Source organism: Artibeus jamaicensis, unplaced genomic scaffold (assembly GCF_021234435.1).
Source record: "Artibeus jamaicensis isolate MK-2021 breed Jamaican fruit bat unplaced genomic scaffold, CSHL_Jam_final scaffold_537, whole genome shotgun sequence".
Lineage (NCBI taxonomy): Eukaryota > Metazoa > Chordata > Mammalia > Chiroptera > Phyllostomidae > Artibeus > Artibeus jamaicensis.
In genome coordinates, this window is record NW_026522047.1 from 44,242,692 (window position 1) to 44,386,870 (window position 144,179).

The 144,179-nt window shown below is 39.7% G+C and overlaps 5 protein-coding genes, 1 non-coding gene and 1 pseudogene across 8 annotated transcripts in view; 3 read left to right on the plus strand and 4 right to left on the minus strand.

The window, feature by feature from the left end:
* Positions 1–1,409, minus strand: part of LOC128626383 (olfactory receptor 18-like) — a 5,299-nt gene extending 3,890 nt beyond the window's left edge. Inside the window, 2 exon segments of the mRNA XM_053658643.1 lie at positions 1,288–1,384; positions 1,386–1,409. Of these exon segments, the coding sequence (XP_053514618.1) occupies positions 1,288–1,384; positions 1,386–1,409 (121 nt within the window).
* A 9,077-nt stretch (positions 1,410–10,486) lies between these two features.
* LOC119045864 (putative gustatory receptor clone PTE01) lies at positions 10,487–11,681 on the minus strand. The gene has a single exon (XM_037140718.2). It carries the CDS (start codon positions 11,534–11,536, stop codon positions 10,487–10,489), a length of 1,050 nt encoding a protein of 349 aa, XP_036996613.2. The 5' UTR covers positions 11,537–11,681.
* Positions 11,682–22,351: 10,670 nt separating this feature from the next.
* LOC119045865 (putative gustatory receptor clone PTE01) lies at positions 22,352–28,353 on the minus strand. The gene is made up of 2 exons (XM_037140719.2): positions 28,208–28,353; positions 22,352–23,285 (listed from the first exon to the last, which is right to left on the minus strand). Exons 1-2 carry the CDS (start codon positions 28,351–28,353, stop codon positions 22,352–22,354), a joined length of 1,080 nt encoding a protein of 359 aa, XP_036996614.2.
* A 17,498-nt stretch (positions 28,354–45,851) lies between these two features.
* Positions 45,852–45,908, plus strand: LOC128626402 (uncharacterized; annotated as a pseudogene).
* Positions 45,909–45,932: 24 nt separating this feature from the next.
* On the minus strand, positions 45,933–116,274 carry ZNF266 (zinc finger protein 266). Of its 3 annotated transcripts, none has more exons than XM_053658639.1 (5): positions 115,893–116,274; positions 66,529–66,581; positions 65,394–65,520; positions 55,647–55,830; positions 45,933–55,293 (listed from the first exon to the last, which is right to left on the minus strand). In XM_053658639.1, the coding sequence occupies exons 2-5, from the start codon at positions 66,574–66,576 to the stop codon at positions 53,835–53,837; spliced, it is 1,818 nt and encodes a 605-aa protein (XP_053514614.1). In that variant the 5' UTR covers positions 66,577–66,581; positions 115,893–116,274; the 3' UTR covers positions 45,933–53,834. The 3 variants fall into 3 exon arrangements, with proteins under 3 accessions (XP_053514614.1, XP_036983221.2, XP_036983220.2); XM_037127326.2 differs by lacking the exon at positions 115,893–116,274 and adding an exon at positions 69,284–69,727 and having other exon boundaries at positions 45,933–55,290; XM_037127325.2 differs by lacking the exon at positions 115,893–116,274 and adding an exon at positions 69,284–69,727.
* LOC128626381 (zinc finger protein 177-like) lies at positions 76,072–99,284 on the plus strand. The gene is made up of 6 exons (XM_053658640.1): positions 76,072–76,154; positions 94,465–94,536; positions 95,170–95,296; positions 95,730–95,840; positions 96,317–96,405; positions 96,962–99,284. Exons 2-6 carry the CDS (start codon positions 94,504–94,506, stop codon positions 98,072–98,074), a joined length of 1,473 nt encoding a protein of 490 aa, XP_053514615.1. The 5' UTR covers positions 76,072–76,154; positions 94,465–94,503; the 3' UTR covers positions 98,075–99,284.
* Positions 116,275–139,701: 23,427 nt separating the features above from the next.
* LOC119035844 (U2 spliceosomal RNA) lies at positions 139,702–139,895 on the plus strand. Its single transcript, XR_005079895.2, has one exon. It is a non-coding gene; the product is annotated as a U2 spliceosomal RNA (small nuclear RNA).
* Positions 139,896–144,179: the final 4,284 nt, after the last annotated feature.

The window sequence follows — 144,179 nt, forward strand, 5'->3', positions numbered from 1 at the left end:
GTTGTAAAAAAATGGATATATATACAGTTTTACTATTAATTACCTATATTTATTTTCCCAATAGAAAAATGAGAAAAAAAAGTGATTGCCAAGGGATGAAATTAGCAAGTTCTCTGACGTCTGACTAGCAGTAGTCTTTTCATGGTATAACCACATGAAAATCCCCATTTCATACAGGGAATGATATCTCCATTTCTCAGCTTTACAAAATGTGCTCACACATACATTACTATCCATACAAACCCCTAGGATCCACACATTCATTCAGTAAATGTCCCTGCAAACCTGAGGGTTCATTTTGTTAATTCATAGGTGAACTCACCCAATCCCAAGAGAAGGAATTGGTGGTTGAGCCCCCGTTTGCTGATCTGAGGATAAAGCAGGTTTGGAAAGAAACAATCATTGTGCTGCAGTGGATGGGATAGAGCCCTGGGGTGGGAATCAGGGACTGAGTCCTCCAGCTGTCACCCACTCAATGTGAAGTATGTGTGATCTCTCCACCCCTCTGGGTGGGTATCTCTTACATAGAAATCGGAGAATAGCACCCACCTCTGGGAAACATGTGACATCTAACAGAGGTTTGCTCTCAAGACATGTTCAGTCATGCTTTTAAAATCAGGTTGAAATAGTGGGTTTGTTGATTAAAACAATCGTGAGAAAGGTATGGTGACACATTATTCCATCAGATAGCAGTGAGGGGAGGAAGCCTATCAGGTCCCAGGTAATTCGTTCACAGAGTAAGTGGAAATCCTAACATGTATTTCAGTCCACACAGTAAGACTTAATTCTCTTTCTTTTTTCCTCTTTATGAAAATCACCACAGTTTTTCTTTCTGTTTTAGTGTTGTAGATCCTATTAAATGAAAATGGATAGGCTTCTTAGAAAATCAGTGCCATTGATACATGCAGGCACAGTCGTATCTCCAATCTGATCCTCTGAGACATTGCTGGAAGAATGAAAACCCAGGAAGGACAGCACCTGCTGTGTGGCAGCAATATTGCCTACTCTCTGTTCCTGAGATCCAAGGCAGAGTCTGCTCAATATTTAACAGAGATTGTTGTTGTTTTCTGCTGAGCAGAGTGTAGGTCCTGAGGGACCAGAAATGAATTGGACAATTGTTTCCCTCCATGTATTCAGAATCTGCCTGTACAGGGATCAAAATATCTGAAACTTTCCATGTCGGTGCCCCTCCCATCTGTTTGCCTCAACTCTCCTGTTTGTCCTAATGATGAAAGAGAAAATGCCCCTGACAGTCCCTGCTCCATCCATCATCTCCACAGTACTCACTGGGCTGTTTTGTCTCTGCTGCAGGAGGACCAGGCAGTGAAAATCCACTGCTGCTGCCCTGTGTGGGCACTGAAGGTTCAGGCTCCATCCCCAGGGCTTGGCAGTATGGCTGAGTTTGTCATGGGTCTCCTGATGCAGTGACATGAGATGTGAAGCCCACTGGAATGAGACAGGGAACTTCAAAGGCTGGAGGCAAAGCTGAAGATTTATTCTTGCATGGATTTGGGAGCTCAATGCTCAGAGCTCATAATTAGCCAAGTCAGTCTGTGTTGTCCCAGTCTGAGGACTGGCTATTATTATTTTTTCTTTTTTTAATATACTTTATTAATTATGCCATTACAGTTGTTCTATTTCCCCTTCTTCATTCCCCTCCACCCTGCACACCCCCTCCTCCACTATTCCCCCCTTTAGTTTTTGACCACGTGTCTCAAGTTCTTTAGATTCTATATTTCCCATATTATTCTTACCCTCCCCCCTATCTATTTTCTACCTACCATCTGTGCTACTTATTTTCTGTACCTTCTCCCCCCTTCTCCCACTCCCCTGTTGCTAACCCTCCATGTTATCTTCATTTCTATGGTTTTGCTCCTGATCTAGCTGTCCTCTTAGTTAGCTTTTTTTTAGATGTGGTCATTAATAACTGTGAGTTTGCTGTCCTTTCACTGTTCATATTTCTTATCTTCTTTTTCTTAGGTAAGCCCCTTTAAAATTTCATATAATAAGGGCTTGGAGATGATGAACTCCTTGAATTTGATCTTATTTGAGAAGCACTTTATCTGCCCTTCCATTCTAAATGAAAGTTTTGCTGGATAGATCAATCTTGGATGTAGGTCTTTGGATTTCATGACTTGGAATACCTCTTTCCAGCCCCTTCTTGCCTGTAAGGTCTCTTTTGAGAAATCTGCTGACAGTCTGATGGGAACTGCTTTGTAGGTGACTGTCCCCTTATTTATCTCTTGCTGCTTCTAGGATTCTCTCCTTCATTTTAATCTTGGCTAATATAATGATGATGTGCCTTGGTGTGTTCCTTCTTGGGTCCAACTTCTTTGGGACTCTCTGAGCTTCCTGGATTTCCTGGAAGTCTATTTCCTTTGCCAGATTGGGGAAGTTCTTCTTTATCATTTGTTCAGAAAAGTTTTCCACTCGTGGCTGTTCCTGTTCCCCTTCTGGTATCCCTATAATTCGAATGTTGGAATGTTTAAAGATGTCCTGAAGGTTCCTAAGCCTCTCCTCATTTTTTTGAATTCTTGTTTCTTCATCCTTTTCTGTTTGGTCATTTTTTTTCTCCTTCTGGTCCACTCCCTTGATTTGAGTCCCAGTTTCCTTTCCATTACTATTGGTTTCCTGTATATTTCCATTCATTTCAATTAGTTTAGCCTTCACATGTTCCTCTAATTTGTGACTAAAATCAACCAGTTAAGTGAGCATCCTGATGACCAGTGTTTTGAACTGTGCCTCTGATAGGTTGGCAATTTCTTGTTCGCTTAGATTTATCAGCTCTGGGGCTCTGAGTTGCTCTTGAGCCCTGTTTTGATCTGTTCTTGCCTGTTACATATGAGGAGTGGAGCCTTAGTTGTTCACCAGGGCTGGGCCACCCAGGTCACGGGTTTGTGACTGTATTTGGGGGCGTGGTCAGAGAGGGGCCACTAAGGTCGCTGGTTTGTGACCCTGTATGTGGGGGCAGGGTTAGAGAGGGACAATGGCGGTTCCCTCTGCCGCTTCGTGCCACTGGGGTCTGCATGGTCCATCTCACTGCTAGCTTCTTCACTGGTTTATCTGCATGCAAATGTGTGACTGTGGTCAGCCCTCAGTGGGTCCAATGCTTTGCACCCTCATTGGGTCCACCCGCTTCTCCACACCTGGGATCCACCCACACCTGCTGGCACACCTGGGTCACGTTCCCAGGTTGGTCTGGTGGATCTTCCCTGCCCATCCCCACTCTGTTGCTGGTTTTGCCCCTCTTACCGGTTTGGCTGAAGGGTTCGTTGTTGTCAGACTTCCATATAGTTCAATTTTCTGTGGTTTGGCTGCGTTTTTGTTGCTAAAACTTTGTTGTTTTTAAACTTAGTTGTGTGAGAAGGTACAGTGCTTCCACCTACGCCTCCATCTTAGCGGAAGTCCAGGACTTGCTATTATTATCAGAAGGGGAAAATGGAAGGTACTTCCAAAGATTTGAGCCTTCCTCTTCTCAGGAGGAAGCTCACCTATACTCCTCACTTCTGTCTCCCAAGTTGCAGAAATTTTATAAATTTAGACAAGTTTTTTCAATTAAAAAAAGAAATGTCACCCTGGCTGGGGTAGCTCAGTGGATTGAGCTCGGGCCTGCGAACCACATGATCGTGGTTCGATTCCCAGTCAGGGCACATGACTGGGTTGTAGGCCGGTTCCCTGCAGGCCAGTTCCCAGCAGGGGACGCACGAAAGGCAACCATACATTGATGTTTCTCTCCCTCTCTCCTTCCCCCCCTTCCCCTCTAAAGATAAATAAATAAAATCTTAAAAAAAAAAAAGAAATGTCTGACTTTCATGTCTACAAATTCATTGGGTTGATCATTCTATGTGAAGATAATTATGTTGTCTCTACCAAGAATATGATATCATTTCTATTTTCTCTTTTAAGTTTTATGTCTCTAAGGAGAAACTTTCTTTTTTTCTTTTGTAGTCTTCTTTGAGATTTGGGATTTAATTGTTGAGATGTATTGTTGTTGCTATTTTGAAAGGCAACCAAAGTTCTGGTTTTTTCCATAGAGTTTCTGTTTGTTATTATATTAAACAACCATCTATTTTGATATATAGCTATTTTGCCAAATAGCAATTTTCATAAATCTGACAGGGGGCTTCACAGATGTCTGTGTCCTGGATGTAGGCCTGCAGTCATCTCATCTTTTTTAACTTAATTTATTAGGGTAACATTCATTAATAAAATTATTAGCTCTCAGGTGTGCAATTCCATAATACATCATCTGTATATTGTATTGCACATTTACCACCACAAATCAAGTTTATTTATTGATTCCAGCATCATTTATTCCCTATTTACCCTCTTCAGCTGCCCCTACCAACCTTTCCTCTGGTAATCACCATAGTTTTGTCTGTGTGTATGAGGTGTTTCGTTTGTTTGTTTTGCTTATGTTGAAGTAAAAGACCAACATTTTTCAAAATTTTATTCATTGCATGTAAGTCACAAGGTCTAACCCCCATGGAGATGGGTATATAGAAGGTAATGAACACAGGAAGCAGAGGATAGCAGGGGCATCTGAGAGGCTGCCCACCAAAAGGCCTCAATTTCCATCAGGAACTTAGGCCCTGAGCACAACAAGGTACTAGAGATGTCTCTCTGCTTTCCAGAGAGACAGTCCCAACCTTTCACATTACCATCTTCTCAAAAAAAAAAAAAAAACCCCACTTTACTCGAGAAGAACTAGCACATAGAAGAACTTGCCCTGTTTTAGGTATTTCTGCTGACTCCACAATGCTGCTTCTGGCCACCATGAGAAGAAATCTCCCTGGTTTCTCTTATACCAACAGGGCCCTTCCTCTTTGCCAGAAGAAACCATGGTCATTTCAGGACTAATTCAACACATGTCTCTAGAGGCTTCTATTTGCTCCACTACTAAAGACTTATGGTCTCAAAATATATTTTCCTTATAATCTTTGCATTTTAACTCTTAAAGTATTTTATTTTTTAAATTTATTTATTTTTATTGATTATGCCATTACAGTTGTTCTATTCCCCCCTTCATTCCCCTCCACCCTATCCCCCTATCCCCACCATTACCCCCCTTTAGTTTATGACCATGTGTCTCAAGTTCTTTAGATTCTATATTTCCCATACTATTCTTCCCATCCCCATCTATTTTCTATCTACTGTCTATGCTACTTATTTTCTGTACCTTCTCCCCCCTTCTCCCACTCCCCTGTTGCTAACCCTCCATGTTATCTTCATTTCTATAGTTCCACTCCTGATCTAGCTGTCCTCTTAGTTTGCTTTTGTTTTAGGTGTGGTTGTTAATAACTGTGAGTTTGCTGTCCTTTCACTGTTCATGTTTTTTTAACTTCTTTTTTCTTAGATAAGTCCCTTTAACATTTCATATAATAAGGGCTTGGTGATGATGAACTCCTTGAATTTGATCTTATCTGAGAAGCACTTTATCTGCCCTTCCATTCTAAATGAAAGTTTTGCTGAATAGAGCAATCTTGGTTGTAGGTCTTTGGATTTCATGACTTGGAATACCTCTTTCCAGCCCCTTCTTGCCTGTAAGGTCTCTTTTGAGAAATCTGCTGACAGTCTGATGGGAACTGCTTTGTAGGTGACTGTCCCCTTATCTCTTGCTGCTTCTAGGATTCTCTCCTTCATTTTAATCTTAGCTAATGTAATGATGATGTGCCTTGGTGTGTTCCTGCTTGGGTCCAGCTTCTTTGGGACTCTGAGCTTCCTGGATTTCCTGGAAGTCTATTTCCTTTGCCAGATTGGGGAAATTCTCCTTTATTATTTGTTCAAATAAGTTTTCCACTGGTGGCTGTTCCTTTCCCCCTTCTGGTACCCCTATAATTCGGATGTTGGAGCATTTAAAGATGTCCTGGAGGTTCCTAAGACTCTCCTCATTTCTTTGTATTCTTGCTTCTTCACTCTTTTCTGTTTGGCCATTATTTGCTTTCTTCTGGTCCACTCCATTGATTTGAGACCCATTTTCCTTTTCATCGCTATTGATTTTCTGTGTAATTCCATTCATTTCAATTAGTTTCACCTTCATATGTTTCTCTAATTTGTGGCTATAATCAACCAGTTCTGTGAGGATCCTGATCACCAGTGTTTTAAACTGTGCATCTGAGAGTTGTGCTATTTCTTCATCGCTTAGATTTATAGGCTCTGGGGCTTTGAGATCTTCTTGAGCCATTTTTGGTCTGTTTGCGCCCCTTAAGTTTGAGGAGCGGAGCCTTGGACTCCCAGGTCACTGGGTTGTGACACTGTATGTGGGGGCGTGGTTACAGCGGGGAAATGGCGGCCCCCTCTGCTGTTTCTTGCTGCTGGGTGAGGAGCGGAGCCTCAGGTGGTTCACCAGGGCAGGGCCACTTAGGTCGCTGGGTTATGACACTGTGTGTGGAAGTGGGGTCAGAGCGGGGAAATGGCGACGCCCTCTGCTGCCACTCGCCACTGGGGCCTGCTGGGTCCCGTCCAATCGCCCACTCCCTCGCTTGTCTATCCACGCAAGGATGCGAGACCAAAGTCAACCCGCAGCCCTGCTCCCTTGCTGTTTCCCCGAGGTCCCTCACTGAGTTGCCCACCAGGTCCAAACCTGCGCCTGGATTCCGTGCGCCTGAGTCCGTCTGACGGAGTTTTCCTGTGCAACCCTGCTCCTCCAGCTGCTGGTTTCATCCCTCTTACCGGTCAGGCTGAAGAATTTGTTGTTATCAGACTTCCGAAAAGTTCAATTTTCTGTGTTCTGGCTGTGTTTTCTATTGCTAACATTAAGTTGTCTCTAAACTTGGTTGTGTGAGGAAGCATGGCATCTCCACCTATTTCTCCATCTTGGCAGAAGTCCTTAAAGTATTTAAAAATGTGATTTTGGCTTTTACAGTCAGAGAAAATGGTATGTACGGGAATCATGATCTGTGCCAACCCAATCTAATCTTTGCAGGCCTCCTGGCTCAGATTTCTCTTGAGGAGCTCAGAAAATGATTTCACAGTAACTAATGTGAAGAAAACTTAATTACTTGACCAGTTAAGTTGGATATAAAATAAACTATGCTAATTATGTTTGGGTGTGTAAATGACAGAGGAAACTTTTAGGGAACCAAAATGACCAAATGGCAGGAGTGTAGAGAAGTGAAGAAGTAATGTGAATGTTGAGACATTTTAGAATGCTTGGGCAGCAGGGAAAATCTAATATTAAATTGAGCCAATCAAATATTCACTTCATTATTAGTGAAGTTGGTAGGTGATTTAGCTTAGTGGTAAAAGACAGAGTAAATTAAACCAGTTATTGGACAGCTTTTCAGAAAGCCCAGACTTCTGCTTCAGAAAATGTGCATTTTTAAAGGAAATATACATAGATAACTGGTATGTAGTATAAGACAGAAGAAAATTATTAGTAAAAAAAAATTTCCCCTTTGCTGAGGACATGGTATTTTGCTATCGCTGAGTAATGAAAATGAAGATAGACTTAAATTTATTTATAATGACTTGGGTAACAATCCACATATGCAATTAGAACTGCACAGTTGCTGTAGATACCACTCCAATACTTTAAAACCTCAGTCTGTGACCAAGACATATCATTCCAATCACCTTTTTGTTCTGAGATCACTTTGTGTTTTTCCAGTTACATGCCCCACCATAGCTTTATTCCCATATTTTGAGGGTTCAATCAAGGTAAGGGAAACCACACTAGTCATTTTAAATGAAGATAATTTAATATAGGTATAACCTTTAATATAGGTATAGATAATTTAAGTAGCTTTTTAAAGATGAAAGGTGTAAAATAAAAATATGGCAATACAGTGACTTAACTGCAGGATGTAGTGATAACTCCATAGGCCAAGAGGTCAGGGCTTGTGCCCTTTACTAACCATTAATGAAAGAAACTAAAGAGAAGCCAGTGAGCAAATCAGAGCCTCCACCACAGTATCACAGTTGAAAGTATAAAAGGGTTAGTTTGGAGCAGAAAAACAATAGTTTAATATTCAGTACAGAGAGACAGCTGTAGAGAATACAGGTAGAAGGTATGTGAAAACATACTACCTGTGACCCAGCAATTCCACTGCTAGGATTATATCCTAAGAATCCTAAAACATCAATTTCAAAGAACCTATGCACCACAATGTTCATAGCAGCACAATTTACAATAGCCAAGAGTTGGAAGCAACCTAGGTGCCCGTCAGTAAATGAATGGATCAAAAAATTGTGGTACATATACACAATGGAATTCTATGCAGCAGAGAGAAAGAGGGAGCTACTACCCTTTGCAACAACATGGATGGGACTGGAAAGCATTATGCTGAGTGAAATAGGCCAGGTGTTGAAAGACAAATACCATATGGTCTCACCTTTAACAGGAAGCTAAACAACAAAACAAACAAGCAAGCAGAATAAACACAAAGACACTGAAATAGAGAACAAGGGGACAGTGACCAGAGGGGAGAGGGAAGGGAATTTAAGGGGAAAAAAGGGGAGGGATTTGGAGGGACAAATATGAAGGACACAGGGACGAGAACTAAGGGGGTGGAAATGGGAGGGAGGTGGGGAGCAAGGGGCGGGGGAGGCTGGGATGGGAGAAATAGACAAAAACTGTACTTGAAAAATAACTAAATAAATTTTTTTTAAAAAATAAAACATGATTTTAAAAAAGATACTACATGGAATATGAGAGAGAAAATCACATTGGCTGTTACCAAAGCAAACTCTTTCATATCTTTTCCTTTATGAGCTCTGATCACTTTAAGATCTTCAGGAAGGGGAAGGAACTAGTCAAAAACCATGTATGAATGGCTCATGGACATGGACAATGGAAAAGGAATGACTATGAGAGAGAGGGGTGGGCTTAGTGGAGGGGGCAAAAGGGAAAAATTTGGGACAACTGTAACAGAATAAAAATAAAGTATAAAAAAAGGTCTTCAGGATCTGATCATGAACAGTAAACAACCCAAGACATGCAAGTTGTTTTTAAATAGAAAATCTGACAAAAGTCAGTAGTTCACCACCATGGCTACACTTGAGACCCACCTAGGGTGCTGTTAAGAACATTATGCTGTTTTCACATGAGTCCACTCCAGGAAGATAAACAACCCAATTTAAAAATGGGCAAAAGGTATGAACAGACACTTCTCCAAGGAGGACATACAGAGGGCCCAGAGACATATGAAAAGATGCTCAGCATCACTAGCGATCACAGAGATGCAAATGAAAACCACAGTGAGATACCACAGTGACCATGGTCAGAATGGCCATCACAAACAAATTAACAAACAAGTGTTGGAGAGGATATGGAGAAAAGGGAACCCTAGTGCACTGTTGGTGAGAATGCAGACTGGTGCAGACACTATGAAAAACAGTATGGAATTTCTTCAGAAAACTAAAAATGGAACTGCCTTTTGACCTGGCAATTCCACCACTGGGATTATAACCCTGAAACACCAATCCATAAGAACCTATGCACCCCAATGTTCATAGCAGCACAATTTACAATAGCCAAGTGCTGGAAGCAACCTAAGTGCCCATCAGTAAATGAATGGATCAAAAAACTATGGTACATTTACATGATGGAATACTACACAGTAGAAAGAAAGAACTCCTTCCCTTTGTGACAGCATAATTGGAACTGGAGAGCATTATGCTAAGTAAAATATTCCAGGCAGTGAAAGACAAATACCGTATGATCTCACCTTTAAGTGGAACCTAATCAACAAAACAAAGAAGCAAGCAAAATATAACCAGAACCATTGAAATTAAAAACAATCTGACAGAGGGGAGGTGAAAGGGGATAGTGGGGGGAAAGTGGGGAAGGGTTTTCAGGAACAACTATAAAGGACACATGGACAAAACCAAGGAAAGTGGAATCAGGGGAGGGAGGTAAGGATCCCTAGGGTGGGGAGTGGGGAGGTGGGAAATGCAGAAAACTGTACTTGAACAACAATAAAATAATTTTTAAAAAGAACATTATGCTCTTTTCACTCTCCAATCCAATTAAATCTTTCTGTATGGTGATAGAACTGAGGCACAAAGATTTTTAAAGCTCATTTGATGCTTTCAATAAGAAGTCTAGATTGTGGATCAGTGACACACATTCTCTGACACAGCCTGCACTAATACATTTGTCTGAAGACAAAGTTTTATGAAAAAATAGACATGGACAGTGAAAATAGTTGAGAATCATATATACATATACATACACATTAAAAGGGAGTTGTGAATTTCTACAGGATACCTGGATCCTAGATGACAAATACAGAAGATTCCACAGTTGTAATAGGATTCAGTTGTGAGGTGATTTCTGACATACATAGGATCTCAGAATACTCCTTTAATTCCAATAAAGATGTGTCAAAATAAGCAATTTTCAGATATATAAATAAAGATGAATAAAAACCATGAGCTACAAAAATTGTATAATTGAAGAGGTATGTTTGCCAATTCCAGATGTTGGTTTTGCAGTCATTTTCAACCCACAGACAAAAAACCCACAATGGCCCAAGTATTGAGACTAGGCTATTCTGCTGAGGAGCCTCCGCATGGCCCTCTTCATATCCCTGTTCCTTAGACTATATATGAAAGGATTCAGCATGGGGGCGACCACAGCAAACACCACAGACACCTCTGCATCATTTCTGAAAGAATGTGAGATGATAGAACTGAGGTACACCCCAAGCCCTGTTCCATAAAATAAACAAACAGCTGAAAGGTGAGAGCCACAGGTGAAGAAGGCCTTATACTTCCCCCCTGATGATGGGACTCTCAGAATGGAGGAAACAATTTTATAGTAAGAGAAAAAGATCCCTGAGACTGGAATACCACCAAAGATGGCACCAATAAAATAGAGTAACATTTGATTGGTAGAGTTATCATTACAAGCAAGCTTGAGGAGTTGCGGAGGATCACAGAAGAAATGAGGAATTTCTGTATTTGTGCAAAAAGAAAGCTGCAATATCATCAAGCAGTGCAGTTGGGAGTCCAAAAGGCTGATCAAAAAAGACACCAGAACCAACAGGCTACAGAGGTGAGGGTTCATGATGACTGTGTAGTGCAGGGGGTAACAAATAGCCACAAACCGATCATAGGCCATCACAGTTAGGAGCATACCGTCCAAACATCCAAAAAAATAAAAAGAAGATGACTGAATCAGGCAGCCAGCATAGGAAATAACTCTGCTGTGAGTTTGAATGTCCCAAATTATCTTTGGCATGGTGGTAGAAGTAAAGCCAATGTCAGTCATGGATAGGATGGAGAGGAAGAAGTACATGGGAGTGTGGAGGTGAGAGTCAGAGCCGATGGTCAGGATGATGAGCAGGTTCCCCAGCATGGTCACCAAGTACATGGACAGGAAGAGGCTGAAAGTTAGAGGCTGAAGTTCTGGATGATCTGAGAACCCCAGAAGGAGGAATTGCAATGCACCTGTGAGATTCTGTGGTTCCACATAGCAGAAACACCTTTTGGAAGATACATGAGAGCTGGTATACAGGAAACAAGCACACCAGTGTGTCTGTATTTTGGATTTAGGCAATTCATACATAAAGTATTCACACTTATGGACCATTCTCCTTTAGTAATATTTCTCAGTTATGACAAACATTCTTCTTAGAACTCTTTTCATACTGGATTTTTCTTCATTAACCTGTTACTACATGCATCACTTTGGGAAAAAATGGGCTAAAGAAATTAGAGAAGTAAGGTTATTTAGAGATTTATAAGTCCATAAACACAGTGACATATCAGTCCCTTCCTGTGAAGGAAAGAAAGGGAATGAGAAACATCCTTCTTTCTTAAAGAAAAAAATGTTTTTTTTAAAGTGACCTTAGTTCAAGGACAATAATAAGCAGTCAAATGTATTTTATCCAAATTCAGCGCAATTCACTCCCTTGATTTTTGTTATTTATATGTACCCTATAAGATTTATGTAATAAAGTGTCTGAATTCACTTTTTGTGTGTGATGTTTGGCTACTAATGGTTTTCAAACCACTCCTCTCTCTCTCATCCCCTTCTGCAACATCTGGGCTAGCTGATAAGAAAGACTTGGCTCTTCAGTTATGAAATAAAAAAGTCATGGGGGATGTAATGTACAACATGGTGACTACAGTTAATAATAAACTAAAAACCAAAGGAAATCATCAACAAAATGAAGACAACCCACTAAATGGGAGAACATACTCACCAATGGTATACCTGGTAAATGTTAATATCTGAAATTTACAAAGAACTCCTACAACGAAAGAACAATGGGCAAGGACATGAATAAACACTTCTCCAAAGAGGACATACAAATGGCCAATAGACATATGAAAAGATGCTCAGCATCACTAATCATCAGAGTAATGCAAATCAAAACCACAATGAGATATCACTTCACACCTATCAGAATGGCTATCATCAACAAGTCAACAAACAAGTGCTGGTGAGGATGTGAAGAAAAAGGAACTCTGGTGCACTGTTGGTGAGAGTGCAGATTAGTAAAACCACTATGGAAAACAGTGTGGAGATGCCTCAAAATAAATTAAAAATGGAATGGTCTTGTGACCCAGCAATTCTACTTCTAGGTATATATCCAAAGAAACCTGAAACACTAACTTAAAAGAATATATGCACCCCTATGTTCATTGCAGCACTATTTACAATAGCCAAGATTTGGGTGCAACCCAAGTACCCTTCAATAGATGAATGGGTGGAAAAGCTGTGGTATATTTACACAATGAAATATCTATCTGGCATTAAAAAAAAGAAATCTTACCATTTGCCACAGCATGGATGGACTTGGAGGGTATTATGCTAAGTGAAATAAGTCAGACAGAGAAAGACAAACACCATATGATTTCACTTATATGTGGAATCTAATGAACAAAATAAACTAACAAAATAGAAACAAACTCATAGATACACAGAACAGGCTGACAGAGGGGAGGGTGGTTAGGGGACTGGGGGAAAAAGGTAAAGGGATTAAGAAGTACAGATTGGTAATTACAGAATTGTCACAGAGATGTAAAACTACAGCATAGGGAATATAGTTAATAGTATCATGATAACTATGTATGGGGCCAGGTGGGTACTTGAAATACTGGGGGGAACCAACTCTGTAAAGTACATGATTTTCTAACCACAATGCAGTGCATCTGAAACTAACACAGAATTATACTGAATGTAAACTGTAATTGAAAAATGAAAAAAGATATAGGAACTAACTAGGAACACTTGAGAAACAGTGGTATGCTGGACCAAGTTCTAGGAAAATGAAGCATATTTTCAAGTAAATAAAAATTTAATATTCATGTATGTGCAGAGAGAAAGAAGGAACTCCTACCCTTTGCAACAGCATGGATGGAACTGGAGAGCATTATGCTGAGTGAAGTAAGCCAGGTGTTGAGGGACAAATACCAGATGATCTCACCTTTAACAGGAAGCTAAACAACAAAACAAACAAGCAAGCAAAATAAAAACAAAGACACTAAAATGGAGAATGGGAGGACAGCGACCAGGGGGGAGAGGGGAGGGAATTTCAGGGGGAAAAGGGGAGGGATTTAGAGGAGCTAGTATAAAGGACACATGGACAACAGCTATGGGGGGTGGAAATGGGAGGGAGGTGGGGATCATGGGGGGTGGGCTGGGAAGGGAGTAAAAAGCAGAAAACTGTACTTGAAAAATAATTAAATTTTAAAAATGGAAAACAAAATATATTTTAAAAAGATTAATGAAATAAACTGTATACTTTAAAATGGTTAAAAAAGAAATTAATTAAAAATTAACAAAACATGTGAATACCCATGTCATAAAAGAAGAAATACAAGTAGACAAAAACATAGAAAAAAATTTAGCCTAACTAGGAAATAAACAAATTAAATCGATACTATTTTTCACCTATCAACTTGGCAACGATTGTTAATACCTGGTGTTGGCCAAGATACAAAAAAAGAGGTACTCTCAGCCAGTACTGGTTTGGGTACAAAGTGATTTTCAGCATTTACTTAATTGTATGTTGATCATACCTCTTTTTAAGAAAAAGGCCAGGTCCTCCCTTTTTTTGTGACGGGGAAAGATTTTCATATGCAGGAACTCACTCCGAACCCACATCCTAACCACAATGGTTTTGGGGTTGTTGTTTTTTTATTGTAGTTCAGTTACAATTGTCTCACCATTCTCTCCATTGCTTCTCCCTGCCCTGCCCACCACCTCCCCATCATCAATCCCCACCCCATTGTCCATGCCCATGAGTCCTGTACCCAGGTTTTTTAAAGCCACTTTCCTTGACCTCTCATGGCATTTCAGAACAGCTTAGAAAGGCTGCTATGCTCTCTACAGACAGGGAGATCTTCATATTAGGATTAAAATTTTCATACTCTCCTATATGTGTGGCATTTTCAGCCTCAACATCCAAGCCAAGTTTTGGGTGGCAGTCCATCCTATTTCTGTAGAGTGCTTGCTACACTTGATGCAGTGAGTGGGCCACTAAGACAATGGCCACCACCATTGCAAGTCTGTCTTTTCTTGCTCTGGCTTGGCTGTGTGATGGCAAACATGCACTTTGAGCTAGTCCCTGCTAGCAAGCTTGCATTTTACACAGTGCTGCACTGTGCTGCATTTGTTGAGTCTTTCCAATTCTTTCTTCTAGATCTAACTGACCTGACTTAGAAGATTCAATAATTACTTAGCTTTTAGAGACAAGAGTATGAAATTGAATCTTTCCTTAATGTGGCACTGGATCTTGGGTCTCAACAAACATATCTGTATGAAGATGTCTTTGAATGAAGATGTGAATGACACTAGGGTCAGGAGAAAGATTCTTACCTGATATGATTGTCTGTTTCAACAAGGCATTGGCCCCTGTGGGTGCTCAGGGGAAACAGTATACCCTGTGCACAATATAGGTTAATTGGATGGTTGCTCACAAAAGAGTAGTAATTAGAGAGAAACAGAGAGAGAGAGAGAGAAACAGAGAGGGGGAAAGGAAATAGAAAGGAAAAAGAGAGAAGGGTCAGGGTGGGAGGGGGAAGGAAAGAAATGTAGACATTATGAGCCATTTTGAGATCTACACTCCTAAGAATAAAAATCTCATAAGGACCTTTAAATATGCCTGCTGCTACTGTTTCCCATGCCTTCCTCACAACAAAGACCTGAATCCTCAGGGTTTTAGAGAGAAACACCTATGGCATCTCTGTGTCACAGTGAATGGGTTAATTCAAACCTAATCTAAGCATGAGGTACATAAATCATTATTGTGGAGGAATTCCCTAACCCTGAAGATACTCATTTCAGGCTCTCTGAAGGAAGAAATTTATAAATATGAGTAGGATAGAGAGAGCATCCCTTGAAGCATATCCAGTGATGAGAGACAAGGACTTCTGGCCAAGATGGAGGCATAGGTAGACACACTGTGCCTCCTCACACAACCAAAAGAAGGACAACAACAATTTAAAAATAAAAAACAACCAGAACTGACAGAAAACTGAACTGTATGAAAGTCCAACAACCAAGGAGTTAAAGAAGACACATTCATCCAGACTGGTAGGAGGGGAGGAAACAGGCAGCCAGGCAAAGAGGACTTGCAGCAAGCCAGTGGCTGGCAAACCCAGTGAGGCAGCGGATTGTGGAGTGGACAACCCCACATTCACGTGCAGATAAACCAGGAGAAACAACTGGAGAGTGGGACAGACTGTGCAACCCAGGGCCCCAGTGAGGAGAAATAAAGCCTCAAACCTCTGACTGAAAATACTTGGGGGGTTGAGGCAGCAGGAGAAATTCCCAGTGTCAAAGGAGAGTTCATTGGAGAGACCCTCAGGGTCCTAGAATGTACACAAACCCACCCACACAAGAATCAGCACCAGAAGGGCCCAATTTGCTGGTGGAAAGTGAGGGAAGTGACTGAAAACCAGCAGAGTGGAGTGAGTGCCATTGTTCCCCCTCAGACCCCTGTCCCACATACATCATTACAACAGCGACATGGGCTACCCCACCCAGATGAACACCTAGGGCTCCGCCCCTTACTATGTAACAGGTGCGTCAAGACAAAAAAATGGCCGAAATGGAAAAACAGATCAAAGCTCCAGTACAAATACAACTAAGCAACAAAGAGATAGCCAACCTATCAGATGCACAGTTCCAAAAACAGGTGATCAGGATGCTCACAGAATTAGTTAAATTTGGTCCAAATTAGATGAAAAAAAAATGAAGGCTACACTAAGTGAAATAAAGAAAAATGTATAGGGAACCAATAGAGATGGGAAGGAAACTGGAACTCAAATCAATGGAGTGGACCAGAAGGAAGAAAGAAACACCCAACCAGAAAAGAATGAAGAAACAAGAATTCAAAAAAAAAATGAGGAGAGGCTTAGGAACCTCCAGGACATCTTTAAACATTTTAACATCCGAATTATAGGGGTACCGGGAGGAGAAGAGGAACAGCAACAAGTGCAAAAGTTATTTAAACAAATAATAAAATATAACTTCCCCAATCTGGCAAAGAAAATAGACTTCCAGGAAGTCCAGGAAGCTCAAAGAGTCCCAAAGAAGGTGGACACAAGGAGGAACACATAAAGACACATAATAATTATATTACCCAAGATGAAAGGGAAGGAGAGAATCTTAAAAGCAGCAAGAGAAAAGACAACAGTTACCTACAAAGAAGTGCCCATAAGACTGTCAGCTGATTTCTCAAAAGAGATCTTACAGGCAAGAAGGGGCTGGAAAGAAGTATTCCAAGTCATGAAAGGGAAGGACCTACATCCAAGATTGCTCCATCCAGCAAAGCTTTCATTTAGAGTGGAAGGGCAGATAAAGTGTTTACCAGATAAGGTCAAGTTAAAGGAGTTCATCATCACCAAGCCCTTATTATATGAAATGTTAAAGGGATTTATCTAAGAAAACAAAGATAAAAAGTATGAACAGTAAAAGAACAACAAATTCACAATTATTAACAATCACACCTAAAACAAAAACAAAAGCAAACTAAGCAAACAACTAGAATAGGAACAGAATCACAGAAATGGAGATCATGTGGAGGGTTGTCAACAGGGGAGTGGGAGGGGAAGAGAGGAGGAAAAGGTACAGAGAATAAGTAGCATAGATGGTAGGTAGCAAATAGACAGGGGGAGGGTAAGAATAGTATAGGAAATGTAGAAGCTAAAGAACTTATATGTACAACCCATGGACATGAACTAAAGGGGGGAAATGTGGGTGGGAGGGAGTATGCAGGGCAGAGGGGAGTGAAGGGGGGGAAATGGGACAACTGCAATAGCATAATCAATAAAATATATCTAAAAAGAAAGAAAGAGGAGAGAAGAGAAACCTGGATATGGGGAAACAAACAAACAAACAAACAAAACTGAAACAGAGGTATACAGTTTGACCCTATTGGAACTTCAAATTTTACTGAAAGAATTCATAGAAAAAAATCAAAGTGTGGTGATTGGTTTTTGCATCTCTTCAACTTGGTTCTGAATTAAGTTTAACAGCAGCTGAAATGCACCAATTGGCATATTTTTATATCCTCGACAAATACTGGGTTTCAAATTATAGTAATAGTTGGGGATCCTAATAGTTTTAACAAGGTACCCTCTATAATCTTAGGAAGGTTCTTGAACATAAAAATAAAGGATAAACATGTATTCTTTGCCTTGACCATTGGAACTATTGTTTTGCCTGAATTTCCCATTGCAACAGTACCCATTGCCCTCAAAAATCCCCTAATGGGCATGGACACTCTTACTAAATTAGAATTAAATGAATTATTTAGCCCTGCATGGAAAAACCTGCCCAGTTTTTCACCTCTTGCTGTGTCTTCTTTACTTTACACAGGACATTTTACTTCCAACCCCTCTGGTCACCAAATGTTTCTGTGGGGCAAGGGGACCCATACCAAGCAATTCTCCACAACACCAGCTGAATGTCAATTTAACTCAGTTCTGACACTATCTGCCGGCAGTGCCAGATCCAATAAGTTAAGGCTCAGTCACACAAGACCACTCTCCTCCTGACTTCAGATCGGGACCTTCTGGAGCAGCAGGTCCCCAGTTTACCCACAACTTCAGTCCAACTTGGCTGCAAATCAGAGGTTCTCACAATGCCCTCATCAGGTTCAATTAGTCCTTCAGGAAGGGTGCTTAGAAGGAAATGACAGAATCTCATTCATTTCTTTAGTCACATGGACATCCCTGGAAGGGATGAAAGACCAGGCAGGAAAGACCCCAGTGTGTGTCAGCCAGGTGGACTATGCTGTGTTCCTATAAACTAACAATGGGTAATCAATATTTAACAGAGTGTGTGTGTGTGTGTGTGTGTGTGTGTGTGTGTGTTCTGAAAGAGAAGTATACAGAGGTATATAAAGGTATACTTTCTAAATATATATTTATTTGTATTAGGCACCTACTCTATGCCAACCACGGTGTGGATACTGGGAAATTAGAAATGTCATTTCTCCACAGGCATCTGCCTGGAGAGAGCTGGAAAGAGGAAAAAAATATATATTGAGTAGGTTGGCTGGGTGGGTATTGGGGGGGGGCGTATTTTTATTTTAACAGTTCATTTAGCCCATTATCAAAAATAGTATAGCTTTGCTCTGATAGTGTGGGTCAGTTCATTGGGCATCATTCCACAAACCATAAGGTTGCCAGTTTGATTCCCAGTCACAGCACATGCCTGGGTTGGGGCTTCAGTCCCCAGTTGTGGGGGCACAAGAGGCTATCAATGTTTCTCTTGCACATCAATGTTTCTCTCCCTCTCTTTCTCCCTCCCTCCCTCCTCTCATAATAAATAAATAAAATCTTTTTTTAAAGTATAGTTTTACCAATATACACAACAGAGATATTCTACAGTCTTTTCTTGCACTTCTTCACAATCCGGTACTTTAAATGGACAGCATATCTTAATTTGGACTAGCCATGTTCCAAGAGCTCAATAGCTATGTGCACCTAACTTGTATGGAAAGACATTGTTCTGTGAATATATATAGTTTCACTGCTCAGATCCAAACCTCACTCCACCCTTTTTTACCTCAGGACCTAGGTACAAATTAAGTAAGAACACTGTGCTCCTCTCCTCAATCCTAAAATAACAATCATGTGTACACCTTGATCTTGGGAGTATCATGCAGGTGAAAATTAAAGCTACATAACATAGCACTGAGCCTGACACAAGGAAACCTCATTAAAGTTTTGCGATATTCTGGTTCCTCTCCCCATCACCATCATGATTACAATCAGCATCAGAGATATTCTGGAGTATTTAGGGGATGGAGAGATCCGTTTCCTGCTCTGGTCTGGGCAACGACCTGGGAAGCTAAGAATGGAGAGGAGCAGAATTCTGAATGAGAGTTTGAAATCCACAAAAGAAAAGAGGACATAAATTTCATAAATCTTTGAGCTGCAACTTCACCTGTCAATGCCCTCTCACCTGGCTATCTCAATTGTCCCACTATCTTGATAATGAAGAGACAAGTTTCTCCATAATTCCTTTTCCATCCACCATCTGCCTTGGTACTCACTGGTTTCTGCTGTATTCCTGCTGGGACATGACCTAGAAGTTTGGTAATGATGAGGGCCCAGGCTCTCCTTCCAGGACTGGCATGCAGACAGATTCAGGCATGGATCTCCCAATGCAGGTGGCAACTCTGGCAGGAAGAGACACAAATATGAAGCTTACCTGGGACTGGCAACCTGAAGGGCTAATAATTTACTTCTATATGGCCTTCAGTGCTCAATGCACAGAGCTCATAATTAGCAAAATTGGTCCATGTTTTCCTAATCTCAGAGGATTTCCTAATATTAACAGAAGAGGAAAAGAACAGTGAATGTACTTAGAAGGATGTGGGACTCCTCTTCTCAGGAGAAAGCACATCTGTAACTTTGCTTCTTACTTCCATAATCAAGGACCTGAACATAGAATGCAAGCTCTCTTTTCCTTCTGGAAACAAAGGCTCTTTTTGGCTTTGCTATCTGAAAATCCATTGTATTAATCATGCAAGTTAGGAAGAATTAGGCCTTCTTTAAAAAGAATCTGAAACCATTTCCATTTTCTTAGTTAAGATTTCTGTCTCTAAAAGAAACTATTTCTCTTTCTTAGGGAATTTTTTAAAAACCCTCATCCAAGGACATACTTATTGACTTTAGAGAGAAGGGAAGGGAAGGAAAAAGAGAAACAGCAAAGAGAGATACATTGATGCCTTTTGTAGGCCCCTCAACCAGGCATGTACTCTGATCTGGAATTGAGCTCACAGGCTTCCAGTTTACAGCATGGTGCTCCAATCAACTGAGCCACACTGGCCAGAGCAAGGTGTTTTTTTAAATGGACATAAGTATTATTTATTGAGGGTTTACTATGTGCAAAGTGCTCTTTGCAGCACTGTACATCTCCAATGTTTTTTTTTCACTTTTTCTTTTTTTAATTGAGTTTATTGTGGTGACATTGGTTAATAAAGTTGTATAGGTTTAAGGTATATAGTTCTGTACTATATCATCTGCATATTGTATTGTGTGTTCACCACCCCAAGTCAAGCTGGGATTTTGTTTTGTTTTGTTTTGTGTTTTGTTTTTTATTTTTTTGCTGATTTAAATGATAGACCAAGTTCCAATTTTTTTCTTTCATTGGTGTTTGTTGGTGTACTAGAAAACTATTGACTCTTACAAACTTTATTTTATAACTTGCCACTTCTCTTCAATAAGCCAGAGTACCTAACAAGAATGCAATCAAAGTGTTAGCTAGGGCTGCAGTCCTCAAAGTTTGGCTGGGAAGAGACCTTCCAAGCCCATGCACTCTTGGAAGGATGGAGTTTCCTGTGGGCTGTTGGCCAGAGGCCTTCCTCAGTTCTCTGCCATGTGGGTCCCTCATAGGGAAGCTCACACATGGCTGTTGGATCCCATTAAGACAAGTAACAGAGAGACAAAGTCCAGGAATATGAAACCTAGAGCCTTTTTTTTACCCTAATACCAGAAGTGACACCTCATCAATTTTGCCATGTCATATCAATTGGGAGCAAGTCAGCAGGCCCAAGGCACACCCCAGAAGATGGGTGTCCACAAGAATATGAATACAGGATCCAGAGTAGGTTAGAATCTGCCCACCATGTAGGCCTCACTCCCTATCAAGACGTTGGTCTCTAAGCATCACGATACTGGAGATATGTCTCTGCTTCCCAGCATAGTCCACAACCCATCACACCACAGTGCTCTTCAGCAAAATTTTCCTGCAGATAAACTGGCATATTAGTAGAAATCACCTCTAATTTGGTGTTTCTGCAGACCATGTTCCTTCAAGTCAAGTAGTCCCAAAAAGCTTGTATGGTTTCTCTCCCATCACTGGGGTCCCTCCATTGACATCACACCAAGATGCAGCCATTTGGTGCCCAAATTCAACAAATGTCCCCAGTGACTTCTGATTTCTGCTCATCGAAAAGAGCTTGTCCTATTTCAGGATGAAATGTTTCAGAAACATTCTAAGGACAGGGGAGGAGATAAGGAGTGATTCCCCAAGTCCAGCTCTTGGGTCAACTGGTAGTCACATCTTCTTGATGAACTCCAACAGACGCAGTTATCAGTATTTATAAAAATCCCCAGGGGATTCCAATAAAATCTACAACTGATGAAATACTTCACAGTAGAAAGAAAAAAGGAGATCCTACCCTTTGCGACAGTGTGGATGGAACTGGGGAGCATTATGCTAAGTGAAATATGCCAGGCAGTGAAAGGCAAATACCATATGATCTCACCTATAAGTGGAAGCTAATCAACGAAACAAAGAAGCAAGCATAATATAACCAGAGCCATTGAAATTAAGGACAAATTGACAGTAACCAGAGGGAAGGTGGGAGGGAGTAATGGGAAGGGGAAAGGGAAAGGTTTTCAGGAACATCTGGAAAGGACACATAGACAAATCCAAAGGTTAGGATCAAGGGTAGGAGGTAGGGATGGCTGGGATGGGGGGCAGGGTGGTGGAAAAATAGAGACAACTGTACTTAAACAAAATATAAAGCTTAAAAAATTGAACATAAATAAATAGGAAGGAAAACAGTGAACTACTGGCTCCTCAGAAATTAGCTGAATGAGCAGATGTGACAGATGCAAAAAATTGTATAGAAAATACCCTAAAACCATGGGGAAAAGTTTAAGTATATAATAAGAGAATTGTGTACTTCACCTGGATACTAGAGTCAAAGAGGAGACCCTTTCATGCATTTATTATGATGTACAAAGGAAGCCCATACTCTGCCAATTAAATTAAAGACAAATTAAAAGAAGTAAAGTTCATATATGAAGCATGGAGAGGAATGAAAACCATGAGACTAGAAAAAAATATGACCAAGGAAACAGTATTCACTGGTCTACATGTTTGTTTTGGCTAGTTTTTCCAACCACACTCCAAAAAGTAACACAGATACTAAGATGAGACTGTTCTGCTGTGGAGCCTCCACAGGGCACTCTTAATGTCTCTGTTCCTCAGGCTGTAGATAAATGGGTTTAGCATGGGAGTGACCACACTGTACATGACCGAGGCTGCCATAGCCTCTCTGGGAGAAGGCAACAATGTTGATCCAAGGTAAACCCCAAAAGCTGTTCCATAAAATAAGCAAACAACAGACAAGTGAGAACCACAGGTGGAGAAGGCTTTATACTTCCCACCTACTGATGGGACTCTCAGAATGGAGGAAACAATTTTATAGTAAGAGAAAAAGATCCCTGAGAGTGGAACACCACCAGAGATGGTGCCAACAAAATACATGACTAAGTTATTGGTGAATGTGTCAGAACAAGCAAGATGAAGAAGTTGAGAAGGATCACAGAAGAAATTAGAAATCTTTACATCCTTGAAGCAAGTAAGTTGTAATACAATCAAATTGTGCAACTGAGAGTCCAAAAGACTGATAAGAAATGACACCAAAACTAAGAAGCAGCAGAGGCATGGATTCATGATGACTGGGTAGTGCAGAGGATGACAGATGGCCACAAACCGATCATAGGCCATCACAGTCAGAAGCATACCATCCATACATCCAAAAAGGATCAAAAAAGACATCTGTGTCAGGCAGTTCCCATAGGGTATGACTCTTCTGTGAGCATGGATGTCCACAATCATCTTCGGAACAGTGGTAGAAATGAAACATATGTCAGCCAAGGATAGGTTGGAGAGGAAGAAGTACATGGGCGTGTGCAGGTGGGAGTCAGAGCTGATGGCCAGGATGATGAGCAGGTTCCCAAGCACAGTGACCAGGTACATGGACAGGAACAACCCAAAGAGCAAGGGCTGCAGTTCCAGATCATCTGAGAGACTCATGAGGAAGAATTCTGAGACACGTGTGAGATTTTGTGCACACCTTTTGAAAAAGAAAAGAGAATTGAAAAATAAAAAAAAGAAGTAAATGAGCACACGGCACTGTGTCCATATTTTGTATCGAGGTGATTAGCTTCCAAGGTCAGACACCTCAGTACCTTCAGCAATATTTCTCAGTATGACAAATCCTATCTGATTAGAGCCATATCTTTATTGGTTTTCATGTTATTCACCTCTTTCTATACACACTTTACTTCCCAGGAACTTGACTGAAGAGAATCAGAGGAGCAAGAAAATTAGAGATAACAAATTCATAATTACAGGAAAATACAGTGTACTTCATAAGAAATACTCTTTCCCCTGTAAGGAAAAAAATATCATTCTAATGTAAAGAAATTAGAAAGTAGGTAAATATACCTTTTTTTATTCAAATGCAGTGCTAGTTTAGTAGTTTCTTAATTTAGATAATGTTAAACACTGTATAAACATGATTGTGTAATCTGGATTCTAAATGAAGTTGAATGTTCATAATCAAAAAGTATTTTTATATGATAGTTATCTTCATGAGTTTTATCATTCTTGGGTCTTCTCCCTCTTTTCTTCATGAAAATAAGTGATTACTCAAACATCTGAGTTGCCCTTTAAAAGTCTTTTGGTAGTTCTATTTTAATTAGTACCAGTTTTTAATTTTTTGAGGAGTGTCCATATTTTTTTATAATGGCTATACCGATATTCACTCATACTAACAGTGTACCAGGGTTCCATTTCCTCCATCCTTACCAACACTCGTTTGGTTTTTTGTTTGTTTATTTGTTTGTTTGTTTGTTTGTTTGTTTGTTTTACCCATGATTGGAATTATTGGAATGTAGGCCTAAACAACTCAATAGTTACATTCCTTTTCACACAAGTGTTATTTCTTTTGTTATAATAGCCATTTTAATAGGTGTGAGATGTTATCCTATTGTGATTGTGACTTGCATTTTCCTGATGGTTAGTGATGTTGAAAACCTTTTCATATACCTGTTGGTTTTGTTTCTCTTATCATAAACCCTCCTATTTACGGTTGAGCACTTCACACTTTAGCAATGGGGAGGTACCACTACCAGTTTTAAGACCTAGACTTTTTATGTTTAGACAACAGATTTTCATGTCAATCCTTCCTCATACATGGAATGCAATTCTCTTACTTCAGCTACCTTAAAGTCTTTTTTTTTTTGGGGGGGGGGGGGGGGGATGTGGTCAAACTATGATTTAATTGTAGAAAATCAAGTTAGAAGAATGCAAATGCATCTGAGATAATAATTGAACTTACCTTATAGTATTATTGTTAGAAAGTTTTTAAAAATCATTTAAATTACTTAAACCAGTGGTCCTTATTTCTAGTTGACTGAATATATACCTGTGGCTATTTAACGATATACAGGACCTGGCTGGTGTGGCTTAGGGGATTGAGTGCTGGCCTGCAGATCAAAGGGTCACCAGTTTAATTCCCAGTCATGGCACATGCCTGGATTGCAGGCCAGGTCCCCAGCAGGGAGCATGTGAGAGACAACCACATATCGATCTATTTCTTCCTCTCTTTCTCCCTCCTTTCTCCTCTCTCTAAAAATAAATAAACAAAATCTTAAAAAATATATATACACACACTGTGGCCTCAGCCTAGAACAAAATTATTCAGCATCTGTACATGCAATATTCTTGGTTGTCCTAATGTGCAACTATCATTAATACCCACCACCCACATTAAAAATACAAACATTTAATAATATTTGCTTCAGATCTCACATTGTATAAAGATTTGAAACATTACTGAAAAAATTTGATTTTTCTTGGTATCTTAATTTGATCCCATTTCTCTATATAACTCATCCACCATAGACAACCAGCACCATCCATTTGGTGCGCATGTTTTCTTTTCTTTTTTTTTTTTTTTTATTTTTTAAAATATATTTTTTTGGAATTTTTTTAATTTATTTTTTAAAATTGATTATGCTTGGTGCGCATGTTTTCTTGTCAATATTGACTTATGTATCCAAAAGCAGTTTCCTTAAAAGCTTACCTAAACAGTATACTTACTACACAGGTTGCCTCTGAAATGTACTTGTTTACTGCAATGTTGAATTTCAGTTTCTTTGTGAAGTATGCACATCAACTTTAAACATTTTACTGATACACATTATTATGTGAGGGAAGACTTCATTTTACTTAGTTTATCAATTTATATTTATGTATTTTAATATAAATCTGACAAATGTAAAATATAGATTTAATACATTTATAATTTAATATATTCTATTTATGTGTTAAATATTTATTTTACATTATATATTTTATATTTATATTACATTATTATTTATATCAGTTGCTTCATATGACAATCTTATAAAAATTCTTGCACCTCTCTTCACATGACAGAAGTAAGAATTTGTATTGATTAAGTCAGTGGTGATTAGCAGTTCAACTTCTAATAACTGTTCAATTCTGCTCACATGTACTTGACAATATGTGTTGTCCCAATATAGAAATTATTTTCTATCATCTACATTCTCTTATTATAAAGGTATGCATTTGAAAATATCCTTGAAGTCTGCTTTGTAATAATCATTCCATGATAGCTGCACATGAAATTTCCACCTTCGATAGGAATTTATTTTCCCTATTGGATTTCAAGCCTGGACTGTAAAATGCATGACTATATATAGAAAACCCTATTTTCCACAATGTTGGTGACATTACGGCACCTGTAAACCACTGGCTCCTTGTCAGAATTCACAGGTCAACTCACTGAACCAAAAGAGGATGAACTGAATTTTTTACCTCCATTTCTCATCTGGGACCCAAGTAGGGCTTGAAAGAACCACTCATTAGCTAACATGGAAGTGACAGAGTGCTGGTACAGGAATAAGAAGGTCAGTTTTAAGTGCTGAATTTTTCACCTGCTCTTGTGGAGTGTGTGTAAGTCTCTGGATCTCTCTGTGCTTGTGGTCCTTCTTGAAATGAAGAGTTAAACATCCATCTCTAAACCATCTGTTGCAGCTAAGGGAAGGTTGGAACTTAAGAAATATTTGGTCATTTTTTAACAAAGAATTTCAACCATTATTGGAATAATGTGTTTAGTAATAAAATACAATTCCAAAAATGTAATGCCATTTTTATGGTAGAAATGTCGACAGCTTTCCTGTCCCTAGAGCATGGAATGACACAAAACCCTAAAATGTGCTCAGCTCATACAATCAGATTAACTGCTCCCTTCTTAAATCATTGAATATTATTTATAATATTAAATGGAATATAATAGCTCTCACTAAAAGTTTATGACATAGACAAAAACACTATTTTATCTTGTCTGTAGTCCTATGGGACATTCCTGAGAAGGATGAAAACACTGGCATAAATGGTCAAGTGTTTGGAATCCATATTGCCCACTCTGTTTCTATAAACAATGGAAGAGTCTATTTAATATTTAACAGAGACTCTTTTTTTTTGATGCCTCCTCTGTGCCAGTAAGGTATGGGCTTAGAGTGGGGGATCAGAAACAAGTGAGATTCAATCATTTCCCTCCACATACAAAGGATGCACTTGTATAAACAAAAGTAAAATGTCCTTTTAAACAAAAATAAAAGTAAAATGTCCTGACATTTGTCTTATAAAAGTAAAATGCCAGGGAAGTAGGGAAACCTTAACTTCAAGTCACCAGATACTTAAGTCAAATGACATGAGAATTAGCTTTATCACTATTAATAATAAAATATCTAAAATTTATTTTGTCCTTACCTTGTGCATCCATCACTATGTATTACATGAGGGCATCCATTCTTTGTTTAATCCTTATTCAGTGAAGTTGTATCAACTAGGACTCAACTCAGATGACAATCCCAAGTTCCAAAGATACTAAGACCTTTCCCATAACACACTAATAATAAGTGGAGCAGACAGGATTTGGAATTAAATTGTCAGTCTCTGAAGCACTAAACTTTATTGTGTCCAGACTTTCTGAAAGTTTTAAGCAGAAGCACAGAGATCTTAACCACAGGTACATCTGAGGTACATTTTTTAACTCTTTTCAATATCCTGAGAAGGAATGAACCCTAACATTTTGTCCTTGTATCCTTTTTAATTGAGGGGGTGATTATAAGAACAGAGGAACGTAGACAGTTGAAGTGAAATCCAAGAGTGAGGACAAGAGAGAGATCTGCCCCAAATTATCATGTGCCAGTTCTTTTTATGACCTTGGCCTGTAGCCTCAACCATACTTTCTACAGTTCATGCAGCAAATGCTACCTATGACTTTCCACTGTGGTCTGCCAGAAAACTCCACAGAGAAGAGCAGGGTGAGCAGGGGGTTCCTGGTCAGGATTGACAGGGAAATGAAATGACTGTTTGGATTGGCAGAGAAGTCTGGCTGAATGCCCTGAGTCTGGAGTTAGACTCCCAAGATTCTAACCTGGCTTCAATTCTTTTTAACTCATGACCTGATACAAGTTACATAAAATACTATACTCCTTCACTTTTATATAAAATAATAATAATATATGAATTTATAATTTGGGAGAGCTTATGCAGATGAAACCAAATAAAATACATAAAATATCTACCCCAGAGCTTGGCACTTAGAAAGCCCTCAATAAAAGTACATGATGTTATGGTTAATGTCATCCTTCTCATCGTCACCATCATGATCATTCTGGAGTGCTTAGGGGAGAGTTTAGGGAGACCCATTTCCTACTGTGGCGAGGAAGAATCCAACCAGAGTCAGAACCAATGAGGGTGGAAGCAGAACTCCTAATGAGAGTTCTCATATCCCCAGCAGAACCAAGAACACAAACTCCATAGAGCACTGACCTGAATTTGTATATTTGCACCCTCTCATCTACCTATTGCAACTGTCACATTTGTCTGGTTGGGGAGGAATAATACTCCCAACCCTTCCTTCTCCAATCACCATCTTTCACAGCACTTACTTACTGGGCTAGACTGCATCTCTGCTGGACCATGACCAAGGAATACAGACAGATCGGCTGCCCTTCCCCTGCCTTGTGTACAATGAAGAATTGGGGTCTCGCCTCAGGACTGGCAGGAAGACAGACTCCAGCTGGAACTTTCTGATGCATATGCCCACAAAGAAAGGAGACACAGATATGGAGCCACTATAGTTAAGACTAGCGAAACTAAGGACTGAAGGCACCAGCCAATTATTTACAATGGTATAAATCTCAATACACAAATCTCCTAATTAGCCAATTGGTCTGTATTGTCCTAATCTCTGGGAATTTGCTGATATTAATGGAAGTGGAAAAGAAAAAAGCGAATATCCTAGGAGGATCTTGGCCCTTCCTCTCCTGAGAGGGAAGGTCACTTGTACTCCTTGCTTCTTACTTCCAAGTTGCAAGATCTTAACATAAAACTCAGGCTTTTTTTTTTTAATTTAACCACTTTATGTGTGATTTTAATATCTGTAAATCCATTGTATTAATCATGAGATCTATGAAGAATTAGGTCTTTTATACCAAGAATGTGATACTATTTTCATTTTATCAGTTATTTGTCTGTAAGGATAACTTTTTACTTTCACTTCCTTAGATGTTTCTTGGCTTGGCTTTCCAGCACAGTCCTGAATTCATTACACAACAAAAACTCAAGAAAAATTCATTAGAGACAACCTGGCAAATGGGTACACCTTCGTCTCAACTGGACACTTCTGCAGACCTCACTCTACTACCTCTGGTCACATAGTCTCAAGTAGGTCCCTTGTTTTCTGTAATACCAGGAGAGCTCCTCCTTCAACATCCAGTCAATTTGCAGCCATCTCACAGCCAAATTTAACAAATGTCCCTAGAAGTTCTGATTTCTGCTAACTAGAAAGGAATCAACTCACTCCAGAATCTATTTTCTTCATATTTTTTGTGTGTTCCCAGCTCTTGAAAACTATAAGAAAATGTGGTTTGGGTTTATGGTGGGGGGAGGTTTCTAGGGGATAAAGTGGGATGTATGTGGATAGTGGTGTGTTGTAACCCTCTAAACGCTATCCATGCAGGCGCTGATTCAGAAATCTCTCTGCTGAGAAATGTGAAGACTGGTTTGTTGTCGTAGACCTCTCTGCCTGATTTTAGGAATTGTATCTCTACCCCTTGTGGCTAAGGGCAAGAGACAACCTTTGGAATGCCAGCCGCAGGAGACAAAGCCTGTCTCTGGTAGCAAATGCTGCCTCAGTTTCCTCTCCCTGCCCCCAAAGCTTGGTCAGAAGTCAATGACAGGTAAGACCCCTCACAGCGGGGGGCGGGGGGTGGGCAACCTAAGCCAGACTTGATCACTTGAAAGGCCTTCATAGAAGGACTCGGGGGTGGGGGGGTGCAACAGAAAGCAATGGACTCTCCCCCCCTCCCCGCTTTGACAAAACCCGAGTCCCCACGTTCTCTGGGAGAAGCGCTTCCTGACTCTAATCCCCTTAAGCCTGAATACCTGTTGCGGAGAGGTGCAGCTCCTTGCCTGGCCAGAGCCTGTCCTGGGGAAAAATCTGGCACCACAAAGACTTGCTGATAAACCTGTGAAATCTGCTCTGCTAAGAGTGCTTTCATTCATATGAGAAGGGTCCGAGAGAAAATTAGTATGTCTCCCAAAGTTTCTGCAACTCTCTTCCTGGCAGACACTGACTCAGACTTTGAAGCCCTCAGATTCCTTTGAAATGTTATCTACTGTTTGATCCTTGCCGCTCTGTATTCCCGTTTATTACAACCCAATAAAAGGTTATGGAAGAGGGCACTCGGGGCCTTTTTCTCCATGGATAAACTGGCCACTGCTGGCCTTTGTCTCCCCTGAGAAACTGGCCACAGCCAACTCCTCCTCCTCAAACAGATCCAGCATGTCTCGGTATTCATTCACTTGTGTCCGTGGCACCGGGGGGACTTGTGAAGAAGTTGCCACCACAGTTTGTCATTAAGTGACATAAAGAAAACTTTAGATATCATTTTGTAGAACTCAAAAGGAACCCAAAGGCTGAGTTTTCATGACAGAATCCAGGAAAACATGGTAATAAACTGCAGTCTTAACCAGACCATTAGTACTAAGAGGAAAAACTCCCCTTTGCTGACAGCATGGTCCTTTGCAATTCTAGAGTAATGTAAAATAAGATAAATTAACTGTGATGACTTGGTGAGTTCATGATCCTCAGGCATCACTAGAAAACACAGCAACTACCAATATAATATCATCACTGACTTTCCAGGTGTATACCAATGGCTAAGACACATCATTTACAACCACCTTTCTTTCTGAGCATATTTCGCAATCTTCCAGTTGCAGATACCTCAGAGAATACTTTTACACCCCATACCACAATGCCAGTCAGAGTTTAGTCAAGAAAAGAGAAACCACTGGAGTAATTAACTCTATTTGCTCACACAATACACCTATCTACTATTCCTTACTCTCAACTTACCTCAAAATCTCACCGTCTGCAACCTCATTGCTTTCTAGTCTCAACTCACAAGCCTTCCCTCCCCAACAAGAAGCTTATCTTTTGTCCATCCTTTCGTAAAAGTGGCAAGTTGGGTTGAAGATTATGGCTAACATTATACATACCTAAAGATTATCTATCTCTTCCCTACCAGATGTGATTGCAACTATCATAAAATACTCTTCTGCTGTCATAAACCATTCGGCCTCCCCCCCCCCAACTGATTACACACACATGAAAAAAGGAGTAGGTGAAAATGGAGAACATCAACATACTGGCAGGAGCCTGCACCACTGAAATTCCAGGTATTCTACCACACAAGTTCACACCATAAACCCAGGGAGTCAGAACAGACCAATTTTAGAAGCTGAGGCTAACAAGAAGAGTCTCACAAACAATGGGAAGACAAAGAAACAATCCTCAAATGAAAGCAAAGGAGGAGCCCTCAGAAAGAATGTTAGATGAAATAGAGGCAAGTCAACTATCAGATATTGAATTCAAAGCACTGGTTATCAGGAAGTTCAAAGAGCTCACAATGAGCTACCAGAAACTACAGGGGAGCTACAATGAACTCTCTGCAAACTATATCAACATGAAAAAGGAAATAGAAACTATCAGCAAGGGACAACAGGAAATGAAGAATACAATTTCCGAATTAAAGAACACAGTAGAAAGTTGTAAAAATAGAATCAATGAAGCAGAAGATAGGATCAGCAATTTGAAGGACAAAGTAGAAATCATCTCGCAGAAAGAGCAAGAAAAAGAAAAGAGGCTCAGAAAGAATGAAGAGGGATTAAAAGAAATGCAAGACAATATGAAACCTAATCATATCCAAATAATAGGAATACCAGAAGGAGAAGAACAAGGGATAGAAAACCTAGTTGAAAGAGTAATGAGAGAAAATTTCCCTAATCTAATGAGAGAAAAAGTCACACAAATCCACGAAACACAGAGAGTTCCAATCAAGAGGAACCCAAAGAGGCCCACTTCAAGACACATCATCATTAAAACGGCAAAATTCCAAGACAAAGAGAAAATCTTAAAGGCAGCAAGGGAGAAAAAAGAAGTAACATACAAGGGAGCCCCAATAAGGTTAGCTACTGACTTCTCAATGGAAACACTCCAAGCAAGAAGAGAATGGCAAGAAATATTCCAAGTAATGAGAAACAGAGGCCTACAACCAAGACTACTTTACCCAGCAAGGCTCTCAATCAAGATGGAAGGCCAAATAAACAGCTTCCAAGACAAAAGAAGTCTAAAAGATTATGCCTCCATCAAACCAGCCTTACAAGAAATACTAATAGACTGCTTTAGGGAAAGGAAGGAAAAGAGAAGACAGAGAGGAACACAGGAACAAAAATGGTACTGAATAAGCACCTATCAATAATAACCTTAAATGTAAATGGATTAAATGCTCCAATCAAAAGACATAGAATAGCTGAATAAATAAGAAAGCATGACCCACACATATGCTGCCTACAAGAGACCCACCTCAGTACAAAAGACCACCACAGACTAAAAGTCAAAGGCTGGAAACAAATTTTAAAAGTAAACGGACAAGAAAAAAAAGCTGGGCTAGCAATTCTCATATCAGACAAAATAGACTTCAAAAGAGGGCCATAAGGAGAGACCCAGAAGGTCACTTCATAATACTCAAGGGAAGAATCCACCAAGAAGACAGTAACATCGTAAATATATATGCACCCAACATAGAAGCACCCAAATATATAAAGAAAATCTTAGAGGAATTCAAGAAAGATATTGACAGCAACACAATTAGAGTAAGGAATTTTAACACCCCATTGTCAAAAATGGACAGATCTTCAAAACAAAATATCAACAAAGATATTGCGGAATTAAACAACACCCTAGATGAAATGGACTTAACTGATATATATACAACCCTTCATCCCAAACAAGCTAAATACACATTCCTTTCAAATGCACATGGAACATTTTCAAAGATAGACCACATGATAGGACACAAAACGAGCTTCAACAAATTCAAGAAAATTTAAACCATTCCAGGAATTTTCTTTGACCACAAGGGACTGAAATTGGAAACCAACCCCCCCCCAAAAAAAAACCAAAACACCCAAAATCATGGAGACTGAATGGTATGCTATTAAACAACAAATGGGTCAAGAAGGAAATTAGGGAAGAAATCAAAACGTTTTTGGAAACAAATAAAAACGACCTCACAACAACCCAAAACTTATGGGACACAGTGAAGGCACTCCTGAGAGAAAAGTATATAGCAATACAGGCCTACCTAAAGAAGATAGAAACATTTCAAACAAACAACCTAACCCTACGCCTCCAAGAACTCGAGGAACAACAACAAAGACAGCCCAGAGCAAGTAGAAGGAAGGAAATAACCAAGATCAGAGCAGAACTAAATGACATAGAGACTAAAAGCAAAATTCTAAGGATCACTGAATCCAGGAGTTGGTTCTTTGAAAAGATAAACAAAATAGACAAGCCTTTATGTAGGCTCATCAAGAAAAGAGAGAGGACACAAATAAACACAATCAGAAATGAAAGAGGAGAGATTACAATTGATACCACAGAAATAGAAAGGTTGCAAGAAATTACTATGAAGAACTGTATGCCAAGAAATTTGAAAACCTAGGGGAAATGGACAAATTTCTAGAAAAATATAATCTTCCAAAACTCAGTGAAAAAGAAGCAGAAAACCTGAATACACCAATAACAGCAGATCAAATTGAAGCAGTAATCAAAACACTCCCATCACACAAAAGCCCTTGACTAGATGGTTTCACAGGAGAATTCTACAAAGCACTTAAAGAAGAGCTAACCCCTATTCTTCACAGATTATTCCAAAAAAATCCAAAAGGATAGAAAACTCCCAAACTCTTTTTATGAAGCCAGCATCATCCTAATTCCAAAACCAGATAGAGACACAACAAAGAAAGAAAACTTCAGGCCAATATCACTGATGAACGTAGATGCTAAAATCCTCAACAAAATATTGGCAAATCGCATCTAACAATATATCCAAAAGATCATACACCATGACCAAGTGGGATTCATCCAGGGATGCAAGGATGGTTCAATATTCGCAAATCAGTAAATGTAATACATCACATAAACAAAAGCAAAGACAAAAACCACATGATCATATCAATAGAGGCGGAAAAAGCTTTTGATAAGGTACAACACCCATTTATGATAAAAACACTCAGCAAAATTGGAATAGAGGGAGCATTCCTCAATATAATAAAGGCCATATATGAAAGACCTACAGCCAACATCATACTCAATGGGAAAAAACTAAAAGCTTTTCCACTAAGATCAGGAACAAGACAAGGATGTCCACTCTCACCACGTCTATTCAATATAGTACTGGAAGTTTTAGCCACAGTGATCAGGCAAGAAAAAGAAATAAAAGGCATCCAAATTGGAAAGGAGGAAACAAAACTGTCACTGTTTGCAGATGACATGATAGTGTACACGGAAGACCCTATAGACTCTACCAAAAAACTGCTCAAACTAATTAATGAATTTGGCAAAACAGCAGGTTACAAAATCAATATCCAGAAATCAAAGGCATTTTTGTATACCAACAATGAAACAGCAGAAGCAGAAATCAAGGAAAAAAATCCCATTCGATACAGCAAAATCAAAAATAAAATATCTGGGAATAAACCTAACCAAGGACGTAAAAGACCTGTACGCAGAAAACTACACAACACTGAGGAAAGAAATCAAGGAAGACACAAACAAATGGAAACATATACCATGTTCATGGATTGGAGGAATTAGCATCATCAAAATGTCCATACTACCCAAAGCAATTTAGAGATTCAATGCAATATCTATTAAAGTACATATGACATACTTCACAGACATAGAACAAACACTTCAAAATTTTATATGGAACCATAAATGACCCCAAATAGCAGCTGCAATTTTGAGAAAGAAGAACAAAGTAGGAGGGATCACAATACCTGATATCAAACTACATTACAAGACCACTGTAATGAAAACAGCCTGGTACTGGCATCAAAACAGGCACATACCAATGGAACAGAACAGAAAGCCCAGAAATAAACCCAACTCTCTACAGTCAATTAATACTCGACAAAGGGGGCAGTAACATAAAATGGAGTAAAGATAGCCTCTTCAACAAATGGTGTTGGGAGAACTGGACAGCTACGTGCAAAAAAAAGGAAACTTGAGCACCAACTTAAACCATACACCAAAATAAATTCAAGGTGGATAAAAGACTTAAATATAAGCGGTGACACCATTAAAGTCCTAGAGGAGAACATTGGCGAGAAAATCTCAGATATTCCACGCAGCAACATTTTTACCAGTATGTCCCCTAGAGTAAGGAATGTAAGGGAAAGAATAAACAAATGGGATCTCATCAAAATAAAAGGTTTCTGCGTGGCTAAAGAAAACAGTATTAAATTAGCAAGACAACCAACTGTATAGGAAAGCATATTTGCCAATGATACCTCAGACAAAGGTTTAATCACCAAAATATACAAAGAACTTACACGACTTCACTCTAAGAAGACATCTAACCCAATTAAAAAATGGGAAAAGGACTTGAACAGACACTTCTACAAGGAGGACATACAGAATATCCAGAGACACATGAAGAGATGCTCAATATTGTTGGCTATCAGAGAGATGCAAATTAAAACCACAATGAGATACCACTTTACACCAATCAGAATGGCTATCATAAACAAAGCAACAAACAACAAATGTTGGAGAGGGTGTGGGGAAAAGGGGTCCTTAGTTCACTGTTGGTGGGATTGCAGACTGGTACAACCATTATGGAAAACAGTATGGAATTTTCTCAGAAAAATAAAAATCAACCTGCCTTTTGACCCAGCAATTCCACTGCTAGGATTATATCCTAAGAATCCTAAAACATCAATATCAAAGAACCTAAGCACCACAATGTTCATAGCAGCACAATTTACAATAGCGAAAAGATGGAAGCCACCTAGGTGCCTGTCAGTAAGTGAATGGATAAAAAAATTGTGGTACATATACACAATGGAATTCTATACAGCAGAGAGAAAGAAGGAGCTCCTACCCTTTGCAACAACATTGATGGAACTGGAAAGCATTATGCTGAGTAAAATAGGCCAGGTGTCGAAAGACAAATACCATATGGTCTCACCTTTAACAGGAAGCTAAACGACAAAACAAACAAGCAAGCAAAATATAACCAAACACACTGAAATAGAGAACAGGGGGACAGTGACCAGAGGGGAAAGGGGAGGGAATTTCAGGGGGAAAAGGGGAAGGATTTACAGGAACTAGTAAATCCTAGTTTTATACTAGGATTTACGGAATCCTAGTATATACTAGGATTTACGGAATCCTAGTATAAAGGACACATGGACAAAAACTAAGGGGGGTGGAAATGGGAGGGAGGTGGGGAGCACTGGGGGGTGGGCTGGGATGGGAGTAAAAGACAGAAAACTGTGCTTGAACAATAACCAAATTAAAAATAATAATAACTTGCTTCCTAGTTCTCAGCCTATGCAGGATTCTGTACCAATGCTACAGAATCTCAGGGAAACAATTGGTGTTTGACACTGCCTTCCCCTCCCCCAACCCCGGGCTCTGTTTTGCAGTGGCTTAGTGAAAGTGCTTACATGTATTTCTGAACCTAAATATTTGGAAATAGAGTGTCCCCATCGAATCCAACTTCCATTTACAATAAAAGAATTTAGGACCATGGGAAGCCCCCAAACCAGGTCATAAGCTTTCTTATGCCTTCTCCTTTAATCAATTCTATTTTAAATCAATTTTCTTAAATACAATCCTCCTTAAATCAACTTCCTGAAGCCAACTCTGAGCTTCATTTCTCTTGACAGATCACACGATAATTTCATTCGGGAAAAAATACAATACAAAAGAGAAAAGTACAGAGATCCATGTAAGAAACACCTGGGGAATTTTCACATCAGTAAAATGGGGATAATAATTGAAAGTATTGGGTTATTTTAAGAAATTAAATTAAACCTAAAGTAGTCAGACCAGTGGCTGTCAGTCCTAGTTGATTGTTACATTTAACCATGAATATTGTAAAATGTACTGATGCCCTGGCTGCAGCCTAGGAGCAGTTAAACAATAATCTCTATATACATGGTTATTAGTGGTAATAGCACTGCCTTACAATAATTTACAGGCCCTTAGAAAATAATCAACTAACATTATCTATTATAGTTATCATTAATATTAGGAATATAAGCATTAAAAATATTTGCTTCCAAATTCATATTTTATAGAGATTTTAAAAATTACCAATAAAATTTGTTTTCTTTAAATCCCTGCATGATCTCATTGACCTACCTACCTGTCCCCAAAAGCAAACACTGTCACCAATTTGGTGGGTATGTTTTCTGCTAGTGTTTCCATAATGTTAGTGTTCATTTATGTATTTCTAAAGAGTTTTCTTGAAAATTTTCATAAGTAGTACATTACTGTACACATGGCCTCTGAAATGTTCTTGGTAACTACAATATTGTTTTTAAATATTTCTGTGAAGTACATATATCTAGATGTAATACTTTAACTCATACATAGTGTTACCTAAGAAATTAACTTTATTTTATTTATCAATTCTTTATTTTAGCAATCCTATGAAAGTTCTTTCGCCTTTCTCCACATCATACAAGTAAGAATTTCTATATGAAATGTGCATGGTGAATAGTTGTTTGTGTTGTAAAAATCTTGCAAGTTCAATTTTACCTTTTACTGACTACATTTGTTTTCCCAATTTAAAAAAAAAAAAAAACAGTTGCTGTCAACTACATGCTTATTAAAGTAGAGAGTCTGAAACATTTCTAAAGTATTTCATTATAGTCATTCCATGATAGCTCCATATAAAACTCATGTCTATGTAGGGGGAAATATTTCCATATCTCAGATTTTTAAACCAGGATGTAAAGTGCATTACTATTCATAAAAAATCCAATAATCCCTTATGTTACTGCCACAATTCACAGAGGCTCTCCACTGAAGTCTCTGCATAAACTCCAAAAAGAAAAGCACAGTGAGCAGAGGATTTTTGTGTCAAATAACCAGAAAGGGAAACGATTGGGTGGGTTAACAAGGGAAGAATACTAGCCAGGTTCCCCATGTCTGGAATCAGACTGATTAAAACCTGGCTTCATTCCATTTAATCCCACGATCTACTAGAAGTTATATTAAAAAATTATAATCCTTGCCCTGGCCAAGTGGCTCAAGTTGGTTGGAGCATCACACTGTACACCAAAAGGTTGTAGGTTCAGTGTCCAGTCAGAGGCCACTGGAGAGGCAACTGACTGATGTTTCTCTCTCTCTCTCTCTCTCTCTCTCTCTCTCTCTCTCTCTCTCTCTCTCATTGGTATACATATTCTCTAGTGAGGATTGAAGGAAAAATAATTTTACACAAACAAGCTGCATGGAGCACCTAATTCAGAGCCTGGAACTTGGGACTCTTTAATGAATGCTCATGATATCATGTATCATTCTGTCATTCGTCCACTCATCTTCATCATCAGTTTGGAAGGCTTCGGGAAGAGTTTAGAGGGATTCATTTCCCGCTCTGGTGAGAAAGATGGCTGTAGGAGCTACAACCAGTGTGGAAGGGAAACAGAATTCTGAATCAGAGCTCTCAGGTCCCCACCAGCACCAAGAGCATAAACTACACAGGCCTCTGAGCTGAAACTGTATATGGGGCCTTCCATCTGACCAATCCAACCATGCTGCTTATCCTGATGATGAAGAAACAATGTTCCTCCAGTCCCTCCAGTATCCAGTATCTCCAACAAGCACCCACTGAACAGGGCTGCCTCCATGCTAGGGCAGGACAAAGGAATGATGACCCATCATCACCCTTCCCATGCCTAGTGAGGGATTCAGGCTCAGGCCCTGTTCTCAGGACTGCAAGATGACAGAGTCAGGCATGGACCCCCTGATGCATACAATGACTCTGGGAACAGAAGACACACAAGCATATCCAACCGTACTGGGTCCAACAAAGTGAAAGGCTGCAGGGCACACATTTCTGAAACATTTGCTTATTTGAAGTTGCTTGGGCTTGAGAGATTAATGCACAGAGCTCATAATTAGCCAAATTGGTCCATGTTATCCCAATCTCTGAGGACTTGTTAATACTAATGGAATAGAATCATAGGAAGTGTTAAGTGTCCTTTGTAGTGTCCTTTGTCCTGAGCCCCTTCACTTCTCAGGAATAATCTCACCACTACTCCTCCATTTGACTCTTAAGTTGTATACATCTTAATAAAAAAAATTTAGACTTACTTTTTAAATTAATGTACATCAAAATGTAAGTTTATCATTATCAAATGCATTCAAATGACCAAGTAATTTAGTAAGAATTAGGTCTTCTATATCAAGAATCTGATACTATTTCCATTTTTTCAGTTAATACTTGTGTCTCTCGGGACTCCTTTTCTTACTGTGGAAAGAACGTTTGACATAACATTTGCTCTCTTAACAGATTTTGAAGTGTTTATATACCATTGTTGACTCCAAGTACAATGTTGTACAGCAGGTCTCTAAAGCTTATTTATCTTGCCAGTCCAAAACTTCAAGTCCTCTGATTAGTAATTCTCCATTTTCCCCTCCTGCTAGTGCCTGGAAGCCACCATTTCACTCTATGGTTTTATGAATTTGACTCTTTGAGATATATTGTACAAGTGGGATCATGCAGTACATACTTGTCACTCTGTGATTGGTTTATTTCATTTAGAAGAATGTCCTTGAGCTTCAGTAGGGGGGGCTGGGATGGGAGAAATAGACAAAAAAAAACTGTACTTGAAAAGTAACTAAATAAAAATTTTAAAAAATTAAAATTAAAAAATATATTTTAAAATAAATAATATAAACACAGAGAAATATAGTGAAAATAAAATAAGCACTCTTGTACCCATAAAAAAAAAATGTCCTTGAGCTTCATACATGCTGTTGCAAATGTCAGGATTTCCCTTTTTCGGGCTGAAAAATATTTCATTATTTATATTACATTAATGCCGTTTCTTTATTCATTTATCTGTCCGTGGCCATTCAGACTGTTCTTAGATCTTGCCACCCTTCCCACACTCCTATAAACCTTTCCCACACTCCTATGAACCTTTCCCACATTCCTATAAACCTTTCCCACTCTCTTATTAACCTTTCCCATGCTCTTATAAACACTTCAAATGCTCTTCAACACTTTCTAAACTCAAACCTATGTAATTTTAACAACATATAAAATTCTATATGGGTACTCACCAGTGAAGTATACAAAATCCCGCGATATAGTGAAAACTCCACAATACAGAACTAGATATATATGTATTTTTAAAACTCACAATACAGTGAAGCCACAATAAGTGAACTGCAATATAGCAAGGGACAACTGTATCTCTTGTAGATCTTGATTTTTATTTTATTTTATTTTTATTTTTTGGTAAATACCAAAAAGTGGGATTGCTGGATCATAGAGTAGTTCTATTTTTTTTTTAATTTTTAAAAGTAGTTCTTTTTTTTTTTTAATTTATTAAATTTTCGAAGAAACTTAATACTGTTTTCTGTAGTGGCTAACACATTTTTTATTTATACCAGCAGGGTACAAGTGTTCCAATTTCTCCACATTTTTGCCAACACTTATCTTTTTTTCTTTATTGTTGTTCAAGTATGGTTGTCTGTGGAAAACAGTACGGAATGTCCTCAGAACACTAAAAATGGAACTGCCTTTTGACCCAGCAATACTACTGCTGGGATTATACCCTAAGAGCCCTGAAACACCAATCCAAAAGAACCTATGAACCCCAGTGTTCATAGCAACACTTAACTTTAAAAATAATAATAATAGCCAATCTGACGGGTGTGAAGTGACATCTCTGTGTGATCTTGATTTGCCTTTCCTGATAGACAATGATGTTGAGCACCTTCCACATACTTGTTATTTATTTGTATGTCTTCTTTGGAAAAATATCTTAATTCTTGGCACATTTTTAATCAAGTTATTAGTGGGGGAATTGTTTTTGTTTTGTTTTTTACTTTTTGATTGTAGGAGTTCCTACAATATTTTGGAGATTAACCATTTAGCAGACATATGGTTTGCAAATGTTTTTGCCCATTCCATAGGTTGCTGTTTTACTGATGAGAAATCTAAAGTGCAGAGTTGCCACTTCAAATTTTTGCTAAGATCTAGGCGGGCTGTCTTCAAATCCCACACACTTTTAATTATCTGTGATGCCTCCCTCATATTAAGGATATTAGCACCATTACTAGATAACTGCTGTGGACCTTTATAGCTTATTTCCATCCAGATCCCCCCCCCCAATTCATAGTGCTAATCAATTAGTAGCACTCATTCTAAACTTTGAAGTTTAAAGAGGAAAGAGAAAGTATTGGCCCTGGCTGGGGTGGCTCAGTGGATTGAGCACCAGCCTGCAAACGAAAAGGTCACTGATTTGATTCCCAGTCAGGGCATATGCCCGGGTTGTGGGCCAGGTCCCCATTTGAGTGTGTACGAGAGGCAACCAATCTGTGTTTCTCTCACACATCAATGTTTCTCTCCCCCTCCTTCTCTCTTCCTTCCCATCTCTCTAAAAATAAAATAAATAAAATTAAAAATGGGGGGAAAAGTATTGCCTCTGGGAAGAATGTAAAATGAGATGTCAAAAGACAACACTGGTCTATTAGTCCAGGTTTTCCAAAGAAACAGAACCAACATGCTACGTATATTTTACATAGAGAGATTTCTCTTAAGAAATTGGCTCACTTGATTGTGGAGACTTAAGTCCAAATTTTGCAGGGTAGACCAGCAGGCTGGAAACATGGGAAAAGTTGCAATTCAAGTCCAAAGGTGGTCTGATATTTGAATTCTTACTACCTGTAAGAGGTCAATCTTTGTTCTGTTAAGGTCTTGAACTAATTAGATGAAACACACCCATATCATAGATGGTAACCTGCTTTACTCAAATTCCACTGATCTAAATGTTAATCTCAATCTTAAAAACACAAAAACTACTGGGGTACTACGACTCAGCCAAGTTGACATATAAAATTAATCATCACAATTACCTTGGCAATTCTAAGTACTTTTGTCCATTACTTAGGTTTTCAGAAATGGAGACACCGCCTATTCATTGTTCCAGAGTAGATTAGACCCAAAATATCTTATTTCAGTTCATGGATAACAAACCCTAATTTTCAGTCATGGAATCCAAACCCTAATTTAGGGATTTTTAATGAGAGGTATCTCTTCTCATTGGCTGCTATGGCTTCACTCTCTGTAAAGAGCATTCCCTTCTCCAGTATCCAACTTCCTGATCAGTAAAGTTGTCAAGACAATTTTGCTTACTGTCCAAAGGCCAAGTAAATTAAGCTAGTTGTGAGGCAGAGAGGTCAAAGCCTTCCTCATTCCACGGAACTTAAGCATGGAATGACTTGACATCCTAAAAGTGAAATTCTAAAAGTGTCTCTGTCTATGAAGTAAAATTGAGCCTCCCCTTCTTCATCGTTTAAATTTTTTATTATTTAAAATTGCCACAATTTTGGGGAATTGAATGATGTATATCTTCTTTTTTAAATATATTTTATTATTATGCCATTACAGTTGTCCTATTTCTCCCCCTTCATTCCCCTCCACCCTGCACACCCCCTCCTCCACCATTGCACCCCTTTAGTTTATGACCACGTTTCTCAAGTTCTTTAGATTCTATATTTTCCATACTATTCTTGCCCTCCCCCCTATTTTCTACCTACTGTTTATGCTACTTATTCTCTGTTCCTTCTCCCCCCTTCTCCTCCTCCCACTCCCCTGTTGCTAACCCTCCATGTGATCTTAAGTTCTATGGTTCCACTCCTGATCTAGCTGTCCTCTTAGTTTGCTTTTGTTTTAGGTGTGGTTGTTAGTAATTGTGCATTTGCTGCCCTTTCACTATTCATATTTTTTATCTCCTTTTTCTTAGATAAGTCCCTTTAATATTTCATATAAGGACCTTGCAATGGTGAACTCCTTAAATTTGGTCTTATCTGAGAAGTATTTTACTGCCCTTCCATTCTAAATGAAAGCTTTGCTGGATAGAGCAATCTTGGATGTAGGTCCTTGCCTTTCATGACTTGGAATACTTCTTCCCAGCTCCCTCTTGCCTGTAAGGTCTCTTTTGAGAAATCAGCTGACAGTCTGATGGGAACTCCTTTGTAGGTGACTGTCCCCTTATCTCTTGCTGCTTCTAGGATTCTCTCCTTCATTTTAATCTTGGCTAATGTAATTATGATGTGCCTTGGCGTGTTCCTTCTTGGGTCCACCTTCTTTGGGACTCTCTGAGCTTCCTGGATTTCCTGGAAGTCTGTTTCCTTTGCCAGATTGGGGAAGTTCTCCTTTATTATTTGTTCAAATAAGTTTTCCACTTGTCCCTCTTCCTCTTCCCCTTCTGGTACCCCTATAATTTGAATGTTGGAACATTTAAAGATGTCTTGAACGTTCCTAAGCCTCTCCTTTTTTTTTTTTTTTGGATTCTTGTTTCTTCATCCTTTTCAGTTTGGTCATTTTTTTTTCTTCCTTCTGGTCCACTCCCTTGATTTGAGTCCGTTTCCTTCCCATCACTATTGGTTTCCTGTGCATTTCCCTTCATTTCAATTAGTTTAGCCTTCACATATTCCTCTAATTTGTGACCAAAATCAACCAGTTCTGTGAGCATCCTGATCACCAGTGTTTTGAACTGTATATCTGATAGGTTGGCTATTTCTTGGTCACTTAAGAGTTACCGGCTCTGGGACTTTGAGTTATTCTTGAGCCATAATGTTTTGATCTGTTCGCACCTGTTATGTATGAGGGGCAGAGCCCTAGGTGTTCACCAGGGCAGGGCAACTCAGTCACTGGGTTGAGATGCTGTATGTGGGGGCGGGGTCAAAGAGGGGCAACAGCAGTCCCCTCTGCTGCTTCCTGCCACTGGGGCCTGCAAGGCCCGTCTCACTCCTCACTCCTTCACCTGGTTTATCTGCGTGTGAATGTGTGACCGCGGTCAGCCTGCCACCTTGCTCCCTCACTGGGTCTGCCCGTCTCAACCTCACGCCTGGGGTCAGTCTGGTCAAGTTCTCCTGCGCAGCCCTGCTCCGCCAGTCACTGGATCCACCCCTCTTACCGATCTGGCTGAATGGTTCATTCTTGTCAGACTTCTGTATAATTCAATTTTCTGTTTTGGTTGCATTTTTTTTTTTACTAAAACTTTGTTGTCTTTAAACTTGGTTGTGCAAGGAGGCACAGTGTTTCCACCTATGCCTTCATCTTGGCCAGAAGTGACTGATGTATATCTTTTATAAAAGGAAGATAATAGATTCATAGGAAGTTCATGTCATAGAAATACCTAATCCCTATTGCATCTTGTCTCTAGTCCTATGGAATATTCCTGCTCACTCTGTGACAAAGACAGTATAGACTCCAAGGAATCAAAAATCAATGAGATTATGTTATTTCCCATCATACACTCAGTACTACTTGTATGAGGACAAAATAGAATGTCCTGTGAGAGATCCAAGGACACCCATACCTTCAAATCACAGGATATTTTAATGAAAGTGTGAAAAGCTAGCCTGTTAATATTAATAATAATATCTGAAATTTATTTTTTCCTCTCTACACATTCATTACATATCACACATGTTCATGTTGTTTCCACAATATTGTTTAATACTGCAACAGTGCAGTTGTGACAACAAGGGATCAACTCAGATGAAAATGTTGAGGGTCAGAGATACCAAGAACTTGCCCCATATCACACATATATAGCAGACAAAATTAAACTAAATTATCAGTTTCTGATGCCCATATGATAAACTTCTTCATTCTGTTTTTCTACACTTCAGAAAGTTTAGCACAGAAAGTCAGAGGTCTTTACCAAAAAGTACAGCTGATACATCTTTTAACTGAATTTAGTTTCCTAAGAATGGAACCCAACACCCTTAATTTAATGTCTCTCTTAGAGACTGAAAAGGGCTAACTACAATATGTCATATGAATACAGTAGTCATAACTACTGTATGCAGAGGTCATAATTAGCCAAATTGATCTATGAACTTTATTCCCTGAAGACTTCACAATCTTGGAGAACCATAGGAGGAAAAATACAGTGTCCTAGGTCCAGCGCAATTACATCTGAGCCCTACCCTTCCCTGGAGCAGGTTCACTTGGCCACCTGTAGTCACATATCCAAAAGGAAGGCTCTCCTTATAAATATTAGATTTATCATTTCCACTTAAAAATTCACATGTGATTTTGATTTTCTGCAATGGCATGGATGATGAAATAATATCAGGAATATCAGCATATTTACTGCTAACATTTCCCACGGTAGAACATGAAAATATTTCCATATTTAATCATGTTTATGTCTGAGAGAGCTTCATGCTTTTCTTCATGAGTTATTCTCATTTCTTATGGAGTTAATTCCTTGGTAATATTTTTGTTGCTAATTTCAGTTACAGCACTGGTTTCATTTATTGCTAATTAATGGCATATTAGAAAACAATTGTAGATTTTCATTATCTAACACTTTATTCTAGCAGTGTTTCTAGTTGTTTTTCTTGAGAATTAAATTATCTGAAATTATTCAATATTGTGGTCTTTTTCCCTTTTTGTGTTTCTGTCCTAAAGCATAGGCTACCTCTTCTAGAAACATAACAGTGGTAGAACGAACTTGTATCTCTATGATTTAAAAAAATGATTCCAAGTTTCTAGCACTAAATTTAATACTAGTTCTTAGTCAGTGTACATATTTTCTTCTTTACTTTCCTGTTCTGTTAAGATTTCTAATCTGGAATGGGTTATAATTTACCAAATGCCATCTTAACATCTCTAGAAAGTTGGTATATTTTATTTTCCTTTAGCCTCTTAATATAATACCAACTTCTACATATTGATGCTTTACTATGTGCCAAACACTATCCTAAGCACTTTACCCTTTTTCATTTTCTCCTCACAGTAACACCATAAACAATTATCTCAATAACATCGAGAGTAAGCAAATTTTCCTGTAAAGAGCCAGAAGTAAATATTGAACTCAACTCTGTCATCATAGCACAAAAGTAGCCATTGACAAAATACATACACAAATGAACAAGGCTGTGTTCCAATAAAGTTTTATTTATGAAAACATATGGCAGTTGTATGAAAGGAGAGAAGGTTAGCACTCCCCTTGACAAGGATGGAAAACATATGGCAGCCTAGATTGGGCCCCCAGATCACAGTTTGCAATAAACTTAGAAGTTAGATGAGGTGCTCAAAATCACAGCTTGAACTTGTCCAGGATCATAAAGATAGCAGTATCAAATTAATTTTGAATTCCTGGGATTCTTATTTGAAATGGAAATATATAGAAGTTATAAAAATGGATACCATGTTTGATGTAAACTTGCCATTTGACTGATAGATTTTATCACATTATGTCTAATCTTCATATTGATTTTGGAAGTAGAATTGCCAAATAAAATACAGGATGCCCATTTAAAATTAAATTTCAGATAAACAATAAATAATTGTTTGGTATAAGTATGTCCCAAGGCAGTGTTTGTCTGAAATTCCAATTTGGGCATTTTTTTTTTCCTGCTAAATCTGGCAGCCCTATTTGGAAGGTAAATGCAAATAATCCCAATTTGCTGTTAGGAATCTGAGGATTAGAGAAGAGATATCTACATGCCCATGTTTATTGCAGCATTATTCACAACAGCCAAAAGGTAGAAAAAACTAAGCATCCATTCACAGATGAATGGATAAAGAAAGTGTGGTGTATACATGAATGGAATATTATCAAGCCTTAAAATAGGAAATACTTTCATACACTACAACATGGATGAACCTAGACAACATTATGCTAAGTGAAATAACCAATAAAGACTGAAGTTACAAAAAAACCAATAATGCATGACTCCACTTATAGGAGGTCTCTAAAGTAGTCAAACTGATAGAAACAGAAAAGTAGAATGATGGTTACCAGAGGCTGATAGAAAGGGGTGAAGGGGAATGTTGGGTATGGTTTCAATCATGAAGGACAGGGACGAGGGAGTCTGGAGACTTGTTGCACAAAAAATGTATGTGACTGACACTGTACCACACTTGGACTTTGTGGGAAGGGTGAATTTTATGTGGGTTTTCTGATAGAAGTTAAAAAATCAAAACAAGGAAAAACAAGATAGAATAAAATGAGAGGCTTACTGCTGGAAGATGTTCATCTGGAAATCAGTTTATAAAATTAAATTTTGCAATAAATTGTTTAAAGCTTAAATTTTTGTATAAAGAAAAGTATATAACAAAAAGAGGACTCATGAGTATGTGGCACAGGGTAAATGTTTTAAAATGTTAACTATTATAGTTACTATTCACGAAGTGATACTTTGAGTTAGATATTGAAACTAAAGAATGTCAGGATTTGCTGTTACGCAACAGGCATTATTTCCCAAAATTACTCTTTTGAATAATAATATGCAGTCATCAAAAGTGTGAATTCTGAAGCCAGGCAGATTTAACTACTTACAAGCTGTGTGACTTTCGGCAAGCTGTTTCTCTGCCTCTTTATCCTCATTTGTAAAATGTGGGTAATGAAAGCATCTATCTCAAAGATTTTTTTGAAGAATAAATGGATTATAGCTATAAAGTGCTTCAAATAGTGCCTGACACAGAGTAATCACTCAATACACCTTAGCTATTTTTGTCAAATCAAACTATCAATACTTATATAATAATACCCTTTACAACAGCATGGATGGAACTGGAGAGCATTATGCCGAGTGAAATAAGCCAGGTGCTGAAAGACAAATACCATGATCTCACCTTTAACAGGAAGCTAAACAACAAAACAAACAACCAAGCAAAATATAGCCAAAGACACTGAAATAGAGAACAGGGGAACAGCGACCAGAGGGGAGAGGGGAGGGAATTTAAGAGGAAAAAAGGGGAGGGATTTAGAGGAGCAAGTATAAAGGACACAGGAACAACAACTAAGGGAGGTGGAAATGGGAGGGAGGTGGGGAGCATGGGGAGGGGTGGGCTAGAATGGGAGAAATAGAAAACTGCACTTGAAAAATAATTAAATAAAATAATAAAAAATAAAATTAAAAAAAAGAAAAACTATCTTTTTAAATATGCAAAAAAAAAACCCACCAATGAGCCATGTTTTCACTCAAAGATACAGCAATCTTGGTCTCTTGTACTGTATTGACTGGATTTTCTCCTTCCTTTTAACACTCCTTCCACAACATAGGGACCCCATATGATGTGGTTGGTTGAAAAGATATCTAGTGTTTGCCTAAAAGATGCCACTAGAACTATTAAAAAAAAAACCTTACAGCTATTATTATACTTAATGGTGAATTATGAAACTTCCCCTAAGAGCAGAAACAAGTCTAAGATGCTCATTTTCATTTCTATTCATCACTGTAAAGCAATGAGGCAAGAAAAAGAAAGGATAAAATTTAGAATTTCTTTTATTGGTATTGACAGGACTATATACATAGAAACCCAAAATAAGCCATAAATATTTGAATAAATAAATGAATGTATAAGTACCACTGGATAAAACAGCAATGTACAAAAAGAAATTGCAATTCTACGTGCTAGTCTAAAAAATTCAAAAATAAATAAAAATATTTACAAAGCAAAACATACTACATACCTAGAAATAAATTAAAGTATTCAATACCTCTACAATTAAAACTATAAAACACTGTTAAAAGAAATTAAAGACAAAGAACTTCCAGTCAAAATGGAGGCATAGGTAAATACGCTTTGCTTCCTCAACCAAGAGAAGGGCAACAAAAAATTTTAAAAACAACCAGAACTGCCAGAAAATCAAACTGTATGAAAGTCTGACAACCAAGGAGTTAAAGAAGACACATTCATCCACTGTTAGGAGTGGCGGAGACAGGCAACCAGGGTGGAGAGGACTCGTAGCAAGGATAGGCTAGACAGTGGCTGGTGGACAGGAAGGTCCCACATTCATATGCAGGTAAGCTGGGAGGAGCAACTGGGGAGCAAGACAGACAACACAACCCAGGTTACCAGCACAGGGAAAAGAAAGCCTCAAAACCTCTGGCTGTAAAAACCAGTGGGGGTTGCAACAGCATGAGAAACTCCCAGCCTCACAAGAGAGTTTGTTGGAGAGACCCACTGGATCCTAGAACATGCACAAGAAGCTACCCAGAAGTCAACAGCGGAAGGGCCCAATTTCCTTTTGGATAGCAGGGAAAGTGACTGAAAGCAGGGCAAGAGCCAAGCAAGAAGCATTGTCCCCTTTCGGATCCCTCCGCAACATACAGTAACCCTCAAAGCAGCAAGGTGGGCTGTCCTGCCCTGGTGAACATATAAGGCTCTGCCCCTTACAACATAGCAGGTGCCCAGACTAAGAAATATGACCCAAATGAAGGAATAGATCAAAACTCCAAAAACAAAACTAAGCACGACAAGAGAGTCAACCTATCAGATGCAGAGTGCAGAACACTGGTCATCGGGATACTCACAGAAATGGTTGAGTATGGTTGCAAAATGGAGGAAAAAGTGAAGGCTATGCAAAATAAGATAAAGAAAAACTACAGGGAACCAACAGTGACAGGAAGGAAACTGGGATTCAAATCAGCAATTTGGAGCAGAAGGAAGAAATAAACATTCAACCAGAACAGACTGAAGAAATAAGAATTCAAAAAATAAGAAGAGGCTATGGAACCTCAGGAAAACTTTAATCATTCCAACATCCAAATCATAGGGGTGCTTAAGGAGAAGAGGAAGAGCAAGAAATTGAAAACTTATTTGTAAAAATAATGAAGGAGCCCTGGCTGGTGTGGCTCAGTGGATTGAGTGCCACCTTATGAACCAAAGGGTTGCCAGTTCAATTCCCAGTCAGGGCATATGCCTGGGTTGCAGGATAGTTCCCCAGTAGGGGCCATGTAAAAAACAACCACACATTGATATTCTCTCCCTATTTTTTTTCTTCCCTTACCCTATCTCTAAAAATAAATAAATAAATAAATTATTTTTTAAAAAATAATGAAGAACTTCCCTAATGCAGCAAAGGAAAGAGACTCCCAGGAAGTCCAGGAAGCTCAGAGAGTCCCAAGAAATTGGACCCAAGGAAGCACACACCAAGGCACATCATAATTAAATTACCAAGATTAAAGATAAGGACAGAGTCTTAAAACAGCAAGAGAAAAGGAGACAAGTTACCTACAAAGGAGTGCCCATAAGACTATCAGCTAATTTTTCAAAAGAAACCCTACAGGCAAGAAAGGGCTAGAAAGAAATATTCAAAGTCATGAAAGACAAGGACCTAATTCCAAGATTACCCTATCCAGCAAAGCTATCATTTAGAAAGGAAGGGCAGATAAAGTGCTTCCCAGTTAAGGTCAAGTTAAAGGAGCTCATTATTACCAAGCCCTTATTATATGAAATGTTAAAGGGTCTTATCTAAGAAAAAGATTAAAAATATGAACAGTAAAATGACAACAAACTCACAACTATCAACAACTGACCCTAAAAATCAAAAACCAATACCAACTAAGCAAACAACTAGAACAGGAACACAATGACAAAAATGGAGATCACATGAAAGGTTACCAGTGGGAAGGGGAGCAGGGAGAATGGGGGAAAAGGTACAGGGAATAAGAGGCATGATTTGTAGGTACAAAATAGGCAGAGGGAGTTAAGAATGGTATAGGAAATGGAGAAGCCAAAGAACTTATATTTATACTCATGGACATGAACTAAGGGGGTGAGGGCAGGAGGAATGCTGGTGGGGCCTGCAGAGCAGAGGAGGATAAAGGAGAGGAAAAAAATGGGACAACTGTAACAGCATAACCAATAAAATAGTCTTTTAAAAAAACTTAAAAAAAGAAATTAGAGACATCGTAGGTATATGTACAATTATATTACATTCATCAGTTGGAAGACTCAATAGTGTAAAGATGTCAGTTTTATTCAGGTTATTCTATAAAATCAGTGCAATTCCAAGCACAGTCCCAGATTTATTTGTTAAATTGACAACAGAGATTCTAAAATTAATATACAAACAAATGGTGAATAGGGAAGGTAAGTGTAGACTCTACTCTGGTTTCTGGATGAGAGTGAAAGCTAGTCATAAAGAAATGAGAATATTACATTCCTGGGGAAAACAGTGGGCAAGCAAGCCAATCAGATTCAATTGCCATAATCATAATGGAATTGTTCCAAAAGACAATCACTCTCTTTTCCCTGAAAATTCAACCAGGAAAATAAAGCAACCTGAACCTTCTAGGGCCCACTGCAAAGAGAGAAAGACTGCCAAGGAGAGTAGCTAGTACAGGAAGATGCATAGCCAACACATTGAAACAGGATTCATCCAGATATGTTTTTAGCCCCAGGATCCAGCCATGCCTGAAGCCAAGTATACCCAAGGACTTTCCAGTAATCAAAACAATAAATTCCCTTTATAGCTAACAAAATGAAAAGAATGAAAACACAAGCCTGAGACTGGGAAAAGTTTTTTGCAATATACGTATATATAATATACATATTATAATATATATAACATATATAACACATGATACATATGTATGTATGTAACCATACAGATATACACATATATACCATAAATTTAGGACAAGTAGTAACCAGAAGGAAATCCTTCAAATTAAAAAAAAAATGATGAAATGCTTTAATAGATGCACTCATAAAAGATATCCAAATAGTCAACAAGCACATAAAAAAGTACTCAACATCATTACATGTCAGGTAAATGCAAATTAGAACCCAAAACAAGATACTACCACATCTTCTGCCGAATGGCTAAAATTAGAAAGTGCTGGCCAGATAAGTGGAATAACTGCAATTTTCATGTACTGCTTTTAGGATTATAGGTGGGGATCAACCTTTTTGAAAAAGCTGAATACCTACCAAAACTAAGCATGAAATCTACCCTTGTATTCACTAATTTTATCCCCACATATAAAGCATATACCAAGAGAAATGTATTAATCTGCCAAAGAGCAATTGAAAGGCAAACAGACATTATGGTGAGAAAAGAATCCAAACACATAACTGTACATACTGTATTTTAACATTTATATAATGATCAAGAACAAGCAACCCTAATAAACTGTAACAGAAGTCAAAATTGGGCTTGTCTCAGGGAGCACTTATTGAGAAGGAAGATGAATGAATTTTCAGGAGTCCTGGCAATGTCCTGTTTATCAGGATGTAAACATTATGTGAAATTTCATCAAGCTGTACACTTAAGATTAGCACACTTCATGCACATTAGTACATATATATATGCCTCAATAAAACAATAAAAAAGTGATTAATGGAAAGTACTACTGGTATACAGTACTGCACAACTCAACAATTGGGCCACGTTCTGAGAAATGCATCATCTGACAATTTCATCACTGTGCAAATATCACAGAATGTACAGGCAACAGAAATTTTTCTGCTCCATTATAATCTTATGGGAGCACCATCAGACATGCCACCTGTTGTTGACTGAAATGTCATATGTGGCACAGGACTGCACTCTTAGAGATAAGGGGAAAATATAATGGAAGGAAAAAGGTTGATAAAGCACTTGAAACATAAACCAGATAACTTTCATCTAAAAGTTAAAGATTAAAAAAAGTGATAAAATCGTCCTTGTTTGAAAGTGTCAAATATAAATCTTTCTTCACTAAAATGGGCTGGTACCCTATCTAATGCTTATTTCAATTACACCTAATTTTCCTCACTGTCCAAATCTGTGCTTCTTTGAGGACCACAGTGAACTTACATAGATGTACTTCCTCCTTAAGTAGAATGACATAATGGAACTGGACTGTGGACATGACAACAGTCCTGCTCCAAACTTGGACCAACTCTGTAATCAGCTGATGTGCCAGAGGGACTGTAATATCAGCAATGCGAACAGTTGCCAAAAATCTAACAGGCTGTGAATGGCCATGATGGTGAAACTTACAGAGATGTTATGGAACTGCTGCTTCTAAGATAACTTAAGTCAAGCATTGTATGTTCCACTTGAGCCAGTATTAATTGCTGGGGCCAACAAGCAGGAAAGTGAGCTGGAAATTAGAGCCCACCAGTCACTATGCATCTGCTTCCCTGTCTCATGGCCTCACTAAACTAAAAATAAGAGATTCTATCCTCTGCCTTCCAATTCACACACAAACTGTTTATTTTTAGACAACTCTAACCTGGAACTGAGTAAGGAAGTGATTCTGGGAAGTGGGGTCCAGCCATGCCCAAATTAACACACGGAAGCCAGCCCACCCAACTTTACTTCTTGCTTTCTTGTTACAAGGTCTCTTTTTACTCTCAAAACATTGGATCCAATTCCCAGCCATGAGTAAGAACAAAGAATGAAATACAAAAACAATGTATCAGGTAAGACACTTCTTTTAAGACCTGTGCACATTAATTTCTGCTGAAATTACTTATTAGACAACAAAAGCATTGAATAGTAAAAAATTATTAATTTCAAAAACAACAGTTTCACTTAGTAAAGGGGGGGGGGAATATTGAATAGGTAATTTCCAGTATGTGCCATACTAGATCAAAATGCAATTACCAACTACAAAAGAAAATTATAAAAGAAGACCCTGGCCAGGTAGCTCAGTTGGTAAGAGCATCATCCTGATATGCCAGGGTTCAATCCCAGGGTTCAGTGTGGGTTCAATCCCTGGTCGGGGCACATACAAGAATCAACCAATGAATGCATAAATAAGTGTATCAACAAATCACTGTTTCTCTCTCTCATGTCCTCTCTTTAAAATCAATTAAAAATTATAAAAGAAATTATAAATACCAAAGTGTCCATACCATAATCACTGCACACTGATATTCATATCAGAAAATAAAAACCAGAAATCAATGTCAACATTCCACTGTAAGGGTGAGGCACTGATCTTTGCTTCCAGTATGAATTTTCTTGTACACTTATTTCTTATGCTTTTCACTTACAAGTGATATCAGGAAGATATCACTACATGGTTTACATACAAAGGGTTTCTCCAAGTTGTGAGTTCTCAAATGTCTTCAAACACATTCTCACAGTCACAGAATGTCTCCAGTGTGAGATCTCACATGCTGCCTGGGATTGGAAAGCCTTGCATACATTCCCCTATTCCTTACCTTTACATGCTTTCTCTAGTGTGAGTTTTCACATGTCTTCGAAAGTAGGCGGGACAAACAAAGGCTTTCCCACACTCCTCACATTCATAGGGTTTCTCTCCAGTGTGGCTTCTTACATGTCTCCGAAAAGATGAGGGACAACTGAAGGCTTTCCCACATTCCAGACACTCAAACGGCTTCTCTCCAGTGTGCATTCGGGCATGTACAGTAAGGTATGAAGAATGGCGAAAGGCCTTCCCACAGTCCTTACATTCATAGGGTTTCTCCCCAGTGTGCGTTCTCATGTGAATCCTAAGAGCTGAAGGATAAATAAAGGCTTTTCCACATTTCTTACATTCATAAGGCTTCTCTCCAGTGTGAGTTCTGACATGTACTGTAAGGTGGGAGGAACTAATAAAGGCTTTCCCACACTCCTTGCATTCATACGGCTTCTCTCCACTGTGAGTTCTCAGGTGTTCTGTGAGAGATGAGGAGCGGCTAAACGCCTTCCCACATTCCTTGCACTCATATTGTATCTTCCCAGTGTGATCTCTCACGTGCACTCTAAAGGATGAGGGACAGCTAAAGGCTTTTCCACATTCCTTACATTCATAGGGTTTCTCTCTACTTTGATTTTTCACGTGTGTATTAAGGGAAGTGAGAAGATAGAAGGCTTTTCCACATTCCAGACACTCATAGGGTTTCTCTCCAGTGTGTTTTCTCATGTGGATACTTAAGGAGGAGGGACAATTGAAGGCCTTCCCACATTCCTTACACTTATAGGGTTTCTCTCCTGTGTGTGTTCTGACATGTACAGTGAGTTTCGAGGACTCACTGAAGGCCTTTCCACACTCTTTACATTCATAAGGCTTCTCACCAGTATGAATTCTTATATGTATTATAAGGTGAGAGGAAGAACTAAAGGCCTTCCCACATTCTTTACATTTGTATGGCTTATCTCCACTATGAATTCTTTTGTGTTTGGAGAGTGAGGAGGAGCAACTAAAGGCCTTCCCACATTCCTTACATTCGTATGGCTTATCTCCACTATGAATTCTTTTGTGTTCTGTGAGGGATGAAGAACAACTGAAGGTTTTTCCACATTCCTTACATTCATAGTTTGTCTTTCCAGTGTGAATCTTCATATGTGCCCTAAAGAATGAAGAACAACCAAAAGCTTTGGTACAGTCCTTACATTCATAGGGTTTCTCTTCAGTGGGAGTTTGCATATGCTTCTTGAAACAAGCAAGAAAATGAAAAGCTTTTCCGCATTCCTTGCACCGATAGCGCTTGCTTCCAGTGTGAGAGCTGACATGATTCCTAAGAGACAAAGGATCCGTGAAGACTTTTTTACATTCACAACATTCATATGATTTTACCTCAGTAGTTCTCTTGAGTATATTAAGATTTGAAATTTGGCTGAAGGTTTGTCCACACTGATTTTCTTCATTATAGCCATAGATGTTCTCCACCACATGACTTCTTTTAAAAATAAAAAGCACATCATTAGTAATAAATACACTTTTATCATTTTCTGTAACTATATCTGTCTTTTGCCCTGTCAGGTTATAAGCTGAAAGCTCCTGCAGAGAGCTCTATAACAGCCAATATTTATCACTGAGTTTTTGACTTAAGGCATTTTTCTCATAATTGCTTATATCTGAATTATGTAAAACACTGAAAATCTCAATCTCATTTGTGAGAAAAAAATCTTGTGAAAATTCTTTATGAAATCACAATTTTTGACCAAGATTTATAAACATGTTTTTTAAATTTCGTGACATTTTAAGATTCTCTTCTGAGGCACTACCTTCTTTTATATGAATGGCACTCACCCCAGATGTCTCTTGTGGTTTTTGTTCTTATCATCAACAGCATGGTATTCCCAATTTTTGTATAAAACAGACAACCAGGAATCATTCCTTTTGAATCTTACTATTTTCTGTTCATCAGATATTTTTTCTCCATAAATATCTTGTGAAATAACTGATTCATTACCTTTACACTGAATCTCAAAACCTGAAATAAAAGGTAAAGGCAACTATGAGCAAAGGGCTTGTGCAGAGCGACTATGTCAAAACTCTAGAGATAACTGCAAGGGTCAAAATAGTAAGCAAGTGACTAAGAAAAAATTCCAGAAGATTGAGACCACTGGTAACATGAACAGGGTATTATCAGGAGAACAAAGCAAAAAGGAACTGAATAAAATGTATATGACCAAATACTAATTTACAAAGAGGAAACACGGAAAGTCTTTCCCAAAAACAAGTGTGAGAGAACTAATAAAAAGTTAAAACAGTAATCAGTGGTATCTATGGAAAATCTGCCTCTCAAACAAAACAGTTTCACCTCGCTTTTATTTGATTTTTTCTGAATGTGATATCCCCCAACCAGGACACTTTCTCCCCAGAATTCTTGCCTTCCTGGTACTGCCCCCAGAGAAGCCCTCCCATTGTTTTCTCCAGGTGCTCCTCTTGTTCCCACTGGAAGATGAGACAGGGTGTGTGCAGGGGATACCCTGTCAATGCAGAAAGGTGTATTACATGAAGGAAAGCAATGGGGAACCATAAATATTTCCATGAGACAAGGCTAAAACTTTGGTCTTCTGACACTATAAAGACGGGACAAGTGTGAATTTAACTGCAACAAAATGTTTGTCAAAGAAAATTTTAAGGGAGGGGGCAGAGTTGCAACATAGCCTTTGATCTGATGTTCATATCTAATCCTCAATATTATTAGAAGTTGGTCTGATACTTACAGCTGGGACATTCTGTTCTCCTACTGAGCATAATCTCACAGAATACCAATCTTAGACAAGGTTACTCTGAGACCATCATGAAGTGAAATAAGGACACTTCATAACTTAGTCTATAGAGAAAAAGGAAAGTCACTGTGCTACCCACAAAATATCAAATAATAGAATTTCCCCACTTTCCCCCAATCTACCCAACTGGGTTGAACAGTGTTCTTCAAAATTCCATCCAAATAGGTCAATGAAACAGAATAGAGGGTCCAAAAATAGATCCACAAAAACAGTCAACTGATCTTTCACAAAGGAGCAAAGGCAATACAATGGAGAAAAAAAAGTCTTTTCAACAAAGACTAGAACTAGATATTGACATCCAAAAAATGAATCTAGACACAGACCTTATACTTTTCATAAAAAATGATTACAGACCTAAATTTAAAATGCAAAACTATAAAATTCTTAAAAGATAACAGGAGAAAAATCTAGATGACCTAGGGCTTTGGCAATAACTTGCTAGATACAACACCAAAAGCATGATTTACAAAAAAAAAGAATTGAAGGGGGAAGATAGCGACAGAGTAGGAGAGAGCATATTCCACTTCCCCCTACACACAGGAGAAAAACCTGGCCAATCTACAGAGGAACAGAGCAAACAGCCAGCGGTACCCCAGCATATATGAAAATAAGAGACCAGAAAGTGTAATGAACACTGAAAACCAGAAGGTTAGAAGACTACTGCAGAACTATAAGGTCCCAGGGACCAGCACGGAAATCGGCTGTAGCTCAGCCTGGCGCCTGTCGGCCAAGGCTGGTGAGTCTGCCAGGGACTCTTTGGGAGCCCCGGCACCCAGTAAGTATACGGCAGATTTTTTGGGAGCCTCGGGCCTGCCACAGGGTCCTTGGGAGAGAGCTGGGTCATCAGCTCCCTCCCTCCCGGTCTAAGCAAGGTTGGGTGACACCGGGGAGAGACCTTTCTGCTTGAGTTTACAAAGAGGGTGATAAGGACAAAGGGCCGTGTTCGACTGCAAGTCTGTGGTTGCCAGCCTGTGGGAATTGAGAGGCGCAGTGTTGGGCTGTGACTCCAACAGTCACCGGTCTAGCTGGGGAATTAGGCTATGCTGAGAGGCAGGCTTTCTCGAGAAATTTTTTGGAAAGCAAACTGAAGGATTCTCCTGCCTGCTCTCCACCCAGCCTGGCAGTGATCCAGAGGCTGGGTGGAAGGCCTTGTGGTTCCCCCACAGAACAGGAAAGGGTCTGTGCTTGAACCCGTGGGACCCAGGCAGCCTGGCCAGTGTGTGCACACGCCCGCACCCCAGCCCACAGCGAGGGCCCCCAGGGAAAGTGCTCTGAAAAGAACCTAGATCCCTTCGTGGGGTGCTGGGGAGAGGCACCTGGCTAGCTCTTGGGAGAATGCTCACAGAAAGACCACACCAATCAACCCTCAGCCTGCTGCGGCCAGAAAAACCAGTTTGGCCAGTTAGAAACCAACAAGAGATTTTTTTTTTAAAGTAATCTTTTATCTTTTTAATTTTATTATTGTCTTATCTTTCAATATCTTTTTCCTCTTTCTTCCTTATTGTTTTATTCTTTCTTCCTTTCTTTCCAAACTTATTGCTTCTTCCTCCCTTCTCCTGTCTTTTTTTTCTTTTACCCACAAGTGACACAAACAACTTGGAACTGTGAAAAGACCAGAGTTGGGCCCAAGAAGGGGGCATCTCAACAGTAGAGACAGAGAGACAAATTTCACTTTGCTATAGCAGAGAAGCCACAAGTTGCTGCATATTTGTATTATTATTTTTTTCAGTATTCTCACATCTTTTATATTTTAATAGTATCTTTGTATTCCTCCTCTTTCTGTATACGCTTCTTTGCCTTGGCTGGTTATAGTGTATCATTTCACAGGTTTTCCCTGTTCTCTCCTCCACAGTGTATTCCTAATTTTCTATACTTCATGCCACTCATTTTAGTTTAGCACACTACCCAAAGTTCTATACCCCTGTTCATGTTATCCAGATCACATAGAGTCTGTCATATGATTGTTGCTCTAATACTATTGCATATAATAGCTGTTCTATACAACTGTAAGTACTTCACAACACATCTCCCGGATCTTAGCCCACTTTACAGGTTGCTGAATTCTATTACTGTAGTGATTAACTCTATTTGCTCACACCCTACACCTATTTACTATTCTTTACTCTCACTTTACCTCGAAATCTGACCGCCCAAAACCTCACTGCTTTCTAGGTCCAACTCACAAGCCTTCCCTCCCCAACAAGAGACTTATTTTTCGTCCATCCTTTCTTAAAAGTGGTAAGTTGGGTTGAAGATTATGGTTAACACTACAATTATATATAGCCTGAAGATCTTCTATCTCTTCTCTACCAACTGTGACTATAAATATCATAAAATACTCTTCTGCTGTCATAAACCATTTTGCCTCCCCCTCCAACTAAACACACACACAAAAAGGAGTAGGTAGAAGCAGAGAACACCAAGATACCCAAAGGAAACTGCACCACTGAATCTCACAGGTATTCTACCACAGAAGTTCACACCATAAACCCAGGAAGCCAGAACGGATCAATTTAAGAAGCTGAGGCTAACAAGAAGAGTCTCACAAACAATGGGAAGACAAAGAAACATTCCCCAAATGAAAGAAAAGGAGGGAGCCTCAGAAAGAATGTTAGATGAAATAGAGGCAAGTCAACTATCAGATAGTGAATTCAAAGCGCTGGTTATCAGGAAGTTCAAAGAGCTCACAATGAGCTACCAGAAACTACAGGGGAGCTACAATGAACTGACTGCAAACTACATCAACATGAAAAAAAAAACAGAAACTATCAGCAAGGGCCAAGAGAAAATGAAGAATACAATTTCTGAGCTGAAGAACACAGGAGAAGAAATCAAAAGCAGGATCAATGAAGCAGAAGATCTGATCAGTGCGTTGGAGGACAAAGTAGAAAAAAAAACCAGAAAGAGCAAGAAAAGAAACAGAGGCTCAGAAAAAATGAAGAGGGATTAAGAGAAATGCAAGGCAATATGAAATGTAATAATATCTGAATAATAGGGATACCAGAAGGAGAAGAAGAAGAATAGGAATAGAAAACCTATGTGAAAAAGTAATGAGGGAAAACTTCCCTAATTTTATGAGAGAAAAAGTCACACAAACCCAGGAATCACAGAGTCCCAATTAAGAGGAACCCAAAGAGGCCCACTTCAAGACACATTCTCATTAAAATGGCAAAATTCCAAGATAAAGAGAGAATCTTAAAGGCAGCAAGAGAGAAAAAGGAAGTAACATACAAGGGAGCCCCAATAAGGTTAGCTACTGACTTTTCAATGAAACGCTCCAGGCAAAAAGAGAATGGCAAGAAATATTCCAAGTAATGACAACCAGAGGCCTACAACCAAGGCTACTTTACCCAGCAAGGCTCTCAATCAAGGCAAAAGGCCAAATAAACAGCTTCCAAGACAAAAGAAATCTAAAAGAATACACCTCCACCAAACCAGCTCTGCAAGAGATGCTAAAAGGACTGCTTTAAGGAAAGGAAGGAAAAGAGAGAGACAGAGAGGAACACAGTTACAAAAATGGCAATGAATAAGTACCTATCAATAATAACATTAAACATAAATGGATTAAATGCACCAATCAAAAAACATAGACTAGCTGAATGGATAAAAAAGCATGACTCACACATATGCTGCCTACATATTTGCCAATGATACCTCAAAGGTTTAATCTCCAAAATATACAAAGAACTTACATGACTTCACTCAAAGAAGACATCTAACCCAATTAAAAAATGGGAAAAGGACTTGAACAGACACTTCTCCAAGGAGAACGTACAGAGGATCCAGAGACACATGAAAAGATGCTCAATATCGCTAGCTATCAGAGAGATGCAAATTAAAACCACAATCAGATACCACTCTACAACAGTCAGGATGGCTATCATAAAAAAGGCAACAAACAACAAATGTTGGAGAGGTTGTGGAAAAAAGGGGACCTTAGTTCACTGTTGGTGGGATTGCAGACTGGTACAACCATTATGGAAAACAGTATGGAATTTTCTCAGAAAAATAAAAATGAATATGCCTTTTGACTCAGCAATTCCACTGTTAGGAGTATATCCTAAGAACCCTGAAACACCTATCCAAAAGAACCTATGCACACCAATGTTCACAGCAGCACAATTTACAATAGCCAAGAGCTGGAAGCAACCTAGGTGCCCATCAGTAAATGAATGGATCCACAAACTATGGTACATTTATGCAATGGAATTTTATGCAGCAGAAAGAGAGAAGGAGCTCCTACCCTTTGCAACAGCATGGATGAAACTGGAAAGCAGTATGCTAAATGAAATAAGCCAGGTGGTGAAAGACAAATACCATATGATCTCACCTTTAACAGGAAGCTAAACAACAAAACAAACAAGCAAGCAAAATATAACCAAAGACACTGAAATACAGAACAGGCTGACAGGGACCAGAGGGAAGAGGGGAGAGAATTTCAGGGGCAAAGGGGAAGGATTCACAGGAATAAGTATAAAGGACACATGGACAAAAACTAAGTGGGGTGGAAATGGGAGGGAGTTGGGGAGCACTGGGGGGCAGGGTAGAATGGGAGTAAAAGACAGAAAACTACTTGAACAATAATTAAATTTAAAAAAAGAATTGATAAGCTGGGCTTCTTTAAAATTAAAAACTTTTGCTCTGCAAAATACAATGTCAAGAGAATAAAGAGAAAAGCCACAGACTGTGAAAAATATTTGCAAAACACATTATCTGATAAAGAACTGTTATCCAGACTTCCGCCAAGATGGAGGCATAGGTGGAGACGCCGTGCTTTCTCACACAACCAAATTTAGAGACAACTAAATATTAGCAACAGAAAACACAGCCAGAACAAAGAAAATTGAACTTTTCGGAAGTCTGTTAACAACAAATTCTTCAGCCTGACCAGTAAGAGGGGCAAAGACAGCAGCTGGCGGAGCAGGGTTGCACAGGAAAACTCGGTCAGACAGACTCAGGCGCACGGAATCCAGGCTCAGGGTTGGACCTAGTGAGAGACCCAGCGACCTCGGGGGAAACAGCGAGAAAGCAGGCCTGCGGGTTGACTGTGGTCGCGCATTCGTGCGCACATAGACAAGCGAGGGAGTGGGCGATTGGACGGGACCCAGCCGGTTCCCGAGGTGAGTGGCAGCGGAGGGTGCCAACATTTCCCTGCTCTGACCCCGCCTCCACATACTGCGTCATAACCCAGCAACTCTGAGTGGCCCTGCCCTGGTGAACCACCTAAGGCTCTGCTCCTCACCCAGTGGCGCAAAACAGCAGAGGGGTCCACCATTTCCCCGCTCTGATCACACCCCCACATACAGTGTCACAACCCAGCAACCTGGGAGTCCAAGGCTCTGCTCCTCATACTTAAGGAGCGCAAACAGACCAAAAATGGCTCAAGAAGATCTCAAAGCCCCAAAGCCTATAAATCTAAGTGATGAAGAAATAGCAAAACTCTCAGACGTACAGTTTAAAACACTGGTGATCAGGATCCTCACAGAACTGGTTGATTATAGCCACAAATTAGAGAAACATATGAAGGCGAAACTAATTGAAATGAATGGAATTGCACAGGAAACCAATAGCGATGAAAAGTAAACTGGGACTCAAATCAATGGAGTGGACCAGAAGAAAGCAAATAATGGCCAAACAGAAAAGAGTGAAGAAGCAAGAATTCAAAAAAATGAGGAGAGGCTTAGGAACCTCCAGGACATCTTTAAATGCTCCAACATCCGAATTATAGGGGTACCAGAAGGGGGAAAGGCACAGCCACCAGTGGAAAACTTACTTGAACAAATAATAAAGGAGAATTTCTGGCAAAGGAAATAGACTTCTAGGAAATCCAGGAAGCTCAGAGAGTCCCAAAGAAGTTGGATCCAAGAAGAAACACACCAAGGCACATCATAATTACACTAGCCAAGATTAAAATGAAGGAGAGAATCCTAGAAGCAGCAAGAGATAAGGGGACAGTCACCTACAAAGCAGTTCCCATCAGACTGTCAGTGGATTTCTCAGAAGAGACCTTACAGGCAAGAAGGGGCTGGAAAGAAGGATTCCAAGTCATGAAATCTAAAGACCTACAACCAAGATTGCTCTATCCAGCAAAACTTTCATTTAGAATGGAAGGACAGATAAAGTGCTTCTCAGATAAGACCAAATTCAAGGAGTTCACCATCACCAAGCCCTTATTATATGAAACGTTAAAGGGACTTATCTAAGAAAAAGAAGTTAAAAAAACATGAACAGTGAAAGGACAGCAAACTCACAGTTACTAACAACCACACCTAAAACAAAAGCAAACTAAAAGGACAGCTAGATCAGGAGTGGAAACAGAAATGAAGATCTCAAGGAGGGTTAGCAGCAGGGGAGTGGGAGGAGGAGAAGGGGGGAGAAGGTACAGAAAATAAGTAGCATAGACAGTAGATAGAAAATAGATGGGGGGGCAAGAATAGTATGGGAAATATAGAATCTAAAGAACTTGAGACACATGGTCATAAACTAAAGGGGGGGTAATGGTGGGCACGGGGGGTAGGGTGGAGGGGAATGAAGGGGGTAATAGAACAACTGTAATGGCATAATCAATAAAAAAAATTTTAAAAAAACTGTTATCCAAAATATATAAAGAACTCTTAAAACTCAAAAATTTTAAAAACCCAATTTAAAAAATGGGCCAAAGACCTTAACAGACACCTCACCAAAAAAAGAAATACAGATGGCAAATAAGCATATGAAGAGATGTTCCGCATCATATATCATCAGGGAAATGCAAATTAAAATAATAAGATAGCACTACACACCTATCTGAATGGCCAAAATATGAAAAACTGACAACACTGAGTGCTGGTTAGCATGTGGAGCAACAGGAATTCTCATTCATTGCTGGTGGGAATGCAAAATGGTACAGCCACCTTGGAAGACAAGCTGGAGGTTTTTTATAAAACTAAACATACAATTCCCATATGATCAGACAATCACACTCTTCAGAATTTATCCAAAGAAGTTGAAAACATGTCCACACAAAAGTTGCACACAGTTCTATAGCAGTTTTATTCATAATTGCCAAAACTTGGAAGCAGTAAAGATGTCCTTCAGTAAGTGAATGGATAAGTAGACTGTGGTACATCCAGACAATGGAATATTATATTCAGTGCTAAAAAGAAATAAGCAATCAAGCCATGAAAAGACACGAAAGAACTATAAATGCATGTTACTACGTGCATGAAGCCATTGTAAAAAGCTGACATACTGTATGATTCCAAATCCATGACATTCTCAAAGAAGAGAAAACTATGGACTCAGTAAAAAGATCAATAGTTGCCAGGGATTAGAAATGAAGGAGGGATGAATCACAATCTTTAAGACAGTAAAACTACTCTGTATAATATTATAACAGTAGGCATATGTTATTATATATTTGTCCAAACCACAGAAGATGCAATACCAAGAGTGAAGCCTAAATTATGAATAATGATATGTCCATGTAGGTTCACCAATTATATGTAATGTCCTGCTGTGCTGGGGGATGCTGACAGCAGGGGAGGCTGTGCGTGTGTGAAATAAAGGAGTATAAGGGAAATCTCTGCACCTTTTATTCCATTTTGTTGTAAATCTAAAGCCACTCTAAAACTAAATACATATATTACTTTAAAATTTTCATGTCCACCTAGAACCTCAGAGTATTGCCTTATTTGGAAATAGAGTCATTGCAGATGTAATTAAGTTAAGCTGAAATTATACTCGAGTAGGATGAGCCCTAAATCCAAAGCCTAATGTCCTTATAAAGAGGGAGAGACTGCCCTGGCTGATGTAGCTCAGTGGACTGAGCTCGGGCCTGTGAACCATGGGATCGCCATTCAATTCCTGGTTAGGGCACATGCCTGGGTTGCAGACCAGTTCCCAGCAGGGGATGCATGAGAGGCAACCATACATTGATATTTCTCTCTCTCTCTCTCCTTCTCTCCTCCTCTAAAGATAGATAAATAAAATCTTTTAAAAAAAAGAGCAAAAGCTTCTAAAAAAAAGAGGGAGAGACTCAGAGACAGAAGAAGTCTGTTTGAAGATGGAGGCAGAGATTAGAGTGATGCATCTGCAAGTCAAGAATACCAAGGATTGCTGGCTACCACCAGAAGCCCGGAAGAGACAGGCAGGACTTTTTCCACAGAACCTTCGGAAGAAGCATGGCCCTTCTGACACCTTGGTTTTGGACTTCCAGCTCCATATATGTGAAAGAATATGTTTCTTTTCTAAGCAAAAGGCCAAGGAATCTAATACAGCTGCTTCCCTAGACCAATCCCCAAATCACTCAACCAAAGTTCAAATCCTATATGTACTTTCTAATACCCTCTTAATGTGACACCCCACAGTTCCCTACACCATGCTCTCCCTCATTGCACTGAGTAATAAACCCAACCTGTTTAACTTGAGGTGTGTTCCTGATGGTCTTTGGGTAAATGGCACTGATGTGAGCAAAATTCTCAAAAGGTCCCAAACGATAAACCTCTCTGTGCTCCTAAGTAAACCCTGAAGTCTATGCCCACACTACCAGCACTTAATAAGCCTGAGGTTTTCAACCATAATAAAAAGTCAGTTCAACACACAGATGTTTATTTTCATGGTGAAGCCACTAGATTCTAAGTTGCTTGGGGTCAGTGACCACTCTGTCTTATTTACCAATGTTCCAATACCTCAGCCTGAATCCTAGAATAAGAAATAGGGCTGATTTGTCAGATTTGTTTTCTAAACAACTAAATAAAATAATATTGCCCATTCTTACCTAGTGAGGCAAGGTTCCGGAAGTTCTCCAGCATCACCTCTTTGTAGAGGCTCCTCTGAGCAATATCCAGCAAAGCCCACTCCTCCTGGCTAAAGTCCACAGCAACATCCTCAAAGACCACTGACTCCTGAAATATCACACATACTCTGTTCAGAAAGGTACCAACTCCCCAAATGTGTTCAGGAGGATGCATGATGCTGAAAATACGTGGGAACTGAGAATCCATTCATAGGAAGTTCTAACGATTTTATGGTCTCCTAACTTTGATGGGATGCAGCCATCAGATCTCTTTCTCCCCACACATCCTTCCTGGGAGATCGAATCCTGTCCCCAAACTTAACACTTCTAAAACGCTCAATCTCTCTCTTCACAGTGTGATAGTAAATCATTCCAGTCTTATAATGATCCAGGACAGTCCAGAGCATATAGCAAAAATGAGAGAAATGCTCTAAAACTGAATGACAGCAGGTCCTCAAATGACTTAATTTTACTATAATGTTGATGAGATGCTGTGGGAACTTAACACTCCTTTATATCAATTAGCGTGTGATGAAATTGGTTTATCTGTTGTTCTGCTTAAAGTTGCAGAACCTATCAATAATGCTGAGGACCTACAGCATTTCCACACTGACACCAACAATTCCTTGTTACAGAAACAATTTCATCTGCTTCCTTCTCTCCCATTATAGCAAGCAGCACATGAAACACTGGGGCAAATCCGGATGAAGTTTTAATGAATAAAAACACACTGAGGGAAAAGAAGCTTTTCATTTTTAAATAAATGCAAGAGCCTGCAACCTTCAACCCAGGCTCCAGATGTCCATATTTTCTTATACTCTAAGCCAGGGGTCAGCGAACTATAGCACACAGGCTAAATCCAGCCCACCAACTATATGTGTAAGTCAAGTTTTACTGGAACACAGTAAAACATGTACACATTGTATATAATGTCTATAGCTGCTTTCACACTACAATGACAGAGTTGCGTTCCAACAAAAGCCCCAGCCTGCAAAGCCTAAGATACTTACTCTGTGGCGTAACTCAGAAACAGGTTGCTGATCCTGCTTTAAACAATTAGATCAATGAACTGGTGAAATGGGAATAGTCTTCTGGAGAATTATTAGCTCTTACCTACCTGTGTCATGTCTTTCTGTAACTCAGTAGCTCTTCTTTCTTCATCCATGTTCCCTTCATGAAGAAAAGCAAAGTATTGAGAAGTTACAGCTGAGGCAGGAGAAAGACGACATGATAATCTAAGCTTCCCCATAATTTGCACACTTAAGAGCCTGGATGCTGCAGCACATTATAGTGACCACTCCCCTCAACAAACACACACACATGCACACATGCACATGCACATGCATAAGCCCAAGATAACCAAGCAAACACACCCTGATCTTGTAAGAAGGTCAAGCAATCTTACCTCATGGAGAGCTAAAAAACTGTGCTTTGGTTCTTGTTGATCATTTTTTAAAAAGAGTTAAGAGTCCCATTTTGCAAGTAAGTTAACTGACATCTAAAAGCTTAGCTATTTATTTGCCCATGAAGGTATCAGGCAATACCTTCAATCTTAAGAATATACACTCTGTCTCAAACCCAAGGAAACACCGACTTATATACCAGAATTCTTACTTCTGCACCCTTGACAGGCCAACAGGCATTACTGCTCAGCCCCTCATCACTGGACCCTCCCCACATGGGCCGTAGGGTTCCTGAAACCTGGTTTTTGAGGAGCATCAGCTGACTAAATTCCACACACAGGAGCGAGAAGACTGCCACGCTGTAAGTCTCATGCTAAATTTTGCCTGTACAGAAGCAGCCAAAAAAGTATACCTAAGTAAGCAATGAGTGTCATCTCCAATAGCAATATCTCCAGTGCTTTGCCCAAATTTCAAATAATGAAAATGCAATTGTTTCTTCCACTGCAGTGGATCCACTATGTACTTTAAAGCCAATAAAAAGTATGATATTCCTTACTATATTAATAATATTTTCTATTGAGCAACGATGATGTGAGAATGACTTTGCAAAGAGATGCCCATACCTTTGCAAAGAACTTATTTTTCATAGAAACTCTGCAAATCAGATATATTACAACTAATCTATAGTTGAGAAACCTTAGAAAGAGTGAATTAACTACACACTCAATATTACCAAAATTAGAAAGCTGCTCTGGCAGGGTGTGTATGTAGGCCTATTTATCTTCAAAGTCTAAATGCCCTGTGAGTATATTTCTGAATATATACCTTACAACTGAGTTGTTATTGAGGCCCTTATTCCCTAACATTACCGATACTTGCCTAGAACTCATTTGGCAAACTATGCAGAGTAGACAAGTAAAGTGTTCTATTCAAATGTTTTATTTTTGAGCTCCTTCTCTTGACTATGACCTATGTGTTGAGTAAGGATGGTTCCTTTAAGGCCCTTATCGCCTGCTCCTTCAGTTCATACTCATTTAGGTAATATTTCCCCTGATCCAAAACAGAAAAATCCTGGACTTCATAATTTTTTGTGGAAGGGCAATAAATTAACAAAATATCAGGTGGTGGTATATGCTACATAAAACCGCAGCACATTATAGGGATAAGGAGAAGCACACATATTTATTTTTAGCAAGTGAAGACTACTCATGTGGCAGAACAGTGGTATATATATTTATATGCTTGTAAGTATCATCAATTCCCAGAGAAGAGAAAATCAGTATCAATGGACTACCCCTGACTTTCAAGGTTGGGAAAAGAACAGCATAAAGGGTTAGAAAGAAAAGTGAAAACAAGGCACAATTAATGATACTTTAAAAAAAAACTAATAAACAGAATCAGAAAAGCTAGTAATGTGTCCTTTAAACACTAATGAAGTTGACAAACCCGTAGCAATTTTCTTTAAGGACAACAGAGAGCAGACAAAAGGAATTATGAATGAGTCATAATTACAGATGTTACAGGGAGGCTGTAACAAAAAATTAAGGGAACAGATATGAAAATGTATAGGTAATGAATGAATTTTGAGAGAAGTACAACTTTCCAGCAGTGATCTAAAATAAATACAGCACTTGATTATATCCAGTCACTAAAGGAAAAAATATGGTTTGTTTAAAATGCACCTACGAAGGAAAGAGAAGTTACAAACTATTTTACCAGCAGGTTCACTAAATAAGGAAAAAATTCAAAATTCCATTGTAGGGGTACAACTTGGAAAGGAAAAGATCTCATACACATTAGTGCAAATAACATATTAGTTTAGTCAAGAAATTAATAATCACAAACCAAGTTCATTTTGTCCTAACAATAAAATGTGATTGAAAATGGAATTGAGTAATATAATTCACCACATTAACAGAAAAAGATCATATGACTTATGCCCTTAGATACGAGCTAGTGACTCTCCTATAGTAATGCCCATTGGTGATAACAATTTAACCCACCAGAACTACAAGAAAATGTTTTATTAGGAAAAAAAATCTACAAATAGCTACAGTAAACATCCTATTTAGTGGTGAAGTGGTAGCATTAAGTCCCTCTGAGATCTAGAAGGCAAGGATACAAATTTTATGCTATTCTACATTGAACTGGATGGAGGTGCTGGCAAGTGCACTAAAGAACTAAAATGAAATACAAAATAAAGGGGGTAAAAGAACGCTGAAACTGACAGGTAATCACACTTTATGCGTGAAATTTTTTAAAAAATATACAGACAAATGATTAAAATGTATAGCTGGACTCGGCGAAGAGGGTTACAAAGATACTTATTAATCAGTTCACTTTTATACACCTGAATATAATGTACCAAATGGATGCCCACGGCAGCGTAAAACTGAGGTTAAATACTATTCTTGCACCGGGAGGAAAGAGGTGGGGACGTGGTTCAGGCAAACGCCAGCCCGTGCTCACCGAACACGCCGAAATCCACAGGTCAGCGTAGACAAGGTGAGGCTCTCGTCTCCGTGACCCGAATGGCAGGGACGCTTTTCCTTTTTGGGAAGACAGCAAAGGACGCTTTGGGAGGTGAATTAAATACGAGGGTGGTTGTCCAACTCTACTTTGCTCTCACTCCGACTGCTGCACCCAGCCTAGAGTTTAAGATTCAGTGAGTTTGGGATAAGCGACCACCACGGGCGCAGCCGGCCAGAGCTCTGAGGAAACGCCGCAGCGTCGGAGGCCTCTGGTGCGGGGTCCAGGTGGCGGCCGCCCTTTAAACGCTGGTTCCGCCGAGGCCGAGGTCTCCACCTCCAGTGCAGGGGACCCAGGACTGGCCAGACTGAAGCCCAGCAGGCTGCGGACCCAGGTGAAAACTGACCTTAGACTTGGGCGAGGGTGCTAGAGGACAGTGCCCAAGGGTCGCGCACGCGCAAAAGTACACTTTAGCTTCCGGTTTTTGTGCCGCGCCCAGCGAAAGGGGCGGGACCCCAGAAGCTGGAAAATCAGTATTAGGAGAAGCGGAGGGACCGGAGGGACCGGGAGGGACCAGGAGGGACTGGAGGGGACCAGTGAGCAGGACAGCGGCGCTTTCAGCCTAGAGTGAAGTTTCCTCTCAGGACTGTCGCTGTTGGGTCCTGGCGGCGGACTAGCCAAAGAGCTGGGAATGGACGGAGGTGGGGCGGGATCAGTGGGGCAGTACTTGGTTAAATATTCAAAGCATGGGGTTTAAGGTAGGGCCGGGTCAAGGGTCGGGACTGAGATAGGGCTAGAGGCGGGGTTAGGGTTACGGCCTCCTATCCATAACAAGACTGGAAATTTAAGACCGCCAATCCATGAGATCTCCCTTCTGTTCATTCAGTCCTTTCATTAGGCCTTTAGTGTACCCTTACATTGCTTTATTGATAATTGCTCATGTAGAGGAAGGATATTAAAAATTTTTTTTGTAGGTTCACGTACCTGGAAACCTTGCGGACCACTTCTATTTGTCCATTAGTTATTTTGGACTTAAACTATAAATGAAATTTTCTGTGCATATATTTTTCTTGTTCTAATATTAACACCTCTTTTTTCTTCTTGTGTGTGCAGTGCCTCTCAAACTATGGTATAAAGTCAAAAAGAAATAAGGCATTCTTGTCTTGGTCAGTAATGATTATCAAGCTATTGTAGGTTGTGGCCTTTATTAAGCTAATGAAGTCCCTTTTAAATATGATTTATGAAAATATCGGTTTTTGATTAATATTATTAAATGTTCATACATCTATTGAATTGATAACTTCGCTCCTTCAACTCACTTTATAACATTATATCTGTATAAAATATTTAATTTTATATAGGTCAATAAGTCTATACTGTTATTTTTTTAACTTTATTGTTTACACTATTACAATTATCCCCATTTTTCCCCACTTTGCCCACCTCGACTCAGCCCCAACTCCCTCCCTCAGGCCATTACCACAGCATTTTCTGTGTCTATGGGTTATGCATATATGGAGTTTTTTTGGTTTTTTTTTGCTAATCCCTTTATCTTCTTTTATCCAGTCCTTCCTTTCTCCCTTCCCTCTGACAGCTGTCAGCCTGTTCCTTGTTGATTAATGGGATAAGTCTCTCCCATTAAAGTGTCAGCAGCAATCAAGTGTCAACTACAAGGGAGGATGTACACAGCCCATATGGGGCTGGGGTGGGTACAACTGGAGTGCCTAGCTTGGGTGATCAGGGAAGCTGAGCCAGTGAACCCTGTAGGCCACCTACTATATTAGGCCACTCTATCAAGCCCAAAAGATGTACCTAATACATAGAAACAAACACAGGGAAGCTACCAAAATGAGGAGATGAAGAAACCCATCCTAAATGAAAGAACAAAATGAAACTCCAGAAAAAGAACTAAACAAAATGGAGACAAGCAATCTACTAGATGTAGAGTTCAAAACACTGATTATAGGGATGCTCAATGAACTTAGGGGAAAAATAGTTGAACTTAAAACTTCAACAGCATAAAGAAAAGGACATGAAGACTATAAAAAGGAACCAATCAGATAGGGATGATACACTAACTGAAATAAAGAATCATTTACAGGGGATCAACAATAGAGTAGATGAAGCCAAGAATCAAATCAGTGACTTGGAATATAAGGAGGCAAAAACACCCAATCAGCACAGGAAAAAAATCCAAAAAAAAAGAAGAAGATAATGTAAGGAGCCTGTAAGACAACTTCAACCATACCCACATTCGCATCATGGGAATGTCGGAGAAAGAAGAGAGAGAGCAAGGAATAAAAACATATTTGAAAAAAATGACAGAAAACCCCTAACCTGGTTAAGGAGACAGACAGACATACAGGTCCAGGAAGTGCAGAGTCCCAAACAAGGTGAATCCAAGAGGCCCACACCAAGACCTATCATAATTAAAATGCAAAAAGTTAAGGACAAACAGAGAATCTTAAAAAGTAGCAAAAGAAATGCAGTTACTTACCTACAAGGGAGCTCCCTTGTCAGCTGATTTCTCAACAGAAACTTTGCAGAAGTTTCAGAAGGGATTGGCAAGAAATATTCAAGGTGATGAAAAGCAGGGACCCACAACCAAGAGTACTCTACCCAGCAAAAGTATCATTTAGAACTGAAGGACGTATACAGTTTCCCAGGCAAGAAAATACTAAAGGAGTTCATCACCACCAAACCAGTATTACATGAACTGTTCAAGGGTCTTCTTTATGGAGAAAACATTAAAAAAAATTTAATGTGAACAATAAAATGGCAATAAATATATATCTGTCAACAAATGAATCTGAAAACAAACTAAGCAAACAAGAAGAGCAGAGACTAAATCACAGATACAGAGAGCATTTCAATGGTTGCCAGATGAGATGGAATTGGGGGAGGCGTGAAAAAGGTGAAGGGATTAAGTACAAATTGATTGATACCGAATAATCATGGGGGTGTAAAGTGCAGCATAGGGGATATAGTCAATAATATCTAACTACTATGTATGGTGTCATATGGGTACTAGATTTATCAGAATAATCACTTAGTAAGTTATATAATGTTTAACCACTGGGGTGTACACCTGAAACTAATATATGGCAACTGTAATCAAAAAATAAAAATGATTTACATTTTATAAATAAATAAACACTCTTTAATACAAAAACAACCAAAAAATGGTTTCTGGTTTTCCTAGTATGCTTTTAAAAGTCTTCCCAACTATAGAGCATAAATATATTTTCCTAATTTTCTTCCAAATTTTATTATTCCTAAAACTTTTCAATCTTTACTCTTCCAGGTATGTCTTATGACACATAGTGTGAGGAGGTAAAGGTCTGTTATGTTAAAAAAGGCACAAGTGGACACTGTTTTGGCTCCTGGCTGTTTCTTTCTTCATCTCATGCCAAGACCCATAAGCTCAAAAGCCTGTTGGCACCAAACTTAAATTTTTATACATCCAATTATTTTTACATAGGCAAAAAAACATATTTTAAGCCATTTAGAGTCTGCCTGCTTTGCATACCCTGTGAACCCTCATCCAGCATTTGATGAAGATTGATTAAATAGAGTCTTGTGACTATAAAACCCTAAGCTGCTATGTCCCCTCCGAAGCAGGGACTCCCCTCCCTGGGCTGGTGGGCAACATCAACTGGACATGTCAGCCCCCTCCCACATTCCCCTTTCTCCCAAGGGTTTCTTGCCCTCCTCCCCTTTCCAATTGGGGGACCCTGTGCCATAAGCTGCTGGACGGTCTCATGCTGTGGGGCAGCTCTCCTCTCTTCCTACCTGGCCCAAGTGTCACACTGCCAAAGAAAAAAGTGTCAAAAAGTAGTTAAAGCAGTAAAAACACCCTGCAGACCCTGAGTGGACCCCCCCAACCACCACACACACACCACAGATTTTGTTTGGATGTCAAGACTGATGATGCCACACACACCTAGAAGGTATGAAAAGGCTTACTGTGTTACAAACGACCCTTGGATCAGCAAGGTGAAATAACTATTACTAAATGGTCATCAAGCAGCAGTTTTTGAAGACAATAGAGGCAAACTGTGCCAGGATCAAAACTCACAGCACTAGAGGCATTATGACCTATTGTAGACTTCATAGCCAGGAGGTTACTTATTATTCGTACTAGCCTCTGCAACACTCTTATCCTCTGTTTTTAAAATGGGAGGCGGTATTGTTTTGTATAAAACCTCAGTCTGTAAATTGTACTGGGTGCCTACATGCCCTATAGCCCCCAACCCCAATGCTATTCTGGCTTTGACCTCTAAAATCAACACACTTCATACTAGGAGGTCTCTGTTCAGCCTCCTCTAGCATTCCTTTGCAGCCTATTCCCAATACTTTTTCACTTTCATGTGGCAAAACAATACACCTGCACTCTGATGCTGCAGATCTTCACTAAAGGCCCTTCATACTTCTTTCAGGTTCTCAGCCATAATTGTCAGGGACCCATACATGTCAGGGACCCAAATCGCAGTCATTCTGCCCAGTGTCACTCAAACCAATAGAACAAAAGTGTGTTTGGTAAAGCAGATCAGAAACTTTATTCTTTGACCAAATTCTTTCCCCAGTCATGGAGAACTGGAAAAATCTTAAAGAGTTGGGGGAGAATTAGGCAGATGCAAGGATGGAAATCTCCATTAGAGAGTTCCGGGATTTCCTAGGGAGCATGCTCAGTTCCCAAACATTCTGAGGACATGTGTAGCCATACATTGCATGCCTTATTTTAATGTTAAATCTCCACCTCTGGGTGTGATTTTTCAGCATGCTAGTACAGAAGTTTGTAAAAAAAGTCACTTGGGAAGGGGTTTCAGGCACCGTCTTGGATCTTTCCAGGGCAACCGGGTTTCTCAGATATGGTCCTTAAATTTCTTATCTGGTTCCTGATCACAAGCTTAACTACCCTCCTTGGAATTTCTTTTCTTTTTTCTTTTCTTTCCCTTTCTCTTTCTCTGTCTCTTTCTCTTTCTTTCTTTCAGTGATTTCAGCCTGCTTTTGTCAAGAGATGTATTGGAGAGAATACAATAAAGTCAGAAGTTCAAAGACTAATAATTTGGTGGGACAATGCAGTGACGTAATCTCCCACACTTACAACCTCCCTCTTCTTCTATGCTAATTCTAGTTGTAGATGACTTATGTTCAGCTGATCTTACCTCTTCTCAGCAGGAATCTCTTTATCTCTGGAAAACTTTGGCTATATAAAGACATAAAGTCAATTAGGATAAATTACAATACAATCAGAATGAAGGTTTACCAGCCAATGACAACCCTGGGAAGCAAGTCCCTCACACCAGAGAATTAGATATTCAAAATTTCCTCTCTTTTTACCAAATCAACTTAGAAGATTCCTAAGATGTATTGTGTACTGCATTGCCAACTTAAATAATCTGCCTCCTTCCTGGCTGTGACTAATGACACCCCTGAATCTCTGCTGTGGGAGGTAACTGCAAACTGAGAACTCCCAAATTATAATAAACTATGTTCTTTTTCTGTTAATATCTGAAATTGATGGTAAAGCTCATGTACTTTTAACTTTAAAATGTAGTGAAAATCAGAGACCCATTGGGCATTCCACTTGCTCTCCAAACCCAATAGCTAAAGAATCTCGCTCTCAGCCCCACAGTTAGATGAAGCCATCTCAGATTTAAATTTACCGACACATTTTCACCTCTAGTATAGTATCAGAACCCCAGACTGAGGTGCTGTGTAGTTCTTGCTCCCTCTCACCTTTACTGCAGTTTGCATCTTGCTTCCCAGGTAAGAGGAGTCATAGGAAGCTAAACTACACTGAAAAGCTGAATCACGAGCAGAGAATCCTGTGTTACCGTATGAAAAGGTTAAGTGCCGTAGGTGGCGACTGTATTCATCATCTTCATGGGGAAAGATTAGTAACAATGATGCAAAGAACAGTAAGGTGTGTTCAAGTATGCAGCAAAATTTTAAAGTGATACTGACTGGAACTTCACAGGAGCATAACCAGTCAGGAGGGTCTATGGGAAGAGCTAGGGCTTAGGAAGTTCTCACACTCTATGTCATCAGGAAAACCCTACAGGAAGAACTCTGTATTTATAATACAGTTGTATGGTTCTAACTTCCCCATCCCTTAACTTCTTTTTCCCTTGTTCAAATACCCCTCCATCTTCTCATGCAGTACACGGCTTGCCACGTCGGCATGCACCGGGTTGCAACCCTTTCTCTCCCCGGCCCCTTTCCCTGATAAATTCTTTTCGGTGACGAAATACCTAGTGATACTATTTTTCAGTTTAACAAAGCAATTGCTTTTCATGTAAGACGACTAATAGGCATGGGCTAGGGAGGAAAATAAACCACCACCAAGGGGTGTGTCCTCGGTACTCCGAGTCAGACGCAGTCCTCTCAACACCCAGCTCGTTGTTAAAAGCAGCAACTCCCGCAGCAATCCAAACCGCCAGGCTCCGCCCCTTACGCTGACCGCGGAGACGGAGCGTGCGTGGGCGCGTCTGCGTGTGGGCGTGCTCATGAAGACGGCCATATTTACTCTGGGCTGCGGCCGGCGTCGGAGGTATGGGTAGACTGGGGTCACAGAACGATTTCGTCGCGCGCTGGTCTAGCCTCCGGCGGAAGCTCAGAGGCGATTCCCCCTCCCTAGAACTTGGCCCGCAGGGGTTCGGGCCAAGGAAAGGTGTGGGTCGGCCTCCTCCCCTTTCCAAAAGAGCCCCCAAATCCCCTTCTGTGCCCTTTCTTCAGAAAGAAAAGCATCTCTCCGTAATTGACGTTGCAGACTTCGGCCGCAGCATCCCCACCAGCCTGGCAGTTTGTTCCATCGTTCCCGGGGACCGCTCCGTGTTCCGGCATGAGTGTACGCCATTGAAGTTTGGTAAGTGACATTTCAAAGGAAGGAGAACCCTTTCCTGGTTGTTGGGGGAGCACGTGTGTCAGATGTAAATAAATGTGTGGGTGAATGAATGACTGTAAATAACTCTTTGACCACGGAGAAAAAGTGGGCTGACTGCTCTGATCTGAAGTCTGCTCTTGTCAGAGCCCTGCAAGTCCCCAAAGCTTTAAAATGGGGGAGTCTTGCCCTGGCTGGTGTAGTTCAGTGGATTGAGCAGGGGCTTGCGAACCAGACAATCGCGGTTCGATTCCCGGTCAGGGCACATTCCTGGGTTGCAGGCCAGTTCCCTGCAGGCCAATTCCCAGCAGGGGACTCGTGAAAGGCAATCATACATTGATGTTTCTCTCCCTCTCTCCTTCCCTTTCCCTCTAAAGATAAATAAATAAAATCTTTATTAAAAAATAATAAAATGGGGGAGTCTCTGGGAAGAAATACAGTGCACACTGATCTCTGCTAGTAGTAGAAGTTGGAATTGAATTAACCCTAAGTTATTTGAGTTTGGACCCTAAGTTATTTGAGTTTGGGCGGGTGGGTGGATTGTTCTCCCAGGTACTCATTTTGAAATTCTTATCTTTAAGAAAAATTTACATGTAGCGTCATTAAAACGAACGTCCATGAATCCTTTATCTAGACTCACTAATTGTTAAGATTTGTCTCATTAGGCTTTTCTGGTACAGATAGTTGCGATGATGAGCCATTTAATGCTAAATTAAAAGACATTCACTTCACCCTTTAAACACCCTTTACACAGCCCTTTAAATAATAAGGGCCGTCTCCTTCAAAAACAGAAAACTCCATTGTCCACCCAAGAAAATCAAATTTCTCCAGCTTCCCAGGAGTATGTATTAAGAGTTGTCAGGGTTTTTTTTGGAGCTAGGAGCCAAAAAAGATTCATATATTGCATTTTGCTTTTCTGTCTCTTTAATCTATTATACCTAAAATCTTTCCCTGCATTTCTTAAAATTTGATTTTGGTTCTTAAAGATTCCAGGAGAGTTATACGGGGGTGGGCAAAAGTAGCTCTACAGGAGTAAGTGACATTGTAAGTGACAATTTACAGTTGTAAGTAAGAATTCAGTTCCTTGGTTGCAGTTGCCAGCCAGTGGCTACCGAGTTATAGTGCACAGGTTTAGAGACTGGAAAATTTCTTAGGTGATGTGTACTTCATATTGTATCTCATCAGGAGACACTCAAATGCAAGTTGTCCCACTGTTTAGTAGTGATGCTAAGCCACATTCTTCTTTGTGGTAATCACAAAGAAATAGGGTGACACTCTATTCCCCAAAGCCTTTCACCCAGTGGTTTTAGCATCACTTGTTGATTTTTCCATTGACCAATTTTTATATTGGGGTATACTAATGTTTTTTCAAATTGTCATTCCTTCTTCATTATTTAGCTGTCAGTCTTCTGTGAAGAGGAGCTCTCCTTCCCCACTCTTCTCCCTTCTATACTTTTTTCTTTTTGTAGTATCACAACATATCCTTGGACTTTCTTTCATTTAATATATATATTATAATCAGTTACTTTCATTCATTTTGATGCTCAAATTGTTTTAAACTTGACCAGGGGCAGTCCTTTTGATTTGGTTCCTGTGTCCCTTTGACACAATTCTATTAATCTTTGAGTACAAAATAAACCCCCGGTTCACTTTGTATTTTCCTGTTACAAAGCTGGAATCAATGATTTTGCCTAAGGGCTTTTTGTTCAGACCATTATGTATCTCAGTTAATCCAGTTATCTGGGACCCAACAGAAGATATAAAGGTTCTGTCAAATGCTTTTTGCAAAAGCCCAGCGTTGAGTATTCTGTTTTTTTAAAGTATGTTTTATTGATTATGCTATTACAGTTGTCCCATTCTTTCTCCCCTTTATTCCCCTCTGCCCTGCACCCCACCTACCCCCCAAGCATTCCCCCACTTTAGTTCATTTCCATGGGTCCTACATATGAGTTCTTTGGCTTCTCTATTTCCTATACTATTCTTAACCTCCCCGTGTCCATTTCCTACCTACCAGTTATACTTCTTCCCGTATCTTTTCCTCCATTCTCCTCCCTCCCCCTCCCTGCTGATAACCCTCCATGTGATCTCCATTTCTGTGACTCTCTCCTGTTCTAGTTGTTTGCTTAATTTGTTTTTGTAGGTTTAGGTTTAGTTGTTGATGGTTGTGAGTTTGTTGTTATTTTTACTGTTCTTATTTTTGATCATCATCTTTTTCTTAGATAAGTCCCTTTAACATTTCATATAATGAGGGCTTGTTGACAATGAACTCCTTTAACTTGATCTTATCTGGGAGGCACTTTGTCTGCCCTTCCATTCTAAATGATAGTTCTCCTGGACAGACTAATCTTGGATATAGGTCCTTGCCTTTCATGATTTCAAATACTTCTTTCTAGCCCCTTCTTGCCTGTAAGGTTTCTTTTGAGAAATTAGCTGATAGTCCTATGGGAACTCCTTTGTAGGTCACTGTCTCCTTTTCTCTTGCTGCTTTTAAGATTCTCTCCTTATCTTTAATCTCAGGTTATGTAATTATGATGTGCCTTGGTTTGTGCTTCCTTGGGTTCAACTTCTTTTGGACTCTGAGCTTCCTGGACTTCCTGGAAGTCTATCCTTTGCCAGATTGAGGAAGCCCTCCTTCATTGGTTTTTTTTCCAATAAGTTTTTAGTTTCTTGCTGTTTCTCTTCTCCTTCTGGTACCCCTATATTCAGATGTTGGAATGTTTAAAGTCCCAAAGGTTCCTTTGCCTCTCCTCATTTTTTTGAATTCTTGTTTCTTTGTTCTGTTCTGGTTGAATGTTTAGTTCTTCCATTTGCTCCAAATTGTTGATTTGAGTCCTGATTTCCTTCCTGTCACTCTTGGTTCCCTGTACATTTTCCTTTATTTCACTTTGCATAGCTTTCACTTCTTCCTCTATTTTGTGACCATACTCAACCATTTTTGTGAGCATCCTTATTACCAGTGTTTTGAACTCTGTATCTAATAGGTTGGCCCTCTCTTCATCGCATTGTTCTACTTTTGGAGTTTTGATCTGTTTCGTTTGGACAATATTTCTTTATCTCAGCATACCTGTTGTTTTGTAAGGGGTGGAACCTTAGGTATTCACCAGGGCAGGACAACCCCAGTCACTGTGTTCTGGTGCTGTACGTTGGGGAGGGGTCCAAGAGGGAACAGTGCCGTTTGCTTAGCTGCCAGCTTTCAGTCAGTGCCTCCACTTCCCTGGGCCCTTCTGGTGCTGATACCTGGGCGAGTGGGTTTGTGTATGTTCTAAGACCCAGTGGGTCTCTCCAGTGAACTCTCCTATGAGGCTGGGAGTTTCTCCCACCTCTGCAGTCCCCACAGGTTTTTACAGCTGGAGGTTTTGAGGCTTTCTTTTCCCACACTGGAAACCTCAGTTGTGTTGTCTGCCTTCCTCCCCAGTTGTTCTCCCGGTTTGGATAAATGCAAATGTGGGACCTCCCAATCCGCCAGCCACTGCCCTGCCATGGGTCCTCTCGGCCCAGGCTGCATCTCTGCCCCTCCTACCGGTCTGGATGAATGTTTCTTCTTTAACTCCTTGGTTGTCAGACAGTTTGATTCTGGCAATTTTGGTTATTTTTTGTTTTTAAATTTGTTGTTGTCCTTGTTTTAGTTGCACAAGGAGGCAAAGTGTATCTACCTACACCTCAACCTTGGCCAAAAGTTCAGTCCAGCATTGAGTATTCTAAGCATCGAAATGTGTTTGTTGTTTATCAGTGATTCCTGTGACTCTTAAGGGAATAATGGGGTCTTTGTATTGTGGTTTTAGCTATATGTAAAGACACTTGATTTTGATATGTATTGTGACTATAGGTGAGGCAGAGATTGCCTGAGTTCTATGCTATGCAGGGGACAGATCCGTCACATTTTATCAAGTCAGTCATAAGTGTTAAAGAATTAATTTTAACTTGGTATTCATTATGTTAGAGTATCTGCATTCAATATGGAATGCTTTAGGCAATGGGGACTATGACTACGGGAAATTTAGGCAAGGTGTCAAAGAAAAAAATCAATGACACCTGTTAAAGATAGTAAGGCAGAATTTATTCAGGACCATTTAGATAGGTATAGGGACAGATACAGTGGGATTTTGCAGTGTGGGAGAGAGATTGGGCTCAACTTCAAATACAGCATGGTGAAGTAGGAAGTTATGTAGCCACGGAGCCGTGTGGGGGAAACAGATGAACAGTTACTACCAAGGAAACATCAGGGGCAGGGGGGTTCTGACTAAACTGAAGATAGGCTGTGGCGATCATCACCTGTGAGACAAGGGAGGATGAGAAACCTGGTTAGATATCAAGGGTCTTCATATACTGAGGGTTCTGATTAAAGTGACTTAGCAGATTTTTTGCTTAAACTGATTTTACAAAGAAGTACACAGATAGGCCTAGGATGTTGAGTGAAATATGCTAGACAGAAAACTAATGCATACCATATGATTTTATTTATATGAAGTTCCAAACAGGCAAAATTATACTGTTAAAAATCAGAATAGTCTTTTCATTTGGAGAGGAGTAATGCTTTACATGAGGCGTGACTGCCTCAGGGGTGTAAGAATTGCACTTACTTGAATGTATAATTCAACAAAACGTTTTTAAAAATGAGCCGAGCTATAATTTCCAAATGTATGAATGTGATCAACAAAATGAACATAAAGCATAAGTAAGAAAGAGTACAAATAAAGGCAAAATTAATTAAAAGTACAGCCACAAAAAGTAGAAGTGATGAATAATACTGAGAGGTGAACTTTTTAGAAAAATAATAAAAGAGATAAATTTTGGGCGATGTCTTATTTAGCACTCTACCCACTCCATTTTATGTCCTCTAATACCAACAAGGGGACAGTGTCATATATATGATTTGAGTGTTTCTAAACCCTGGGGAAGGAGATCATTTGAAAACCCTGGTGAAGGAAACCAGTATTCTAAGTTTATTTTGTGAGCTGTGAAATTATTCTAATGCTTTGGTTCAAAAGTTGAGTATCGCTCTTTAGACAAGCCAGGTGTTGCTTTTCAAGAGTCTTCTGAAAAGATGGTTTTTTTATTCTGCTATTATCTTTTCTAGAACCGGTCCTGAGTTTGTTAAGAAAAATGTGTGTGTGTGTGTGTGTGTGTGTGTGTGTGTGTGTGTGTGTGTGTTGGGGAACATGAAGGGTTCCCCATGTAATATTCCTTAAACATTCATCTACTTTCTTCCATAGCACTTACCACCAACTACAAACTTCTCAATCTCATATGTTTTCATTTCTTTGTTTTTATTTTTAATATATTTTAAGTCGGTATTTGAAAGCAAATACACATTGGCCTTCATTTTTAATATCTTCTTTCTATCATTTATTTCTCCAGAAATTTAATTTTTTTTATCTTATTTCAGATTAGGAGATTTCTCTAAATGCCAAATGGTCAGCACCTGAGCAGGATATTTTGCAAGGGAAAAATCCTACATGGTGGAAGTGGTAAGATTCATATGCTGTAATTCCTTGCTTTCCACAATGGTGGAAGATTGGAAATTTCATAAGATAGTAAAGCAGCACAATAATCATGACAGATATTTAAGGCTAATGATATTCACCCAAAAAGAAACTGTTTCTCATAGAGTCTCTGAGCATCATGAATTTGGCAAATACCTTATATGCCCCTCATAATGACCTGTTTTTACAGTGCTCACTCCACTACACATTCTCATATATGTAATTCAGATGAAGTTTTTGATAAATTGTCTTGATCAGTTATCATCTGAACTATATAAAAATCCCCATCTGAACTATATAAACAACTTGAGCAGAATGGCCACATCATTCTACTTGAAAGCACTCGGTTTTGGAACCATGCATTGGAGTAAAAATGGAAGAAAAAACAAAAATAAAAACCTTTCATCATAATGGTTTGTTTTCTGTGTAGTATGACAATTCAAGGCAGAGGGGAGATCTTTGAAAGTAATAAAGCTGGAAGACTTTTATAAATAATCACAGCAACAGGAGAGGAGCCACAGTGGAGAGGAATTGTTTACATTTAACCACTGTGAAGAAGTCCTGAGTGAACTCTCATGCCTTAAAGCTCACCAGAAAATTTACATTAGAAAGAAAACTTGGGACTCTAATCATCATGAAAAAAGCCTTCACATAGAACTTTGCCTGTGATTTACACACATAAAAAACCCATCCTGGAGAGAAACCTCATAAATGTCATCATTGTGAAACAGCCATCAGCCAAAATCCACATCTTCTTGTTCACAAGAAAACGTACACTCAAGAGAAACCCTGTAAATGCACTGACTATGGGAAAGGCTTACATTCTTCTTCACACCTTAAGAGAACATATCAGAATTCTTAGTGGAGAGAGGCCCTATGCTTTTCAGGAATGTGGGAAAATTTATTATTCCACAAGCCTTTTCATACACATGTGCACTCACCATGGAGAAACACCCTATGAATGTAAAGAACGTAGGAAAACTTCACTCAGTCTTCATATCTTACTCAACATTTCAGAACTCACAGTGGGCTGATGCCTGCAGAATATAAGAAATTTGAGAAAGCCATTCTTATTCCCTTAATCTTGCCAAACATAAGATTTCATACTAGAGAGAAACACTATGGAGAGTGTGGCAAAGAGTTTGTGTGTCAAAACAATATTCGCATGTGAGTTCACACTGGGGGAAAACCATGTGAGTATAATAAGTGTGAGAAAGCCTTACACTGATTGTTCAGGTCTTACAAAACACGCAAGAACACTGGTCTGGGTACTGGCAATTCATCAGTAAAGCAAAATAATTTCTACCTTCAAAAAAAAAAAAACACGCAAGAATTCACTGGAGAAAAGGCCTGTGGATGCAAAGAATATGGAAAAGCCTTTGCTACTCCTCACACCTTATTGTACGTATGAGAGCTCACAGTGGCAAGAAACCTTATCACTGTAAGGAATGTGGGAAACTCGAGTAATTCATCTTGCTTTACAGGTCACATGCAGACTCACTCTGGAGTAAAACCCTATCATTGTAAGCAGTGTGGGAAAGGCTTTATTAAATCTGTATTTCTTATTCAGCATTTAAGAGTTCACAGTGTAGAAAAACCTTTTGAATGTAAAGAATGTGGGAAAGCATTTAAATATTCTTCATCAACATTAAAGAACTCATACTGGAGAGAAGCCATACAAATGTAAAAAATGTTACACAAGAGAGCCTTCACTATTTCCTCAGACCTTAGAGTACATATGAGAACAATGGTGAGCAACCTTTTGAGTGTAAGGTGTATGGAAAAGTCTTTACTGGGTCCTCATATCTTACTTGATATTTAAGAACTCAGTTGGGCGATGCCATATATATGACAAACAAAAGAAACCCTTTAGTAAACCCTCATGTCTCACTGAATGTATTAGAATTCTCAGGAGCCCTGGCTGGTGTGGCTCAACGAATTGAGTGCCAGTGTGTGAACTGAAAGGTCACCAGTTCAGTTCCCAGTCAGGGCACATACCTGAGTGGTGGGACAGGTCCCAGTAGGGGGCATGCAAGAGACAACCACATGTTGATGTTTCTCAAAAAAATTCTTACTTGAGAGAACATTATGCTTGTAAAGAGGGGAAAGCCTTCAATACTTTCTCACACTTACTGCACATGCACTGATTTATAGTGGACATAACCTTAATTGTAAGGAATGTGAGATGCCTCTAGCTCTGCTTTACACCTTAATATTCATCAGTGATTTCCCAGGTGTCAAAAAAATCTTATGAATGCAAAAAGTGTAGGAATGTTTTCAGTTTTTATCCTCTGCTTTGGGAAAGTGTAAAACCAGACATTATGAGAGATCCCATGAGCAAAAGGGATATAGGAAAGCCTTTGATTGCTTCTTGTCATTAGGAAACATGATTCACACTAGAAAAGCACATAAGTTATAAATGGAGTGTGGGAAAGGCTGTGTTAATTTAGTGTACATGTAAAAAGTCACAATAGTCTGTATGAAACAAGTGTTTTCAGTAAATATATTTTTATAAAAGTAAAAATCCTAAAATTTTTTAGTGTTTAATGAAAAAAATCATTGTTACAAAAAGCTTTTTAAATAAAACCTAAAAGAGCCCTGGCTGGTATTGCTCAGTGGATTGAGTGCCTGCCTGCGAACCAAAGGGTCACCAGCTTGATTCCCAGTCAGGGCACATGCCTGGGTTGTAGGCCAGGTCCCTAGTAGGGGGTGTGCGAGAGGCAACTGCACATTGATGTTTCTCTCCCTTTCTCCTTCCCTTCCCCTCTCTCTAAAAATAAATAAAATCTTTTTTAAAAATAAATTTTTTAAATCTGTTTAAAAGTTTTGTTACTGATAAAGAGCATTGGAACTTCATAGGACCACAGATTTCCTTTACACTCTTCAAAATTAAACACCCAATTATGGACGTTATGATTATTTAATATTAGAAATTAAGATAAAATGTTAAATATTTACAGTTCACCAAATAGTATAACATTCATTAAAAATAACAATATTTCATAATAACAACCAAAAAATGTTTGAAGTGACAAAAAGTATCCTCCTGACTAACCTTTAGTCAGACTCCTGAACCTTCTAGGTCCATTTGTGTATTCTTCTAAACTCCAGTCATAGCAAGAACCCTACGTCAGTGAATTAATAGTTCACCATCCTACATATCTGATCACTTTTAATATATAATCTAGTCCCCCAGTTTTTTCCATTCTTCAACTGACTTATCATGCTACTGTGTTTTCAGCAACCATCCTGTTAGGTCAGTTTAGCCAGAATCGCCCTTACCTTTGACGTTTCTGTTTAGTAGTAATTTCCCATCCATGAACCCCCCATGCTGCTCCTTGGCCATAACTTCCCAATTTGGAGTTGAGACCAATCTCTCCAATGCTGTAAAGTCCTATCGCATTGGTCCCTCTACCTATCGCAATGATCCTAAATATTAATTCTGCCTTATTATCTTTAACGAGTGTTACTGATTTTTTTTCTTAGCGCCTTACCTAAATTTCCCATAGTCATAATACCCATTGCCCTAAAATATCCCATATTGGACATAGATACTCTGACACTGAATACCAAGTTAAAATTAAGTCTTTAACACTTATAACTGACTTGATAAAATGTGACCCCATGGACCAGCCCCCAGTTTAAAATGGTTAATATGGCCCAATGTAATCTAAAATATCCCTTAAGGGTTAAAACTTACTACATAAAACCTAATTATTAAAGGGGTGATTATTCCCCTCTGCTTCTCCTTTGATGACCCAATTTTGCTGCTTCTTAAACCTGGAAAAAATAACAGTCACTTCATGGTGGAGTAGAACAGCCTTAATACTGTGGTTCCATACACGATGGCCCCCATTCCCGACATCTGATATTAAAACAACTGACTCCATTCAATCAACAACCAGTGAACGTTTTGCTCTTACAGATTTGACTAACCTGTTCTGTTCAGTGCCTATTGCAACAACAGTCTCTAAGCTGCAATTTGCCACCACCTCTGAAAGGACATGGTACACCTTTTCTGGGCTGTCCATGGGATACCTCAATAGCCTCGCCATTGATTTTTCTTTTCTATATGAGTAGCATGTTTACAAAAAGATTTCGTAAATTCATTTAATAGATGGCAGCTGGGTTCTCATAGCCACTTCTACTTTCAATTGTTTGCCATAAGTTGTTTTTGTTGAAGTATGTATAGGAAATTTGGGTTCGGTGAAATACATAGTTGAAAGAGGGAGAAGTATTTTCAGATAAGCTCAGATATTTTTTGATACCTCACCAAAACTCAACTAATAGTTGCTTAAAGGTTAGTTGCACAGTGGAATATGAAATTCTGCCAATGAACTTCCTACTTTGTTAAAATCCTTTGCTTTGCTTTGTGCTTTGGACATTTTACCTGTGCACAATTTGTGCCATCTTGTGTTATAGAAAAGAGTTACTTGCATTATGCATATTTTTCTGATGACCTATTTTGTTATACAACATCAAATAGCATTCACTAATATTATGTTAGAAAAGTTAGTAAATGTTGAGAAGGCATGATCACAGATACAAGTTTTTCAAATTTTTCTTCTCCTTCAAGAACATCTTTAAGGGAAACTGGATTTTTTTAAAGGGAGTGTGTGGCAGTGGCGAATACTACAGCTGTTTGTGCAACTTGCTGCCACTGCCTTGGTTTCTGCTAAGGCACCACGACTTACCCACCACTGCTTGCATCATCAGTAGAAATACCAACATGATGAAAAGGTAAATAACTTAGAACTAGCATAAAAATAGTTTTGACCTCACAGATGCCCTGAAACTGTCTCAGGTCCCTGGGCAGTCTGGAAACCACAGTCTGAAAACCACTATTATATATCACTACATTTGGAGCGACTTATTACACAGCAATAGTAATAATAGACTGATTTCTTCTTGATTGTTAGTCTCTTCCATAGTCTAAAGAGTTGACTGGGAAGATTCCACAGCCCCGTAAGCTTCAGAGAAGCAAAGCCTCTGGACTTGCTCTTTGGCCAAGTAAAGCCTAGGCGTTAAGAGTTCAGATTCTGCAACCAACTGCCAGAGTGTGGGTCCTGCTGCTGCTGTTTTTGAGATATGTGTCCTGTGTACTTGCCTTAGCCTTTTTATTGTTGTTCAATTAAGTTCTCCCCATTTACACCCCATTATTCTCCCCCTGCCCTACCCAACCCCACCTCCCACGTTCAGTCCTCCCCCAATGTTGTCTTTGTCCATGGGTCCTTTATAGATGTTCCTTGACAACTCTTCCCCATCTTTTCCCCATTATCCCCATCTCCCTTTCCCTCTGATTACTCTCAGTTTGTTCTTTATTTCAGTGTCTCTGGTTCTCTTTTACTTGCTTGCTTGTTTTGTTGATGAGGTTCCACTTATAGGTGAGATCATATGGTCTTTCACTTAGCATCATGGTCCCCAGTTCATCCATGCTGTCAAGGAGGGTGGGATTTCCTTCTTTTTTTTCCTGCCTAGGATTACATTGTGTAAATGTACCACATTTTTTAGAGCCACTCATTTACTGATGGGCACTTAGGTTGCTTCCAGCACTTGGCTATTGTAAATTGTGCTGCTATGAACATTGGGGTACATAGGTTCTTTCGAATTGGTGTTTCAGGATTCTTAGGGTATAATCCCAGCAGTGAAATTGCCAGGTCAAAAGGCAGTTTCATTTTTAGTTTTTTTAGGAAATTCCACAGTTTTCCACAGTGGCTGCACCAGTCTGCATTCCCACCAACAATGTATTGGGGTTCCCTTTTCTCCACAACCTTGCCAACACTTGTTGTTTGTTGATTTCTGTATGTTGGACAAGGGTTTGATTTCCAAAATATATAAAGGACTCATACAACTCCACACCAGGAAGACAGACAATCCAATTAAAAAACAGGAATGGGACTTGCAGCCTAGATGGAGGTGTAGGTAGATACACTCTGCTTCCTTACATAACCTAAAGGACAATGACAAGTTTCAAAACAAAAAGTGACCAGAGTTGCCAGAAAATTGGACTGTATGGAAGTCTGTCAAGGAGTTAAAGAAGAAACATTCATCCAGAACAGCAGGAGGGGCAGAGAGGGCAGTCAGGGTGGAGAGGACTTGCAGCAAGGCAGCAGCTGGAAGAACTGGAGTGGCTAGGTGAAGGCTGGCAAACCAGGCATTCTCACATGTCCGTGCGGACAAACCAGGAGGAACAACTAGGGAATGAGACAGACTGCACAACCCAGGGTTCCATCGTGAGGATGTAAAGCCTCAAAACCTCTGACTAAAAACCTGTGAGGGTTGTGGTGGCAGGAGAAACCCAGCCTCACAGAAGAATCTGTTGAAGGGGCCCATGGGTCCTGCAAAGTACACAAACCCACCCACCAGGGAATCAGCACCAGAAGGGCCCAATTTGCTCTTGGGTAGAGGCAGAAGTGACCAAAAGCCAGCTAAGAGCCAAACAAGCTGCACTGTACTTCCTCAGATCCCTCCCCCACATACAGCATCACACACAGTCACATGGATTGCCCCACCTTTGTGAATACCTAAGGCTCCACCCCTAACTATGTAACAAGTGCACCACAATAAAAATATATGGCCCAAATGAAAAAACAAATCAAAGCTCCAAAAACATAACTAAGCAATGAAGAGATAGCTAACCTATCAAATGCTGAGTTCAAAACACTGGTAATCAGGATGCTCCCAGAAATGGTTGAGTATGGTCACAAAATAGAGGAAGAAATGAAGACTATGCAAAATGAAATAAAGGAAAATGCACAGGAAACTAAGAGTGATGAGAAGGAAACCGGACTCGAATCAATGGTTTGGAGCAGAAGGAAGAAATAAACATTCAACCAGAACACAATGAAGAAACAAAAATACTAGAAAATGAGCAGAGGTTTAGGAACCTCCAGGACAACTTTAAACATTCCAACATCAAAATTATAGGAGTGCCAGAAAGAGGAAGTGGAAGAGCAAGAAATTGAAAACTTATTTGAACAAATAATAAAGGAGAACTTCCCCAATTTGACAAAGGAAATAGACTTCCAGGAAGTCCAGGAAGCTCAGAGAGTCCCAAGGAAGTTGAACCCAAGGAAGCACACACCAGGGCACATGACAATGACATTACCCAAGATTAAAATGAAGGAGAGAATTCTAGAAGCAGCAAGAGATAAGGAGACAGTTAACTACAAAAGAGTTCCTATAAGACTATCAGCTGATTTCTCAAAAGAAACCTTATAGGCAAAGAAGGGGCTGGAAAGAAGTATTCAAAGCCATGAAAAGGACACATCCAAGATTACTCTATCCAGTAAAGCTATTATTTATAGTGGGAGGGCAGGTAACATGCTTCCCAGATAAGGTCAAGTTAAAGGAATTCATCATCACTAAGCTCTTTTTTTTTAATTTATCTAATTATTGTTCAAGTACAGTTTTCTGTTTTTCACTCCCATCCCAGTCCACTCCCCAGTGCTCCCCACCTCCCTCTCATTTCCACCCCCCTTAGTTGTTGTCCATGTGTCCTTTATACTAGTTCCTGTAAATCCTTCCCCCTTTCCCCCTGGAATTCCCTCCATCACTAAGCTCTTATATGAAATGTTAAAGGAATTATCTAAGAAAAAGGTGATTGAAAATATTAACAGTATAATGACAACAAACTCAGAACTGTGAACAACTGAACCTAAAACAAAAACATAAACTAAGGAAACAAGCAGAACAGAAATAGAATCACAAAAATGTAGAACACATGGAGGGTTATCAGCAGGGAGGGGGGGCATGGGGGAAAAGGTACAGGGAATAAGAAGCATAATTGGTAGGTACAAAATAGACAGGGGGAGGTTAAGGATAGTATAGGAAATAAAGAAGCCAAAGAACTGATATGCACGACCCTTGGACATGAACTAAACTAGGGGAATGCTGGTGGGAGGGGGTGCAGGACAGAGGGTAGTAAAAGGGAGAAAAAAATGGGACAACTGTAATAGCATAATCAATAAAATATATTTTTAAATGGGCCTTAGCCTTTCTTAAGACTCATTTCTCATTTGTTAAATAAGATCAATAATATGACAAATGGTTTTGTTAGTAAATATCAGGTGGAAACTTTCTAGAAACAGTCATACCTCAGTAGGGTCAGTGAGAAGAGCCTCTGGTTATTTTTTTACACTTACCGGACGCTGTGGAATGCCCTAAAAGCTTTCCATGAATCATCTCACTTAATCTTCATTACAGCCCTATGAGGTGACCATTGCTATTTCTCCATTTCTTCCCTAAAATGAGCTAAAATTTTCCCTGCACTTCTCCCCATCCTGGCTCCGCCTCCTGGTCCTGACCCCGCCCCTCACATCCCTAGAGCGGAAGGAACTGCACATCAGGGACTAGCCTGGGACCACAGTGTCATCTGCTTCTACAGCCTGCTACGGACTGGGGCTATTAAACGCAAGCCCAAAGTGCTGTCCGTTTGTCCTCAGGGCTGCCAGGCAAAGCGGAGCAGGAAGGAGTCAGAGTGTGCTTCCCAGTACCGGCTGCTCCTGAGCCACAGTGCCCAAACCATCCCTGGCCACCATTTCCTCCCAGAGCCGGGACCTGCTCCCTCCGCACAGCCCTTGCTGAGGTTCCTAGTGTTGCTGTGGGTTCTGGGGCAGCCGCCCGGGCCTTGGGTCTCTGGCTAGAGGCAGGTAGAGAGATGTGGACAGGGCGTCGCGGCTGTTCTTTTTTTTTTCCGTACCCTTTATTTCCTTCTTGAAAAGTCCTCCCCAAATTAGACATTATTATTCCACAAGAAAGTGACCCTTCCTGTACCTCTTCTTCCTCCATTATCAGCAAAGCTTGAAATACTCAACAGTTCATGGAGGTCTTCCCCTCCCCCACTTTTTTTTCTGGACTTGAGTTCTCTGTTATGTGGGTGCACCCTAGTTTCTTACTCCTCTTTGTACTCAGTCATGGGATGACTGAGTTCCTATCTGCGTGCGCTTGAGCATGTTTCTTCATATTTCTAGACTAGTGTCGGTTTTTAGAAGTGAATTGTTGGGTTCTGTGTACTACTATTTCTAGATACTGCCAACTGTTCCCCTCCATTAAGCTTGTTCTATTTTGAGCCTTCACAATGTATATTTCGTGTCTGGCATGCTACAGTTCTCTTAAATATCAAATAGTTTATCCTTAGATTCTTTTGAGCATTAACATATAGCCATATCATCTGTGAGTAATGACAGGTTAATTCTTTCTCTACAGCCTTAGAAACTATTATGTCTCCTTACCCTTGTTTCTCTTCCCCTTCCCAATTTGCTTTACTGGCTAAAACTTCTGCAACTTAATAGCAGGAGTTGTCTTTTTCCCTTGTCTTTCTTTTTCCTTCTCTCAAAATAAAGGCCTTGGGTTTGCATCCAATAAATTAGGTATTTGCTCTACATTTTGGATACAATTTCACATTAAAGGCATCAGTTCCTTGTTTACTAAGATTATTTTTATAATAGGTTTATTAAGATAAAATTCACATATAATGCATCAATTTAAAGTATATAATTCAGTGGGTTTTAGTATGTTCCCAGAGTTGTTCAATCATCACAGTGTAATGGTGTAACATTTTTGCTACCCCCAAAAGAAACCCCATACCCATTAGCAGTCTCTCCCCTACCCCCCAGACCTAGACAACAACCAACCTACTTTTTGTCTTTATAGATTTGTCCATCTAAACATTTCATATAAATAGAATCATACAATGTGTTTGTGACTGGCTTTGTTCATTTAGCATAAGGTTTTCAAGGTTCATCTACTTCGTGCCATGTGACAGTACATAATTCCTTTTTATGGCCAAATATAGTCTATTGTATTGATACATTCTGTTTATCCACTCGTTATGGAATGGACATGTGGGTTATTTCCAATTTGTGAATGTTATAAATAGTGACTTCTGTGAGCATTCTATACAAGTTTTTGTGTGGACTTATATTTTCATTTTTTTTGGATATATACCGAGGCATGGAATGGTTCATTCATATGATAAATCCATGTTTAGCTATGTAATGAAGTGCAGAGTGTTTTAAGGTAGCTGCACCATTATACATGCCCATCAGGAAAATATGAGTTCTGATTTCTCCACATCCTCACCAACACTTATTTGTCTTTTTGATTATAACCATCAAAATAGGTATGAAGTGCTGTCTCATTGTGGTTTGGGTTTGTATTTCTCTTGTAGTTAATGATAACCATCTTTCATTTGTTTGATGGCCATTTGTATTTTCTTAAGGAGAATATTCTTTTGCCCATTTTGTAAGTTGTCTTTTAGTGAGTTGGCTATGATTATTTTTGTCATGATGCAGTGTTGCGTTTTATCAAACATTTTTACTCGTATCATTGAGGTGATCATACAGTTGTTTTTTTACTTTGATCTATTACTTGGTCCTCTTTGAGGCCTAGATGCTTATGTTTTTCCTGTGTTCAGAAATGATTACAGAGTGCCTTGTTTTTCCCTTAATATTTCATGGTCATGCAGTGGCCTTGTCTGCTGTTGCTATTGTAAAATTGTTTATATTGAACAGAACACCCAGACATAACTGGATGTCAGGGGCTGCCTTTCTTCTTACCAGTATCACATAACACCTGTCTGTATTCATTTCACTCCAAATGTCTCAAAATGTGTGTTTACAGTTGGCGTTGTTGGAATCAAGATTTAAGGTACACACACTGCAGTGGAGTTACGTGTCTCAGCGATAGTTGAGATCCTCTTTCCACTCCATACTGGGGTGGCTAATTGTATGCTTGGGTGTTGTTTAACATGTTGGAGTCTCTTCTCCTTCCTCTCTAAGCAGTTAATTAAATTAAGGGATTTGTCAGATTATTTTTAATAGCTGGTGCTGTTTCTCATTGAATCATGTCAGAACTCACATGATATCCAGTTGCCTCCTTGGACAGGTTAAGATTAATCAGTTGATTCTGGTATCAGCTTGATCCTTCATTTATAAAATTCTTCATCTTATTTATAGAGTCTTAAATGATCACCTAATTAATAGGATTCCTCATTAATTACAAAAGGAAAAAGGGTAACTTAATGGAAAATCCTGGTTCATGCCACTTTAACCCAGTGATTGAAATTTCCACCAAAAGTGAGACAAACCAGCATCAATGCCTCCTGAAGTGATGTGCTGAGGAGGACACACATCAGTTATCTAAAACTTCACTCAAAAATGCACTCTCCAAACCTAACCCAAGAAAACATCATCTAAGCCAAAACTAAGGCACAGTCTGTAAAATAATTTGGCCTGGATATTTAAATCTTCAAAGATGAATAAAGACCGAGGACCTGGTCCAGATTAAAGAAACATAATTTGAAAACATCAGCGAAGTGGGAAAGTTATTGCTATAAAGTCACATTATTGGGCCAGTTTATGAAATTCTGTATAAGGGCTGTGTGGTAGACAATAATATTTAACCCATGTTAAGAGTTCCTGATCTTCATTATTGTGGTTATGTTCAAGAATGCTCAAGTTCCCCTGACATTCTCGAGGATGTAGTGGAAAAGGGTCATGACATCTGTAGTTTCCTTTTAAGGAGAGTCCTCTCAGGAGCCCCTACAGAGAGGACAAAGAGAAAGGAAGCTGAACAGAACTTTAACAGTTGGTGAATGGTCATGTGAAGAGTTGGTGGAAGTTGATCATATTCTCCCTATTCTTACAACTTTTCTTTAAGTTGAAAGTTTTTCAAATTCAAAAGTTGAAAACAGCCCTGAGTGGGTAGCTCAGTTCATTAGTGTCATCACAATACGTAAGGTTGTGGGCTCAGTGCCAGTCCGGGCACATACAAGAATGCATAAATAAATGTGAGTGCATAAATAAATGGAACAACAAATAGATGTTTCTCTCTCTCTCTCTCTCTCTCTTTCTCTTTCTCTCTCTCTCTCTTTCTCTCTCTCTCTTTCCCCTCTCTCCCCACCCCCCAAAGTAAAAAAAAAAATTGAGGTGAAAATAAACATCACTATTTACTTCTCACCTAATATCTTAGTAGCCATTGATTGTTGTTGCCTCCATTCATTCATTAGTGGCTGCAGAATGGTGACTTTCCAATTCTAGTATTTTCATAATAAATGAAGCTTCTAATAAAGCTTCTGTGGTTCTTCTATAAAGGAAAATTTTCCCTTATCGCAAATTTTGCTAATGATAAAATACTCTTCCTAAAGGAGGAGTGACATGCTTGATTCTTCTCCTTTTATGAATTTTCAGAATTATGACTTGCTATCCTGGCCACCTTCAATAGTAATCATTGAGGGTCCTTTTTTTTAGTATCATTACAAGCTCATGATTTTGTTTTACATTTGATATATTTCTATTGACTTCAGGCATTATTTTGTATTAAATTGTTCCATCCAAAGCCAGAGGATCCCTTTTAAGTATCTTTCTGATAAAACCCCATCAACCTTTGATAAGCTCCTTGCTTTCTGGTATAAGATGTTCCAGGATCATTGTGCATATTTACTGTTCTACACTGGACTCTGCTATTTCCCAAATGAGTTCTAGTTTCTCCATGGGCAGATGGTATTTAGGAGCATGTTGGCACTAGAGAGGTTTAGGGCTCATTGCTCTTGAGTTGTTACTGACTCTATGTTTCCCGTGGTTCAGTTTAGGAAAAAATTTAAAAAGAAAAAAATAAGTACATACAGTTCTATTCCCAATTCCTAATTGTTCTTGGATAGGGAGATAAAATGGTGAGCGAACTGTTGATGTGCAAGTGTAAGCAGTTTACTCTGATGCTATATAAGGAAGCTCGCAGGTCCCTGGGTGTTGAATGTCTGTCAGGATAAGACTTTTATGGCTCCTTTCTTTTCTCTGGCTCTGCTTGCTCAGAACTCTGCCTGGTCAGCAGGGAGTCACAGAGGAGGAAGAATGGATGCAGGATTGCTGACAACTTGGTCACAGGTATATGGGAAATTATTCTCTTTCCAAAAACAAGCATTGCTCTTCACAAAGGACACATCTCTTGCCCATGACCCACAGCTTCACAGCCCTACTAGGCTGGCCTCAGGCTTCCCCAGTTCTCTGAACTTCTTAGAATGAGAGAGAGAATGCTTAGGAAAGCCTTCTACTACTGTAACATTAGTTATATTTTTTTTCCAGACAATCCTCCGGGTTGAGTATTAGTTTCATATTCTGCAGGGTGCAATGAAGAAAAGAAAGATTTTTTCACTGGGATAATTATTTATTCATTTTCTAAATATGCTTTCTCATCCTGTTCTACACTCAGTCTGTACTGGATCTTGAATAAGACCCAAAGAGTGCTCAGAACCTAGGTGTGGAAATGTCAGGTCAACTGTGTGTTAGAAAAGCTGCTCAAACCATGAGCCTGAATGAAACGGCCCAGAGGGTGAGAGTGAAAGAGGAAAGTTCCAAGAACTGAGCCTTGGGGCAGACAGTGAGAGGCCTCTGAAGCACGGCTTAGCTTCCTTATGCACTGAGTCTCCTTCCCCAGCCCTGGCAGCCTCACTCTCCCATTCTTCTACTTCAGTGTTAGAGATGGTCCTTGGCTGAGCCAGAATGTATGTGATGTTTTAGGACTTGGTGACCTTTGAGGAAGTGGCAGTGGACTTCTCCCCAGAGGAGTGGGCACTACTGGGCCTTGCTCAGAAAATCCTGTACAGAGATGTGATGATAGAGAACTTGAGGAACGTGGCCTCTGTGGGTAAGATTGGCCTGATTTCTTCATTTTTTCACACAGTACATAGTTTATCACACAGTGTGTTCCAGTATCTCTGAAAGGAATAACAATATGTGATGAACACAAAATGGATGGTCTCTGCCCTTGTGGGGCAGTCTCATGGCTTCCCATGAAAATGCACTGATTTCATTTTCTCTCTCATTACAAGATTTAGATAATTTGCAGTGTATATCTATCTGACCTTGGTCTTGGATTTCAAGGGTCAGTCCCATGTGGGACATGGAATGTGGGTGGTTGTTTTGGGGCCCTATGAAAGATCTTTGATCTGATCTGTTTGCTGCTCCTAAAATTGCACTTGCCTGTCTACTTCAGACCAGAGTGTTAGAATCAGGTTTATGGAAAGATTTCTTGCCTCCTTCATGGTGCCCCAAAATCACACGCCTTTTCCCATGGGCAGGGTATCAAATCTACAAACACAGTCTGGTAACTGAAGTAGAGCACAAAGAGCTGAGGATGGAGGAGAGAAGAAATCTCCAAGTTGAGCCAGATCTCCAAATCTCCTGTTCAGGTGAGCCCCAGGCAGAAAGGGCTCGTTGTGTGGAGCAGCCACAGTGGATGAGGGGTGGTACATTTGGGAATGTCAGTTTGGGGAACAGAGGCTGAAGCCATTGTGTGAGCTTGCACCATCTTTCACCATCTCTCCTTTCATTCATTTTTTTATTTGGTCTCAGAGAAAGACTTTTAATTCTTCTTTCAAGGTCACATCTGCTTGAATACATTTTGTTCAGTTCACCCTACTTTGCTTTAATTCCCTCTCTTATTGTTTCAAGTCTCCAGAATCCATTCTAAGTAAAATACTTCCCATTTCCATTGCTTGTTCCTGTCATAGGAACTAGTTCCTAAAATAGTGACTCTGGTCATGACTCTCACATTTTTTCTGTATTTAGTGTTATTATTTGAAAACATATCTGTAGGGTACCTGACTTCTTGTTTCTTTCAGCTCTACTTTTTTTTCCAGTAGTTATAAAAATTTTCCTCCTTCAGTTTCAGACTCAGCTACTCAACTTAAACCAAAACATGCAATTCCTATGCAGAATGTCACTAAGAAAAAGACTTCCAATGGCATAAAAATGGTAAGATTCACTAGAGATAATTTCTGGGTTTTTATGGCAGGAAACGTCTGTGAATTTCAATAAATTAAAACAGCAGTAGTACCCACACAAGGGGAAACAGTTGAGGCAAGTGACATTCACTCACCAAAAAGCTATCTCAGTAAAGACTTTATATATCTCACAAAACTGTAGAAATCTCCAATCTGACCTCAACACTTGCTGCCTCATAGTAAGCAACTTCACAGAGAATGCCAAAGAACAAACATTTAATTAGGTGTGATTTTTGTTATTAAGTATTTAATACATAATTCATTTATGCCTTACAATTACAAAAACTCTGTATCTAGGATGATGCCCTTTGATAGGAATGAATACAGTGGAGCCTTGGGGAGCATTCAACTCGTTCAACTTGAAAGAATCAATAGGGCAAAAATTGCACATATGCCCTAAAACTGGTAAAAATGTCAATCATAATAATGTACTTACTATATGGGGCAGAATCCACATGGCAAAGAATTCTTGTAAGTGTAATGAAAGTAAAAAGGCCTTAGGTCACCTCTTATTCCTTATTCAACAGGCAATAACTCACCCTGGTGAGAAACCCTTGGAATCTGATCACTGTAGAAAATTCTTCAGAAAGAACTGTCCCCTTATTGGTACAAGGTATTGCAAGGGAGAGAAATGCTGCAAATACAAAGAATATGGGAAAGACTTTGGCTGTCCCTTAACTTTTCAGAGTCATGTGAGTACTTGCACCAAAGAGAAAACTTTTGACTTTAATGATTATGGCAAAGCTTTCAATCAAGACTCCTCCCTCAGGGAGCACTTCAGAACTCTCACTGGAGAGAGACCTTATGAGTGTGATCAGTGTCTTGCATCTCTCAGTTTGCAGCCTTCCTTTTCAGTGCATGTGCAAAAAACTACTGAAGAGAGATTCTGTGACTGCAGTGACTATGAAAAAAGATCTTCCCACAGCGTGCATAAAAAATTGTGTACTGTGGATGAAGGCTCAAAACATAACAAACAGGGGAAGGTTTTCACAGGCCCCTGGTCCCTTCAGAAATATGTGAGACCTCCCACTGGAGAGAAACCTTTTCAATGTAGTGACTGTGGGAAAATCTTCATTTTTCACTCTTCCCTCCAGAAACATGTGAGATCACACACTGGAGAGAAACCTTATGAGTGTGATCACTGTGGAAAATTCTTCAGCCAGAGCTCTCATCTTAATGTGCACAGAAGAACACACACTGGAGAGAAACCCTATGACTGTAAGGAATGTGGCAAGGCTTTCACTGTGCCCTCATCCCTGCAAAAACACGTGAGAACCCACACTGGAGAGAAGCCCTATGAGTGCAGTGACTGTGGAAAGGCCTTTATTGATCAGTCATCCCTTAAGAAACATCAACGCTCTCACACTGGAGAGAAGCCTTATGAGTGTAATCAATGTGGAAAATCCTTCAGCACAGGCTCTTACCTTATTGTGCACAAGAGGACACACACTGGAGAGAAAACCTATAAGTGTAAAGACTGTGGGAAGGCCTTTAGGAATTCCTCTTGCCTTCGGGTCCATGTGAGGACTCACACAGGGGAAAAGCCCTATAAATGTGTTCATTGTGGAAAAGCATTCAGCACCAGCACTAACCTTATAATGCACAAGCGAATACATACAGGGCCAAAGCTGCATGAATGAAATGGCCACAGGCTAGCCTTAAGAGGTCCTTCACACCTCACTCCACAGTTTAGAACTCACACTGGATCGAAACCTTTGGTAACCAGTGTCACTAAAGACATATTATACTAGCCAACTTTGTAAGTGTTAGAGTTCTGTGATTGTCTTTATTGGTGAATGTTTCATCCTTAAAGTTTGACAACTCATCAGCTGATGAGTATTAAATGTAGTGTAGCACTCTAAATTTCCCTTGATTTACATCACAAAGGTTTTGATAGATAATGTTTTCATTGTAACTTAGTACTAAATATTGTCTACTTCTCATCAAAGTGTCTTGGACATATAGATTATTTAGAAATGTGTTTTTTAATGTGCAGACTCTGCCTATTTTACACATTTTTTATTTAATTGCATTGTGCACTGAATATATGGTCTTCATGATACAGATTTTAAATGGCATAAATTCAGACAAAAGATTGTTGGAGATTTGCTTTGTGGCCTAATGTGTCAAATACAAAAGTTGCTATCCGAAATCCATTGCTATTTATGACTGCAGTGACTTATAGTAAGTCACTTTAAGTCACTGCCCTGCCTTCCTTAAAGTAACAATTACAATTGTGTTTAAGTTGACAATGTGGAGAGTTTTTTAAGGACTCATCTCCTAACTTTCCTTGCAGCTATGAGTGCCAATGAGCCCACAGTCCTGTCCAATAAGAAATAATGAGAGGTCACTGCATGTGGCTTTTAAAGAAAGGGGAGCATCTCACATGGCATTTTCTCTTTAACACTTTTCCTTTATCTTATCTCTTCTTCTTCCTCAGAAAAGAAACCAAAAGGATGACAGTCATAGGCTACCAATTACACAGCAGGGACATACAGTATTATTTGGCTGTACCAGCCCTGGGTTGCTTATTTCTGGGCTTCATGTAACATAAAAATAAACTCCAAACTGCTCTAAACGTGTCTTGTAGAAAGGTTCAGTTCTAAGGAATTTCAGCCTCAATTGATAGGTCTCGCATATGACCAGGTTTTATGGATCTTACAAATATGGTTGAAAACAACGTGTATTCTTTATCTGTCAGGTATAATAGATTTATCTCATGGATAAATCTTACTCTGTTTGTTAAATCTGTATCATCACAAAACATATCTCCTGGTTAACCAATGGTCATTGACACCAATTATACCAGTAGGAATCCCCAATTCGGGGTACAGTGAAGAAAAACTTTATTCCCTGCAAAACAGCTGAATTGTGATACAGCACTACTGTGAAGCAGCTTAATATTGATATAGTTCAATTACAAAGCAGCATAGCTGCAGCTGTGAAGAGGCCTTGAGATGAGGCCCCTCTTTGGCTAGGCAGCTCTGTTCTGCTCTGGTGTGATCTCCCTTCTCTGGTTCCATGCTGCTCTGCTCTGCTCCAATGAGACATTTTCTGTTTTAGCTCCAGCCAGGGAAATACACCCTTGTCTTCCATGGAATGGGAAAGTGCACTCTCAGAAGAAGAGGAAAGCTGACTTAAATAGACAGAAGTCCCTACCCCTGGTCCGTGATTGGTCCATCTTCATGCAGATGAGGACTCCAAATCCTAGTAGTTTGATTGGTCCAAAGCACATCATCCTGATTGGTTGGTGAAGATGTTGATTGCCACACAGCTCCAATTGGACAGGGAAGCCTCAGTCCCATTGGTTGAAACAGGATTCCAGGAACTCCTTTATAGGGGCTGGCTCAGATGGCAGGAACACAGTGCAGGAAGGCAGTCCAGTTCAGGCTTCTGCATGGAGTTCATTTTGTGTCTGAGGCCCTGTTTAGAAACAGCTGCTAGGCTCTTTTTTTTTTTTTTTAATTTAAGGCCAGTTAAGCCACCAGAGGCCCTTCTTAGTAAGTATCTCTTTTCTCAGGGTCCACACAACTTACCCTCAAATAGTTCCTCCCCAAAATGTATTTCTTTATCTAGAGAGAGAGAAAGCCAACATTCAAAATGCTAAAATGGATAAATCTACTTCAGTGCTGGGCCAGCTGTGGGATAGGTGCAGAATCAGCAAGAAGTGTCACTCCTGTGGATTGGCTGTGGCAGCAGATTGGAAAGTTCATGTGTAAATAAGAAGTGGAGGCTCTTGGGGTTCAACAAAATCTAGGGTTCCTCTGGCCAGATGGTCTCAGTATTCTCAGTGCACAACTCTGGCTCTTTCTGGAAGGACCTGTACCTCAGAAGGGGTCACACATTTTTCTTCTTGAGAATTGCTAGTATCTTCACTGATAAACGTTCTCCACTTAGATTTTGGAACACTAGCTCTCCTAGTTTCCTGCCACATCACTGGTCTCTCCTGCCCAGGCTCTTTATGGGTGACTCCTCTCTCAGAGCACCCCATGGCTCTGTCTATGGTTCTCCTTCATATTCACACTTGTTCCTTCTGTATTTATATGTCTATGACCCTGAGTTTTTGCCTCCAATACAGACTGTATCACAAACTGCAGATTCCACTGGGATGTCAAACATCTCCATATTTTTCATTGTGGTAAAATATACATAATCTGAAGTTTACCAAATAAATTTATCTATTTATTTTTGGAGAGAGGGTAAGGGAGGTAGAGAGAGAGACAGAAAAACATCAATGTGTGGTTGCCTCCCGAGTGCCACCCCTGGGGACCTGGCCCGCAACCCAGGTATGTGCCCTAACTGGGGTCGAACCACTGATCCCCTGCCTCGCAGTCTGGCTCAATCCACTGAGCTACATCAGCCAGGGCATTTTAACTGTTTTTAAGTGCACAGTTCTGTGGCATTAGGTACATTTATATTGTTTTGCAATTATCACCACCATCCATCTCCAGATATTTTTAATCTTCCCCAATGATAATCTGTACCCATTAAACACTGACTCCCCATTCTCCTCTCCACACATTTCCTGGTAATCTAGATTAACCTTTCTGTGTAATGAATTTGACTATTCTAGTTATCTAGTGTAAACAGAAACTTATAATATTTTTCAATTTGAACATTGCAAAGAGAACATTCTAAAGTTCTCTTTCCTTCCCAATTTTCTCCATTCACAGCACTCCCTGTCTCAGTGGATGCAATTCCCTCCTTCCAGTTGCTCAGGCCCCAAACCCTGGAAACATTCTTGGCTTCTCTCTTCTCTTACACCCAAATCCTGACTGACAACAAATCTTGCCTCTACCTTCAAGGTATAGCACAACTGATGACTTCTCAACCCTTACACTGCTATCCCCGCCCTGGTCCTAGCTATATGTATCACACCTGAATGGCATAAGTCAGCTCCAAGCAGGCTGCCTCACACCTTACAATCCATGCCATACCCAGCAGCCATAATGATTTTTTAAAGTCTCAAGTCAGAGCATATCATGTGTCTGCTCAAAACCCTTCAATGACTCCCCAATCTACCCAGTAAATGAAAGCAAAAGTCCTTCAGTGGCAGAAAAAACCTCACATGTTGATCCCTGATATCTGTTTCCCATCTTAGCTAATATGCCCCACTTCACTGGCTCTGCTCCAGCCACATTTCCCTCAGACATCCTCCCACCTCAGAGTCTTTCTATTAACCTCACCCTCTGCCTGTGGCACTGTTTCCCCAGATATACACTCACCTAAATCATTCACCATCTTCACAAATGAGGTTCCCAGTGAGGTTTATGAAGACCAGCATTTTAAATATGACAACCTGCTTTTACCCATATCCCTGATCCTATGAATCCTGGGATAGTTGAGCCTAAAATAAGGACACATAGTCAATAGTAAAAGTAGGTTTGATAAATTGACTAAACAAATGTGGTTCTGAAGGGGCCACCAGTCACATTGTCTCTTGGCCATAGTTGATTGGCCAGCATGGAAAGAAGATATGCCTATACCAATTAGAGTCTTTTTCTAAGTTTTTTTTTAACACATAGGAGCTTAAACAAATCTAGCTTCAGTTAAGTAGTGAAGCTACCTAATGTGAGTAATGAGAGCTACTGTTTTCCATGTCTCTGTATGTATAGTCAACCAGTCTGAGAATATAAAGCTGATCATCTGAAAGGAAATCCTCATAGTGTTTCAGCCCCTGTATTTAGTGGTGCCTATATACAACTGAGCCTCTACTCACCTAGATTCAGATGAACTGGCAGATTCTCTTTCCTGTCACTTGCCCCCAAAGCACACCTGTCTCGTGCAGCCTCATCTTTACATGAGTCGGTATCATGAGATGGGCATGCTCAATGAAAATCAGCTCAAGACTTATGAATCAATTGTTGGCAAATTCTATATCACATATATCTTTTGTCATAGGTCGAATAATATCCTCCCAAAGATTTCCATGTACTAATCTCTGGAATATTTGAATACGTTACCTTGGCTGCCAAAAGGCACTTTGCAGATGTAATGAAGTATCTTCAGACAAGGAGATTTTCCTGAGTTACCTGGGTGACCTCAGTGTAATTACAGGGACCCTTATAACAGAAAATCAAGAGGGCTAGAGAGAGATTTTAAAATGATATCCATATATATCTAGATATCTATGATATCTATGATATATGTCTATATAGATATATATCTCATATATATCATGCATATCATGATAGATAAATCCAGTTTGTAGAGACAGAAAGCAGGTAAGTGGTTGCTTAGCAATGAGGTAGGAGTGAACATTAACCACAAATTGATTCAAGGAAACTGGGATGTTCAAAATGTTCTATTATTATTGACTACTGGCCAAGATGGAGGCATAGGTAGACATACTGTGCCTCTTCTCACAGCCAAAAGAAGGACAACAATTTAAAAATAAAAAAACAACCAGAACTGACAGAAAACTGAACTGTATGGAAGTCTGACAATCAGGAAGTTAAAGAAGACACATTCATCCAGACCGGTAGGAGCCACAGAGACCAAGGTGGTGCCTGGAGGACCAGGGTGGGCAAGGCAGCCCCAGTGAGGCAACGGACTGTGGAGCGGGGCAGGCAAGGCTCCAACTGGCTGACAAGGCAGCAACTGGCAGACCTGGCAAGGCAGTGGCTGGTGGAGCAGGCAGTCTCACATTTGAGCTCATAAACTGGGAGGAACAACTGGGGAGTGAGTGCAACAGACTGTGCAACCCAGGGCTCCAGTGCAGGGAAATAAAGCCTCAAACCTCTGATTGAAAACACCTGTGGGAGTTGAGGCAGTAGCAGAAGAAACTCCAGGCCTCACAGGAGAGTTCATTGGAGAAACCCACAGGGAAGCACCAGAAAGGGAAACCCAGGAATCAGCACCAGAATGGCCCACTTTGCTTGTGGGTAGTAGGGGAAGTTACTGAAATCCAGCACACATTGTTCCCTCTTGGACCCCTTCCCCACATACAGCATCACAACCCAGTGAAGTAGGTTACCCTGCCCTGGTGAACACCTAAGGCTCCACCCCTTACTACATAGCAGGCATATCAAGACAAAAAAAAAAGTGGCCCAAATGAAAAAACAGATCAAAGATCCAAAAAAATACAACTAAGCAACGCAGAGATAAGATAGCCAACCTATCAGATGCACAGTTCAAAACACTGGCAATCAGGATGCTCACAGAACTGGTTGAATTTGGTTGTATATTAGATTAAAAAATTAAGGCTATGCTAAGTGAAATAAAGGAAAATATACAGGGAATCAATAGTAATGGGAAGGAAACTGGCACTCAAATCAATGGAGTGGACCAAAAGGAAGAAAGAAACAGCCAACCAAAAAAGAATGAAGAAACAAGAATTCAAAAAACGAGGAGAGGCTTAGGAACCTCCAGGACATCTTTAAACGTTCTAACATCTGAATTATAGGGGTACCAGAAGGGGAAGAAGAACAGCAACAAATGAAAACTTATTTGAACTAATAATGAAGGAGAACTTCCCCAATCTGGCAAAGGAAATAGACTTCCAGGAAGTCCAGGAAGCTCAGAGAGTCCCAAAGAAGGTGGACCCAAGAAGGAACACACCAAGGCACATCATAATTACATTGCCCAAGATGAAAGAGAAGGAGAGAATCTTAAAAGCAGCAAGAGAAAAGGAGACAGTTACCTACAAAGGAGTTCCCATGGGACTGTCAGCTGATTTCTCAAAAGAGACCTGACAGGCAAGAAGGGGCTGGAAAGAAGTATTCCAAGTCATGAAAGGCAAGGACCTACATCAAAGATTACTCCATCCAGCAAAGCTTTCCTTTAGAATGGAAGGGCAGATAAAGCACTTCTCAGATAAGGTCAAGTTCAAGGAATTCATCATCACCAAGCCCTTACTATATGAAATGTTAAAGGGATTTATGTAAGAAAAAGAAGATTAAAAATATGAACAGTAAAATGACAGCAAACTCACTGTTATTAACAACCACACCTAAAACAAAAACAAAAGCAAACTAAGCAAACAACTAGAACAGGCACAGAATCACAGAAATGGAGATCACATGGAGGGTTATGAACAGAAGAGAGAGGAAAAGATACAGTGAATAAGTACCACAAATGGTAGGTAGAAAATAGACGGGGAGGGTAAGAAGAGTATAGGAAATGTAGAAGCAAAGAACTCATATGTAGGACCCATGGACATGAACTAAAGAGGGAGAATGTGGGTGGGAGGGGGTATGCAGGACAGAGGGAGTGAAGGGGGAAATGGGACAACTGTAATAGCATAATCAATAAAATATATATTTTTTAATTTTTAAAATGTTCTATTATTGGATTGTGGTGATGGTTGCTTAACTCTATAAATTGAATAGAGTTATTGAATTTATACTTTCACCCCTGCAATTCAAGGGGTGAATTGCAGGGTAAGGTATACCTCAATAAATCAGTGAAACAAAAATTTTTAAGTTTTCTCTGAAATTAACTCAAAGTGAGTTGAAAACTATTACCTTTGTTTTCCACAAGTTCTATTACATCCCAATTTATTATGCTTATCACTCTGTTGTCATCATGATTACATCTCTGGTCCCCTCTTTAATTTGTATACAGCAGACAGTAAATACACAGTCGATGAAATTTAATAGAATCAAAGTGAATTGAAGCCACAGTGAGTATGATTTCTCAGTAATTTGAAGATCTTACTATACACCTACTACTTGCTCGCTTTCTTTTTCTTTGTTTTTTGCCCCAAAACAACTTAGTCCCATTCATGATATTGTTTGATACCCTTTACAGCTTTATAACGTGTCTTGGTTTTGGAACTATGTGAGGCAGACACTGAGCCAAGGATCCATATATAAGCACTTTAATGGAAGGATTAAGGAACATGGAACATGGGTTTGACAATGGAAACGTGATACAGAGAAGAAAATACATCCAATAAAATTTATGTTACATCAGTTCCCACAGTAAGTAAGCAGAATTTTCATCCTGTAGGGAAATTCTGGAAAGTGGCACAAGATCCAAACTTCAAAATTATCCCAACTGAGGTGTAAGGTACATGTTATACCCTGCACCTCTCCAGCTGGAGCAGTCCTTGACAGAGCATGATCCCCGTCACTTCTGCCATCATACACTGGGAACAGGAGATTCCACTGGGCACTGACTGTGGCCATAAGGCTGGTATGTGATGGAGATATGGAAATGATCTCAGAAAACCTGGGAGCAGTGCTGACTGCAAGCTTAATTCTATTAACATTCTTCTCATAAAGTGGACTAAGTTCTGAATACATTTTACAATGTGTAACTAGCATTCCTGATGACACCTCCAGAGTGTACTCTTCCCCAAAGATAAACCTCTTAATGCAAGTTTTTTTCTATTGTATCCATTATTATGTGTCTTAGGATCTTGGAGTGTATGTTTATACTACAATGATAGGAAAGCAAAGAGGAAAGGAAGAAAAAAAAGGAAGAAAAAGGGCAAAGACTGAAGCAATATCTAAGACTTATCCTACACAATATATTAAAATGAATCACCTAATGCATTTGTGAGGAAGATGGCGGAGCAGTGAATGAAAGTCACACTAACCTTCTCCCAGGACCAATCTGGAATTACAACTAAATTGTGTAGAAATCACCCAGAACAAAGAACTGAGCAATAGCAAGAGAGAAGCCTTATAACCATGACAGACAAAAGAATCAGCCTTGGCACAACCTGTCTGGTAAGGAGTGTGATGGAGACTCAAGAGGGCTTCCACCCACAGGTGGCAGCACCAGAGGGATAATTAAGTGGCTAGTTGGATCCCCCTGAGAAGAACGAGGTCTACACCCTAAGCTGGATCCCCAGCCTAGAGCACCAGAGCCTGAAAGTACACAGATAACAAACAGCTACAAAAAGCAGCAGGGTTGCTCTCTGCCAGAGACAGATGGCTGGAGATGCAAGAGCTGTTTAAAGGGCCAACACACAAATTTTTCTTTCCAGCCACTTACCCTGAGTTCTGGCAAAGGTGAGAGCACAGTGAGCTGGAGACACCTGAGGAGAGACTGGGGACAGAAGCTTTGGGGAAAGAACTGAGGGAGTAGATGCTGGGATCCCAGTGCAAAATCATCTCCCATATAGCAGCAGTCATCACGCTCACACAGAACACTCCCCTCCAAGTAGTAGCAGTCTGAGGGCAAACAATAGCCCCAACTTCAGGAGGGTCTCTGCCCAGAACCTGTGGTGCTTAAGCCACACTGCTGAGTGATAGTGACCAGATTAACAACCAAAGGAGACAGCCACATACAGTAGACCCCTGGCAAAGGGGGCACAGATAGGACTACAGACACTTGAGGAGAGACTGAGGACAGAGGCTTTGGGGAGAGAACTGAGAGAGCAGACACCCAGTGCTGAATCATCCCCTAAACAACAGTAGCCATCCAGCTCAAGCAGACCACTCTCCTCTGAGCAGCAGCAGCCTGAGGGGAAACAATAGCACCCCCACACACACACACTCAGGGATTCAGCCCTACCCTACAGTGCTTAAACCTGACTGCTGAGTGCAACTGAAGGAGACAGCCACAGGCAGAAGATCCCTGGAAGTCTCCAAATGGCTGCCTAAAGTCAGATGGGGTCAACATCTGACATCACCAGAGGTGGGTCCAGAAGGAAAAAAACAGTGATAAATACTAGAGGCTACCAAGAGGAAATTCACTGTGGTCTTCACTGTGATTTACTATATTTTCTTTCCTACATAGCTTTTTAACATTCATTTCTTGTCCAATAGGTTTGTACATATTAAGTCACTAGATTTTATACTATAGTTTATTTCAATTCACATATTTTGCCCCTCCCTCCTTTTACTGCATTTTACCTTCTTCTTTCCTCCCATTATTTTCATTTCAAATTTTGTTTTCTCTCTTGCTGCAACTTTCCCATTCCATACTTACATTTCTCCCCCATCCAGACACACAAAACCAATTTTCTTGTCAGTTGCCATCTCACATCTTTTTTTCCTGCTCTTAAAATACCCACATTCTCTCTCCATCTTTAGGAATCTTTGCTGGTTGGTTGTGATACAGTAGATGTTGTTGTATTTTTTCAATATTGTCTCTATATTTTCACTAATTTTGTATTTTAAATCTCAAATAATACTGTTCCCCTCTCCTGCCCTTTTTCTTGTCTCAATTTTTTAATTTTGCCTGGTCCTAGACTGTTTTGTTCTGTTTTTCTTTCTTCTGTTTCTCTTTCTTCCTGCCCTTTTATTTTTCTTTATTCTCCTTTTTTTCTTTTTTATTTTTCATTTTGTCTCAAATTTTAGTTTTTCTCTGTCTCAGTATGGTTTTTGTTCCTCACTCTTAATATTCCCTCTCCCTCTATCATCTCAAAATCATTTCCCATTTCTCTAGACATCTCTTAAGCTTCTCTTCATTTCCTCTTCTTTTTTTCTCTCACTTTATTATACTTTAATTTATTTTTTAAATATTTTATTTATTTCTTTTTAGACAGAGGGAAGGAGAAAGAGTGTAAGAGAAACATCAATGTGTGGTTGCCTCTCATGTGTCCCCTACTGGGGACCCGGCCAGCAACCCAGGCATGTGCCCTGACTGGGAATCAAACCAGCAACCCTTTGCTTCACAGGCCCATACTCAATCCACTGAGCTACACCATCCAGGGCATAATTTCTGTTTAAACCTAATACTATATGCTTCCCTTCTCATACTCCATTCCACATTTTTCATTTCTTTTTTTACTCATGATGTAAATTTTACTTTCTATCTTTGCATTGCTCTGACTCCAAACTCTTATTAGTGCTCCTGCCTTTACCCTCTCAAAATCATCTTTCTTTCAGTAGATCATCTCATATCTGCTGTCTTTATTATAACAGCCTTAATATTTTTACATCCTTACTACTACTGGTACATTTGCTAATGATAGTGGAATTATGGCAGGGAGCAGTTATTTTTGCAAGTGTGGGTTTGTTTCCTGGCTTTGTGATTTTCTTCTGGCAGCACTTTCCCAACAACACACAGCCCCTGAGCTGTGGATGGCACAAAATTTATCATCCAAACTCCAGGAATGTATCTGATTTTGAGGCAGGGTAGAGACAGGTGGCTGTATAAGAACTGTCCCCTTTTTAACAGCTCTCCTGAATCCACACCAATGACTTCTACCTACTTCTCATTAGCCATAAATCCAAGAAAACCTGAGAAGCGGAATGTTTTTTAACCATGTTCCTGAAAATAACCTGGATTCTATTTACAAGGTACCAAAGAACAAGGAACACTGAAAAGACTAGATACTACTTGCCATACAAAGCCAGATATAATTTTTCTATAAACAAACAAAATATCCCATAAATAAGCTATCATAAATAGCCCATTTTATTACCCACTTGCAAATACATCAGAAAGCAGTACCCCCCAAATTATAAAATTTCCCTATATCACCAATCAAATATCTCATAGTTCAATGAAGACATTATACTGTAAATGAGGAATTCTTTAAAGCTAAACCATAATGAAAACACCATTATATGAAATGAGTTTAATATAGCAGACACTCTACTTTAGAGTGTCTCTGAAGGCAACTGAACTCATAATACAAAACCACCACAGAGAATTAAGAGAATGGGTGCTTTCCTTGAGAATAAGACACACAGAAATACAATCTCATTGTCATGTCATTTGTTCCAATTTCTCCTCCAGGAAGAATTCCCTCGTGTAAGTAAGAAGAGTCCCTAAAACCTCTACAAAATTCCTCACACTTACAGCTTATCCCTCCAAGGAGCACTTCACAAGTCTCTTAAGAGTTATATATCTATCAAAAATATTTCCACACTTTTATATTCATTTAGTTTCTTTCCAGGTGCATTTTCATGTATAATGTAAGACTTAGAAAATAGATACACCATTTCCCACACACCCTACAATCACAATTTCTCTCTAGTGTGAATTATCATTTTACTAAAGGTTGAAAACCAAAAATATATTCACATACACATTCCTCTATTTTAACATCTGTAACATTTTCTGCCTCTGTGAGATTACCAAAAAATATTAACAGGGCAGAAATACACGTTTCCCACATATATTACCTTCATGGAGTGGTTTCTCTCCACTCCATGTTATGACTTACTCATTAACACCTGAACAATTTTTAATATTTCTTACACTCATGAGACGTCTTGCACGTTGAAGCTTTCAGGAATTTCTGAAGGCTTTCTCTACACAGTTTTTAAATGTTGAGTTCTTAAAAAATATGAGCAGCACATGTGGGTCTTCTGGTATCTTTTCCACTCATCTGCAGTCTCACGTGGACATCAAGTCCTCAACACTAAGCAGAGGTTTTATATCACATTCTTTATACACAGATGGTTTTCCCTGACTTGAGCTGTCATGTGCTATTAGAACATGTGAATAGTTTAAGGCTGTATGTCAGCCTGACCGTCACATGACTTTTATAGTAATTTTAAATATGTAAAAGTAATGTTAAAACAAAAATTAACAAAAAAGGCTTTCCCACATGCCTTATATCCCAGAAGTTTTTCTCTCAAGTGTGAGTTCTTACATATTCTGTAAGGTATGAACAATTACTGCTCTCACATACGTTATATGAGTGGAAATTCTGCTCTAAGTTCCCCCATATCACATGAGGATGAAACCTGACTAGAGCTTTTTAATATTCTTTATTTTCATAATGTCTTTTTTTCCCCCAATGAAAGGGAAACTTTACTGAGGCCTCAGGGCCAGAGTTCAGGCAGGAGGCTGACACAAGATCAGTCATAATACTGGTTAAAACAATAAGCACGACTGAGGATCAGAAAAAAAATCACTAAATTATTTGAGATTAAAGAATCATTTCCAGTGTGTATGACCTGAGATAGCAGAGTTCCTGCAGAAATTCACTGAGAGTCATTCCTTAAGCAGGGTCATACTGCTTTAAGCAGCCTGGGGTCAGGGCTACCTGATAGAAACAAACAGGACATTTTAAAGAAAGGTTAACTTTCTACTCACCTGAGAAAAATCCATCAGTAACCCAGCTACCATCCTTGCCTCAATTTTCCTCTCATGAAGACAGAAAGGACCCCAAGGAAGATGAGCTCAGAGAGAAGAATGGCATGGACTTCGAAGCCAGTCCAGTTCCTACAATCACATGCCTCAGCTGTCCCAGGCCCTGCATATAACACACGACGAACACTACTTCCATAATATGACAAAGCACCTTTGAGCTACCTAGAGCAAGAAAATGGTTTTCAGGATTTTTCTACCCATGAGAAACAGGTTAAAAATTTCATCTTAGAGTATACACATTGAAGTACAGAAAGGCAGAGCTGTTTGACAGACATGGTAAAAGTCATAAACATTTTCTCCCCAAAAAAGCACACACTCACCTTCTTGCATCCCAATTCCAGGAACCTGACTTATACACACCTGGCCATTTCAATCCTGCTCACATGGCCCACTGCATGACCACTCAGCCCCTGAGCACTGGATGTGCCATTTGTGAGGAAAGTAGATGGACAGTTTGACAGCATCAAAAAGCACTCACCACTCACGAGTCAGATCAATAACTGGCACACTGGGAATCTGACAGTGAGGTTTCCCAGAACATTCCATTTCTTCATCAGCAGAAGTTTTCAATTTAAATTAAGGGTTGACCTCATTTCTCTTCATATACTAGAGTGTCTAGGTAACTGGTTTGCAATGTCAATCATCAAGCAACAGAGATTTTTCGATTGTCAAACACCACTTTTTAGCCATCACTCTGCAGATAAAACATGTGACAGTCATTAAAAGCTAATACTCTTCTATTCAATATAGTTTTGGAAGTTTTGGCCACAGCGATCAGGCAGGAAAAGGAAATAAAAGGCATCCAAATAGGAAAGGAGGAAACAAAACTGTCACTGTTTGCAGATGACATGATAGTGTACATGGAAAATCCTATAGACTCTACCAAAAAACTGCTCGAACTAATTAATGAGTTTGGCAAAACAGCAGGATACAAAGTCAATATCCAGAAATCAAAGGCATTTTTGTATACTAACAATGAATCAGCAGAAGCAGAAATCAAGAAAAAATTCCCATTCGATATAACAAAAAGAAAAATAAAATATCTGGGAATAAACCTAACCAAGGAGGTAAAAGAACTGTATGCAGAAAACTACACAGCCCTGAAGAAAGAAATCAGGGAAGACACAAACAAATGAAAACATATATCTTGTTCATGGATTGGAAGAATTAACATCATCAAAATGTCCATACTACCCAAAGCAATTTACAGATTCAATGCAGTACCTATTAAAGTACCAATGGCATATTTCACAGACATAGAACAAACACTTCAAAATTTTATATGGAACCATAAATGAGCCCAAAGAGCAGCTGCGCTTTTGAGAAAGAAGAACAAAGTAGGAGGGATCACAATACCTGATATCAAATTGTATTACGAGGCCACTGTAATCAAAACAGCCTGCTACTGGCATCAAAACAGGCACATAGACCAATGGAACAGAACAGAGAGCCCAGAAATCAACCCAACTCTCTACAGTCAATTAATATTTGACAAAGGGGGCAGTAACATAAAATGGAGTAAAGATAGCCTCTTCAACAAATGGTGTTGGGAGAACTGGACAGCTACATGCAAAAAACTGAAACTTGAGCACCAACTTACACCATATACCAAAATAAATTCAAGGTGGATAAAAGACTTAAATATAAGCCGTGACACTATTAAAGTTCTAGAGGAAAACATCGGCAAGAAAATCTCAGATATTTCGTGCAGCAACATTTTTACTGTTATGTCCCCTAGAGCAAGGAATATAAAGGAAAGAACAAACAAATGGGATCTCATCAAAATAAAAAGCTTCTGCATGGCTAAAGAAAACAGTATTAAATTAAAAAGACAGCCAACTGTATGGGAAAATACATTTGCCAATGATACCTCAGACAAAGGTTTAATCTCCAAAATATACAAAGAACTTACACAACTCCACTCTAAGAAGACATCTAACCCAATTAAAAAATGGGAAAAGGACTTGAACAGACACTTCTCCAAGGAGGACATACAGAATATCCAGAGACACATGAAGAGATGCTCAGTATCGTTAGCTATCAGAGAGATGCAAATTAAAACCACAATGAGATACCACTTTACACCAGTCAGGATGGCTATCATAAATAAAGCAACAAACAACAAATGTTGGAGAGGTTGTGGAGAAAAGGGGTCCTTAGTTCACTGTTGGTGGGATTGCAGACTGGTATAACCATTATGGAAAACAGTATGAAATTTTCTCAGAAAAATAAAAATTGACCTGCCTTTTGACCCAGCAATTCCACTGCTAGGATTATATCCTAAGAATCCTAAAACATCAATTTCAAAGAACCTATGCACCACAATGTTCATAGCAGCACAATTTACAATAGCCAAGAGTTGGAAGCAACCAAGATGCCCATCAGTAAATGAATGGATAAGAAAATTGTGGTACATATACACAATGGAATTCTATGCAGCAGAGAGAGAGAAGGAGCTCCTACCCTTTGCAACAACATGGATGGAACTGGAAAGCATTATGCTGAGTGAAATAGGCCAGGTGTTGAAAAACAAATACCATATGATCTCACCTTTAACAGGAAGCTAAACAACAAAACAAACAAGCAAGCAGAATAAAAACAAAGATACTGAAATAGAGAACAAAGGGACAGGGACCAGAGAGGAGAGGGAAGGGAATTTAAGGGGGAAAAAGGGGAGGGATTTGGAGAAGCAAATATGAAGGACACAGGGATGAGAACTGGGGGGGGGGGGGGGGGTGGAAATGGAAGGGAGGTGGGGAGCACAGGACGGTGGGGGGGGGGGGGGCTGGGATGGGAGAAATAGACAAAAAACTGTACTTGAAAAATAAATAAATAAATAAATAAAAATAAATGGTAAAAAAAAAAAAGCTAATACTGCCCTTGCCAGGTAGCTTAGTTGGTCAGAGTATCTTCTCAATATGCCAAGGTTGCAGGTTTGATCCCAGGTCAGGGCACATACAAGAATCAACCAATGAATGCATATATAAGTGGAACAACAAATTGATGTTTCTCTCTCTCTTTCTCTCTCCCCACCCCCTTCTTCTCTCTAAAATCAACACATAAGATTAAAAGTACTTTGCTATGCAAATATTAATAACTTCCATTTACTGAGCACCTGTTAAGTAGTTCTACATATATAAATTCCTTTAGTTGTCCAAACAACCCAGTTGACAGTGCTAATACTGTCATTTAATAAATGAAAAAACTAAGGCTCACATATGATTAGTGATTGACCCAAAATCACCAATTAGGAAACATGAGCCAAGAGCAGACACAGGTTAGTCTGGCAAGCACCAGATCTCCTGTGGTTTTAATTCCTGACATGACCAATTTACTCTAGACCCTCTGCTACACATGAGTATTCCCCTGCTGGAGCTTGATTGGACTTGGAACCTTTGCCTCCCTCAGTCTCTTATTTCTTCATTCACTCAGCATATATTTAATAAGGGCCTTCCTTATGCCAGGCCAGGCACTAGGCACTGAGGAGGAAACAAGCATTTCAAAGTTCAACTGGGCAATGCAGGTAATGAGCAGATAATTGATAGCAGTTGGTAATGACCTTGTTAGTTGAGCAGTATAGCTGAAGACAGAATCAATCCCGTTAAAGTATAAGGAGTACCACACATACACAAATACAATCCTGATACAGAGACAAGACTAGTTAGGGGTAAGATAAACACAGAACTTCAGAAGACTGGTGATTGATATCTCACTTACAAAATTAGTGTTCCAATTTTGACTGAAAGACATCCAAACCTGAATATCAAGATTTTAGAAAAAACTCAAAATGTATTTCTAATATTAGCCTCTCCAACAGGGTCTGAATTGTTTTTCTTTTATGTTGAAATTAAAGTCCTCCATGTTACCTCATAGTTAACTACAAAAATTATTATATATGTGTCATCTTTTCACCTTTTCATATTACTGATGTTCTTTTTCCCATTAAGTATTGATTTTATTTTTGCTCATCCTTTCAGTACATTTTATTCTACTTGTGTATTTCTCTCAACCTTATGAGGTAGTGTGCTTAGTTCCATTTCTTGAAATTCTTTTACTGAATTACAGCATACATACAGTTAAGGGAGGCATCATGAAAAAAAAAATCTCGGTGAACTCTGAAGGAATGATCAGGCCCAGGTAGGCGGCATTCAGGCCAAGTAGAACATACCCATATCCAGCATCTCAGACATACTCCGTCTTTTTCCCAAATTACTAACTTAATACCTCCCGATCACAACCACTACCCTGACATTTAACACAAGAGGCTATTCTGCATGTTTTTAAAGTTTAAAGAAACAGTACCAAACAGCATCCATTTTGTATGTGTATGTCTGGTTACTTTTACTCAACATATTTGTGAGGTTCCCATTACTTCATCTATCTACCTGCGTTTGGTCCTTTTCTTTGCTTAAGTTTGTACCACAGCAAATGTATGCCACAGTTCATCCATATTCTCTTGATTCACTTTTTAAAAATTTTTTATTTACTGATTAGAGAGAGACACTGAACTTGTTGTTCTACCCATTCATGCACTCACTGGTTGATTCCTGTATGTGCCCAGAGTGGGATCACACTGCAACCTTGGCATACCCAACAAGGCCCCAACCGAGCACCTGACCAGGGCTTCTTGATACACTCCCTAAATAACTCCCTAAAGTGGAGTTATTTCCACTTTAGGATGTCCCAAATCATGATCTATAGACTTTATGTTCAATTGATGCACATGTGCATACCTTACTGGTTTGTTACCAACAGATATTTAGTTGATACTTTTTAAATGTGTCCCGCTAACAGTGTAGTTTTACTTTTAACCATTCGATGTGTATTTTCCATAGTGTGGGGTTGTTTTCAAAAATTCTTATTTACTTATTTATTTTTAGAGAAAGAGGAAAAGAGGGGAGAAACATCCCCTGGTTACCTCCCGCTGCCCCCCACCAGGGACCTGGCCCTCAGCCCAGGCATGTGCCCTGACTGGCAATCAATGGGACCTTTCGGTTTCAAGGACGACACCCAATCCACTGGGCCACACGGGTCAGAGCCACACCATGTTTTTAATTTGCATTTTCCCGGTTGCTGATGATATCAAGCACCTGTTCACATATTTGTTTTCCATTTATATATTATCTTTATTGAAGAGCCCATCTAAACCTCTTGCTCACTTTTCCCTTACGTTTTCATTTTGGGTATTCATCTGTAGGAGTTATTACATAACTCTTTGTTGTCACATGTGAGGCGATTAACCAAAGTTAGTAAAGGCCAAATATTTCTGCAACTTATTTCAATCTCCTTACTCTCAGAGAATGTATAAACACACACGGAAAGAGCCGCAGAAATACAGTAGATGTGCAAAATATTAACAAATGATCAATGGAGGACCAGGTAACACCTAATTAATTCATCAAACTCCCATAACGGATGCCCACAGCCCAGGCATTGCTGGCCAGTGCTCACCGGAACGCACTGCATCGCCGGGTCCGTCAGTGCGGACAGGTCAGAAGAGGACATTGGGGCCATTTCCCAGAACAGTGTAAATGCTTTTCCCTCCGGAGAAATGACAGAAGGGTTGATTTGGCAGCTTTTGAAGAGAGGCGCATGTCGGACGGAGAAAACCCCTGCCTCCTCCCAGGACTCGGTGCCACGACCCAGATCCCGCGGGCGGAGCGGACATCGCTCTCAGAGGAACAGTGGCAGCCAGAAGAATCCTCGGGCACGGGGTACTGGCGAGGAGCAGGGTCCTAGGCAGCGGGAGTGGCTGAGTCTAACCGCCGAGACCTGATGCCGACAGAAGGGAAAACCTTTCTCAGAAACCCACAGGCACGCGGAGTGAGACGTAAGCCCGCCAGCACTTCCGCTTCCGGTCAGTGTCCCGTGCCGGCAGTGTAAGGGGCGGGGCGTCAGGGGTTCCTGGATTCGAAGACCTAAGGACAGGATAGAAACCTACAGTACTTAGGTGGCGTTGGGTTTTTCTAGATGTAAGGGGAAATGGTAGGACCTGAATCGGGAGCAGGCGCTCCATATTGACCAGCCGTAGAGGGCAGTGTCTGGTCGGAAGACCGAGCGGAGCGCGGAGGAACGACAGAGGCGCAGTAATTTGTTTACGTTGTGGCTTGTCCCCTAGAGGGGCGTGGTTCCGAGCGGAGCCAGTGCTAAGGATGCCAGAAACCCATTAAATACGCATCTGTAGGCCTTTCCGCATATTTCTTCAAAAGTATGCAAGGATGTGTGCATACTTACAGAGAGAAACCTGCTAATCCATAAGATGGTCTATCCCTCCAATTCACCCAGTTCTTTCTTTAGACCTTTAGTTTTGAGATACACTGCTCATAGTATACAATTAACCCTTTTAAAGTGTACTATTCAGTGGCTTTTAGTTTAAAATTTGGTACATTTTCATTATCACAAAAAGAAACCCAGTACCCTCTTGGCCATAATCCCCCACCTCACTCTCCAGCCCAAGGCAACTACTAATCTACCTTTTGTCTCTATGGATTTGTCTAGTTCTCACATTTCGTATTAATGGAATCTTAAAATATGTAATCTTTGGCTTCTTTCATTTACATGTTTTAAAGGTTCATTAGTGTTATAGCATGTAATTGTACCTCATCTCTTTTTTATATTTATTTTTGTTTTTAGAGAGAGGGGAAGGGAAGAAGGAGAGGGAGAGAAACATCGATCAACATACAGGGGCCAGGATGGAGCCGGAAACCCAGGCATGTGCCCAACCAGGAATCAAACCAGCAACGTTTTGGTTTGCAGGACACGCCGAACCAACTGAGCTATACTGCCTGGGCTACTTCATCTCTTTTTATAACTGAATAATATTACATTGTATGAATATATCTACATTTATCCATTCATCTGTTGATGGACATTGGGTTGTTTCCACTTTGGGGGCTGTTACAAATAGTATCGGATGCTTTTTTTGAGTTTTTTTAAATATATTTTATTGATTATGCCATTACAGTTCTATTTCCCCCTTTCATTCCCCTCCACCTGCACACCCCCTCCCCCACCATTTCCCCCTTTAGTTTATGACCACGTGTCTCAAGTTCTTTAGATTCTATATTTCCCATACTATTCTTGCCCTCCCCCTATTTTCTACCTACTGTCTATGCTACTTATTTTCTGTACCTTCTCCCCCCTTCTCCTTCTCCCACTCCCCTGTTGCTAACCCTCCATGTGATCTTCATTTCTATGGTTCTGCTCCTGATCTAACTGTCCTCTTTGTTTTTGTTTTAGGTGTGGTTCTTAGTAACTGTGAGTTTGCTGTCCATTCACTGGTCATCTTTTTTATCTTCTTTTTCTTAGGTAAGTCCCTTTAACATTTCATATAATAAGGGCTTAGTGATGATGAACTCCTTGAACTTGACCTTATCTGAGAAGCATTTTATCTGCCCTTCCATTCTAAATGAAAGCTTTGCTGGATAGATCAATCTTGGATGTAGGTCTTTGGATTTCATGACTTGGAATTCTTCTTTCCAGCCCCTTCTTGCCTGTAAGGTCTCTTTTGAGAAATCAGCTGACAGTCTGATGGGAACTCCTTTGTAGGTGACTGTCCCTTTATCTCTTGCTGCTTCCAGAATTCTCTCTTTCATTTTAATCTTGGCTAATGTAATTATGCTGTGCCTTGGTGTGTTCCTTCTTGGGTCCATCTTCTTTGGTACTCTCTGAGCTTCCTGGATTTCCTGGAAGTCTATTTCCTTTGCCGGATTGGGGAAATTCTCCTTTATCATTTGTTCAAATAAGTTTTCCACTCGTGGCTGTTTCTTTTCCCCTTCTGGTACCCCTATAATTCTGATGTTGGAGCATTTAAAGATGTCCTGGAGGTTCCTAAGCATCTCCTTATTTTTTTGAATTCTGGTTTCTTCATCCTTTTCTGTTTGGTCATTTTTTTCCTCTTTCTGGTCCACTCCTTTGATTTGAGTCCCAGTTTCCTTTCCATTACTATTGGTTTCCTGTGCATTTCCATCCATTTCAATTAGTTTAGCCTTCATATGTTCCTCTAATTTGTGACTATAATCAACCAGTTCTGTGAGCATCCTGATCACCAGTGTTTTGAACTGTGCATGTAAAAGTTTGGCTATTTCTTCATCGCTTAGATTTATCGGCTCTGGGGCTCTGAGTTGTTCTTGAGCCATGTTTTGATCTGTTTGTGCCTGTTACAAACGAGGAGGTATTCACCAGGGCAGGGCCACCCAGGTCACTGTTTTGCGACGTTATATGTGGGGGTGGGTCAGAGAGAGGCCACCCAGGTCGCTGGTTTGTGACTCTGTATGTGGGGGCGGGGTCAGAGAGGGACAATGGCAGTTCTCTCTGCCACTTTCTGCCACTGGGGCCTGCACGGTCTGTCTCACCGCTTTGCTCCTTCACTGGTTTATCCACACTCGAATGAATGACTGTGGTCAGTCCTCAGTGAGTCCACCGCCTTGGGCCCTCAGTGGGTCCGCCCGCTACTCCACACCTGGGATCTGCCCACGGCTGCAGGGGTTCCTGGGTTGTGCCCCTGGGTTGCGCACCCAGGTTGGTCCAGTGGATCTTTCCAGCCTGACCCCACTCTGCTGTTGGCTCTGCCCCTCTTACTGGTTTGGCTGAAGTGTTCGTTGTTGTCAGACTTCCATGTAGTTCAATTTTCTGTGATTTGGTTGCATTTTTGTTGTTAAAACTTTGTTGTTTTTAAACTTGGTTGTGTGAGAAGGTACAGTGCTTCCACCTACGCCTCCATCTTGGCAGAAGTATAGTATGGGATGCTTTTTAAGCAATGCAAGTGAGAAAATAAAAAATAAATTCCAAGCTCAAACAAAACCTTGAAATACAATATTAATACAAACAAAGATATAAAAAGTTACATAAGATGTTACACTACAAAAAAAGCATCAAACCTAGATGGGTCAATTCTGGTTCCAGGGTTAGGGGTTGGAGGGACAGGGGAAGATTTTTGTTTGGTAACGGTTTTCTTAAGATACAATTCACATACTATAAAGTGCACCCATCTAAAAATGCACATTCAGTGTTTGTTATATTCAGAGTTGTGAAACCATCACAATTTTTAAAACAATTTTATTACCCAACTCCTCATTTTAGTCCTAAACTGCCACTAATCTGTTTATCTCTATGCATTTGTCTATTCTGACCATTTTATATAAAGGCTATATGGCCTGTTACTGGTTTCATGTAGCATAAATTTTTCAAGGGTCATCTATGTTGTAGTATGAATTAGTATTTTATTACTTTTATTTGGTATAACATTCCTATCAGTTGATAGTCATTTTGGTTGTTTCCACTTTTGGGCCATTGTGAATAATGCTATGAAATATTCATGTTTTGGCTATATTTAAAACAATTAAGTGTGTAAAACTTTGAGTTTAGCAGTGGTGAACTATGTGGAGAACTATGACTAATTCTGCTGTGAACAATGGTGTGAAACAATGTCTATTGCAGGTGGGCCGCCCCCTCACTGGTCATGCAACAAGGGTTATTAGTGGGGAACCTGGTGCTAAACCATACATAAACGACCTGCTTCTTGGTCGGGTTTCATTGGTATTAGAGCTGCTCACTCGCTGTGATCTATTGAAAGCCCTCGACACAAAGGGAAAAAATGTCTTCTTGAGTCCCTGCTTTCGGTTCTTTTAGATATACACCCAGAAGTACAATTGCTGGATTTTATGCTACGTCTCTGCTGAATTATTTGAGAAACAATTTTCCACAGTAGTCACACATTTTCACATTCCCACCAGCAATATGAGAGTTCCAAGTTCTTTACATCCTCACCAGCATGTGTTATCTTCTACCTCTCGGATAATAGTCATCCTAATAGATGTGAAGTAGCATCTCATTGTGGTTTTTATTTGCATTTCCCTAATGATTAGTGATGAACATCTTTTCATGTGCATTTTGGCCATCTGTATATCTTGTTTTTAGAATGTATTTAAGTACTTTGTCCATTTTTTAATTGGGTTATTGTTTTTTGTTGTTGAGTTCTGGGAGTTTCTCAGAGATTCTGGATATCAATACATTATCAGATATATGAGTGATACCTTATCAGATATATGATATTAATACCTTACAAGATATCTTCTCCCATTTTGTGGGTTGTATATTTACTCTCTTGTTATTGTCCTGTGATACACAAAAGTTTGTGATTTTTATAACATTTAATCATATTTTGTTGCCTGTGATTTAAATGTCATAGACAAAAAAACACTGTTAAATCCAATATTGTGAAGATTTCCTCCTATGTTTTCTTCTAAGAGTCTTATAGTTTTACCTCTTACATTTAGATTTTAAATCCATTTTGAGTTTATTTTTGTATATGGTATGAGGGAGGGGTCCAATTTCATTCTTTTGAATGGGAAAATCCAGTTGTTTCAGCATCATCTTTTGAAGAGCTTATTCTTCCCCCATTGAATGGACTTGGCACCCTTGTCAAAAATCCATTCACCACAGATGTTGGGTGTATTCTGACCTCTCGTCTCTTTGGCATTGGCCTCTATGTGTATTTTGAGCCAGTATGTTTTAATAACCATAGTTTCAATTCCTGAAAATTGATGCTTTAGCAGCTACAAAATGGCTTAGTTATTAGTTCTCAAGTAAACCATGGCTCACACAAAAACACCTGGAGATTTTAGATGGCCCCGAACCATAACTCTAACAGTCATAAATATGCTTACTCTGTCTTGCGCATTCCTATGGAAATGAAAGAATGGTGCTTGCCCACAGTTCTTCTCCCTTCCTCTATCTTATGACCAACTCCAGTGCTTCCCCTAAGTGGTGCTGCATGGAGTGTTGTGTTTTCCTGAGAGAACTGTGAATATAACAAAAGTGGGAAACTCTTCCTCATTTCTCTCTTGACCTGTATTTGGCTTCACCATACCTCACCCAAAGTAATGTAATTAAAATAACTGGGACAATGAGCAGGATTGTTTGGGTCCAAATGAGAAAGAGATACTTTTGCACTGCTCTTGGTTTACTAACTGGATTCACTAGATGGCAGAGGAGGCTTGGAAGACACCATTGCCTGCTGGAACAATTGCACATTGACCTCTGTTGCTATGTGCTGTTTGTTTGACTGGTATCAGGATAATGCTGGCCTCATAATATGAATTTGGAAATGTTCTTTTCTCTTCTATATTTGAGGGTTTGAGAATGTCTGGTGTTAATTCTTTGTGAAATGTTTGGTAGAATTCACTTGTGAAGCCATCTGGTCCTGAGCTTTTCTTTGTTGGAAGATTTTTGATTACTCATTTAATCTGTTTATTATTGATCTGTTCTATAGATCAAATAGAATTTGATTTCTATTTCTTCATGATTTAGTCTTGATAGGTTGTATGTTTCTAAGAATGTAAACTTTTCTTCTGAGTTGTACAATTTACTGGCATATAATTGTTTAAGTTAATCTCTTCCCATGGATTGTATTTCTGTGATATCAATAGTAATGTCTCCTCTTTCTTTTAAAATTTTACTTATTTGGATCCTGTCTTTTTTTCTTGGTAAGTCTAGCTAAAAAATTGTCAATTTTGTTTATATTTCAAAAAACCCAACTCTCAATGTCACTGATCTTGTCTATAGTTTTCCTATTCTCTATTTCATTTATTTCTGCTCCCTTTTTATCTCCTTCCTTCTAACTTTGGGTTTAGTTTGTTTCTTTTCTCTCTACCACCTTGAGATGCAAACTTAGGTTGTTATGAAAGAGCTTCTTCTTTCTTAATGTAGGCATTTATTACTATAAACTCTCCTGTTATAAGTGCTTTTGCTGCATCTCATAAGTTTTGACACATTGAATTTTCATTTTTGTTTGTTCCAAGACATTTTTTTATATGCAGTGATGATAGGGTTTGTTATTACCAGTTTTATACTTACTGCATTACATTGCTATTTTTAAAGTATATTTGGTAATTCAAACAAGAAAATCCTAAAATGTGAATACCTGGCTCCACAATGCCACTTTTAGGTATGTATATTATGAAAAAATACAATAGAGGTAGGTTTCATTACAAGGATATTCACTATAGTGTTGTAACAACAGTAAGAAAGGCCAAAAACAAGCTTCTAACAACAGGGCATTGGTTAAAATATAACTTACTAATGTGAACAAGTACAGCACAACTACTAAAATGTTATGAAAAATATATTTAAATATATGAAGAGCTGAGTTTTAAAATAACATTGCAAAACATTATATATGATCTTATTTTATTACAAAGTACATGCACTGGAAAATGGTTAATAGTGGTTTTATGTAGTTGATGGTATTTGGGGTTATTTCCAAATTCCCCAATTGTTGTGTCTTTATTTTCTACAATTGTTAGGGGAGAAACTCCAGAAACTCATTTCTTCTCACTGATGCAGTAAAGAATGGCAGATCAGTGAGCCTACTAGTGTGCATGCAGTTGACTAGTGCTAAGTTCTTTTTTTTTCCTCAATAATTTTATTTAGTTATTTTTCAAGTACAGTTTTTTGCCTGTTTCTCCCATCCCAGCACCCCCACCCCATGCTCCCCACCTCCCTTCCATTTCCACCACCCCCCCCCAGTTCTCATCCCTGTGTCCTTCATATTTGCTTCTCCAAATCCCTCCCCTTTTCCCCCCTTAAATTCCCTCTCCTCTCTGGTCACTGTCCCCTTGTTCTCTATTTCAGTATCTTTGTTTTTATTCTGCTTGCTTGTTTGTTTTGTTGTTTAGCTTCCTGTTAAAGGTGAGATCATATGGTATTTGTCTTTCAACACCTGGCCTATTTCACTCAGCATAATGCTTTCCAGTTCCATCCATGTTGTTGCAAAGGGTAGGAGCTCCTTCTTTCTCTCTGCTGCATACAATTCCATTGTGTATATGTACCACAATTTTTTTATCCATTCATTTACTGATGGGCATCTTGGTTGCTTCCAACTCTTGGCTATTGTAAATTGTGCTGCTATGAACATTTTGGTGCATAGGTTCTTTGATATTGATGTTTTAGGAAGTTCTGACAGGAAAGGAAAAGCAAGGGTGGCTAGAGGCCAGATGACCAGCAGCCGGGAGACCAGAAGCCAGGTGGCCAAAAAAAGAGCAAGTCCTTTGTTCTGAGAACTTATAAAGTTGGCGGGATGGGGGTGAGGGAGCTACATATTGACAGGTAAATGTGGTACCAGCTCACACCCGTCACCTGTCCCCACCACCCAGGGGAAATGTGACTACCCAAATGTAAGTATGTTGTGGTCCTTATCTTGCTCCAGGCTCTATTTGTTCATTTTGCATACATGACAGGGGCCAGGAATAAACCAAAGATTTTCATGGCTTTTTCTCTGTAGTTCCACCTTTATCCCCCTCCAGGCCTTTGCATGAATACACAGTCTCAACATTTTCCTTTTCCCAGGTAGTGGAGATGATACACACGGATTTTCAAGGGCTCCCCACTACACTATCATAGTTTATTTGTGTCATTCAGAATGCTTGGCAGCCTTATCGGACCAGGTTCAAGATTACCAATTTTGTTTCTTCTGTTATATTTAACAAATCCAACTGATATTAGGAAATAGAATTTTTTTGTTTTTATGTACTTCTTTACATATGGATTTTATTTATTTATTTAAGATTGTTTTAGTTGATTCTTAGACATACAGTCTTACCTTGATCTCTACCAATTCTTCTGAAATAGGTTTCTTTTGTTTCTGCAAAATGTTTTAAGGCTCTCCTCTGCTCAGAACTTTTTAAGTGGTATTAAAATTTAATAGTGATTTGAGTATTTTTAAAAATTTATTATTGTTACCCATCTGTTAAAAATAATAACCCACTACATGTAAACACAAATAACATATTTTATTTAAAAATAAGAATATTTTCAAAACAAAAAATTTACAGTGGCATTATTTTACATATTTGCATATCTCTTTAATATTTGCTTAATAAGTAACAGCTAGATTCTTATATCTGCTTCTATAATCAATATATGGTGATTTTTTCCCAGTGTACAGTGGGATTTTATGTTTTAAATTAAATTTATTGGTGTAACATTGATTAATATTATTATATAAGTTTCAAGTATATAATTCTGTAATACATCATTTGTATATTTCCCTGGGTACTCACCACCTGAAGTCTGGTATCCTTCCATCACCATATATTTGACCCCCTTTATCCTTTTCATCCTCCCCCCACTTTCCTCCCTTCTGGTAACCACCATATTGTTGTCTGTGTCTATGAGTTTGTTTTTTGAATGTTTATTTGTTGATTTATTTTATATCCCACATATGAGTGAATCATATGGTTTTTGTCCTTTTCTATGTGACTTATTTCATTTGGCATCCATCCATGTTTTCACAAAAGCTAATGTTTCATATTTCTATGGCTGAGTGGTACTACATATTCTATAAAGTACTCATACAACTTAACAACAACAAAAAACAACCCAATTTAAAAATGGGCAGAAGACCTGAATAGACACTTCTCCCAAGAAGACATACAAATGGCCAAGAGATATATGAAAAGATGTTCAACTTCACCAGCTATAAGGGAAATGCAAATCAAAACCATACTGAGATAGGACTTCACAACTGTTAAATGACTACTGTCAGTAAGGCAAGAAATAATGAGTTTGGAGAGGTTGGAGAAAAAGAAACTTTGTATGCTGCTGCTGGGAATGTAAACTGGTGCAGCCACTGTGGAAAACTGTATGGCAGTTCCTTGAACAATTAAGAATAGACTTCCAGCTAAAATGGAGGCAGAGGTGGAAATACTATTCCTCTTCACACAACAAAAATTAAGGACAACAAAGATTTAGAAACAAAAACACAACCAGAACAGCCAGAAAATTGAACTGTACAGAAAAGTCTGACAACCATTCAACCAACCAGTAAGAGAGGCAGAGTGGGCAGCCGCCAGAGAAGGATCAGGGCAGGAAAAAGCAGTGGCAGCCAGACCAGGGAGCTCAGGCGGCATGGGGCTGATGCAATCACACATTCATGCACACATAAGCTAGGCAAAATTGAGCAGCAAGACAGACCTCATTACCCAGGGCCCCAGCAACAGGAAATAAAGCCTAAAAGCACCAATTGAAAAGGTGCCAGCTTGTGGAAAGCAGCAAAGGGGACTGAAATCTAAGAGAGCGGAACAAGCATCATTGCTCCCTCTCTGACCCAGCCCACACATACAGCATCACAACTCAGCTACATAGGTTGTCCCTCCCCAGTGAACACCTAAGGCTCTGCCCCTCATTCATAACAGATGCAAACAGACCCAAACATTATGGCTCAAGCAGAAGAACAGCTCAAAGCCCCAGAGCCAAATACTTTTAAGCGACCCAGAGATAGCCAACCTATCAAATGCACAGTTTAAAACACTGGCGATCAGGATGCTCACAGAACTGGGTGATTTTGGTTGCAAATTAGATGAACAAATGAAGACTACACTAAGTGAAATGAAGGAAAATGCACAGGGAACCAATAATGATAGAAAGGAAACTGGGACTCAAGTCAATGGAGTGGACCAAAAGGAAGAAAGAAACAACCAAACAGAAAAGAATGAAGAAACAAAAATTCAAAAAAATGAGGAGAGGCTTAGGAACATCCAGGACATCTTTAAATGTTTCAAAATCTGAATCATAGGGGTACCAGAAGGGGAAGAGGAACAGCAACAAGTGGAAAACTTATTTGAATAATAAAGGAGGACTTCCCCAATCTGGCAAAGGAAATAGACTTCCAGGAAGTCCAGGAAGCTCAGAGAGTCCCAAAGAAGGTGGACCCAAGGAGGAACACACCAAGGCACAGCATAATTACATTACCCAAGATTAAAAACAAGAGAATCTTAGAAGCAGCAAGAGAAAAGGAGACAATTACCTACAATGGAGTTCCCATCAGACCATCAGCTGATTTCTCAAGAGAGACCTTACAGGCAAGAGGAAGCTGGGAAGAAGTATTCCAAGTCATGAAAGCCAAAGACCTACAACCAAGATTGCTCTATCCAGCTAAGCTTTCATTCAGAATGGAAGGGCAGATAAAGTGCTTCTCAGATAAGGTCAAGTTCAAGGAGTTCATCATCACCAAGCCCTTATTATATGTTAATAATGTTAATGGGACTTATCTAAGAAAAAGAAGATAAAAAATATGAACAATGAAAGGACAAAAAACTCACAGTTACTAAGAACCACACCTAAAACAAAAAACTAAATGGACACCTAAAATAGGAGCGGAGTCACAGAAATGGAGATCACATGGAAGGTTAGCAACAGGGGAGTGGGAGGAAGAGAAAGAGGCAGAAGGGACAGAGAATAAGTAGCATAGACTGTGGGGAGAAAATAGGGGGAGGGCAAGAGTAGTGTGGGAAATGTAGAAGCTAAAGAACTTATGACACATGGACATGAACTAAAGTGAGGGAAGGTGGGTGGGAGAGGGTGTGCAGGGCAGAGGGGAATAAAGGGGGGAATGGGACAACTGTAATGGCATAATCAATAAAATATATTTAAAAACAAAAGAAATAACAATTATACACACACACAAAAAAAGAATAGAGCTGCCATGTGACCCAGCAGTTCCTCTTTGGAGTATCTACCAGAAAATAAAATTGAAAACATTTATTTGTAAAGATAGATGTATCCCTATGTTCACTTCAGCATTATTCACAATAGGCAAGAAATGTGATGTGTTGTTTTCATTGAAGTATGTGAATAAATTCAGCTTCATACAGTTACACAAATGGAAAAGAGCTGTGTTTTTACAGCTTCTTCAGGTAATTGTGGGTACTCTCTTTGATACTGCAGTGAAATTAACAAGTGATCATTTCATAAAGATTAGTTTCTATGTGAAATCTGAAACCATATCAGTAAACTTGTCATACTCTGTCACAAATAAAAATCAGTTTCAGGTTGATTGAGAATTTAAATGTGAAACCAAACTTTAAAAAATGAACAAGACAATGAAGCCAAGTATATTTATAACTGAGGCTTGGGAAGAATTTCTTCAACAAGACACAAAAACTCACTAATAAACTTGGCTAACCTAAAATTAAGGATCTCTGTCCATAAAGACACTATAGAAAGAGGGGGATGTTTACAACCAAAAAAAAAAAAAGAAACAGTACCAAAAATATCATACTCCTAAATATCATGGGGAAATGACAACAACACAAAGAAAAAGCAGCAAAAACACATATAGGTACTTCCCAAGGGGAAACTCAAAATGGCCAATAAATATTAAAAAGATGCCCATTCATATTAGTAACTAAAAAATTAAAACAATAAAATAACATTTTAACTACTCTAAAAAAAATAGAAAAAGATAAAATACAAAACAAATTTGAACATACAGATTTTACACCCAGAGTTCATTTTTAGAGTAACTCATACATATGTGCAATGGGAGATGTGTGAGAATGTGTATGGCAGCATTATTTATAATGAGAAAAAGCTGCAAACAACCCAAAGAGGTCCATTCACTACAGACTGAATAAGTGATATTTATGCAAAAGATCCCTATGCGGCAATTAAATAAACTACAGATACATGCGACAAATAAATATATGAACAAAAGCATGTAGGAATATATAAGCGTGCTATTGTTACTGTTGGTATTTAGCTAGAAAGGGGGAGCAAAGGAAACTAGACATTTAGTTTAATAAACTGGGAAGCATAAACCCACTTGCTAGCCAGGAAGCTGCAGCTTCATGCTCCAGGGAATTACAGCATTTCTCCAAAGGATTAATACTCTTCCCTTCTCCTTCTCTGGTACCAGATTGTCAGGTGAAAGCAGGGGAAGGCAGGCACATGTGCAATAGAAATCAAAATGGTGCAGGGGGAGATGCTGACCAAAGAGGCCTGCCTGTCAGTCTAGCATGGGAAAGAGGAGATTGGTTGGGAGGTAGGCCCATCCAAAGGCTGAGGAAGCCTAGGAAGTTCATTAGTTACTTTGAAAAGGCACCTAGTCCATCCTACACCCAAGCTAATACAGTCCCAGAACAAAGAAGCTCTCTCTCACTCTCTTGCCTGCATAAACTGCCCCAGCCCTGTGTGTTTGCACATGGCCATGCTGCCTTAGCAACTACATAGCCCATGGACATAAAATCCTGTAAGAGGATGCAGCCAGGGGCCCCCAAAAAGGATTTGTAATCAGGTACAGAACTCAGGATGTCCAGGAAATATTAAAAATATGGGATGTCCTCACCCCCACAAGTCTGAGCTGGAGATGGGACACATGGAGCAAGACCATTGACTTGTTTTGCATAGCAACAGTTTTGCAAATAACCTCTAGAATGGTCATTTAACATATCTATAACTTTTAACTGGTTTCATAGACAAGTTAAATTAAGAGCCAGGGAGAAGGGAGTGACTTCCAACCAAGATGTAACTGGGAGGCAACTCCCCCTAGTTACAGAGAGCTTGGACATGACTTGCGCCACACCACGACGCCATGCCTGCCCAGACTTATTATGACAGCCCAGAAAAGCTGGAAAATGCGGGAGTGATGGCAAGTGTAGCTGATTGTGGGAGGAGTTGGAAATGGGGTTGCAGAGGAAGACTAGAGCTGGGATTTAAACCCAGGTGTGGCAGCCATGACAAGAATCACCACGTGGCTTTAGCAAAGAATCACCACGCAGCTTTGGCAGAGAACGGCCATGCAGCTTTGGGTCTCCCTTTGCCACACAGCTTAGGAAGCTGGAAAGCAAGATGTAGCAGCAATGCAGAGGTCTCTCTTAGCAGTTTGGAAGAATGCAGAAAAGACACTGCAGGAAAGAAAGGGGTGAAAGGACTCTTGCTGGTGGGCGAGGAGAAGGTGCCACATGGGTTTATATTAAGAACTGGAGATAGCAGCAGCGACACAGCTGATAGTACTGGGAACCGAGGGAGGCCTGCCAATAGAGCACAGATTACTGGGAAGGACTGGGGGCTACCTGAGCCACAGACTTCTATTTCTTTTCCTGAGATACAGTACTCCAGACTGGGCAAAGGGGGGAAGGACTGTGTGTGTTTGTGGGTGTTTTAAAGGACTTTGGGATTTTGATAAAGACAGTAAGTCATTAGTCTTAAGTCTATATAACTTGAGTAAATAATCCCTTTCCTTTTCACCAATCTCTAACATGAAGAGCTATACTTCTCTGGTGATGGGCAAGGCAAACCTAGTACAGGGGGACCTCAGGAGAAGGGGGGTCAATTCAGTAGCATTGTGGGACCCTTTACCAGGTGGCTAATCAGGGAAAACCATGGGAGATCACATGCGTAGTAAAAAACCGCCAAAACTAGCCAGGAAGGATCCACCACCCTATAAGAATAGAGTCTCTCTAGCCTGTGAGGTCAATCTCTGCTTGCAGTTGGCCTGCTCCCATGTTCTCTGCTGTAAGCTCTGGGAGTTCAGTTCAATTCTTTGTCCTGATCACCAAGAATCTGTGACAATTTCACATGCATGCTATAGGAGGGAGCCTGAAATGGGCTACAACTAGAAACACATACTAAGCTAGTTGGATGCTGGACTGAACTACACTTTAATATGGAGCATAACCTCTGGGTAGTGACCTTCATCCTGGCCTTACTAAAGACAAGATTGGACTTTTTCTTTTTTTTCTTTTTAAAGATTTTATTTATTTATCTTTAGAGGGGAAGGGAAGGAGAGAGGGAGAGAAACATCAATGTATGGTTGCCTTTCATGTATCCCCTGCTGGGAAGTGGCCTGCAGGGAACTGGCCTGCAACCCCGACATGTGCCCTGACTGGGAATCGAACCGCGATTGTCTGGTTCGCAGGCCCGTGCTCAATCCACTGAGCTACACCAGCCAGGGCAGATTGGACTTTTTCCATGTTGAGACAGACAGAGACAGAATGTTAGGGAGTGAAGAGGGAACCCCCTTAATTTTACATCATCAATATACCATACCACAGAGCCACATCCTCCTGTGTGGGTATCAGGAAATTCTTTTCCTTTAGACACCACAAGAGCCCCACTTCCACCCATAACACTATTATGTAGTTTTTTTCTTCTTGATTTTTAGGATCCTTTTTTGAAATAACTTAAAATCACCAGAAATTGCAAAAAATAATACAAAGTTCCCATGTACTATTCACCAGCTTCCCTAATGATAGTATCTTACATAAGCACACGGTACCTTCTCAATACCAGGCACTAGCATTGCTGTAATGCTGTTAACTCAGGTATAGGCCTTATAGGAATTTCACCAGTGGTTACTTGCACTCTTTTCCGAGGGAGGGAAGAAGGTGAAATAAATAGTTATGAGGTTTAATATATGAGCAATAAAGTTCTATAACATTTTATCCAATGTACACTCAAGTAACCATTCTCACAATTGGGCTACAGAACTGTTCCCATCACCACAAAGATATTCCCTTGTGTTAGCCTTCTCCCAACCCTTGATAGTATGTTGTTACGCCAGGATAAAATGTATCTGGTGATACATTTAAATATCACAATTGTTTCCTGAGAATAATCATAAAGGTACACACATGGGATTTCTGAGGTAGAGCCATCTGCAATCTCTTGGCTTAGCTGATGGGTGCAAGTTGATTGTTTTTAACTGTATGTATACATTTTCTTCTATTTTTTTGTTTCCAATTTTTAAAGAAAAATGCAGAATGGAAATTATAACTATTACCACTCTCCTAGTTCTGGGGACCCTTAAACCCCACAGAAAAAAAGAGAAGTTGCAGAACAGTCAATGGAGGGGGTGTTTGAAGAGCTACAAGCCAAACTTAAGTCAACCTAAGAGGAGCTGGATGCCCTGACAGAGTCACAGTGGCAGCATCAGGACACAGAGTGGAAGGGGGAAATAAACTTTAAGAAGACTGAAGCTAAGGAGAGAGCTTCAGGAGTATAATAGGGGGGTGCAGAAGGAAACTGAGAAGCTACAGAAGAAAAATGAGGAGCACAAGGAGAATAAGAGCCTTCACACCATTCAGTCTCAGAATCACATAGCAGCTGCCCAGTCCCAGCATCATGTCAGTTCTCTCTATACCCTGCTTAAGCAACAAGCTAGGCTCATTGCCTCTCACAGGAGGTGGGACATTGTGAAGTTGTACCCTGGCCGGGTAGTTCAGTTGGTTAGAGCATGTTTTCCATACACCAATGTTGTGGGTTCTATCCCTGACACATACAAGAATCAATCAATGAACACATAAGGAGAAAAAAACAAATTGATGTCTCTCTCCGTCTTTCTCAAATTGATAATTTTTTTTAAACTAAGAAAAAAATCATGTGTTTGTGGGCAATAAGTCACAGAATCAACTTTGACTAGGTCACCAATGACTTCTATTGATATTTTGATATTTATTATCAAATCCAGGCAGAAGGGAGGGGAAAAGGCCAAGAAGGGCTACACAGGGAGTCTCAGACCTCAGCAGAGTCTAGCCAAGTTTGGAGCAGTCCACTGGGGGTTCTTGAGCCAAACCATCACCAGAGGGGCACTGGGCTTTCACTATTACTCCTGCTGTGCTTAGTCACTGCTAGAAGCAGTCTTAGCACAACTACAGGGGCAGGTCTCAGGATAGGCAGCAACCAGGGCCATCAGCCTACTCATACCCCAAGCTGTATACCAAAGGTGGGTTCTTATCGCCGCCATACTAGCAGCAAATTCCTCAACCGTGAGTAATAAAAATTTCCCGAGAGTAAGAAAAGAAATCCTGATAACTCCCCACTGTGAAACTACAAAGACTTTTAAAAGGAATGTTTCTTTATCTCATGTAACATGAATGGAGAAATGAGTGGTGTGGGACTGGTGTAACCACTCAAAGAAACCTCTGGGAGCAAGGAGCATTGTGTTCTGGCTGTACCATCTTTGCCTGAGGCTTCTGCCTAATGGTCACAAGGTGACTTCCTTTCAGCTTGAACTTTTGTATCCAATTTTTAGGCACAAAGGAAGATGAATGACAAAGAGTAAAAAAAGTTAAAGACCTGTCCCCTGTTCAAGAGCTTTCCCAGAGGCCATACAAGCAACGCTACCTACCTATCATGGGCCTGGACTTGGGACATAACCATTCCCTCAAGAAAGATGAAGATAGGGACGTCCAGGCAAATGGAGGCACCACACTTTGCCTCCTCACACAGCCAAAAGAAGGATAACAACAAATTTAAAAACAAAAAATAACCAGAACTGCCGGAAAGTCAAACTGTATGGAAGTCAGACAACCAAGGAGTTAAAGAAACACTCATCCAGACCAGTTGGAGTGGCAAAGATGGGCAGCCAGGGCAGAGTGGCAGCTGGAGAAACTGGGTAGGTGAGGTGGTAGCTGGCAGACCAGGCAGCACCCATTTGCATGTGGAAAACTGGGAGAAACAACTGGGAAACAAGACAGACCATGCAACCCAGGGTTCCAGCTAAGAAAAACAAAGCCTCAAAACCTCTGGCTGTAAAAACCTGTGGGGGTTGCAGCAGCAGGAGTAATTCCCATTCTTACAGGAGAGTTCATTGGAGAGACCCACAAGGTCCTAGAACATACACAAACCCACCCACCTGGGAATCAGCACCAGAAGGGCGCAATTTGCTTGTGGGTATCAGGGGAAGTGACTGAAAGCCCTCAGAGACCTGAGGAAATGGCATTGTTCCCTCTGAGACCCCTCCTCCACATACAGGCCACAATGCAGAAACTTGAGTTGCCCCACCCTGGTAAATACCTAAGGCTCCACCCCCTACTAACATAACAGGAGCCCCTGTTATGGGGTCCATATATATATTTAATTTGGGAGATATATATATATCTCCCAAATTAAAGAACAGATCAAAGCTCCAAAAAGAGAACTATGCAATGAAGACATAGCCAACCTATCAAATGCAAAGTTCAAAACACTGGTAATCAGGACACTCACAGAAATGGTTCAGTATGGTCCCAAAATAGAGGAAGAAGTGAAGGCTATGCAAAGTAAAATAAAGGAAAATGTGCAAGGACACAACACAGGAAACCGGGACCCAATCAATGGTTTGGACCAAAGGGAAGAAATAAACATTTGACTAGGACAGAATGAAGAAACAAGAATTCAAAAAAAATGAGAAGAGGCTGAGGAACCTCTGGGACTACTTCAAATGTTCCAACATCCAAATCATAGGGGTGCCAGAAGGAGAAAAGGAAGAGCAAGAAATTGAAAACTTATCTGAACAAATAATGAAGGAGAACTTCACCAATCTGGCAAAGGAAATAGACTTCCAGGAAGTCCAGGAAGCTCAGAGAGTCCCAGAGAAGCTGGACCCAAGGAAGCACACACAAAAGCACATCATAATTACATTACCCAAGATTAAAGATAAGAAGAGAATCTTAAAAGCAGCAAGAGAAAAGAAGATGGTTACCTACAAAGGAGATCCCATAAGACTATCAGCTGATTTCTCAAAAGAAATCTTGAAGGCAAGAAGGGGCTGGAAAGAAGTATTCAAAGTCATGAAAGGCAAGGACTTATATCCAAGATTACTCTATCCAGCAAAGCTATCATTTAGAATGGAAGGGCAGATAAAGTACTTCCCAGGTAAAGTTAAAGGAATTCATCATCACCAAGCCCTTATTATATGAAATGTTAAAGGGACTTATTTAAGGAAAAGCAAAAAAATATGAACAGTAAAATTACAACAAACTCACAATTATAAAACAACTGAAAAATGACAATGAACTCACAACTATCAACAACAGAAAAAACAAAAACAAACTAAGCAAACAACTAGAATGGGAACAGAATCACAGAAATGAAGATCACATGGAGGGTTATCAGCAGGGAACAGGGAGAATGGGGGAAAACATACAGGGAATAAGAAGCATAAATTGTATGTACAAAATAGACAGGAGGAGATTAATAACAGCATGGGAAATGGAGATGCCAAAGACCTTATATGTACAACCCATGGACATGAACTAATGTGGGAAAACGCTGGTGGGAGGCAGGTGCAGGGTAAAAGGGAATAAAGGGAAGAAAAAAATGGGACAACTGTAATAGCATAATCAATAAAATACATTAAAAGGAAAATGTAGATAAAGCATATTGCTTGTTTGTTTAAAAGTAAACATTAACAAATTGAGCAAAATCTAGATTCTGACAATGAAAAGAATTAGGCGAAAGGATATAGAGGCAGCCGGCAATGTTGGCTACATTGAGCCAGAGAAAACGTCCCAGTGAATGCCAGAGAAGTCACATCCTATGGATCAGCAATTCTAACCACACAGCAACTAGATTGGAAATGAAAAACAAGATAGAGAAGAACCCCGAGCACAGCACCTTGAAAACACATTCCTGAATAACCCATGAATTTAAGAAATCAACAAAAAAAGAGTTCTCATTTAGAACTGAACCATAATAAATATATTGCCTATCGCAACTTGTTTAATAACTTAGCGTTTAGAGGGATATGTGTGGCCTTGAATGTCTAGATTGTGAAAGCAAAGAGAGGAAGTAATGAGCTATGGGTCCACCTTAAGGTTGCAGCACAGAGGCAAATCCATCTTCACAACACAGACATGGCCTCTCTCAGAATGAGTCCTCTTGTGAACGGTGAGTGAAGAGTCACACCTGGACGCCTTCTACATTCATTGTACTAATAGGAGGTTCCCTCCAGTGTGTCCTCACCTGTGCCTTATAAGGATGAGTACTTGTGATGGCTTTCACATCTTTTTCTATGCTGTGCAGATATACAGTTCCTGACCTGATTGTTTTAAACTGAATTAAGTGACTTATGCTAGTAGTCTCAATTTAAGTGACTATTTTTCCAGAGCTTCTTATATAACATTTTTAAAAAGTAATTTTGAAAAATTAAATTACAGCCCTGGCCACATGGCTCAGTTGGTTGGATCATCATTCTGTGAACCAAAAAGTTGTTGGTTCGATTTCTGGTCAGGGCACACAAACCTAGGTTGCAGGTTTGATCCCTCATTGGGGCATTTATGGGAAGCAACCGGTCAGTGTTTCTCTCTCACATGGATGTTTCTTTCTCTCTTTCCCTTTCCCTCTCTGACATCAGTCAGCAGCGGCAGTGGGGTCCACAGGAAGCATCTGTTGTGATTCTTCCTCCCTCCCAAGCACAAATAACAGATGGAGGGCCAATGTAGACTCCAGCTAGCTTGGAAGCACCAGATCATAAAGAGAACTGAGCCTGTGAGGATTTGCTAGGAAACTCTTGACTGCAGGAACTCTGGTGGATGAGTCACATTGTTCCTTATGGAAAAGATAAGAACTTTTTCAGTTGTCATCTTGGCTACTGGCTATTTCTTGTATATTTTGGTAAAATGTCACATAAAGATATTATGTGCTGTTATTATCAAAAGAATTCTATACAGTGAAAACAAATATGCTCCACAGAGTCAGCCTATTGTGTGCCTCTAATGTTACAAATCCAAATTTCTGCATCTAGTGCTTTGTTAACACAGCTTTGAATTTCACTGTTCATATTCAATACAATAGAAAATGCCAAAAAAAAACCCCTGAAATGTGATGTCATTTCTCTTCGTCATGAGTGAACCTGTTTGAATTCGGCATCGTCTTTCCTTCAAAAAGTGGAATTCATTATTTTACCTTATTTTTTTAAACGAATAAATCTTATCTTATGGAACAACAAAATCATAATAAAAGAAAATCAATCAACAAAAATTTTTTAAAATAAATTATATTTCCAATCCTCAAATAAGGATGTTTATGGAAGGGGAGAAAACTGAGTAGGTTGTGGGCTAGTAACATTCTTTTATTCATGTTAAATTTCATAGTTTGATTATAGAGAAAAAGGGTCTGCTGGGACAGAATTCTTCATGAGCAGTTCACATTCCCACATGTCTTACTGTGTTCTGGACTGTGTCTTCAAGGATGTTCATATAGCAAACATCCTCACAGCAGAGGGCAGGTTTGTTTGCTGTTCAGTGTAATGATGCCCCCTCTAGGGCAAAGATCAGGCAGGTTTGTTTGCAGCACCTTAGAAAGGCCTGGGTTCCTCAGCTGTGACACAAACCCCCTGCATGTGGAGCAGCCACTAAAGTCACTTCACATCACCCCTGTGGGACTTGGGAGGCAAAGGAAACTGACAGGAACCAGAAGCTAATGTTTCCTGCTGTAAACATGCAATGTTTCCAATAAAGTCCTTGGTCTCTGACCCAGACATCTTTGTTCGTCTAGTGTCTTTGGTCAACATCCATGAAATGTTACCTTAAAAGTAGGGGAAAATCTCAGATCTTCCAGTTCCTGACAATGGCTTTGTTCTCAGGATAAATGCTAAAGAAGGATGCTGAATACTAAAGGCAGTGAGAGAAACACTAAAGATGTCACATATCTGTAATGGCCATTATAAAAGAAAGTTATACACAAGCAAAGAAAGATATAAAACTGTCAAAAATATTGACAACCAGTGAAACCAGATGAAGTCATGGGATTTGGCCCCCAACTAATTTTTATACAACTAGCATATTCTATTTTTTTAAGATTTTATTTATTTTTAGAGAGAGGGGAAGAGAGGATAAAAGAAAGGGAAACATTGATGTATGAGACAAACATCGATTGGTTGCCTCTCACACACCCCCACTCAGCCACAACCCAAACATGTGCCCTGGGATCCAACTGATGAATTTTCCATTTGTGGAACAATATCCAACCCAGCGAGCCACAGCAGTCAGGGCAAGACTAGCGTATTCTTGAAACGATAAAAAAAGGACAGCACAAGGAGGGGGAAATTGCAGGCCAATCTCACTCAAAGATGCAAAAATCCTACCATATTAGCAAACTAGGAGCAATGATATATAATAGATACGTGATGGCCAAGTTATTCAGGAATGCAAGGCTAATTTCACAGTGGACAGTCCATGGAAGTAACTTATCACACAAACATTTTAAAGAATAAAAGTTACATGTATTCATTCATTTGTTCATTCAACAAATACATATTGAGTGCCTGAGATTTTTTTACCCTTGTTCTTCTGGTTTTGAACTATCCCAGTGAACAAACATTATCATTTCAGGATATGCAGAACAAACATTTGATAAAACTCAACATCTATTCACGAGAAAGAACACTAATACCCTAGACAAAGAAGGGAATCTTCTTGTCCCAATACGTTGTCTACAAAAACATTACAGCAGACACCAAACTAAAAGATTAAATATGGAAATAATGCTCCCCATAAGTCAGGAAGAAGAGTGCCTAATACCACTTCAGGTTGATACAGTTTAAGCCACAGCCAGGGACAGTTAGGCAACAAAAGCATGAGAAAGGTACAAGTATTCAAAACAGATCAAATAAAATCTGCACTTGTAGATATGATTCTCTGTAGAAAACACCCAAAGGTCTATGTATGAGTCACTAAAATAAGAGTGAAGCAAGTTTGCTATAAGCTGATCTCCTCAAACAAAGAGAGTATCTATGAGAACCAGCAAAATACATATACTTCTAGTCCTTCTCCAGAAACGTATAGCCTAGTTTAGTTTGAAGTAGCCAAAACCTATGAAAGAAAACCATTCGATGTTGCATAAAAACTCCAAAAGGACTTTTATTTATTTTTTATTTTCAGAGAGAGGGGAAGGGAAAGAGAGAGGGAGAGAAATACCAATGTGTGGTTGCCTCTCATGTGTCCCCCACTGGGAACTGGCCTGCAACCCAGGCATGTACCCTGACTAGGAATCGAACCGCGATCCTTTGCTTCACAGGTCCACACTCAATCCACTGAGCTATACCAGCCAGGGCCAAAAGGACTTTTAAAGCACACAAGGAAAGGAACCAAATTAGAAAGTGCAGGATTGAAACTACAGCTTTGTTAACATCGGACAAACTCAATCTGTTTATGCTTTCTGGGATGAGAGATATGTTTTGCATCTGAACTAGGGTGATGATTATGGAGGTGCATATTTAAAATGGTGTGTTTTACATACATGCTTAACCCAAAGACACAGACAACAGTGTGGTGATGGCCAGAGGGAAGGAAGGGTGAGAGCAGGGGGGCAGGGGGGGAGGTGGGCAAAGGGCAAGGAAAATGGGGACACCTTAATAGTGTAAACAATAAAAATAAAGTAAAACAATAAATAAAATAAAATGGTGCATTTTCATGTGTAAATTAAGTTTTGACACAAAATTATAAAATTAAATATAGTTTTTAAGAGATCATGAAGGAAATTATTACCTACATAAAATATACATTTAAAGACTTTTTGGTCTTCTTAGAAATATGAAATGTAAAAAGAACAGATATATTTAACTATAAAATACTGTGATTCATCAATTAGCACAAAATTCCATTTCATGGAGTCTCTCAATTAACTTTGAACATAAATTATATGGTGAAAGATGTAAAGACTTTACCATATTTGTCTTCAAAGTGCTACCCATTAAAAAAGAATGTTTACAAATTTGTATCAACAATATTTAGTAAATTTTAAGACATTGATCTCTAGCATCCAAAAAACATTAAGAATATATTTGTACAAAGAAGTTACATTTTTAATTTACAGTTGACCTTTGACCAACACAGGTTTGAACTCTGTGGTTCCACTTATATGCAGGGGTTTTTTAAACAGCTTTGTTGAGGTAAAATGAATATATTAAAACTGTAAATATTTAATGTATATAATTTGATGGGCTTGGACATATGAAAACATCACTGACACCATCTCTATAATCAAGGAAGAGACACCTCCCAGAATTCTCCATGTCTCGTGTGTGTGTGTGTGTGTGTGTGTGTTAAGAGCACTTAATGTGACATTAGTGAGATTAAGTCCAGGGTCCAGCAGCTCATGGGTCCCTGCGAGGCACAGGGTTTTGGCACTGTTGGGAAAACAGGGACTGCTGAGCAAAGCTGGTGACAGCAGTGAGGAGAGGAGGCTCTCTTCATGGGGAATAAACTGACCCATCACCTGAAGCCCAAGGCCATCCCAAATTGGGCCAGCAAGCCAGCCAATGGGTTGGCAATGACTGTGAGGTCTGTGAGGCAGGGGCCAGGGACTGACAATGACTGTGAAGGCCCCTGACAATGAAGGCTGACAATGACTGTGAGGTCTGTGAGGCAGGGGCCAGGGACTCTGCGACAGTTCCACCTGCCCAGCTGCCCTGGTGCCTGCTGAGTTGGATCTTAGAGCCTGTGAAGACAACCATGCTCTGCACATGAGCAAATGGGAGATTCCCAAAGTATTGCCTCTAGAATCAAACCCTCTGACCATCCAAGGGCAAATGAAATTTCTCTGAATAATTCTGGAACAGAGGAACAACTATTTAAACCACGTATTCCCAGTGTGCCTTACTAAAAAGTGTACCTCATGCTCACCTGTATTCCTAGCAGAGTCAGCCAGCCAGCCTATTCTTAGAATCACAGCCCAATATGTGATCTTAGAAATATTTCCTCATAGAGAACAGAGATAGATCGCTTCTCAGCCTTTTGGCTAAGATCAAGCGTAGGTATCTGTTCTTGCCAGTTTAACATCTGATACATCCTCCCTCTGAGGATGAAATATTAAGTGGATTTTTGAGCAGGGAGATGGAATAGGAGCTTGCTCTGTCCATGCTGTAAGTACATTGGTCCAGTATTGCAGTACCTCCAGAACAGTGCACTCTCACATGGACAAAAAGAGAAAAAAGGAAAAAAAAGGAAAAGAGCTGGAAATAGATTGTATAGTATTTTTGATGGAAGATTATATCCACTCATATGAGAAATGGTTCCAGAGGAATACTTTAAGCAAGATCCTAAACCCAAATTTATACACAGATTTTTTTCATACTATTTTCAGAGCTACTCAGCTAATGGCTAACTGCGATAGTAACTTTGTTTACTTAGAAAGGCTTTCAACTTATGCTGAGATCAACATTTGTCCCACTAACTGGAAACAAATAGTTTTGAGAGCCATTATTCTTGTTACAAGTTTTGGGACAATCAGGCCATATGGATAGTGGACTATTACCAGCTCTTCAAGGACATAATTACAGTTGAGGACATGAATTTTGCCTATAGAGAAGCCTAGCAGAGAAGACCCGCCTGCCCCAGATAATTCCAAGAATCGATCACTCTAAGGATAAGCATAATTTCTAGGTGATCGTCATCTCAAAATTGGCCATTAGTCTTGGCAGTGGAAGAAAGCACATTCAGTAAGCAGACAGGTCAGATTAAGCCTCCATGCAGCTGTGGAGGCCCGGCCTGGGCCAGGGGACATGCCCCACAGCAAACCGCTTGTTTCCAATGAAGGAAAGAAAGCATTACAGAGACAGTACAGGTGGAATACTAATTGCTACTTACAAAGTAGAACCAGAGAGGCCTTCAGGCGTAAATAACTACCACAGTTCCTCAAATGGCCTTCATGACGGGAAGATGTTCACCGACTCCATGTAGAAACAGACCTCAGGTCCAGGTCCGCTGTGCGGTGGTGCCTGCGGGGCGAGGTGTGCACTCCCGGAGACAATGTGCTGGCCGTGGATGATGCCACTCTGTCATCCAGGACCGCCCTGAGCAGGAGCCGTGGTTTCTCAGTGCATTGCTGCATTTTCCTTCAGATTGGAGACATAAAAACGGCTGAAAAGTATCTTCAAGACATGAAGAAAGTAACAGAAATTGAATGGACTATACATGTTAATAAACAGAGCTTTCCTTCACCTCAGCCAGAATAACTTCGCAGAAGCCCACAGACTCTTTACAGAAGTTTTAAGGAGTAACTCAACAAATGCAGTGGCCAAAAGCAATGCCACCATGGGTCTGCTCTACCTGGGCAACCTCAACATCTCCCTGCAGCAGCTTCAGGTCCTGGTGCAGCAGGACCCCAAGCACTATGTGCAGAGGGTGTGCAACTCGATCTGACCACCACACACGAGCTAGAATCTTCCCAGCACAATGCAGAGCAAGCAGGCTTGGGCCCAGGCAGTTGCCAACAAAGAAGGAAACAGCTTCAACATGCAGTGCCTCAAGCTGGCCTGTATCACTCCTGTTCTGGAAGCACCAGGTCTTTGTAAACTGTACATTGCAGCTAATATATGAATGTGACAGTCTAGGAGCGTGTATCCTTGGTCCAGAGCCAACCAAGGCTGTTGCGCAGTTTGCTGAACTCCAGCCAGTTCAACCCCGCAGCTCTGCACTGCTTGTGATTTGGGGTAAACTTGCCATTAGAATGGTGGTCACAGACAGAGAAAATCCACAGGACACACTGGATCCCTTTTCTCTATTCCTAGAAGCAGCATTACTTGGTTTATTAACTCTGAATATCCTCAGAGAAAAGCTGGAAAATGAAACAAACTATCCTCACACTGTGCATAAGTTACAAAAATGGAAGCACACCCAAAATTAATTATTTTAAAAATCCATGTAATGTTGCTAAATGGGTATTTAAAGGGCTAAATATGGCCTTAAATGCTTTTACTAAAAAACAGGCTGAAAATTAATGAATTAGATCTCCAACTTAAGGATATGACACTGATTTGATTTTTTAAAAAAGTAATCCCACATTCGCGACACTTGTAAAGTTTCTCTCCCACTCTGAAGTTCCCTGTGCAGAAGGTGAAGGCCCATCAGAAGTCTTTCCCAGACCGAAAATATTCACCTGTGAGATCGATGGCGCTTTTCCCACATACTTCCATTCCTAAGGCTTCTCTTCACTATGAGTTCTCACATGTTTCCTATGGAATGAGAAATTACTGAAAAGTTTCCCACAGTCTTTGCATTGGTACACAGTCTCCCCTGAAAGTCCCCTCTCGTGGGCAGTCAGGTTCGAGGCCCTACAATCATGGTTTTTCCACAATCATGGCATTGGTAGGGCTTCTCCCAGAATGGGTTCTCATGTGCACCATCGATGGAACTTCCTTCTTATGTTTCCGCTGCTGTCACTGCACAGTTTCTCCACAGTGTACACTCCCCAGTCAGGTCACAGCTCCTGACAAAGGCCTTTCCACGGCCACAGCATTCATACAGTTTCTCCCAAGTGTATGTACCCTCCCATGTATGACCAGGCTTGAGCTAGATATGAAGAATTTCCCACACTGGTCACACTCATAGTTTCTCTACAGTGCAAGTCCCCAACTGTGTCTGTCCTAAGGGGTTAGGGTGACTAAAAGTTCTCCCATGCTGAAAACATTCAGATGCTTTCTCGCCAGCATGAGACTGAGCATGGATTTTATGGGATGAAGGATGACAACACTTGCCCACATTCTTCACATTCATTGCATTTCTCTCTTATGTAATTTTTTCTTGGGCAAAATAATGTTAGAACTTCTAACGACTTTTCCACACAGATTACATTCATGGGGTTTCTCTCCAGGATGTGTTGGTGCCTGTTGATGAAGAATAAGTGGTAACTGGAAGCTTTCTCATTTTCCTTTCATTCATAGGGATTCTCCCCCAGAAAAAAATCTGCAGTATGGAGAAAGCAAAATCCTGCATTAGAAGTTGCTACCATTCCCAGAGCATGCGTCCTGCTCTTGCCCTCTGTGAGCCCTTTCAAACTGAGTGAGGTGGATGCTCTGCCACAAGGTTCTGTCATACGGCTTATTATATACAGACTTTGTTCTGATCATTGTTGAAACAAAAACTGAATTATGTATCGATATTCACTAACTGAGTCACATTTGTGGATATTCCTACTCGTGGGATTATTCTCACATGAATAATCACTTTACAACGTTTCCCAAATCCATAATACGCAGAGGAGAGACTCTCCTGAGCAATGAATGACCTCTCTTGGCTGGAGGTCACTGGTCCCAGCTGCCTGTCCTTGTGGCTGTACTGTTCTTCCACCTCAAGGCAACCCAGACATCCACTCCAGAAAGCCAGCAAGGAGCCCTGGACAGCCTTTCTCTGTTGCTGCCAGTAGATGGTTTTTCCCAAACTTTATTCTGCTTTGCAATGATCTCTCTAGTTTTAACTTGAAGTCAAGACTTCTCACCTAAAATGAATAGAAGGAAAAAAACCCTAAATTCCTGGAGAAATAAATGATGAAATAAAGGTAATTTTTTAAAAATAAGCCAGGCCCATACAAGTTTGTTTTTTTTTTAGATACTGATCCTAAGCATGAGAAGTCAATGTGACAGTAAAGAATAGACCAGCAGTTAAAGACACATTTTGAGGATTTCACCAATGTAAAGAATTTGACAATGGCAGGAATGAGGGGTGGGAAATGGCAGGTGACTTTCTAAGATACGATTCTGTCAAAAATGAAAGGGGGCAGTTAACAGTCTGAGAGAGAGCATTATCAGACAAGCAAAGTCTGGAAACAGTGGGAAAATAAATAAATGAGTAGGTAGGGACATGTTCCAATAACATTTCATTTGCAAAAGTGAAAATGTTCTGGAAAGAGGAAGCAGGACAGAGTTTTCACTGAGAGCAAAAGAAAGTAGGAGATAAAGAGGAGAGGGAGGAAAGCTAAAGCTTCCCGCGGAAACACACCCCAAGTGGGCTGAGATGATCTCTCAGACAAAATAACATTCTAGAAATTCTCTAACGGGGTTCATTTCACCTAGGGCTCACCTGCACTGGTGTGTTAGAGAATTCTTCTCTTCTGTCAACTCCTCCTGCTCCACCTAAATGAGTACATTGGACTTACACAGATGATACCTGCACATGTAGGAGGGATGTGCAGAGATAAAAAGGAAACTCCTCCCCCCAGAGGGGGGCCAAAACTTTCAGGAGATGGGCATGTGTGACCCCATGACAGTGACTTGATGGTACTCAGGACCCAAAATTCCAACTACTTAATGTCATGCCCTACAGGAATTGGGGATCCTCAGACCCAATTACAGATGCATTTCCAGAACCCCAAGGTTCTAATCAAGAAGAAAATAAAATCAGCATTATGAAGGAATTTTCATTCTCAAGGGGTGACTACAGACCAAAGGTTAGCCACCTACTTTTGTAAATAAAGTTTTAT

Bases quoted from the DNA above. Each gene is read 5' to 3' on its own strand.
- LOC119045864 (XM_037140718.2), bottom strand. From the start codon at position 11,536: ATGGTCCATAAGTGTGAATACTTTATGTATGAATTGCCTAAATCCAAA.
- LOC119045865 (XM_037140719.2), bottom strand. From the start codon at position 28,353: ATGCATCAGAAAGTTCCAGCTGGAGTCTGTCTTCCTGCCAGTCCTGAG. The intron at 23,286-28,207 runs GTAAGTAAGTGC...CTTTTTCAAAAG, and splicing joins CAGAGATGCAGTCTAGCCCA to GTGTGCACAAAATCTCACAC.
- ZNF266 (XM_053658639.1), bottom strand. From the start codon at position 66,576: ATGGATGAAGAAAGAAGAGCTACTGAGTTACAGAAAGACATGACACAG. The intron at 65,521-66,528 runs GTAGGTAAGAGC...GTGATATTTCAG, and splicing joins TACAGAAAGACATGACACAG to GAGTCAGTGGTCTTTGAGGA. The intron at 55,831-65,393 runs GTAAGAATGGGC...CTTTTATTTCAG, and splicing joins CCGGAACCTTGCCTCACTAG to GTTTTGAGATTCAGTGTAAA.
- LOC128626381 (XM_053658640.1), top strand. From the start codon at position 94,504: ATGGATGCAGGATTGCTGACAACTTGGTCACAG. The intron at 95,841-96,316 runs GTGAGCCCCAGG...TTCCTCCTTCAG, and splicing joins TCTCCAAATCTCCTGTTCAG to TTTCAGACTCAGCTACTCAA. The intron at 96,406-96,961 runs GTAAGATTCACT...CTTATTCAACAG, and splicing joins CTTCCAATGGCATAAAAATG to GCAATAACTCACCCTGGTGA.